Source organism: Engystomops pustulosus, chromosome 3, assembly GCF_040894005.1.
Source record: "Engystomops pustulosus chromosome 3, aEngPut4.maternal, whole genome shotgun sequence".
NCBI classification, from domain to species: Eukaryota; Metazoa; Chordata; class Amphibia; order Anura; family Leptodactylidae; genus Engystomops; species Engystomops pustulosus.
In genome coordinates, this window is record NC_092413.1 from 7965242 (window position 1) to 8087137 (window position 121896).

Genomic DNA, 121896 nt, shown 5'->3' on the forward strand with positions numbered 1-121896 from the left:
GGGTAAGTAAATGTGCCCCATTGTTTTGTCATTGGCAGGGTTCTCTGCACCGTCTCCCGTTTTTTCCCATAAATTAGCATTTTCTGACTCATCCTTTCAATAACAACCTGAGAACCAGAAAAAGATATCGGCTGCTGAGATATATCCTCTATATGTCCCTACTGCTCCTTCCTTACTGAAGCAGCCAAAACTGCAGCTGTCTCTCCTAAGACTGTTATCTAGCTTTGGTCTCTGCTCTGATGCCACCACTGTTCACCATTTAGGCTGTCACGAGGTCGTCCTCTCTGTCCCTTGGTCACCCTGAAGCTCCACCCCTTCCAAATTCTATGAATTATACATTTATTGGTAAAATCATTTTAAAGGTGTTTCATTAGGAAATACATGTATCCTCCATCTGTAGCCGGTCAGTCGTGATACTTACTTTTGTATGCTGTGCAGACCCTCCATGATTCTTTGTTTACATGTCTGAGCTCTGCTGAATAGGAGGATTTGTAGCTGGAGATTATGACTCATCCTGCTCCCTCCCAGAGAGGACGTTCTATATATATATGCAGAGGGCAGCATGGAGGGAAAGGCTCAAAGCTTCAGGATTTCTGGTGCACGCTCTTCTTGAATCTGGTGCCCCCTGCACTGCCCTGACAGAGTGCACCACTTTTTTGGTGCGCTGAGCAGAGGAGCGCCCCCTTCAGTGCAGAAACTTGTGTCGCATGATGACAAGTGCAGCCGCACCACAAAAGGGTCACTTGTGACACAAATGTGGTGCGGACACTTCTTAAAGAGGACCTGTCACACCCCCCCCAAAAGACCCCCACCAACTATGCCCCCATAATGCTCCCCCCCCAGCCCTATTTATGCCATTTTTAAAAAATTTATTTTGGGGAACTTGGTTTTAAACGATCGGACATATGCAATATGTGCCGCTGCCTGCTATTCTTACAGTTCCCTGCGACAAGGGGTCGGGGGGGTGTCGGACGCCCCCCTCATGAATACGCCCGACTGTAGCTCCCAGAATAAGAGGGTAACAGGTCGGATCGTTTAAAACCAAGTTCCCCAAAATAATTTTTTTTTAAAATGGCATAAATTGAAAGGGAGACTGGGGGAGGATTTATGGGGGCATAGTTGGTGGGGGTCTTTTTTTTGGGGGGGGAGGGGTGACAGGTCCTCTTTAAATACCTGTGCAAGCAGTTTGCACTAGAAAGAACGTGCAAAGTCCAACAGAAAACTGGCGCAAGGACCTTAGTAAATGTGCCCCAATGTATTCATAGTTATATAAGTAACTCAAACATAAAGGGCCCCGCTGCTGCACTTTCCTCGGATATTCCAACGTTTTTGGGGATTGCACCACTGGGACAGGTATTTAGAAGGAGATTGTGTTGCACGCGATCAGATTTTGCCGCAATCACGCCGACTTTCATGTGGCAGAAATCGGGGGGAGGGCCGCCGGACGATCCGACGGATTTGGACTGAGCGCGAGATTTAACTTTAAAATTGTGTCGGAAGACAATGCACTTTCATGCACCAGGAGGAAGAAGGTGAACTCCTGCGGACCTGAGTGGGGAAGCGGCACATGCAGGATATTGGGCGCACAATCTTTGTGAATCACGCCAGAGTGCACGATCGTCGGACACTCTGTATTTCGGGAACTGTGTTGGCCAGGTAAGTAAATGTGCTCCAATATGTTTTATAGAAAAATAAAGTCTTATTTGTGTCTGCTACAATAAAATCTAGGGTGAGGACTTGTTTTTGCAGGATGTTTTATTTTTAAATAGATAAAGCTTTATACAACAAATATGCAATAAAACATTAATTACTCCCTCCTGTGTTAAGAACTGTATTATATAGTGCAGAGACAGTCAGAGAAAGTCAGAGACAGTTGAAGACAGTTAGAGACAATCAGAAGCAGACAGTGTTAGAGACAGAGACTGTCAGAGGCAATCAGAGACAGGGACAGTCAAAGATGATTGGAGACTGAGACAGTCAGAGAAACCCAAAGTCAGAGACAAAGATAGTCAGAGACAGAAACAGAGACAGTTGGAGATAGACGCAGTCAGAGAGAGAGAACATCAGAGACAGTCAGATAGACAGAGACAGACAGTGCCTGAGATGGCCAGTGAGGGAGACGGTCAGAGACAGATGGACACAGACAGAGACACTCAGAGACAGAAAATTTCAAAGACAAAGAGAGATAGATAGAACTAAAATATTTTTTGTTAACCCATTCTATTTTATTATAGCTAAGAGCAGTTATTTACTATCCCAGGCAATGCCGGGAGCTACAGCTAGTTTGTCATAAAACACAACATTTGTCCCTATTTTGCTGTCCTGAAATTGAGGGTGTGACCACACGTTCAATTTTTCAGATGCAGTTTTTGATGCCTAAACCAGGAAAGGAGTAAAAGCAGGAGGAGGAGCAGCACCTTCCAATTATTTGTCTTAACTCATCATCACCCACACCTGCTTTTTACTCCAAAAACTGCATCTGAGAAACTTAAGGTGTGGACGCAGCCTTAGGAGCTGTGATCTGTGACCCCGGGAGGGGTAGTAGAGCAGAGTTTGGGATTGGTTCCACCTGTGTACATTGCAGGGCAGGATCTATCACCTCGCTATAAGGTGTAATCTAATCACTGGTCATAACACAAATGTATCAGCGCTCGCAGGTCACTGGGGCAGCACGAGGCGTCGGATCTTACAGAACATGAATGATTTACACAAAGAGAACTTCTGTGTACACTACATCACCTGGTAAAGATTAGTATGACCCGGGCGCTCCTAGCTTTACAGCATCCAGTCATCCATTACTAATGTGCACCTCTATATCATGACGGGACGTCCCTGCTGGAAGCGACAGACGTTTCACTCGCCTGGTTCATAAATAGAATGTCAGTGCAGTAAAGACTGACACGTATAGAGAAGAGTAGAAGGGAAGGGATCAGAGTTTCTGTGTATGACCCGTCCCTTTATTAGGATCAGAGATTTAGGAGGATGCACGGGCGCCTGTTACACCCAGAGGTAAAACTTATTAAAACTGTTATTGGAGGTTTCATTGTCACTGTTTATTAGTACAAGGGCCGTGATTGTACAATAACAAGCAAAAGGGAAACAAACTTATAATAATTCTTTACTATCCAGATTACGCAGCGCTGCACAGAGCTTGTCAAATCGGTCCCTGTCCCCAATGGGGCTCAAAATCTACCAGTATGTTTTGGAGTGTGGGAGGAAACCAGAGTACACGGAGGAAACCCACGGGACACGGAGAGAACATACAAACTCTTTGCAGATGTTGACCTGGGTGGGATTAAAACCCAGGACTGCAGCGCTGCAAGTCAGAAGTGCTACCCGCTCAGCCACCGTGCTGCCCATAAATGTTTGAACTTTTGACTTTCAGGCGATCATCATTTTATAGTCACCCTGGTTATCTCATACAAAAATGTGACTATTTAGCATATGATTAGTTATGCAGATTCTTTTCAGTCTGAACAGTGCTTTAATTGCTGGACTGCTGGCTTACTTCCTCCGAACCAGCAAGGGTTAAGGCTCTCACACTTTCAGAGCTCTGCCCCTCTCACCTGGAGCATACATCATATTCTGATATAAACCCTGTGTGTGCCATCCTCCATTGCTGGTCAGTTTGTGTTGCTAGCTTTCTGTCGGTGCTTATCTTGCTATTCATTTGGACTTCTGGTTTTTCGATATTGGCTTACGTTCTGGACTATTCTCCTGTGTATACATTTTTTTTACCTGTTATCTTAGTTGTGACCTGTATTGTCGACCTCCTCTTTGTGTTATTATTTTGACTGTCTGGTTGTGTGCCTACACTTTGGCCCAGGGAGGGCGTGGCGCCCAGTTACTGGCCACCGTCTAGGGTGGACCCAGTAAGCAGGTAGGAACTGTTTGGGGAATTCAGAATTAGGGCTCACCGTCCTTGTCCTACCTTTACAGCCACCTTTGGCTTTCACCATTGTCTGGATCCTTATGGGCATGTTCTCCATCAGATTTAAGCATGTCTTGCCCAAAATCCGATCCCAGTTCTCTTCGACTCGTTCCGAAAGTTGGTGCAAAATGGTCTCCTCAGCTGGGTACAAATTCAGTTTGGGGGTTTAAGTTTGGAGACTATGGGGGAAAATCTAACAACTGTACTTCATTGTCAGTGAACCATTTGTTCACCTTTGGTTCATTATCCTGCTAGAAAACTGCGTCGTACTTTCATAACCATAGAACTCACGTGTACAATCTCAACCATTTTGTAGAATATTCACATATAGCTCATTATTCAGACCACCATCCAACGCCAAATCATCAGCTTCCTCCACAGGACCGGACATTTCCTTCAATTTCTCCATCCCTTATCCCTCCTTTCCCTTGATACTTTAAGACCTATTTATCAGGGCTCAGTCTATTAACTTTCGTCTCATAATTCCACACACGAGATTCCTTGTCTTCTTCTGTCCACGGTTTTTAACATTCCTGCAAACTGGAGTTGACGCTTCTTATGATGATATAGAAGTCGAGACGCCTTCAACTTTGCTCGGGACGCTGTTCCAGACTTGTGTAATGTGCGGCACAAGGTTCTTACGTGGATGTCTGTGATCTCACTATTCTAATTATAGGAGCCTCCTCCAGGTGACCCATTTACTCCAAATATTTTTGTCTGGACATCCTTTTCTTGGCTTTGGGATGGATTGACAGACTTTATTCCGTATTCTTTCAACTTTCATATGAAGATATTTGGCAATTTTCTTTGTCGAGAGACCAATATCAATGAGCTGGATGATGCTGCTCCTCGTTTCTTGGGAAATCATCTTCATGGCTGCGTCAAGAGTAGTGGATACAACGGGACACATTTACTTACCCGTCCATGCGCGCCCTTGCGCGTTGTGTCCGACTGGAATGCACATGCTTGATCATGCGACACAAATTGAAAGTTTTATTTCCACGTTTTCTCGGAATTAGTCGGATCATCCGATGGCCCGCCCCCGATTTCTGTCGCATGAAAGCCGGCGCCGATGCGCCAAAACTGATCGTGTGCGACGCAATCCCCTTCTAAATCCCTGTCCTGGCGGCGCGATCCCTGAAAAGTCGGAAAACCCATCAAAAATGGCCCCAATAAGCCCCAATATTGTGTGGGCTGGGTTGCAGGCGTGGCTTAATACCTTTAAAAAATAATTGTCCCAACTTTGTCCCTTAAAAGGGTGGTATGTATATGAGTGCCGCCACCACATCATCCAGCCACCATGGCAGTGCCACAGATATACACAAGAAGGCAACTGGTTTACTTGTGAACTCTGCTTGAGCAATGACAAAAAGTGTAGGTTTGGGAGGAGGGGGAAGTCCTGTCGGAAACATCGTTTGCAATGAACGAAACATGTACATTTCATTATTGTGTGTTCTCCACAGAACTGTGATACGGAAAAATAAAAAATATTAGCGCCTCTCACATCCCTCACCATGGAAACGTGCCGCTATATTATATTCACAACATAATAGAGAACAGAAAGAGAGTCACTCAGGGTCCCCACTCAGTGACGGAGGAAATGGATGGGAGCCGCCCACCCCCGATGATATCGCAACCACCTGCGATCACGATAACTGCATTGAGCTCCAGAATCCCCCCGGCTTGTATCACACTCACAGGTCCTGGAGTCACAGGGGACATGGGGGAGCACTAGGGGACATCGATGGGGTCCTAACAGTCACTGTTCAAGGTAAAGAGATGTCTAACCTAAAGAGGATCTAAAAAAAGTGAATACAAGTGAATTATACTTAAAATACAAGATAAAATAATGAACTCATCTAACACAGACCAGCAATGAACGTGGTCATCCAAAGGAGCAGCGAGGGGGTGAAAGGCGGCTGCTAAAGTAGAACATTTTTCGCGATTCAAACCCTTTACATGGTTTTTTTAATCATAGTAGATAATACGTAGGTCCACCAAGTCAGACCTACAGGGGCTTATTTACTAAGGGTCGCGGATCGCACTTTCGTTGGACTGTTCACGGTTTTCGGGATTTGCGCAGCTTTGACAGGTATTTAACAGGGGTTTGCTCTGGGATTGTGTTGCACGCGATCGGACTGTGGCGCAGCTGCTCTGCTTTCATGCGACAGAAATCGGGGACGTGGCCGTCGGACGATCCAACTGATTCGGACTGAGCGCGGGATTTAGGATTCAAATTGTGTCTCAGGGCAATGCACTTACATGCACCAGGAAGAAGAAGCTGAACTCCGGGGACCTGAGCGGGGAAGCGACACATGCAGGATATCGGGCGCAGGATCTTAGTGACTCCCCGCACAGCGCATTATACACAGACAATGCACTTACATGCACCAGGAAGAAGAAGCTGAACTCCGGGGACCTGAGCGGAGAAGCGACACATGCAGGATATCGGGCACACGATCTTAGTGACTCCCCGCACAGTGCATTATACACAGACAATGCACTTACATGCACCAGGAAGAAGAAAGTGAACTCCAGGGACCTGAGCGGGGAAGCGACATGTGCAGGATATCGGGTGCAGGATCTTAGTGACTCCCTGCACAGCGCATTATACACGGACAATGCACTTACATGCACCAGGAAGAAGAAGGTGAACTCCTGGGACCTGAGCGGGGAAGAGACACATGCAGGATATCGGACGCAGGATCTTAGTGACTCCCTGCACAGCGCATTATACACGGACAATGCACTTACATGCACCAGGAAGAAGAAGGTGAACTCCGGGGACCTGAGCGGGGAAGCAACACATGCAGGATATCAGGTGCAGGATCTTAGTGACTCCCCGCACAGCGCATTATACACGGACAATGCACTTACATGCACCAGGAAGAAGAAGGTGAACTCCGGGGACCTGAGCGGGGAAGCAACACATGCAGGATATCGGGCGCAGGATCTTAGTGACTCCCCGCACAGCGCATTATACACGGACAATGCACTTACATGCACCAGGAAGAAGAAGGTGAACTCCGGGGACCTGATCGGGGAAGCAACACATGCAGGATATCAGGCGCAGGATCTTAGTGACTCCCCGCACAGCGCATTATACACGGACAATGCACTTACATGCACCAGGAAGAAGAAGGTGAACTCCGGGGACCTGAGCGGGGAAGCGACACATGCAGGATATCGGGCGCAGGATCTTAGTGACTCCCCGCACAGCGCATTATACACAGACAATGCACTTACATGCACCAGGAAGAAGAAGGTGAACTCCGGGGACCTGAGCGGGGAAGCGACACATGCAGGATATTGGGCGCAGGATCTTAGTGACTCCCCGCACAGCGCATTATACACGGACAATGCACTTACATGCACCAGGAAGAAGAAGGTGAACTCCGGGGACCTGATCGGGGAAGCGACACATGCAGGATATCGGGCGCAGGATCTTAGTGACTCCCCGCACAGCACATTATACACGGACAATGCACTTACATGCACCAGGAAGAAGAAGGTGAACTCCGGGGACCTGATCGGGGAAGCGACACATGCAGGATATTGGGCGCAGGATCTTAGTGACTCCCAGCACAGCGCATTATACACGGACAATGCACTTACATGCACCAGGAAGAAGAAGGTGAACTCCGGGGACCTGATCGGGGAAGCGACACATGCAGGATATCGGGCGCAGGATCTTAGTGACTCCCCGCACAGCACATTATACACGGACAATGCACTCACATGCACCAGGAAGAAGAAGGTGAACTCCGGGGACCTGATCGGGGAAGCGACACATGCAGGATATTGGGCGCAGGATCTTAGTGACTCCCCGCACAGCGCATTATACACGGACAATGCACTTACATGCACCAGGAAGAAGAAGGTGAACTCCGGGGACCTGATCGGGGAAGCGACACATGCAGGATATCGGGCGCAGGATCTTAGTGACTCCCCGCACAGGGCATTATACACGGACAATGCACTTTCTGTGAACTCCTCTGGACGGGTAAGTAAAAGTGCCCCATAATACTCTGACACTTCCTGGTCTGTAGAGATCACTTTTTGGATGTCACAGGGAGCATTACACTGACACCTAACATCTGTAAATATATATCAATAACACAGGATCCGTTATTCACAATAGGTGATGTCACAGCTCAACCTCCAACCACAACAGTGTCCTCTACACAACTCCCTGTTTTGGTATCACTTTTTTCCCAAACTTGAGAACAGCCAACCATGGATTCTGCTCCACCGTTACGGTGGTCACTTCCTGCATTATTATTATAAGACGCTGGTGGCCCGGGTAGTGTTGTGGTGGCACCTCTTAGGTATCTCTGTATTATTTCTTGCTTGGGGGCCCAGTAGTGAAGTAGATACATGGCACAGCCGTCTATCAGACCCCCTCAGGATTCTCACTATTATTAGTCGCTCCGTGACCCCGGTAGTGGAGCAGTGACACAGAACCGCTGCCTCCAAGGATTTTTTCTGTATTATCATAATACAGGCGGTCCCTACTTAAGGACACCCAACTTACAGACAACCCATAGTTACAGACAGACCTCTGTTGAAGCTTTCTGAATGCTTTACTATGGTCCCAGACTGCAATGATCAGCTGAAAAGTGTCTGTAATGAAGATTTATTGATAATCCTTGGTCCCATTACAGCAAAAAATGTTTAAACTCCAATTGTCACTGGGGCAAAACATTTTTTTGTCTGGATCTACAGTTGTAAAATATACAGTTTCGACTTACATACAAATTCAACTTAAGAACAAACCTCCGGTCCCTATCTTGTACATAACCCGGTGACTGCCTGTATTTGGTTATTTCTCTGTATTATTTCTCGCTTGATGGTCCCGGTGACTGGGCACCGCCTCCTGTCAGACCATCTCAGGATTTGTCATTATTATTTCTTGCTGGGCGGGTCCGGTAAGGTCGTAGTGACTTGGCACCATCGCCTCCACTGCATGTCAGAATTTTTCTGGTATCATATTATTTGGTAAGTTCTTGGTATTATTTCTCGCTCGGTGGCTCCATTGAGGTCGTAGCGGCATCGCCTACCCGTCAGGACTTTTCGGTATTACGTCTCGAGGCACCGGTGAGGTCACAGTTACTTGACATCGCTCCCTGTCAGGATTTTTCGGTAATATTTCTCAAGGCTCCGGTGATGTCGTAGTGAATTGGCACCGGCGCAGGTCAGGATTTTTCAGTATTATTTCTCGCTTGGTGGCTCTGGTGATGTGATAGTACCTTGGCGCCGCTGCCTGTCAGGATTTTTGGTATTATTTTTCAAGGCTCCGGTAAGGTTGTAGTGACTTGGCACTGGCAGTCAGGATTTTTTTCGGTGTTATCATTATTTGGTAATTTCTTGGTTTATTTCTTGCTCCGTGGCTCCCGTAAGGTTGTAGCGACTTGTTTACTTGCCTGCTGCTCAGGATTTTTCCAGTATTCTCATATTATTTGATCTTTTCTTGGTAGTATTTCTCGTTAGGCAGCTCCAGTAAGGTCGTAGTGCCTTGACACCACCGCTGGTCAAGATTTTTCTGGTAGCATCGGATTATTTGGCATTTTCTCTGTATAATTTGTAGCTCAGCGACTCTAGTAAGGTCGTAGTGACTTGGCACCGCTACCTGTCAGGATTTTTCAGTATTATTTCTTACTCGGCGGCTCTGGTGATGTCATAGCGACTTGGCGCCGCTGCCTGTCAGGATTTTTCAGTTTATTTCTTGCTTGGCGGCTCTGGTAACGTCGAAGTGACTTGGCGCCGCTGCCTGACAAGATTTTTCGGTATTATTTCTCGCTCGGCGGCTCTGGTAACATTGTAGTGAATTGGCGCCACTGTCTGACAAGATTTTTCGGTATTATTTCTCGCTTGGCGGCTCTGGTAACATTGTAGTGAATTGGCGCCACTGTCTGACAAGATTTTTCGGTATTATTTCTCGCTCGGCGGCTCTGGTAACATTGTAGTGAATTGGCGCCACTGTCTGACAAGATTTTTCGGTATTATTTCTCGTTTGCGGTTCTGGTAACGTTGTAGTGACTTGGCGCCGCTGCCTGACAGGATTTTTTGGTATTATTTCTCGCTTGGCGGCTCTGGTAAGGTTGTGGTGACTTGGCGCCGCCGCTTGACAGGATTTTTTGGTATTATTTCTCGCTTGGCGGCTCTGGTAACGTTGTAGTGACTTGGCGCCGCCGCTTGACAGGATTTTTCAGTATTATTTTTCGCTCGGCAGTTCTGGTAAGGTTGTAGTGACTTGGCTCCCGTCAGAGCCTCTTATGATTTTACTTCTTTCCCTCCTTTTGCCTAAGGTAAAAAAAAAAAAAACAAACAAAAAAAAAAAAGCCCCATGCAAACATGAAGCTCAGTCACAATGACGTCACCGTCGCCATGACACCCGCGCGCGCGCGCCATCTCCTTTGAGCGAGGACGCGGTTATAGGGCGGGGCCAATTAGGGAGGTTAAAACTAAAAAAAAAAAAAAAATTAAGCGGGATGCGTTAACCTGCTCCTCCCAGGAGGGCGGAGCCTTGTGACAGACAAGCCGAAGAGATGTGGAACTGTCAGGGCGCTAACCACGGCCCCGCCTGTAGTCCCCGCCCTGTGGTTGGTTTTCCTCCCACATGCCATTGTTTCTGTGGAGGGGGCGTGGTGCTAGGAGTCATCTCGTCCCTGTGTGGCGATTGGTTAGAGGTGTGAATGCGGCACCGCCTCCTGGGCGTGTCTCTGTCGTGTTGTGACGCAGCTCCGCCTTGTACTGCTCGGCTCTGGTGAGGGAAGCGCAAAATGGCGGACGGAGAGCTGAACGTGGACAGTCTGATCAGCCGCCTGCTGGAGGGTGAGTGCGCCCGCCTGCCCGGGGGAGAGGAGGCTAAGGAGGAGCCCAAGCTCCCGCGCTGCATGACAGGCCCGGCCCGGGGGCCCTCATCACCGCCACCCAGAGGCGCGCGGGGAGGGGCGGGGCACATACTACAGGGGGAGTCACACAGAGGGGCCCCGCAGTGTATGGGGGGCGCATGACACCCCCTCAGGGTCACCCCAGCAGTACAGAGGGGTATGCACACTGGAGCGGGGTATCACACCCCCTCAGGGTCATGTGATGAGGGGCACACAGTGTATGGGGGGCGCATGACAGCCCACCAGGGTCACCCCAGCAGCAGTACAGGGGGGTCCGCATACTGAAGCGGTGTATCACACCCCCCTCAGGTCTCCCCAGCAGCAGTACAGGGGGTCACACAGTGTATGGGGGGGCGCATGACAGCCCACCAGGGTCACCCCAGCAGCAGTACAGGGGGGTCCGCATACTGAAGCGGTGTATCACACCCCCCTCAGGTCTCCCCAGCAGCAGTACAGGGGGTCACACAGTGTATGGGGGGGCGCATGACAGCCCACCAGGGTCACCCCAGCAGCAGTACAGGGGGGTCCGCATACTGAAGCGGTGTATCACCCCCCCCTCAGGTCTCCCCAGCAGCAGTACAGGGGGTCACACAGTGTATGGGGGGCGCATGACCCCCCCCCCGGGTCACCCCATCAGCAGTACAGAGGGGTATGCACACTGGAGCGGGGTATGACCCCCCCCTCAGGGTCATGTGATAGGGGTCACACAGTGTATGGGGGTCGCATGACAGCCCACCAGGGTCACCCCAGCAGCAGTACAGGGGGTGATACAGAGGGGTCCCGCAGTGTATGGCGGTTGCATCCCGAGATGATGGGAGTGTGAATACATAGCAGGATAGAGCTCCCGAGATGATGGGGGTGTGAATACATAGCAGGATAGAGCTCCCGAGATGATGGGGGTGTGAATACATAGCAGAATAGAGCTCCCGAGATGATGGGAGTGTGAATACATAGCAGGATAGAGCTCCCGAGATGATGGGGGTGTGAATACATAGCAGAATAGAGCTCCCGAGATGATGGGAGTGTGAATACATAGCAGGATAGAGCTCCCGAGATGATGGGAGTGTGAATACATAGCAGGATAGAGCTCCCGAGATGATGGGAGTGTGAATACATAGCAGGATAGAGCTCCCGAGATGATGGGGGTGTGAATACATAGCAGGATAGAGCTCCCGAGATGATGGGGGTGTGAATACATATCTGGATAGAGCTCCCGAGATGATGGGGGTGTGAATACATAGCAGGATAGAGCTCCCGAGATGATGGGAGTGTGAATACATAGCAGGATAGAGCTCCCGAGATGATGGGGGTGTGAATACATAGCAGGATAGAGCTCCCGAGATGATGGGGGTGTGAATACATATCTGGATAGAGCTCCCGAGATGATGGGGGTGTGAATACATAGCAGGATAGAGCTCCCGAGATGATGGGAGTGTGAATACATAGCAGGATAGAGCTCCCGAGATGATGGGGGTGTGAATGCATATCTGGATAGAGCTCCCGAGATGATGGGGGTGTGAATACATAGCAGGATAGAGCTCCCGAGATGATGGGAGTGTGAATACATAGCAGGATAGAGCTCCCGAGATGATGGGAGTGTGAATACATAGCAGGATAGAGCTCCCGAGATGATGGGAGTGTGAATACATAGCAGGATAGAGCTCCCGAGATGATGGGAGTGTGAATACATAGCAGGATAGAGCTCCCGAGATGATGGGAGTGTGAATACATAGCAGGATAGAGCTCCCGAGATGATGGGAGTGTGAATATATATAAGGATAGAGCTCCCGAGATGATGGGAGTGTGAATACATAGCAGGACAGAGCTCCCGAGATGATGGGAGTGTGAATACATAGCAGGACAGAGCTCCCGAGATGATGGGAGTGTGAATACATAGCAGGATAGAGCTCCCGAGATGATGGGAGTGTGAATACATAGCAGGATAGAGCTCCCGAGATGATGGGAGTGTGAATACATAGCAGGATAGAGCTCCCGAGATGATGGGAGTGTGAATACATAGCAGGATAGAGCTCCCGAGATGATGGGAGTGTGAATACATAGCAGGATAGAGCTCCCGAGATGATGGGAGTGTGAATACATAGCAGGATAGAGCTCCCGAGATGATGGGAGTGTGAATACATAGCAGGATAGAGCTCCCGAGATGATGGGAGTGTGAATACATAGCAGGATAGAGCTCCCGAGATGATGGGAGTGTGAATACATAGCAGGATAGAGCTCCCGAGATGATGGGAGTGTGAATACATAGCAGGATAGAGCTCCCGAGATGATGGGAGTGTGAATACATAGCAGGATAGAGCTCCCGAGATGATGGGAGTGTGAATACATAGCAGGATAGAGCTCCCGAGATGATGGGAGTGTGAATACATAGCAGGATAGAGCTCCCGAGATGATGGGAGTGTGAATACATAGCAGGATAGAGCTCCCGAGATGATGGGAGTGTGAATACATAGCAGGATAGAGCTCCCGAGATGATGGGAGTGTGAATACATAGCAGGATAGAGCTCCCGAGATGATGGGAGTGTGAATACATAGCAGGATAGAGCTCCCGAGATGATGGGAGTGTGAATACATAGCAGGATAGAGCTCCCGAGATGATGGGAGTGTGAATACATAGCAGGATAGAGCTCCCGAGATGATGGGAGTGTGAATACATAGCAGGATAGAGCTCCCGAGATGATGGGAGTGTGAATACATAGCAGGATAGAGCTCCCGAGATGATGGGAGTGTGAATACATAGCAGGATAGAGCTCCCGAGATGATGGGAGTGTGAATACATAGCAGGATAGAGCTCCCGAGATGATGGGAGTGTGAATACATAGCAGGATAGAGCTCCCGAGATGATGGGAGTGTGAATACATAGCAGGATAGAGCTCCCGAGATGATGGGAGTGTGAATACATAGCAGGATAGAGCTCCCGAGATGATGGGAGTGTGAATACATAGCAGGATAGAGCTCCCGAGATGATGGGAGTGTGAATACATAGCAGGATAGAGCTCCCGAGATGATGGGAGTGTGAATACATAGCAGGATAGAGCTCCCGAGATGATGGGAGTGTGAATACATAGCAGGATAGAGCTCCCGAGATGATGGGAGTGTGAATACATAGCAGGATAGAGCTCCCGAGATGATGGGAGTGTGAATACATAGCAGGATAGAGCTCCCGAGATGATGGGAGTGTGAATACATAGCAGGATAGAGCTCCCGAGATGATGGGAGTGTGAATACATAGCAGGATAGAGCTCCCGAGATGATGGGAGTGTGAATACATAGCAGGATAGAGCTCCCGAGATGATGGGAGTGTGAATACATAGCAGGATAGAGCTCCCGAGATGATGGGAGTGTGAATACATAGCAGGATAGAGCTCCCGAGATGATGGGAGTGTGAATACATAGCAGGATAGAGCTCCCGAGATGATGGGAGTGTGAATACATAGCAGGATAGAGCTCCCGAGATGATGGGAGTGTGAATACATAGCAGGATAGAGATGATTGGATGTCTTTGGCCTTAGAGCTGACGCTCTGGAGGTATCTGTTCACAATATCATGTGACCCCTCGTCTGCAGAGCTTGCCATCTAGCTGAGGGTCAGCACATAGTGCAGCGGGGGCTGGGTACAGTAACAGGAGGGACACTTGTCAGCAGTTGTTCCTGGTCTGCGGAGGATTCTTGGGGGTCTTGGCCTCGGCAGTGTCCAGTGCCCCCTGGAGGGTGTGGAGGGTTCTGGGGGGTCTTGGCCTCGGCAGTATCCAGTGCCCCCTGGAGGGTGCGGAGGATTCTGGGGGGGGTCTTGGCCTCGGCAGTGTCCAGTGCCCCCTGGAGTGTGTGGAGGATTCTGGGGGGGGGACTTGGCCTCGGCAGTGTCCAGTGCCCCCTGGAGGGTGCGGAGGATTCTGGGGGGTCCTGGCCTCGGCAGTATCCAGTGCCCCCTGGAGGGTGCGGAGGATTCTGGGGGGTCTTGGCCTCGGCAGTGTCCAGTGCACCCTGGAGTGTGCGGAGGATTCTGGGGGGGGGTCTTGGCCTCGGCAGTGTCCAGTGCACCCTGGAGTGTGCGGAGGATTCTGGGGGGGGTCTTGGCCTCGGCAGATTACAACTCCCATCATGCATGTACAGCCTCAGTTCCTGTATTGGGGCGGGCTGGTGTGCGCAGGGCGTGCAGTGCTGCGGGTGTGATTCTTTGCTCAGTGACTGGTGCATGAGTAATGTACAGGCTCTTATCTGGGGTCACCATGGAGATGCTGCGATATCGGGGAGACCCCTGTACATATACCCGGGACCCCCTAGTGAGGACCTGCTACATTGTGAAAGGATGCATATACATGTCAACAAGACAGCATACAAGGAGACATGAATATTGTGTTAGTAGCAGCAGGACTGTGATTCATGGATTTACATTCCAGGATTATAGCTTCTCCAAGTGTATTGGGGTCTGTCCTCACACTGCTGTGCTCTGTGCAGCTGGTTTTGGGTATTGTCCCTGGAAAGATGTGAAATAATATGTGTGTGCTGTTAGTAGCAGCAGGACTGTGATATATGGATTTATATTTGAGGATTCCTTGTCCTTACACTGCTGTGCTCTCTGCATTGGTCTGTACTACCCTAACTATGACACAGTACACCCCAGCCGGTACAATCCTGGTCCCTATGGCCGCGCTCCCTATTGATCTACATGCAGGGATTGGTGCTCTGCACTGACTGCAGGTGAAGTGACGTCTCTGGAGAAGAAGCTGCTACTATATTTGGCCATTGTTTATAGAGAGAGCAGAGGCTTATAGTGAGGAGGCGGCGGGGACCTGCGGTGTAGGTGCTGGCGTCATGCAGGGTGATTGGGCCCTGCCGTGTCCGGGGGACTCTCCAGAGCGGGTGTAATATGTAGCATTATGTACAGGACACTGTATCCAGGTGTTGGTCATTGGTTTCCCATCATACAGACGGATAACAGAACCTATAGGAAGGCAGTGACAAGGATTGGGATGTTATGGCAGAACCCTGTCCCTATAACCCATCCCCTCCCCTGCAGCCTGACCACAGGTGTCATGTAGTACCAGACCTCTCCTGTAGTGGCCGCTCTCTGTACCGAACGCATTGATCAAGGAGTCGATCAGGTATCTGATCATAATGTATCCTCCACCATAACTGATCACTTGTATAGCAATTCCCCGACCTGTCCGGAGGTGTGACCATACAACCTGCAGCCAGTGCTATGTATTGTCCATGGAGAGAGGTGTCATCAGACCTTCATGTATGTAGTTAGTAGCAGCAGGACTGTGATACATGGATTTATACTCCAGGGACACTACATAACACTGGCTGCAGAGAACACAGAGCACAGCAGTGTGAGGTCTGATTACACATCTCTCCAGGGACAATACATAACACTGGCTGCAGAGAGCACAGAGCACAGCAGTGTGAGGTCTGATTACACATCTCTCCAGGGACAGTACATAACACTGGCTGCAGAGAGCACAGAGCGCAGCAGTGTGAGGTCTGATTACACATCTCTCCAGGGACAATACATAACACTGGCTGCAGAGAGCACAGAGCACAGCAGTGTGAGGTCTGATTACACATCTCCCCAGGGACAATACATAACACTGGCTGCACAGAGCACAGCAGTGTGAGGTCTGATTACACATCTCTCCAGGGACAATACATAACACTGGCTGCAGAGAGCACAGAGCACAGCAGTGTGAGGTCTGATTACACATCTCTCCAGGGACAATACATAACACTGGCTGCAGAGAGCACAGAGCACAGCAGTGTGAGGTCTGATTACACATCTCTCCAGGGACAGTACATAACACTGGCTGCAGAGAGCACAGAGCACAGCAGTGTGAGGTCTGATTACACATCTCTCCAGGGACAGTACATAACACTGGCTGCAGAGAGCACAGAGCACAGCAGTGCGAGGTCTGATTACACGTCTCTCCAGGGAAAGTACATAACACTGGCTGCAGAGAGCACAGAGCACAGCAGTGTGAGGTCTGATTACACATCTCTCCAGGGACAATACATAACACTGGCTGCAGAGAGCACAGAGCACAGCAGTGTGAGGTCTGATTACACATCTCTCCAGGGACAGTACATAACACTGGCTGTCTGCTGATGGTTTCCCCCTAGTCTTGCAGTGTATCCTCCGCTCCTGGGTGTGCTCAGTAGATGGGCGCTGGGGGTTGCTGTGCTGTTTTTAGGCGGGTGGTGATGTCACTGTAGGGAGATCCTCCTGGTGTGTTTGGCCATTATGTTCCCCGGGTCAGTGTGCAGCTCCTGCAGTGGCACACAGGGGGCGCTTTGGATTCTATACACTTGTGGTGAGGCAGGTGTCGGTACCTGATATCCGGCGGACAATTGGTTGTCATAGAGACAGTGACAACATATACACCCATTGTATATAGCGCTGGGCGCCTGACATGGGGTGTGACTCCTGCATTACTTATCTGGGGACCTGCAGGTCCCTCCATAGATACAGGGTCAGGACACTGTGACCCGCAGAGCTGACAATCCACCTGCACACGTGTGATGTTACTGGACAGCAAAAACACTCCTCAAAAAGAGGAGTATTATTACCCTTCTACAAAAATAGTTCTACCTCTGGTCCTCACACTGCTGTGCTCTGTGCTCTCTGCAGCCAGTGTTATGTATTGTCCCTGGAGAGATGTGTAATCAGACCTCACACTGCTGTGCTCTGTGCTCTCTGCAGCCAGTGTTATGTATTGTCCCTGGAGAGATGTGTAATCAGACCTCACACTGCTGTGCTCTGTGCTCTCTGCAGCCAGTGTTATGTATTGTCCCTGGAGAGATGTGTAATCAGACCTCACACTGCTGTGCTCTGTGCTCTCTGCAGTCAGTGTTATGTATTGTCCCTGGAGAGATGTGTAATCAGACCTCACACTGCTGTGCTCTGTGCTCTCTGCAGCCAGTGTTATGTATTGTCCCTGGAGAGATGTGTAATCAGACCTCACACTGCTGTGCTCTGTGCAGCCAGTGTTATGTATTGTCCCTGGGGAGATGTGTAATCAGACCTCACACTGCTGTGCTCTGTGCTCTCTGCAGCCAGTGTTATGTATTGTCCCTGGGGAGATGTGTAATCAGACCTCACACTGCTGTGCTCTGTGCTCTCTGCAGCCAGTGTTATGTATTGTCCCTGGAGAGATGTGTAATCAGACCTCACACTGCTGTGCTCTGTGCTCTCTGCAGCCAGTGTTATGTATTGTCCCTGGAGAGATGTGTAATCAGACCTCACACTGCTGTGCTCTGTGCTCTCTGCAGTCAGTGTTATGTATTGTCCCTGGAGAGATGTGTAATCAGACCTCACACTGCTGTGCTCTGTGCTCTCTGCAGCCAGTGTTATGTATTGTCCCTGGAGAGATGTGTAATCAGACCTCACACTGCTGTGCTCTGTGCTCTCTGCAGCCAGTGTTATGTATTGTCCCTGGAGAGATGTGTAATCATGCCTTTGTCTATGAAGCCAACTGTGAAATATGCATATTCCAAAATTGTAGCTTTTCCAAGTGGTGTGTCCTCACACTGCTGTGCTCACTGTAACCGTGTTGGGTATTGTCTATGGAGAGATGTGTAATCTGGCATGGAGTATATTTGTAGCAGCAGGACTGTGAAATACGGTTTTATATTACTGGATTGCAGCTTCTCGAAGCGTAGCGAGTGCCTATCCTCACACTTCTGTGCTCTTAGCTAAACTATTCCACTCCCCGGCAGGTTGAATACTGCAGCATTCACACAGCAGAGCAGAAAACTCGGGGCACAGCAGTGTGATGACTCTAGGGCAGTGATGGCAAACTTTATAGACACCGAGTGCCCAAACTACAACCAACACCCACATATTATATGCAAAGTGCCAATAGGACAATTTAAGCAGTAACTTATTACTTATTATATAGGCACCTGAGGAGACCAATACAGTAGAAAGAAGGAGAAGAATTTTGGATCATTATTGTAGCTTCCTTCTGGGGTCCTGGGCTCCAAGAGGCCTTGAGTTCTGTCTGGCGAACCCTGCCCTGATGTGATGGCGCGGGTGCCCATAGAGAGGGCTCCGAGTGCCACCACTGCTCTAGGGCCTCCTGTCCTCCCTTTTTACTTATGTGGAGCCTGTGGCACAGATATGGGTTTCTGGTTTTAGGAAAGCTGAGTGATTATAGCGTCCAGCTATCTGACACGTGGGCAGTACACCCCCCTCCGTCATGCGCGGTCACGCTGTAAGTGCATGAACATGTAGCCGGCCGGGGCTTCTGCTGGGAACGCCACCTCTGCGCCTCCTAATCCTGCTGTGAATGGAGCGTTTCACTCTCCCGTCACGAGAAGGATATTAGTTATTGGGTTTCACAACCTCAAATACAAATCTGTTTGCTTTGAGCAATGGCAAAAGGGACGCATGGACAAGGGTCTTACTCAGCAGCGACAAGATCAGTGGCAGCTTCCTAATCTGTAACCGGGTTCACGTGGCACCGGGTGTGCGGCTCCTGTGTGTATACTGACTGTAGGATTACTGCTACACAATGGAGACTAAGTACCTGGGGTAATTGGCTTATCAGCTCTAATAACATCATGTATCTCATTAATAGGGGACACAGTGGTGGCTGTACTGATCCTGAGTTACATCCTCTATTATACTCCAGAGCTGCACTCACTATTCTGCTGCTGGTGCAGTCAATGTGTACATACATGACATTACTTATCCTGTACTGATCCTGAGTTACATCCTGTATTATACCCCAGAGCTGCACTCACTATTCTGCTGCCGGTGCAGTCACTGTGTACATACATGACATTACTTATCCTGTACTGATCCTGAGTTACATCCTGTATTATACCCCAGAGCTGCACTCACTATTCTGCTGCCGGTGCAGTCACTGTGTACATACATGACATTACTTATCCTGTACTGATCCTGAGTTACATCCTGTATTATACCCCAGAGCTGCACTCACTATTCTGCTGCCGGTGCAGTCACTGTGTACATACATGACATTACTTATCCTGTACTGATCCTGAGTTACATCCTGTATTATACCCCAGAGCTGCACTCACTATTCTGCTGCCGGTGCAGTCACTGTGTACATACATGACATTACTTATCCTGTACTGATCCTGAGTTACATCCTGTATTATACCCCAGAGCTACACTCACTATTCTGCTGCTGGTGCAGTCACTGTGTACATACATGACATTACTTATCCTGTACTGATCCTGAGTTACATCCTCTATTATACCCCAGAGCTGCACTCACTATTCTGCTGCCGGTGCAGTCACTGTGTACATACATGACATTACTTATCCTGTACTGATCCTGAGTTACATCCTCTATTATACTCCAGAGCTGCACTCACTATTCTGCTGCTGGTGCAGTCACTGTGTACATACATGACATTACTTATCCTGTACTGATCCTGAGTTACATCCTCTATTATACCCCAGAGCTGCACTCACTATTCTGCTGCCGGTGCAGTCACTGTGTACATACATGACATTACTTATCCTGTACTGATCCTGAGTTACATCCTGTATTATACCCCAGAGCTGCACTCACTATTCTGCTGCTGCTGGTGCAGTCACTGTGTACATACATGACATTACTTATCCTGTACTGATCCTGAGTTACATCCTGTATTATACCCCAGAGCTGCACTCACTATTCTGCTGCTGGTGCAGTCACTGTGTACATACATGACATTACTTATCCTGTACTGATCCTGAGTTACATCCTGTATTATACTCCAGAGCTGCACTCACTATTCTGCTGCCGGTGCAGTCACTGTGTACATACATGACATTACTTATCCTGTACTGATCCTGAGTTACATCCTGTATTATACCCCAGAGCTGCACTCACTATTCTGCTGCTGGTGCAGTCACTGTGTACATACATGACATTACTTATCCTGTACTGATCCTGAGTTACATCCTGTATTATACCCCAGAGCTGCACTCACTATTCTGCTGCCGGTGCAGTCACTGTGTACATACATGACATTACTTATCCTGTACTGATCCTGAGTTACATCCTGTATTATACCCCAGAGCTGCACTCACTATTCTGCTGCCGGTGCAGTCACTGTGTACATACATGACATTACTTATCCTGTACTGATCCTGAGTTACATCCTGTATTATACCCCAGAGCTACACTCACTATTCTGCTGCTGGTGCAGTCACTGTGTACATACATGACATTACTTATCCTGTACTGATCCTGAGTTACATCCTGTATTATACCCCAGAGCTGCACTCACTATTCTGCTGCTGGTGCAGTCACTGTGTACATACATGACATTACTTATCCTGTACTGATCCTGAGTTACATCCTGTATTATACCCCAGAGCTGCACTCACTATTCTGCTGCCGGTGCAGTCACTGTGTACATACATGACATTACTTATCCTGTACTGATCCTGAGTTACATCCTGTATTATACTCCAGAGCTGCACTCACTATTCTGCTGCTGGTGCAGTCACTGTGTACATACATGACATTACTTATCCTGTACTGATCCTGAGTTACATCCTGTATTATACCCCAGAGCTGCACTCACTATTCTGCTGCTGGTGCAGTCACTGTGTACATACATGACATTACTTATCCTGTACTGATCCTGAGTTACATCCTGTATTATACCCCAGAGCTGCACTCACTATTCTGCTGCCGGTGCAGTCACTGTGTACATACATGACATTACTTATCCTGTACTGATCCTGAGTTACATCCTGTATTATACTCCAGAGCTGCACTCACTATTCTGCTGCTGGTGCAGTCACTGTGTACATACATGACATTACTTATCCTGTACTGATCCTGAGTTACATCCTGTATTATACCCCAGAGCTGCACTCACTATTCTGCTGCTGGTGCAGTCACTGTGTACATACATGACATTACTTATCCTGTACTGATCCTGAGTTACATCCTGTATTATACCCCAGAGCTGCACTCACTATTCTGCTGCTGGTGCAGTCACTGTGTACATATATTGGTGCCATGTAATCTGTGGGGGTTGCAGGAAGACATCATGTTTGGTATTTGGGGGCTAGTTGTGTCGTTGGCTCCGTGTCCCTGACCAGGTAATTCCTTATTAAACTTTTATTTTCCCGTCACGCCTGCTGCTGCCTCTTGTTGCGCTGTGTACGGGCGCGGTGTCGCGTATCTCCGTGGTTGTCTCTGTGTAATAAATCCTGGGAGGTGTGTGGAGGGTCTTCGCTGCTGTATTATGTCGGCTCCAGATGGTGCCGGCCCGGTAATGTTCCGCTGTGTGAGCCAGTGATTTTCCAGTGACGCGTCGCTTCCCTTAAAGCGACGGCCGGAGAGAACAATTGATTGGCTCATCCGCTGCGGAGGCTGTGTTTGTTTAGATTAGCTCACACGGGGTTAATGGATGGGATTTTATTTGGATGGGTGGAGGGGACTCTCTCATGGAAATAGGTGAAAGTTTGTGGTGTTTGGATCACAGAGGCAGCAGCTCGAGCCTCCAGGGACCTTGTTATAGAGCAGGGACAGCTCATGACTGGGGGTCCTGATCACACTTACACATGGTCTGTCATCTCTGTCTATATTGTGCAGCAGGACATGTGCAAGGTCCTGCTGCTCCATTCATAGGGGCGCCCGGGACCCCACATTCTGTGTGTGAACCTTAAAATTGTCAAGTTTTCTGCAGGATGGGGGTGTGATTTGCAATGTGATTGCGCTCTGTGTACATGTGGCATTTGGATGAGCACCCGCCTGTCTGTGCTGGTGGAGCGGGTGTAGGGTGTCCTGCGCTGTGTTGCGTGGCTCCCTGGTGCTGGGCACGCGAGGTGTTGCTATGGATCTGCTTTTATGAATAGCTCATTGTGCCGGCGGAGTCCTGCCACACACACGGCTTATCTCTCCATCTAAGGGAATGAGCCGGAGACTCCAGCGCAGAGAGACATCGATTCTACTAAGAATGATTCCACTTATAGGAAACACTCCGCCGTGCAGGAACCGTCAGTGTGATGAGCGTGGGAAAGCTACTGTCAGGACCGGGGATATCGGAGGGGGGCGTGATGGAAGAGGTGGGGAACCTGCAGTGTGTGACCCAGTAATCGGATGCTTATTTGACCCTTGAACCAAAGCTGACCCCACCGTCCAGCCCCTTGTAATGGGATGTTATGGCACATACGGTTAATGAAGGGTAGAGGGGATCAATGTTGTCCTGGCTTTAGGGTCTGTTTCCGCCTCCCGGGCCTGTGACATCACATTTAGGTGTATGGGTCGAGGTGGCAGCACCAAGTATGACCACTGTCAAATGTATGGCGCCGGTCTTGCCAAATACTTGTAGTCCGCAGTGTCTCTAATGTGGATGTTGTGTTCAACCTTCACCGATGTGATGATCACAGAACAGCTGATCAATGTCTCTTTATGTATATAGCGGGGACATCCCCCACCCCTAACCAGGGTGCCTCACCTTCCCTTGTCTGTGGCTCAGGATATCCCTTTAATAGGCTGTGATCAGGAGGGACCTGGCTTTAGGACGCAACCACAACTATCTGGGGTCCGTAGAGAGACCCTTCTCACCGTGACGGAGCGTCTGTCCTCTCGGGAGGCACCATACATGGTCATGAGCCACGGAGAAGGTTTCCACATGAAAGCAGAGATTTCCTTTGACGTAAAAATAGACAATCCAGCGAGCGCTGCACTATATCCCAGGTTGCAGGGGAGGGGGGACTGCTGCGTTATATCCCAGGCTGGAGGGGAGGGGGGACTGGTGCGTTATATCCCAGGCTGCAGGGGAGGGGGGGACTGCTGCGTTATATCCCAGGCTGGAGGGGGGGACTGCTGCGTTATATCCCAGGCTGCAGGGGAGGGGGGACTGCTGCCTTATATCCCAGGCTGCAGGGGAGTGGGGGACTGCTGCGTTATATCCCAGGCTGGAGGGGGGGACTGCTGCGTTATATCCCAGGCTGCAGGGGAGGGGGGGACTGCTGCCTTATATCCCAGGCTGGAGGGGGGGACTGCTGCGTTATATCCCAGGCTGCAGGGGGGACTGCTGCTCTATATCCCAGGCTGCAGGGGGGACTGCTGCTCTATATCCCAGGCTGGAGGGGGGACTGCTGCTCTATATCCCAGGCTGGAGGGGGGACTGCTGCTCTATATCCCAGGCTGGAGGGGGGACTGCTGCTCTATATCCCAGGCTGGAGGGGGGACTGCTGCTCTATATCCCAGGCTGGAGGGGGGACTGCTGCTCTATATCCCAGGCTGGAGGGGGGACTGCTGCTCTATATCCCAGGCTGCAGGGGGGACTGCTGCTCTATATCCCAGGCTGCAGGGGGGACTGCTGCTCTATATCCCAGGCTGGAGGGGGGACTGCTGCTCTATATCCCAGGCTGGAGGGGGGACTGCTGCTCTATATCCCAGGCTGGAGGGGGGACTGCTGCTCTATATCCCAGGCTGGAGGGGGGACTGCTGCTCTATATCCCAGGCTGGAGGGGGGACTGCTGCTCTATATCCCAGGCTGGAGGGGGGACTGCTGCTCTATATCCCAGGCTGCAGGGGGGACTGCTGCTCTATATCCCAGGCTGCAGGGGGGACTGCTGCTCTATATCCCAGGCTGCAGGGGGGACTGCTGCTCTATATCCCAGGCTGCAGGGGGGACTGCTGCTCTATATCCCAGGCTGCAGGGGGGACTGCTGCTCTATATCCCAGGCTGCAGGGGGGACTGCTGCTCTATATCCCAGGCTGGAGGGGGGACTGCTGCTCTATATCCCAGGCTGGAGGGGGGACTGCTGCTCTATATCCCAGGCTGGAGGGGGGACTGCTGCTCTATATCCCAGGCTGCAGGGGGGACTGCTGCTCTATATCCCAGGCTGGAGGGGGGACTGCTGCTCTATATCCCAGGCTGGAGGGGGGACTGCTGCTCTATATCCCAGGCTGGAGGGGGGACTGCTGCTCTATATCCCAGGCTGGAGGGGGGACTGCTGCTCTATATCCCAGGCTGGAGGGGGGACTGCTGCTCTATATCCCAGGCTGGAGGGGGGACTGCTGCTCTATATCCCAGGCTGGAGGGGGGACTGCTGCTCTATATCCCAGGCTGGAGGGGGGACTGCTGCTCTATATCCCAGGCTGGAGGGGGGACTGCTGCTCTATATCCCAGGCTGGAGGGGGGACTGCTGCTCTATATCCCAGGCTGGAGGGGGGACTGCTGCTCTATATCCCAGGCTGGAGGGGGGACTGCTGCTCTATATCCCAGGCTGGAGGGGGGACTGCTGCTCTATATCCCAGGCTGGAGGGGGGACTGCTGCTCTATATCCCAGGCTGGAGGGGGGACTGCTGCTCTATATCCCAGGCTGGAGGGGGGACTGCTGCTCTATATCCCAGGCTGGAGGGGGGACTGCTGCTCTATATCCCAGGCTGGAGGGGGGACTGCTGCTCTATATCCCAGGCTGGAGGGGGGACTGCTGCTCTATATCCCAGGCTGGAGGGGGGACTGCTGCTCTATATCCCAGGCTGGAGGGGGGACTGCTGCTCTATATCCCAGGCTGGAGGGGGGACTGCTGCTCTATATCCCAGGCTGGAGGGGGGACTGCTGCTCTATATCCCAGGCTGGAGGGGGGACTGCTGCTCTATATCCCAGGCTGGAGGGGGGACTGCTGCTCTATATCCCAGGCTGCAGGGGGGACTGCTGCTCTATATCCCAGGCTGCAGGGGGGACTGCTGCTCTATATCCCAGGCTGCAGGGGGGACTGCTGCTCTATATCCCAGGCTGGAGGGGGGACTGCTGCTCTATATCCCAGGCTGCAGGGGGGACTGCTGCTATATATATCCCAGGCTGCAGGGGGGACTGCTGCTCTATATCCCAGGCTGGAGGGGGGACTGCTGCTCTATATCCCAGGCTGGAGGGGGGACTGCTGCTCTATATCCCAGGCTGGAGGGGGGACTGCTGCTCTATATCCCAGGCTGGAGGGGGGACTGCTGCTCTATATCCCAGGCTGGAGGGGGGACTGCTGCTCTATATCCCAGGCTGGAGGGGGGACTGCTGCTCTATATCCCAGGCTGGAGGGGGGACTGCTGCTCTATATCCCAGGCTGGAGGGGGGACTGCTGCTCTATATCCCAGGCTGGAGGGGGGACTGCTGCTCTATATCCCAGGCTGGAGGGGGGACTGCTGCTCTATATCCCAGGCTGGAGGGGGGACTGCTGCTCTATATCCCAGGCTGGAGGGGGGACTGCTGCTCTATATCCCAGGCTGGAGGGGGGACTGCTGCTCTATATCCCAGGCTGGAGGGGGGACTGCTGCTCTATATCCCAGGCTGGAGGGGGGACTGCTGCTCTATATCCCAGGCTGGAGGGGGGACTGCTGCTCTATATCCCAGGCTGGAGGGGGGACTGCTGCTCTATATCCCAGGCTGGAGGGGGGACTGCTGCTCTATATCCCAGGCTGCAGGGGAGGGGGGACTGCTGCTCTATATCCCAGGCTGCAGGGGAGGGGGGGGAACTGCTGCTCTATATCCCAGGCTGCAGGGGAAGGGGGGGACTGCTGCGTTGTATCCCAGGCTGGAGGGGGGACTGCTGCTCTATATCCCAGGCTGGAGGGGGGACTGCTGCTCTATATCCCAGGCTGGAGGGGGGACTGCTGCTCTATATCCCAGGCTGGAGGGGGGACTGCTGCTCTATATCCCAGGCTGCAGGGGAGGGGGGACTGCTGCTCTATATCCCAGGCTGCAGGGGAGGGGGGGGAACTGCTGCTCTATATCCCAGGCTGCAGGGGAAGGGGGGGACTGCTGCGTTGTATCCCAGGCTGCAGGGGAGGAGGGGGACTGCTGCGTATCCCAGCAGCACAGAGCACAGCAGTGTGAGGACACGCCCCCCCCAGTACACTTGGAGAAGCTACAATCCTGAATTACAAATCCAAATTTCACAAACGTCTGATTACACATCCCTCCAGGGACAATACTGAACACTGGCTGCACAGAGCACAGCAGTGTGAGGACACAAACCCAGGACAATCCTGGAATACATACATGTATCAGTGTTACTAACTACACACAGGTGTGATACATCTTCCGTGCTGCGTTGCCCCTTTCGGTTATTTGGTTTTGTATATTATGGAGCTTCCCCCACACCTGGGGCTATAACGCGCCCTGTTAGAGCAGGTTATGGATAACGTTTGTTGCGGCCCAGGCTGCTGGTGCTGGGGTGGCAGGTTGTGATGGGACGTGGCACAGCTATGGCGGCGCTCCCAGTGCCACATTCCTTTCCTGGGTTTGCTATGTGGCTGGACTTGTTTCCATTCCCCTTACAGACATGGATTACTGCCCCAATCCTGGCTGGCACAGGGGCCGCCTTTCACCTATCTCCGCTGCTATGCGGATGGAACAACACGTTCCAGCTTTTCAGTAAGTGACATGTTGTTGCTTTATTAGACTGGGGTGTATTGACCTTGGCAGGGGTGGCGTAGCCATTACACGCAGCACCCACGTGTGCCAACGCAGTTGTTTACAGCCCTTGTGTAGCCATACATATGGGCTATAATCAGTATTACAGCCAGGGTACAAAGATTTCACCCTGCAAGGGGACCTGTCAGCAGGTGTTATCAGACCTTTTGTGTATGTTAGTAGCAGCAGGACTGTGACGTATGGATTTAGACTATAGGATTATAATAATAATTTATATAACGCACACAGATTACGCAGTGCTACACAAAGCATGTAAAATTGGTCCCTGTCCCCGTGGGGCTCATGATCTAATCAACCTACCAGTACGTTTTGGAGTGTTGGAGGAAACCGGAGGACCCAGAGGAAACCCACGCAAACACGGAGAGAACATACAAACTCTTTGCAGATGTTGACCTGGGTGGGATTCAAACCCAGGACCCCAGCGCTGCAAGGCAGAAGTGCGACTCACTCAGCCACCGTGCCGCCCCACACTGGGGATGGGTCCATACACTGCTGTTCTGAGCTCTGTGCATTAAACTGCTACAAAACTCCTCACTCTGCGCAATGGTTATAGAATTTAGTCAGATGTCGGCCTTAGTTTCCAGAGGCTGCAGAGAATCTGAATGCACAGAGCACAGCAGTGTGAGGACACTCCCCCAGAGCACTTGGAGAAGCTACAATCCTGGAATATAAATCCATATATTAGTCCAGCAATGACCCATTTCTATTGACCCATAACTGACTGTGTCGTCTACGTCCTGAGGAGTTGCAGAGAGGAGTACACATTGCCTCCCTAAAAAAAACACCTGAATTGTTACTTAGGGAACTAATGTGGAACTGGCTAAAGTTATCATCCCTTTAAGCTTTGGGGCTGAGCTGCGATGCCTTGCATTGCCACTATACAGTGTACAGCGCTGTGCAAACATTTCAGTACTTTAAATCTGGGACTTGGAATATCAATGTTCTAGAAAATCCCTTAAAGCTCCCAGCTTATAGTAGTCATATCAGGAGATGGAGGGTCCAGCCCTGGGGAAGGACATGGGAAATCTCTGACGAGGGGCCACAATTCCCAGTATCCTGTGACATCCGTGTCACAGCAGAATTGCTCAGTCAGGGTCCGGGGCACAGGATGAGGCAGCAGTGTAGGTCATGGCGGTCCGGCTGCGGGGGCTTCATGTGACGTCCTCTGCTCCCCGCACAGACGGCACAGCTGAGCGCCCGCCAGGGTTTATCTAAAAATAACCGTGCCGAGAATCCGTATAGAACATGACTCCGTGCCAATACATGTACATAGAGACCCCTGTCCTCAGTCCAGGTGGGGGAGGGTAGAGACTGTAATGCAGGTATTCATCATGTCCTTCTCTCTCTCTCCATGCAGTGCGAGGATGTCGCCCCGGAAAGATCGTACAGATGACGGAGGCCGAGGTGCGGGGGCTCTGCATAAAATCCAGGGAAATCTTCCTCAGCCAGCCCATCCTGCTGGAACTGGAGGCTCCGCTCAAGATCTGCGGTAAGACAATACGTCCCTTCATGTGAGTCTCCTGACAAGCTGCGGACAGTACAAGGATAGACGCGTCCTCTGACCCCCATAACGTGCTCAGTGTCCTCTGACCCCCATAACGTGCCCAGCGTCCTCTGACCCCCATAACGTGCCCAGCGTCCTCTGACCCCCATAACGTGCCCAGCGTCCTCTGACCCCCATAACGTGCCCAGCGTCCTCTGACCCCCATAACGTGCTCAGTGTCCTCTGACCCCCATAACGTGCTCAGCGCCCTCATCCGCTCCTGCAGTCACTTCAGTGCCTTGTACAATTTTCCATGGCGCTTGTGATCTCTGGCTGTCAGATTGCAGCCGTAAAGTGAGTGTAAGGGGGTTCCATCAAGTGTTAATTGATGGGAGGGTCTTCCTGTTGGCACCTCAAACCCCCCCCCCAATGAGTGTGTGTTGGGAATCCTCTAAGCATCCAGTAAGTTGTACAACCTACCGCTCCAGTCATTCTTTATGGCAGCAATGTAGATTGTGCAGAAGTGAGTATACGTGACCTGCTCCTCTGATCAGACCAGAGCCCATCCTGCACATTTTAAAGGTGTCAAGAGACGTAGGTCTAAATCTGTTAACCATCAAAATCCGTCATGGATAAACCAGGGTCATGTACTCGTACATCCAGACACTGTAACTGCGCTTATTTTATGTGTTATCCATGGCCTCCTTCCATCTAAAATCATCATTTAAAATTACATAATGGACCAGAAGGCCTCCAGGGGGTGTTACCAGAGCCCCTCCATGCTATAGATTCCCACTGTTAGGGTCTCGCCTCTCACTCTGTCTGATGTAATCTCACACACTGGAAGGGGGAGATCCTACACAGTGCAGCATGGGAGGGGCATTGGTAATGCTCCCAGTGCCTCGCTGTTTCATTAGCATAATTTCAAACATTGATTTCAGAAGGAAGGAGGCCTTGGATATAAGACAATTACCAGACGCGCAGTGCTTGGATCTATGAGTAATGTCCCTGATGGATGATGGGTCATGATGGTAGATTTCCATTAATATGGCGGCTTTGCTCGGATGAGGAGCTTGTCACATGATTGTCCTCTCTGGCCGGGGAGATGCAGAGTAGTCAGACGAGTCGCCTCTGCTGTCAGATACGTTGCGAGCTGGACAGCTGCACAGTGTTTACTCGGGTCCACTAGAACAAGCTGGAGCGGCGCTGCGGCTATTTATAGATCAGGACGCTGCCTGCGCTGATACATTGTAACACAGAAATGTTATGCCTCCGACTTTCAGCCCTTTCATGTTTCATGTTTTAATTCACTTAGTAAGCAAAGATCTCGTGTATAAAGTCTGCGGCAGCCCTTAACCCTTTCCTGTCCTGCGTCATTGGTTTGCTGACTGTATCCTGCTCTCTCCCCCTCAGGTGATATCCACGGGCAATACACAGATTTACTCCGGTTGTTTGAATACGGCGGCTTCCCCCCAGAAGCCAATTACCTCTTCCTGGGGGATTATGTGGACAGAGGGAAGCAGTCGCTGGAGACCATCTGCCTGCTGCTGGCGTATAAAATCAAATACCCCGAGAACTTCTTCCTGCTCCGAGGAAACCACGAGTGCGCCAGCATCAACCGCATCTACGGCTTCTACGATGAGTGTAAGTCTCCGGCTTCACGCGCTCTGGTCCTGCCCCAGTGAACTGAAGGTGACTGTGGTAACAATAGGTGTCGTGACCTAGAAAGATGCCGAGTGTTACTGCCATTAGTCATCCTGACAATCGCATAGGAAGCTACTAATTAACATCTGTAATAGTGTGTGTGTAACCTCTGACCTGTAGCAACGTGACCTGGGCCTTATAGGTCCTTGCTGCATGGGTTAGGCTCTTGATATCAGACTGGTGGTCCTCCATCAGCCTGTACCCCCACAGATGTTGTCAGGAGCTGATACACAGAGAATGGAACAGGAAGCAGACAGCACCATTCTGTTTACAGAGGCCGAGCAGGGTCACTGCAGCCGTATCAGAAGTAATCTGCAGTACACAAGAGCAGCGTTATCTGCTTTCAGATCAGTTCTCTGCGGGACCTATTAGGGGGCATAGTAGTTTTAGGACAGCAGGGAATATAGCGGAGTGCTCCTGTGATGCCCTGTTATAAAAGTTGAAGGGGTGAGGGCTATGGGGCACATGATAAATACTGCCTTGTACGACGCTCATGACTTATCAGAGGTCTTGCCGCATTACTGACACTGCAGATTCGTTGTGTTCTCCTGCAGCACTAGTGACCCACTTTACAATAATACGTAACCCCCCTCTCTGCTCTCTTCAGGCAAACGGAGGTTTAACATCAAGCTGTGGAAGACATTTACCGACTGCTTCAATTGCCTGCCGATCGCCGCCATCGTGGACGAGAAGATCTTCTGTTGTCACGGAGGTAAGGGTGGACGCAGATCTCAGAAGGGTCTTCTCCACAGCTCAGGGGATCCTGTGAGCTATTTCTGGATCGTGACCTTTTGTTTCCTGTGTGGTGAGGTCACTGCCAGAGATGTGTCGGGTAGCGTTGTACCCGAGGGATGTGGTTACTGCTCCCAAACGCTGTAGCCTCTAATTACAGACTTTCCGTTGTTCTCCCAGGAGACATAAGGTGAAGACATCACATGCACTGAATGTCCTAACATTGTCACTCAAAGGGAACCTGTCAGGGTTATTTGGGGACAATTAGGGACTGGTGGTTTAGTGTCCCAAATCGCCCTATGTATGTTCAGCGATTGAATTGCCTCGGCCCCTACTTGTTGCACGGGTTAGGCCTGGATATTATCTCGGCCTCACTTGCTGCAACACAAGAGGAAGTGCGGATTTGAAGACATGAGTTCGATGTGCCTCGTCTTACTCATATAAATATAAATGTCTCCTTGTGTTCACCCACAACCCTCATACAGGTCTATTAGAGACCCTAAAATACCGGTCAAAAAGGACCTGTAGTTGGTTCCCAAATCAACCTAACATTCGTTCTTTAAGAATTCCCTGCACAACTATTGCAAACCTTTCTGAATAATATTCTGCAGGATACAGGGCACCAGGGAAGTCTGATGTGGATCCTGTTGTTTCCATCGGTCCCCTAGACTTTGAGATGGGGGTCACAACATTTAAACTTTACCCGCGCTGCTCCATTTGTAATTCTCAGGATGTTCAACCGGTTGTTGCACCTAAACCCTCACTAATCTAAGCTTCATGCATTCACAATAAGCCATTAGTATTAAAATATAGGAGAGAAGCCATCGCTGCCTCCTTTAAAGGGCATGTCCACTTTGATTTTAAAGGTCTCTGCTGGATGACAGTGATTTAGAAGACGTGTCATTACTGCTCACACCTGAGGGTTTGTTACAGTTGTATCCAGGCTATAAAAATGTCGAAACTGAACACAACAATATTATTCTCTCCCCTGTGTTGATGCCAAGTCTTGCCTTGCTCTGTTACATTGTGTTTGAGTTGGCATCAAATACGACCTGCGCCCGGTGGAGCGTAGCTGAGGCACCTCCTGCCTCGAATCTAAACAACAAAGTTTTCACTCACTGACTGCAAGCAGAGGTTTGTAAGAGGAGCATTTGTGCTGTGGGTCGTCTGTTCTAAGTAAAAGTTAACGGCCTTTGTCCTGTGTGGTGGTTGCCTCGTAAATCCTGATTGCTAACCCGTCCTCGTTACAGGGACAGCATGTGATAGAACCCGCCGGACCGGTTCTCACAGGACAAGCTGTTACGTAACTGCTTAGTAACTAACACACGGCTATTAAAGGGATCTCTGCTTGTGGTCCTGGGCATTCCCAGAGAGCCATAGGCTGGAGGCCACTGACCCAGTACACCCAGGAGGACAGGAAGGCTACTTTATAATAAGATCTACACCCATGTTGCACTGTGGCCATGTTTTGTTGTGTAAATGTTCTGCTTTGCCGCTTTAGATTTTTCTTAGATGTGATCTTTCTTCTACACTCCATACCGCAATATAGTGAACTGTGAGACTGCATTATAATACTGCGCTAACCCCCATACAGTCCAAGTGGAGGCCCTAATCTTAAAGTGAATGTGTGGTAACATCAGAGCTTTTTATAACCACCGGACTAGTTGTTCTGACCCAGGCCTGTATCTGGCAGACCACCATATCTATACCCGGGCCCTGGAGTCCTGGCAGCATTGCTCAGTGCTATTTGTAGTGTCCTCTTGTCTCTGGGGTGTGATGTGTCCTATAAACCTGACGCTTGTGCACTAGTTGTATCTCACCAGTTGTAATGAGAGAAGATTTTCCTGCTTACAGGACTCTCCCCAGATCTACAGTCTATGGAACAAATCCGCAGAATCATGAGGCCCACAGATGTCCCTGACACAGGTAAGAGGATCCAATGGTCCCGGTGCTGGATTATTACTGTGGATGACCCTGTGATGTCTAACCGTGCAGTGGCCTTGTAACGAAGCACTTCCCACATACAGCAGGGCTTCAATAAGTTGAGCTGGTGTTGGGAGACCCCTATAGACTTGTTATATAGACCTGTCCTAAGGATCAGCCGCATTAAATTCTGGGAAAATCCTATTTTAAGTCTACAAATTAGCAGATGACAAGGGGGTGCTCTCCACCCCGATACCACGGCTGAGCATTGTAGTAGATGTGTGAAGGGTGTAAGTTGGTTTACTCCTGTATTACTATGTTTCCAATATTTCGGAGTATTATTGATACTGACAAGACTCCTATGCTAGAGCTACAAAGGACCCTGTGTTGTATAGCCCGTCAGAGCAGGGAACAAGCAGCAGAATGGGGGCTCGTTGGCTTCCCAGAGGGACGCAGGTGCAGTGTGAGCGTTGGGGTCGTCCACGTATTGTTTATCATTGTTATATTGAAGACAAGAAGGGGAACAAACAGTTTTTGGATAACGCAGTGTAAAAAGTTTCCTGTTTATGGTAGAAGTTGACCCTGTAGTGAACGTGTCCTGCCCGTACAGCTGGCACTGCTTTGCTTGGCACACGCTTGTATTGCAGCATTGTACTGGGGGGGGGGGGTTAACATGAGAATGGACTCCTTGATGCAGAGATTTGAGCAGTGAAATTTAGTATTTGGGTGGAATTTAGTAATGGACTTGTCATGGGGCTTCCCTTGAGTAATTGGCAGCAGTGTGGGTGTAGCTCGGCTCCTCTCCTCATCATCAGTCCCATGTGTCTGCATGTCGCTGCTGGTTGTGATCTGGAGCCCGGGCGTGTATACTATCGCAGCTGCCTCCCGCATTGTACATTCTGTGCTGTATGTCTGGAATCCGGGGACGCCGTGTTATTTTACTCCAGGCAATGGTTTTTATGGGATGATTATTGTATAATTTGGGGGCAGTGATGGGGAAGGGAACTCGTGACTTCAGTTATAGTGACCATACACTAGACATGGCTGCGTCCTGGCGGTCAGATCTGTGTAATCATCACATGACAGATGTATGTACAGACATGCTCTGCTCATCCCTCCCCTCACAATAGAGAAGCGAGCGGTCAGCACCGTAACACATCGAAATATAGCACATGGATAGGAAATGTCCTATATTTCGCTGGTCACAGTGCGGTGAGACAGCGTGTGCTCAACACCGAGTGACCTGGCACCATAGACGTCTATGGGGACCGATGTGCGGCCGCATATCAGTCTCCCTTATGTTCGTGTGAATAAGCCTTTTAGATCTGTATATATAATACTCCCCTTCTGTTTTGTTCGTTTCAGTCCATTGGACATGTATTTTCAGAATTTTTTAGGTAGATTGTGACCTTTTACCCCTTCAATATTATCTGGAAATATGTTTGCTGCTTGCAGGCTTCCCCTTGATTCATCGTTAGTCTAAAGGGCAAAGGCTTCGGGTGCGGTCACGCGTTGCGTTTAACTCGAGCGTTTATAACAGCTGAAGAGAGATTTGCCTAATTAAACAGCTGTTAACGTGTGCGTTTTGTAAACTCAAGTGTTAACAGCTGTTAGGCAAATCTCTTCAGCTTTTGCAATGCGTTTTTAAATGCATGCGTTAAACGCGACATGTGACTGCACCCTTCATCTGGAGTCTTGTTAGTCTTGAGGAAGAGGTCTGCAGCTTTCTTGCCTACCTTTTTCTCCATTCCTCAGTCTATAAAGATCTGTTTCCTGCTGGTGAAGAGAAACCTGCTTGTTCACATTCTGAGACTGAAAAACCCCATAAACTTGCTCAGTCTCTGTCCTCTGTGAAGTGTTCATCTAGCGGCTCCCGTACACTTGAGTGGAAGCTGATTCTAGTCTACAGTCCAGTAAACCGTCCTGTTCACCTCATGGGTGGGGGTCCCAGCATTCGGGCCACTGCCGCCTTAACCTCTTATTGTCAGTGTCATTGTGCTGGTGGCATAGTCGTCCGCAGGTACGTGACAATGTGCCGCAGCTTATACCTGGAGGATTGGCAGCTTAGTGATGCTCGTGTCTGGGTCACACACCGGTGTGGATTACAGGGCTTGGACACGTTTTCTCCTTTATGACCTCTCGAGACTTTTGTATAAGGCACAAGGGGCGGCCTGTCCTGACCTCATCCACTCTTCTTCCATCAGGTTTGCTCTGTGACCTTCTGTGGTCAGATCCAGATAAAGACGTGCAGGGCTGGGGTGAGAACGACCGCGGGGTTTCCTTCACCTTTGGAGCAGATGTGGTTAGCAAATTCTTGAATCGACACGACTTGGATCTGATCTGTCGGGCTCATCAGGTAGGGTCCCTGTGAATAGGAGCATTGCACGTGGTCTGCTTCTCCTCTGCACTGGATATAACAAGGTTTTGGTTTTGTCCCCCACACAGGTAGTAGAGGACGGCTACGAATTCTTTGCCAAGCGGCAGCTGGTCACCCTGTTCTCTGCCCCAAATTACTGCGGGGAGTTTGATAATGCTGGGGGGATGATGAGCGTGGATGAAACCCTGATGTGCTCCTTCCAGGTAAGATGGGACATGTCAGTGGCCCGTCAGTAGCATTGGTCATATATGACATCATTGCGGATGATTATTCTGCTGATTGGCGGTGGCACCCCTCTGTAATCTATGGGATTAAAGGGGTTCTTCAGTTACAGCAAGTTAGGCTCTATCCACTGCTGATCGGTGGGGGTCTCTGAGAATGAATCTGGAAAACGGGGCCTGTTGTACACCTGTTGCGCTCAAGATGGAGAGCGCTCTATTTATCTCTGTTACGCTGTCAGATTGCTGAGTACAGCGCTTGCCCAATCAGCGCCAATGAGATGAAAGGAGCAGAAGACATATGCCGACTGACTGCTTTGGTCATCTGGAGTGCAGCAGGAATACAATGGAGCCTCATTTATTGAGATCCGTGGGGGTCCCATCACTGAAACCCCCCACCGATCAGCAAGTTTGGCCCTATCCTGTAGGTAGGGCCCAACTTGTAATGAATGGAGAACCAATTTAACATAATCTTTACTAAAAGCAGTGACAACACCGCATGTGCCCGCTACACCCAACAAGCCACGGCCTGAAGCTGTAGTGGGCCCTTTGAATGTGATGCCACAGCTGAGGAGGATTTGGAATGGAGACGTGATAAAACTTGTGCACGGACAGTCCATTCAGTCTATAGGAGTTCTGTGGTTTCTATATCCGTCTCACATGTGGAGAAGAGATGCACTTGCTTGGCCGCCTCTACATTCAGTCTCCCAGTGCTAGTGATCACTTATCCCTATAAGACTCTGATTTTGTTTTTTCTTTTACCCTTTTCTAGATCCTGAAACCTTCAGAAAAGAAAGCAAAGTACCAGTACGGGGGATTAAACTCTGGGCGCCCCGTGACGCCTCCCCGGACAGCCAACCCTCCCAAGAAGAGGTGAAGAGCATATCCTGCCGACGAGACAGCACCAGATCCTCCATCAAGACAAAACTCCACCTTATAATCAGTGTGCACTGTTAACATCACCCAGCCATTCTGACTCCCCCCTTTTAATATGTCGCACGCGTTTACCTTCACGAGACCAGGTAAAAGGATTCCAGAAAGAGTTTAATGTCCAAATCCGCTTCATAAGCCACCACCCCACCCCAAAATAAAAAAAACAATGATATTATGCACATAACATATAAAGCCCCCACACATTGCAAAAGGTCCATGTTTCTAGTAATGCAGCTAATCCTCCAGGACCCCCGGGGTCAGAGCGCCCCCATTCCCCCCCCCTGCTGCAGCGCTGCATACGTAACCCTTTCAATGCCGGCTGGATCTGCAGGACTAAACTGTGCTAAACATTTTACAGAAAGCGGCATTTCTCCCTTGCTATATCCCAACACCCTCCCACCCGTTCCACCTGGCATTGAGGGGGTTACACTTTACCTTTGTCTCTATTACTTCACTGCTTTTAATTTTTTTTTTTTTTAATTCTAGCGTTAGTTGTATATTCTGACTTCTGAGAGAAGAAACCATAATCATCACCTGTTGTGTGTGTGCCCTGTGGTATTTTCACGCTTTTAGTAACTTTTTGTTTGTTTTTTCTTCTGCCCCCTTCTCCATTTCATTCTGTCGATAAGCGACCACTTTTTAGGATTTTTTTTTTTTCCCTTCTTTTTAACCTGATTTGACATTTTAAGCCGACTTTTCTTGGTCCATGGTTTGTGTACAGCCTGATGTTCTGTATTCTGTAATATTCATTAGGTGTCTCCAGATTTTTTTTCTTTTATACTGACAATTCTGCATCTTGGGGGCATCTGTGGTCAGACGTCACTCCTTCCCCCTCTTCCTCATTGACCTGTTTTCTGTTGCGATCTATTACAGCATGTATAGAGTTAATGTTTGGTTTGCACCTCTACGTTCCTACGGCACATCCCGCATTTTGCACTTCCTCTGGATGTATATTCTGGAGCCGCGTTGCATTCGAGCTCTGGAACTAGAGTTTAGAAGTGACCGTATTGCAAACTGTATGTGCTGCTAGTCTCCCGCCTCCCTCTGTTGTCAGGATTAAAGGGTGCACTTTGCCTACACGCTCTGGGAGAGGACTGGGCATGTGAGATTGTGGCCCACAGACTCACCGGGTATCATTGCCCTGTGACCCAGGGGGATACGGCTCATACACTGGGAGGCTTCCACTGCGAGTAGGCTGGATGGACGCTTTAATTTATTTTTCGAGCAGCAGTCACTCTATCAACAGTAAATTGTATTCTTTACAAGCAATCTACTAACTGCTTACAGTATCTTTTTATTTTTTGTTTGTTTTTGATTTTTTTTTCTTTCTGTTTAATTCAATAAAATGTCATTAGAAACAAATATTGTCTCTTTCCTCTCTGGAACAAATCCATAGCAGAATAGTGAGTGCAGCTCTGGGGTATAATACAGGATGTAACTCAGGATCAGTATAGGATAAGTAATGTCATGTATGTACACAGTGACTGCACCAGCAGCAGAACAGTGAGTGCAGCTCTGGAGTATAATACAGGATGTAACTCGGGATCAGTACAGGATAAGTAATGTCATGTATGTACACAGTGACTGCACCAGCAGCAGAATAGTGAGTGCAGCTCTGGGGTATAATACAGGATGTAACTCAGGATCAGTACAGGATAAGTAATGTCATGTATGTACACAGTGACTGCACCAGCAGCAGAATAGTGAGTGCAGCTCTGGGTATAATACAGGATGTAACTCAGGATAAGTAATGTCATGTATGTACACAGTGACTGCACCAGCAGCAGAATAATACAGGATGGGGTATAATACAGGATGTAACTCAGGATCAGTACAGGATAAGTAATGTCATGTATGTACACAGTGACTGCACCAGCAGCAGAATAGTGAGTGCAGCTCTGGGGTATAATACCGGATGTAACTCAGGATCAGTACAGGATAAGTAATGTCATGTATGTACACAGTGACTGCACCAGCAGCAGAATAGTGAGTGCAGCTCTGGAGTATAATACAGGATGTAACTCAGGATCCGTACAGGATAAGTAATGTCATGTATGTACACAGTGACTGCACCAGCAGCAGAATAGTGAGTGCAGCTCTGGGGTATAATACAGGATGTAACTCAGGATCAGTACAGGATAAGTAATGTCATGTATGTACACAGTGACTGCACCAGCAGCAGAATAGTGAGTGCAGCTCTGGAGTATAATACAGGATGTAACTCAGGATCCGTACAGGATAAGTAATGTCATGTATGTACACAGTGACTGCACCAGCAGCAGAATAGTGAGTGCAGCTCTGGGGTATAATACAGGATGTAACTCAGGATCAGTACAGGATAAGTAATGTCATGTATGTACACAGTGACTGCACCAGCAGCAGAATAGTGAGTGCAGCTCTGGAGTATAATACAGGATGTAACTCAGGATCCGTACAGGATAAGTAATGTCATGTATGTACACAGTGACTGCACCAGCAGCAGAATAGTGAGTGCAGCTCTGGGGTATAATACCGGATGTAACTCAGGATCAGTACAGGATAAGTAATGTCATGTATGTACACAGTGACTGCACCAGCAGCAGAATAGTGAGTGCAGCTCTGGGGTATAATACAGGATGTAACTCAGGATCAGTACAGGATAAGTAATGTCATGTATGTACACAGTGACTGCACCAGCAGCAGAATAGTGAGTACAGCTCTGGGGTATAATACAGGATGTAACTCAGGATCAGTACAGGATAAGTAATGTCATGTATGTACACAGTGACTGCACCAGCAGCAGAATAGTGAGTGCAGCTCTGGGGTATAATACCGGATGTAACTCAGGATCAGTACAGGATAAGTAATGTCATGTATGTACACAGTGACTGCACCAGCAGCAGAATAGTGAGTGCAGCTCTGGGGTATAATACAGGATGTAACTCAGGATCAGTACAGGATAAGTAATGTCATGTATGTACACAGTGACTGCACCAGCAGCAGAATAGTGAGTGCAGCTCTGGGGTATAATACAGGATGTAACTCAGGATCAGTACAGGATAAGTAATGCCATGTATGTACACAGTGACTGTACCAGCAGCAGAATAGTGAGTGCAGCTCTGGGGTATAATACAGGATGTATATCAGGATCAGTACAGGATAAGTAATGTCATGTATGTACACAGTGACTGCACCAGCAGCAGAATAGTGAGTGCAGCTCTGGGGTATAATACAGGATGTAACTCAGGATCAGTACAGGATAAGTAATGCCATGTATGTACACAGTGACTGTACCAGCAGCAGAATAGTGAGTGCAGCTCTGGGGTATAATACAGGATGTATATCAGGATCAGTACAGGATAAGTAATGTCATGTATGTACACAGTGACTGCACCAGCAGCAGAATAGTGAGTGCAGCTCTGGGGTATAATACAGGATGTAACTCAGGATCAGTACAGGATAAGTAATGTCATGTATGTACACAGTGACTGCACCAGCAGCAGAATAGTGAGTGCAGCTCTGGAGTATAATACAGGATGTAACTCAGGATCAGTACAGGATAAGTAATGTCATGTATGTGCACAGTGACTGCACCAGCAGTAGAATAGTGAGTGCAGCTCTGGGGTATAATATAGGATGTAACTCAGGATCCGTACAGGATAAGTAATGTCATGTATGTACACAGTGACTGCACCAGCAGCAGAATAGTGAGTGCAGCTCTGGGGTATAATACAGGATGTAACTCGGGATCAGTACAGGATAAGTAATGTCATGTATGTACACAGTGACTGCACCAGCAGCAGAATAGTGAGTGCAGCTCTGGAGTATAATACAGGATGTAACTCAGAATCAGTACAGGATAAGTAAAGCAATATATTTACAAAGGGACTGATAAGTAAATGCATGCTATAGCTAAACTGTAAAATTATGTTATAAGTTAGTCACGGGTTTAAGAGGGCTTGTTTGCTTTTAAAAGGAACACACACCCTATAAGTGTCCACCTTTAATGCTGGATTCCCTTCAGAGGATAGAGGCCTATCTACTGTCAATAGTTTATTTTTTATGGACTGAGTATATGTGTGCTCCCACTCTTAAAAACCCCTTACCAACACGTGACGTACTTATACGTCACATGCCTGCTCACAGCCTGGCCCCTTTCCTTACAAGATGGGCATTTGCTGCATATTGCAGCAAACACCCACCAGTACCATCCGCGGTCGGTGTTGGCACCAATCATGGGTGTTAACCCTTTAAATGCCACCGGCAGCTCCATAGCTGCTGGATGCATTTAAATCCTGCGGCTTGTGGGCCGTATAAACTTAGAAATCAAACTTGCATCCCAAAATGTCAGATATTTCAAAATATAGCGTTTTTTCATGGCTTTTAACCCTGTAACGGGAAATGGTGGCCAAAGTCTCAAATGGCAGTTTTTTGCCATTTTGAAAAATATAAAAAGTGATCAAATGGCCATACGGTACTAAAAATTGCAGCACTGAAAACGTCATCAAAACTCACAAATAATGACGGCACCCACAGCTCCGTACACCGAAGTAAGAAAGTTATTAGCAACAGAAAAATTGTAAATGTATGAAAACAATTTATTAAAATCTATACACATTTGGTATCCCCGTGATCGCACTGACCTGAAGTAGACCTGTCATTTAGGACGCACAGTGAAAGCCGTAAAATCCAAGCCCACAAGAAAACGGCGCAAATGCTTTTTTTTTTTTTTCACCATTTTCACAGCATTTTGGGGGGGGGGGTTTCCCCTCTTCGCAGTACACGGCATAGAATATTAAATACCATTACTATGAAGTGCAATTTGTTATGCAGAAAACAAGCCCTGACTCAGCTCTGTACATGGGGAAAAATAAAGTTATGGATTTTTGAAGGTGGGGAGTTAAAAATGGAAACCTAAAAATTAAAAAAAGGGCTGCGGCATTAAGGGGTTAAATAAAATGAAAAATCTTAGAAAATAAGACATTCTTTAAATGTAGGAAGTGGAAAAGTTGTGCAGAAGCCCATGAGTGTAATATGCCTATGAAGGGACACGGGTAGGAGCTGCTGTATTTGGGAGGATCTCCTCCGGGGCTTCTCTACGGTTGCAGTTTCATGCTCCGGTGTAGGAGGGATATCTGGTGGTCATAATGCTCATCCTGGAGGTAGACTATAAGATTTACTATCCTTTGGTCTCCTTCCTAGGAGGGGGCACCTCCTCTAGATTAATGAAGGTCTCTCCCCCCAGCATGCTGTCCTTGCTATTTTGGAAAATTGCTATGCTTTAATTTTGTGCTGTATGTGGATTTAATTGCTCTGCTCTCTTTTTGTCTGAACCAAATTAGGTATTTTCCCTGTAAAGCAAGGACAGAGCACAGAGAGCTGGGCAGGATGCCAGGGAGCTGGCACTGAGCATATGACTCCTAATGTGCAGCGCCCCCACCTGGTACAAGGGAAATATACAAGTCTGGTCATATAAAGGCGTGGAACATGGAGTTAGTTTGCATCTGACCTGCAAATTTTCTTCTGCATCGGCTGTTCCCGAATGAACCAAACTCTCCACGATCAGTGTTCAAGCCGCACAACGGTTCTAGTCATGTGTCTGCTCCTCGGATACTTCTGTGCACGATGAAGGATGGAACCCTGAAATGTTGCTTCTCTTATTACTACTTTTCTAGGGACGTTCTGGTACATTATTAATTATATGCGATCAATAACAGGTGAGCGGCGGAGGATCCACACCCTGCAGCCCTTGTTTGTAGAGAATGCAGTGGTCGCATGGGTGTTGCAATTCATTGCTCTACAGCGCTATATACCTAATAAAGGCTTAGCTTGGTATTGCAGCTCGGCCTCATTGACTTGTACAGGACTGAGCTGCACAGAAGCAACGTGACAAATGTAGGAGGCGATTACCTTATCCTTCGGATAGGTCCAAGACCATATAAAGAAAAAGTGCTATGTTTTTGGACGCCTCATCAGAAGGGCGTTTTTAAGGTCCAGGTGCTATCTTTTTTTTTCTTTGTGGATGGCATACTGACTCTTTGATTCCTAATGGTCGGTTTTTTACATGTCTGTGTTTTTTTCTTTTAACAGATGGGCAGACAGTGAAAAAAATTGCAGCGTACACTTTTTTCTTTTTTTTTTTTTTTACACTCATATGCAGAACCACAGACAACCATGGTACTTATTGGATCTGCAAAAACCCATATGTGGTCTGTTTAATTTTTTTTCCCCAAGATGTTGCTAGGCAACCAACTGGGCAGTGCAAAAAGTACTGTATATACTTGAGTATGAGCCAAGTTTTTCAGCACAAAAAAAGTCCAAGAAAAAAAAAAAGCTATATACTCAGGGCAGGGGCTGGCTATATACTGGGGGGCAGGGTGATGGCCGGCTAGCTATATACTGGGGACAGGGTGATGGCCGGCTAGCTATATACTGGGGGCATGGGCTGGCTGGCTATATACACGGGGGGCATGGACTAGCTGGCTTTATACTGGGGGCAGGGGCTGGCTATATACTGGGGGCAGGGGCTGGCTGGCTATATACTGGGGGGCAGGGTGATGGCCGGCTAGCTATATACTGGGGGCAGGGTGATGGCCGGCTAGCTATATACTGGGGGCAGGGTGATGGCCGGCTAGCTATATACACACGGGGGGCATGGACTGACTGGCTATATACTGGGGGCAGGGGCTGGATGGCTATATGCTAGAGGGGAAGGGGACTGACTAGCTATATACTGGCTGTGACCAATGCATTTCTCATACTTGAGTATGAGCCAAGTTTTTCAGCACAAAAAAAGTCCAAGAAAAAAAAAAAAGCTTCTATATACTCAGGGCAGGGGCTGGCTATATACTGGGGGGCAGGGTGATGGCCGGCTAGCTATATACTGGGGGCAGGGTGATGGCCGGCTAGCTATATACACGGGGGGCATGGACTAGCTGGCTATATACTGGGGGCAGGGGCTGGCTGACTATATACTGGGGGCAGGGGCTGGCTGGCTATATACTGGGGGGCAGGGTGATGGCCGGCTAGCTATATACTGGGGGGCAGGGTGATGGCCGGCTAGCTATATACTGGGGGCAGGGTGATGGCCGGCTAGCTATATACACGGGGGGCATGGACTAGCTGGCTATATACTGGGGGCAGGGGCTGGCTGGCTATATACTGAGGGCAGGGGCTGGCTGGCTATATACTGGGGGCAGGGGCTGGCTGGCTATATACTGGGGGGCAGGGTGATGGCCGGCTAGCTATATACTGGGGGCAGGGTGATGGCCGGCTAGCTATATACACGGGGGGGCATGGACTAGCTGGCTATATACTGGGGGCAGGGGCTGGCTGGCTATATACTGGGGGCAGGGGCTGGCTGGCTATATACTGGGGGGCAGGGTGATGGCCGGCTAGCTATATACTGGGGGCAGGGTGATGGCCGGCTAGCTATACACTGGGGGTATGGGCTGGCTGGCTATATACACGGGGGGCATGGACTGACTGGCTATATACTGGGGGCAGGGGCTGGCTGGCTATATACTAGGGGCTGGCTGGCTATATACTGGGGGGCAGGGTGATGGCCGGCTAGCTATATACTGGGGGCATGGGCTGGCTAGCTATATACACGGGGGGCATGGACTAGCTGGCTATATACTGGGGGCAGGGGCTGGCTATATACTGGGGGCAGGGGCTGGCTGGCTATATACTGGGGGCAGGGGCTGGCTGGCTATATACTGGGGGGCAGGGTGATGGCCGGCTAGCTATATACACGGGGGGCATGGACTAGCTGGCTATATACTGGGGGCAGGGGCTGGCTGGCTATATACTGGGGGCAGGGGCTGGCTGGCTATATACTGGGGGCAGGGGCTGGCTGGCTATATACTGGGGGGCAGGGTGATGGCCGGCTAGCTATATACTGGGGGGCAGGGTGATGGCCGGCTAGCTATATACTGGGGGCAGGGTGATGGCCGGCTAGCTATATACACGGGGGGCATGGACTAGCTGGCTATATACTGGGGGCAGGGGCTGGCTGGCTATATACTGAGGGCAGGGGCTGGCTGGCTATATACTGGGGGCAGGGGCTGGCTGGCTATATACTGGGGGGCAGGGTGATGGCCGGCTAGCTATATACTGGGGGCAGGGTGATGGCCGGCTAGCTATACACTGGGGGTATGGGCTGGCTGGCTATATACACGGGGGGCATGGACTGACTGGATATATACTGGGGGCAGGGGCTGGCTGGCTATATACTAGTGGCTGGCTGGCTATATACTGGGGGGCAGGGTGATGGCCGGCTAGCTATATACTGGGGGCATGGGCTGGCTAGCTATATACACGGGGGGCATGGACTAGCTGGCTATATACTGGGGGCAGGGGCTGGCTATATACTGAGGGCAGGGGCTGGCTGGCTATATACTGGGGGCAGGGGCTGGCTGGCTATATACTGGGGGGCAGGGTGATGGCCGGCTAGCTATATACTGGGGGCAGGGTGATGGCCGGCTAGCTATATACTGGGGGCATGGGCTGGCTGGCTATATACACGGGGGGCATGGACTGACTGGCTATATACTGGGGGCAGGGGCTGGCTGGCTATATACTAGGGGCTGGCTGGCTGTATACTGGGGGCAGGGGCTGGCTGGCTATATACTGGGGGCAGGGGCTGGCTGGCTATATACTGGGGGGCAGGGTGATGGCCGGCTAGCTATATACTGGGGGCAGGGTGATGGCCGGCTAGCTATATACTGGGGGCAGGGTGATGGCCAGCTAGCTATATACACGGGGGGGCATGGACTGACTGGCTATATACTGGGGGCAGGGGCTGGATGGCTATATGCTAGAGGGGAAGGGGACTGACTAGCTATATACTGGCTGTGACCAATGCATTTCCCACCCTAGGCTCATACTTAAGTCCAGTTTTTTGGTGGTAAAATTTGGGGCTTTAGCTTATATTCGAGTCGGGTCATACTGACCTTTACCCCTGTGGATAAAATCCGGATGATGTGACGGAGAGTGATCTATGAGAGGACTGCCTGCTCCTGGATAGTTTTTCTGTCCTATACATACAGCATCATGTAGCTATACATTGCAGAATTATATTATACTGTACCGTAAAGAGCTGGACTATAGGCCCCTGACTCTGTGTAATTCTCCTAATCTGGAGTTGCTGCCTTGTGAAGTTCGTCTCTAGTGTGGCCGAATCTGTGGGGGAAATGAGCCAAGTTATACACATAAAGAAGTTATGTGAAGAATGTCCTGAGCAGCGGAGGGCGATATATATATATATATATATACAGCCCCCTACACAATCCACATCATTGTAACTACAGGAACACAGAACACATGGGTCACACGCTGCAGGCCCTGCTTTTGTGAAAACACATTTATTTTTCAGATTTTACCTTCAACATCAAACTATAGCAATTCTGATTCTAAAGGGAACCTGTCACCAGGCAAATCGATATATAACACCACAATCAGTACTGGAAGCGGACCAGGAATATATACATTTTTCCGGCTGCAGACGGTGGTCGCAATTTATAAAGACGCGTCCGGCATACGGGCAACCGGCCCAACAAGGTGCTTTGACTCGCCTGATGACAGGTTCCCTTTATAGGGGTTGTCCCAACTTCAGGACTTATCCCCAATCCACCTGACTGGTGAGGATCTGACAGCTGGGACCTCCACTGATCATGATGGGGGTGGGGTGGGTGTCCATTCAATTCTATGAGAGGGCCAGAAAATTCCCCATGAGCTGACATTTTTACCATTTTGGGAGGTGTCAGATTTTTATGGGTGGTTAAACAACAGAAATATAATTTTTATATAATTATATATTATTTTTTCAATTGTTTGATTTTTCTTATTACATAAATGTGTTGTAGGGAAAGAGGAGTGATTTGAATATTTAAATTTTTTTATATTTTCTTTTAAATATTTTATCTTGATGCTTTTCTGATTGCTCACACAATATTCGGCAATACTTCCATATAATGTGATTTTTAAACAAATTTTGTTTTCAATATTTTGCCCAAAAGTTGTTCAAATCCCCTCTACTTGATTGTGGTGTTGTTACAAAATGCTACTTGACCGGCAAAAAGTAAACCCTTTTCAGGGTGCATTCACACGTGGCCTTTTGGATGCGTACGGACACGTGCGTTTTTAAATATTACAATGTGTTTGGCTACTTTCTTCATTGCTATAAGTGTAAGCAGCTGTGTAAACATTTTCACAGCTGCTTACACTTTCTGCAATGGAAAAAAAAATGCTTCCAGAGTAGCCAAAACACCACATGTGAACGCACCCTCAGGCTGTGATGAAGGATAAGGGTGAAGACACACGTGGCGTTTTTAGGCCGGTATTGTGTCACTTTTAGGGCGTTTTCAGATTGTTAAAAAACGCATGCGTTTTTGTCCATTTTTAATTGCGCAAATTCGAAAAACCGTACAAAAACACATGCGTTTTTTATCGATCTGAAAACGCCCTAACTAAAAATGGCCCAAAAACGCCACGTGTGTCTTGACCCTTAATTAATTTTTAAGGTAACGGAGAAAAAACATTAAACACTGTTTTGACAGAAGACACACATGGCGTTTTTAGGCCGTTTTTGGGCCGTTAAAAACGCCTCCGTTTTTTTAAAAACGCATGCGTTTTTAACGATGTGAAAACGCAACTAAAAACGGCCTAAAACGCCATGTGTGTCTTCACCCTAAGGCTGGTGCCACACATAGCGCTTTGTCTGCGCTTGCAAACGAAAACGCAGACAAAGTCGCGCCCACCGGGGTGGGCTTCGGCCCGATCGCATCGGCGTTTATATGGAACCGCCTGCGATCGGGAACGAGCCGCCGGTGTTTTGAGTTAAATTAACGCAAAACACCGGCGGCTCGTTCCCGATTGCAGGCGTTTCCATAGAAACGCCGATGCGATCGGGCCGAGCCCCGCCCCGGTGGGCGCGGTTTTGTCTGCGTTTGCGTTTGCAAGAGCAGGCAAAGCGCTACGTTTGCGTTTTCAGATTGTAAAAACCACATGGCTTAAAAAACATGCGTTTTTTGAAAATGCATGCGCTTTTGACAGGTTTGACCAATTATCTTAATTCAAACTGGTCAAAAACGCATGCGTTTTCAAAAAACGCATGTGTTTTTTTTTAACGCATGCGTTTTTTTCCGATCTGAAAACGCTCTACTATAAACGGCCTAACAACGCCACATGTGTCTTCACCCTAAGGCTGGTGCCACAAATAGCGCTTTGTCCATAGAAACGCCGAGGCCCGGCCCGGTGGGCGCGGCTTTGTTTGCGTTTGCAAGCGCAGACAAAGCGCTACGTGTGGCACCAGCCTAAGGGTGATGCCACACGTGGCGTTTGAACGCGTTTTTGGTCCGTTTTTAAGCAGTCTGTAAAAAAAAAAGCATCCGTTTTTTACCAGTTTTCAATAAGATAATCGGTAAAACCTGTCAAAAACGCATGCTTTTTTTTAATGGACTGCTTAAAAATGGACCAAAAACAGGTTCAAAACACCATCTGTGGCATCACCCTAAGGGTGAAGACACACGTGGCGTTTTAGGCCGTTTTTGGGCCGTTTTAGTTAGTGCGTTTTCACATAGTTAAAAACGCATGCGTTTTTGACAGGTTTGACCAATTATCTTAATCCAAAATGGTCAAAAACGATCTGAACGTTTTAACGATCTGAAAACGCACTAACTAAAAACGGCCCAAAAACGGCCTAAAAACGCCACGTGTGTCTTCACCCTAAGGGTGAAGATACACGTGGCGTTTTTGGGGCGTTTTTACTAAGTGCGTTTTCAGATCGTTAAAAAATGCATGCGTTTTTGTCCGTTTTCCGAAATTGCGCAATGAAAACTGACAAAAACGCATGCGTTTTCAAAAACCGCATGCGTTTTTAAAAACCGGACAAAAACACATGCGTTTAAAAAAATGCATGCGGTTTTTAGCGCATGTGTTTTTTACAATCTGAAAACGCACTTAGTAAAAACGGCCCAAAAACGCCATGTGTGTCTTCACCCTAAGGCTCGGTTTTGAACACGTTTTTGGGCCATTTTTAAGCAGTCCGTTCAAAAACTAAAGCGGTTTTGACCTGTTTTAATTAAGATAATTGGTAAACCTGGTCAAAAACAGAGGCCGCTGGCCTAAGGGTGAAGACACACGTGGCGTTTTTAGGCCGTTTTTGGGGCCGTTTTTACTAAGTGCGTTTTCAGATTGTAAAAAACACATGCACTAAAAACCGCATGCATTTTTTAAACGCATGTGTTTTTGTCCGTTTTTAATTGCGCAAATTTGGAAAACCGGACAAAAATGCATGCGTTTTTTAGCGCATGCGGTTTTTACGATCTGATAACGCACTTAGTAAAAACGGCCTAAAAACGCCACGTGTGTCTTCACCCTAAAACTGAATTTTCTTATGGGGTCGATAGTCCGAACCTACTTACACGCTGCTTCTTGTGTACTTTAACAGATATTTAAATGTTACTATTATATAAATAATAATCTAGATATAAATATTCTTTATTACTTTGTAAAACATTTTATCATTCAACCAAAATACAGTTATACAAAGTAGTCCTGAGCTGTGTCCTAGACCTTCATAAGCCTAACCTTCCGTGTGTCACGATGTCTCCTATACCGCACCGCACCACAAAGTGTCGCATTAAGATACTTTCAGCTCTAAACACTGGGATCGGAATAATTCCACAAAAATAGGGAAAATCACATTTCCTGAAATCTGGGATCTCATCGGATCGTTTATCCTGCTCCTGGCGTCTGAGCTGTAAGATCGTTACCGGTAGGGATTTGCCGCCATCTGCAGGCAGCAGTGATGTGTAGTCATAGTCTGAAGGAAGATCTCAAAAAATAACATTGTCACATCGAAAAGCAAAAATTTTAAAACCGACGCTCTCCAGGAATAGTCAATAGGTGATTGGTAGAAGGACAAATCACAAACCTTCCCACCAATCAGAGGTTCAGGCCGCGTTTACATGTGGCAATTACATTGGGGCTTATTTACTAAGGGTCCCGCGGCCGCATTTTCGTGGTGTTTCCCTACTTTTCGTGGATTTTGTCTCACGCGATCGGATTGTGTCGCATTCGCGATGGCTTTCACGTGACACAAATCGGGGGGGGGCGTGGCCGTCGGACGATCCCCTGGATTTGGACTAAGTGCAGGATTTAAATTTGTGTCGCAAGCCCAATCACTTACATGCACCAGGAAGGAGAAGGTGAACTCCTGGGACCTGAGCGGGGAAGCGACACATGCAGGATATCGGGCGCACAATCTTCTTGAATCGCGGCAGATGTGCATTCCGGCGGATATTCCGGATCGGGGATCGAACCGGACTGGGAAAGTAAATGTGCCCCATTGTGTTTTGAATTGCAATACAGCAGCGAGGAGAGAAGATTTACCTAATTGCAACTAACTTTTAACCCCGTAAGGGTAGCCCTTTTTCGTTCTTGTGTTTCCATTTTTCACTCCTCCCTTTCGAAATGCCATAACTTTTTACATTTTTCCGCATGCAGAGCTGTATAAAGGTTGTGTAACAAATTGTACTTCCTAGTGATAGTATTTAAAGGACATCTACCACCAGGATGAAGGACTGTATGAGGCAAATGAGCCTGAGGGGCTCCAAGCTTCATTAACACCTATATAGCCTGGAGCCCCTCAGGCTCATTTGCATACAGTCCTTCATCCTGGTGGTTGATGCCCTTAAATATTCCATACAGAATACTGGGAACCTGTGAACAAATTTTCTAATGCGGTAATATTGATTTGAAAACACATTTGCGACATTTTCTTTTTGGCCCTGATTTTACAGCTTTCATTATGTGCTCCTAAACTACCGGCCCTCTCAGGTCAAATATGAAATCTCCTCTCTAGAATTCTCTCTTTTATGTGAAATCTCACCCATTTATCTATTTTAAAAAATCTCCTCCAAAATTGGTCAAATATGACGCATTTTCACATGAGCTGAGTCAAGTTTAGTGGTTGCAGTGGGATTCGGTTGTACGGTAGACGGTTGTTTTTTGGTGTCTTATTAAAGATAAGAATCTTACTTATTAGATCTTATTTTATGGTTCAGAGATCTTCAGAACTGGACATATAGGAAATTTGAAAAAATAGACAGGAACTGGATCTTTATCTGCAGCTTGCATTTTCAACTGTTTATTTATCAACTAATATCTCTGCTTCTGTAGGTCACAAAGCCACAAGCCCGATGAAAGACGGAAGATGAGATTCTTAACTTTAATATGACACCTGCAGTATGTTTCTAGGTGCTATAGAACAGAAGATAGCGGTTTCTGAAGTGACAGTCCTCCTGCAACCACTAAACTTGACTCATCTCATATCAAAATGTGAGAAGAGTCATATTTGCCTGACTTTGGAGGAGATTTTTTTTTAATAGGTAAACGGGTGAGATTTCACATAAAAGAGGGAATCCAAGAAGGGACATTTCATACCCTACATTAGGGGGCTAGTAGTTTAGTGGGGTAAAATCTGGTGAAAGCTTCTCTTTAACCCCTTAAAATATAGAGAAACATAAAGGAAATGGAATTTGGAATGGAGGAAACATTAAAAAAGAAAAAATGTGAAATTAGATGCAGATCCCGAGGCGTAAAAACAATAGCAATCACAATACAATCAGTTTTGACAACCCAAAAACATTTGGCTCCTTTTACTTTCCACAAATTTGGAATTTAACCCCTAAGCAATTACCCTAGGAGGGTCTTCTATGTAGAAATTGTTTGCTGTACAAATTCCTGTCAGAATCATCTTCTATTCTGGTTGCTGAGGTAAAATTAAGATGGTGAGGACAAGGGAACACAGTCAGTGTGGTGGAGTATAAGCATTTTGATATTTTTCTCACTATATTATTTAATTCCTATGTTTATTTTATTTCTTCTCCCACATCTCGAGTTACTATACCCTATAAATAGTCAAAAACCTCGTCCTGTCAGTCACACAATATGGCGGCCATTAGCCGAGTCATTTTCCCGCCTTCTTTTTCCTTCTCAGCTGCTGAAGTCAAAGCGCGGGCTGCGCAACCGGCGCCTCTGATTGGTCAGCAGTAGACGCTTACCCGCAGCTTATTGGTTGCTTTGCCTTGCCTGCAGTGTGATTGGTGAACTCCACTCCAATATAACCCCTGTCTGGCGTCGCCATTCTGTCGTCGGAATAGTCGGGTTGCGCGGCCAGGAGGTGTGTTATATCGTGTCTCGTTAGTATATCGCGATATAGACTGACATCAGAGATCGTGTAAAGCATGATAGGTTGTACATGTGTCCGATTTCAGTCACAAATGAACAAGATTTAGCATCTACACGATGGAGTTTACATTGCAGAGTTATTACACAGGCATATACAGGTTGTTTAATATTATCTGCAGGGTGGAAACAATATTACAGTGAAATAGGAGGTGACACCCAGCTTTGCCAGACTCCTGAGTGATAAATCTGCCATGCAGCAATGTATTTATATAGTATGGTTTCAGGGTTCAGTCATGCAGGAGCCTGGAAAAGTTGGGTGACCACCACTGAGGTGGATGCTATCTCCTTAGGGATGTGTTGGTTGTCACCCAGCTTTCTGAAAACGCCATTCTTAACAAATTGGGGGATTTTCTGGAAAAGAGAATCAGTGCATGACTGAAAATCTGATATAATTAGTATAAGATCTCTAGACACTAAAGGGGCACACTGGTAACCAGAACACCAAAAACTGCCCAAAATATTATAAATACCACAGTGCAGCAATAAATACTTCAGAAACCAGATACTGCATTTGTGTAATAACTAATGCAGACTACAAATACAGTGCTGAAAGCAGATGATAACAAGACTGGGACTCTTCAAGCAGAGGATATATAAACTGGAGACCCCCAGAGCAGACCTAAAATACAGGAGACCCTCAGAGCAGACTTATAATACAGGAGACCCCCAGAGCAGACCTATGATAGAGGAGACCCCCAGAGCAGACCTATAATACAGGAGACCCTCAGAGCAGATCTATAATACAGGAGACCCTCAGAGCAGACCTATAATACAGGAGACCCTCAGAGCAGACCTATAATACTGGAGACCCCCAGAGCAGACCTATGATAGAGGAGACCCCCAGAGCAGATGTATAATACAGGAGACCCCCAGAGCAGATCTAATACTGAAGACCCCATGAGCAGATGTATAATACTGGAGACCCCCAGAGCAGATGTATAATACAGGAGACCCCCAGAGCAGATGTATAATACTGGAGACCCCCAGAGCAGACCTATGGTAGAGGAGACCCTCACAGCAGATGTATAATACTGGAGACCCCCAGAGCAGGTGTATAATACTGGAGACCCCCAGAGCAGACGTATAATACTCGATATTCCCGGTACAGACCTATAATAACAGAGACTCCCAGAGAAGACGTATAATAGGGATGACCCCCAGGGAAGACCTATAATAATGGAGACCCCCAGAGCAGACCTGTAATAGAGGAGACCCCAGAGCAGACCTATGATAGAGGAGACCCTCAGAGCAGATCTAATACTGAAGACCCCATGAGCAGATCTATAATACTGGAGACCCCCAGAGCAGACCTATAATACAGGAGACCCTCAGAGCAGATGTATAACACTGGAGACCCCCAGAGCAGATGTATAATACTGGAGACCCCCAGAGCAGACCTATGGTAGAGGAGACCCTCAGAGCAGATGTATAATACAGGAGACCCCCAGAGCAGATGTATAATACTGGAGACACCCAGAGCAGACCTATGGTAGAGGAGACCCTCAGAGCAGATGTATAATACTGGAGACACCCAGAGCAGATGTATAATACAGGAGACCCCCAGAGCAGATGTATAATACTGGAGACCCCCAGAGCAGACCTATGGTAGAGGAGACCCTCACAGCAGATGTATAATACTGGAGACACCCAGAGCAGATGTATAATACTGGAGACCCCCAGAGCAGACCTATGGTAGAGGAGACCCCCAGAGCAGATATATAATACTGGAGACCCCCAGAGCAGACCTATGATAGAGGAGACCCTCGGAGCAGATGTATAATACTGGAGACCCCCAAAGCAGTTGTATAATACTGGAGACCCCCAGAGCAGATGTATAATACTGGAGACCCCCAGAGCAGACTTATGGTAGAAGAGACCCTCAGAGCAGATATATAATACAGGAGACCCCCAGAGCAGATGTATAATACTGGAGACCCCCAGAGCAGGTGTATAATACTGGAGACACCCAGAGCAGGTGTATAATACTGGAGACCCCCAGAGCAGACCTATGGTAGAGGAGACCCCCAGAGCAGACCTATAATACAGGAGACCCTCACAGCAGATGTATAATACTGGAGACCCCCAGAGCAGACTTATGGTAGAAGAGACCCTCAGAGCAGATATATAATACAGGAGACCCCCAGAGCAGATGTATAATACTGGAGACCCCCAGAGCAGGTGTATAATACTGGAGACACCCAGAGCAGGTGTATAATACTGGAGACCCCCAGAGCAGACCTATGGTAGAGGAGACCCCCAGAGCAGACCTATAATACAGGAGACCCTCAGAGCAGATGTATAATACTGGAGACCCCCAGAGCAGGTGTATAATACTGGAGATCCCCAGAGCAGACGTATAATACTCGATATTCCCGGTACAGACCTATAATAACAGAGACTCCCAGAGAAGACGTATAATAGGGATGACCCCCAGGGAAGACCTATAATAATGGAGACCCCCAGAGCAGACCTGTAATAGAGGAGACCCCAGAGCAGACCTATGATAGAGGAGACCCTCAGAGCAGATCTAATACTGAAGACCCCCAGAGCATACCTATAATACAGGAGACCCCCAGAGTATATGTATAATACTAGATACCCCCAGAGCATACCTATAATACTGGATACCCCCAGAGTATATGTATAATACTAGATACCCCCAGAGCAGATGTATAATACTGAAGACCCCCCAGAGCAAACGTATAATACTAGATACCCCCAGAGCAAATGTATAATACTGGAGACCCCCAGAGAATACCTATAATACAGGAGACCCCCAGAGTATATGTATAATACTAGATACCCCCAGAGCAAATGTATAATACTGAAGACCCCCCCAGAGCAAACGTATAATACTGGAGATCCCCAGAGAATACCTATAATACAGGAGACCCCCAGAGTATATGTATAATACTAGATACCCCCAGAGCATACCTATAATACAGGAGACCCCCAGAGTATATGTATAATACTGGATACCCCCAGAGCAAATGTATAATACTGAAGACCCCCCAGAGCAAACGTATAATACTGGAGATCCCCAGAGAATACCTATAATACAGGAGACCCCCAGAGTATATGTATAATACTAGATACCCCCAGAGCAAACGTATAATACTGGAGATCCCCAGAGAATATGTATAATACTGGAGATCCCCAGAGCATATGTATAATACTAGATACCCCCAGAGCAAATGTATAATACTGAAGACCCCCCAGAGCAAACGTATAATACTGGAGATCCCCAGAGCATACCTATAATACAGGAGACCCCCAGAGTATATGTATAATACTAGATACCCCCAGAGCAAATGTATAATACTGAAGACCCCCCAGAGCAAATGTATAATACTGAAGACCCCCCAGAGCAATCGTATAATACTGGAGATCCCCAGAGCATACCTATAATACAGGAGACCCCCAGAGTATATGTATAGTACTAGATACCCCCAGAGCATACCTATAATACAGGAGACCCCCCAGAGCAAACGTATAATACTGGAGATCCCCAGAGAATACCAATAATACAGGAGACCCCCAGAGTATATGTATAGTACTAGATACCCCCAGAGCAGATGTATAATACTGAAGACCCCCCAGAGCAAACGTATAATACTGGAGATCCCCAGAGAATACCTATAATACAGGATACCCCCAGAGTATATGTATAATACTAGATACCCCCAGAGCAGATGTATAATACTGAAGACCCCCCAGAGCAAACGTATAATACTGGAGATCCCCAGAGAATACCAATAATACAGGAGACCCCCAGAGTATATGTATAATACTGGATACCCCCAGAGTATATGTATAATACTGGATACCCCCAGAGCAGATGTATAATACTGAAGACCCCCCAGAGCAAACGTATAATACTGGAGATCCCCAGAGTATATGTATAATACTGAAGACCCCCCCAGAGCAAACGTATAATACTGGAGATCCCCAGAGTATATGTATAATACTGAAGACCCCCCAGAGCAAACGTATAATACTGGAGATCCCCAGAGTATATGTATAATACTGAAGACCCCCCCAGAGCAAACGTATAATACTGGAGATCCCCAGAGCATATGTATAATACTGAAGACCCCCCCAGAGCAAACGTATAATACTGGAGATCCCCAGAGCATATGTATAATACTGAAGACCCCCCCAGAGCAAACGTATAATACTGGAGATCCCCAGAGCATACCTATAATACAGGAGACCCCCAGAGTATATGTATAATACTGAAGACCCCCCAGAGCAAACGTATAATACTGGAGATCCCCAGAGTATATGTATAATACTGAAGACCCCCCCAGAGCAAACGTATAATACTGGAGATCCCCAGAGTATATGTATAATACTGAAGACCCCCCAGAGCAAACGTATAATACTGGAGATCCCCAGAGTATATGTATAATACTGAAGACCCCCCCAGAGCAAACGTATAATACTGGAGATCCCCAGAGTATACCTATAATACAGGAGACCCCCAGAGCAAACGTATAATACTGGAGATCCCCAGAGCATATGTATAATACTGAAGACCCCCCCAGAGCATACCTATAATACAGGAGACCCCCAGAGTATATGTATAATACTAGATACCCCCAGAGCAAATGTATAATACTGAAGACCCCCCCAGAGCAAACGTATAATACTGGAGATCCCCAGAGTATATGTATAATACTGAAGACCCCCCCAGAGCATACCTATAATACAGGAGACCCCCAGAGTATATGTATAATACTGGATACCCCCAGAGCAAATGTATAATACTGAAGACCCCCTCAGAGAAAACGTATAATACTGGAGATCCCCAGAGAATAACTATAATACAGGAGACCCCCAGAGTATATGTATAATACTGGATACCCCCAGAGCAAATGTATAATACTGAAGACCCCCTCAGAGAAAACGTATAATACTGGAGATCCCCAGAGAATACCTATAATACAGGAGACCCCCAGAGTATATGTATAATACTAGATACCCCCAGAGCAGATGTATAATACTGAAGACCCCCCAGAGCAAACGTATAATACTGGAGATCCCCAGAGAATACCAATAATACAGGAGACCCCCAGAGTATATGTATAATACTAGATACCCCCAGAGCATATGTATAATACTGAAGACCCCCCAGAGCAAACGTATAATACTGGAGATCCCCAGAGCAAACGTATAATACAGGAGACCCCCAGAGTATATGTATAATACTAGATACCCCCAGAGCAAATGTATAATACTGGAGACCCCCAGAGCAAACGTATAATACAGGAGATCCCCAGAGAATACCTATAATACAGGAGACCCCCAGAGTATATGTATAATACTAGATACCCCCAGAGCAAATGTATAATACTGAAGACCCCCCCCCAGAGCATACCTATAATACAGGAGACCCCCAGAGTATATGTATAATACTAGATACCCCCAGAGCAGATGTATAATACTGAAGACCCCCCAGAGCAAACGTATAATACTGGAGATCCCCAGAGTATATGTATAATACTAGATACCCCCAGAGCAAATGTATAATACTGAAGACCCCCCAGAGCAAACGTATAATACTGGAGATCCCCAGAGAATACCTATAATACAGGAGACCCCCAGAGTATATGTATAATACTAGATACCCCCAGAGCAAATGTATAATACTGAAGACCCCCCAGAGCAAACGTATAATACTGGAGATCCCCAGAGAATACCTATAATACAGGAGACCCCCAGAGTATATGTATAATACTAGATACCCCCAGAGCAAATGTATAATACTGAAGACCCCCCCCAGAGCATACCTATAATACAGGAGACCCCCAGAGTATATGTATAATACTAGATACCCCCAGAGCATACCTATAATACAGGAGACCCCCAGAGTATATGTATAATACTAGATACCCCCAGAGCAAATGTATAATACTGGAGACCCCCCAGAGCAAACGTATAATACTGGAGATCCCCAGAGAATACCTATAATACAGGAGACCCCCAGAGTATATGTATAATACTAGATACCCCCAGAGCAAATGTATAATACTGAAGACCCCCCAGAGCAAACGTATAATACTGGAGATCCCCAGAGAATACCTATAATACAGGAGACCCCCAGAGTATATGTATAACACTAGATACCCCCAGAGCAAATGTATAATACTGAAGACCCCCCAGAGCAAACGTATAATACTGGAGATCCCCAGAGAATACCTATAATACAGGAGACCCCCAGAGTATATGTATAATACTAGATACCCCCAGAGCAAATGTATAATACTGGAGACCCCCAGAGCAAACGTATAATACAGGAGACCCCCAGAGTATATGTATAATACTAGATACCCCCAGAGCATATGTATAATACTGAAGACCCCCCAGAGCAAACGTATAATACTGGAGATCCCCAGAGCAAACGTATAATACAGGAGACCCCCAGAGTATATGTATAATACTAGATACCCCCAGAGCAAATGTATAATACTGGAGACCCCCAGAGCAAACGTATAATACAGGAGATCCCCAGAGAATACCTATAATACAGGAGACCCCCAGAGTATATGTATAATACTAGATACCCCCAGAGCAAATGTATAATACTGAAGACCCCCCCCCAGAGCATACCTATAATACAGGAGACCCCCAGAGTATATGTATAATACTAGATACCCCCAGAGCAGATGTATAATACTGAAGACCCCCCAGAGCAAACGTATAATACTAGATACCCCCAGAGCAAACGTATAATACTGGAGATCCCCAGAGTATATGTATAATACTAGATACCCCCAGAGCAAATGTATAATACTGAAGACCCCCCAGAGCAAACGTATAATACTGGAGATCCCCAGAGAATACCTATAATACAGGAGACCCCCAGAGTATATGTATAATACTAGATACCCCCAGAGCAAATGTATAAAACTGAAGACCCCCCAGAGCAAACGTATAATACTGGAGATCCCCAGAGAATACCTATAATACAGGAGACCCCCAGAGTATATGTATAATACTAGATACCCCCAGAGCAAATGTATAATACTGAAGACCCCCCCCAGAGCATACCTATAATACAGGAGACCCCCAGAGTATATGTATAATACTAGATACCCCCAGAGCATACCTATAATACAGGAGACCCCCAGAGTATATGTATAATACTAGATACCCCCAGAGCAAATGTATAATACTGGAGACCCCCCAGAGCAAACGTATAATACTGGAGATCCCCAGAGAATACCTATAATACAGGAGACCCCCAGAGTATATGTATAATACTAGATACCCCCAGAGCAGATGTATAATACTGAAGACCCCCCAGAGCAAACGTATAATACTGGAGATCCCCAGAGCATACCTATAATACAGGAGACCCCCAGAGTATATGTATAATACTAGATACCCCCAGAGCAAATGTATAATACTGAAGACCCCCCAGAGCAAATGTATAATACTGAAGACCCCCCAGAGCAAACGTATAATACTGGAGATCCCCAGAGCATACCTATAATACAGGAGACCCCCAGAGTATATGTATAGTACTAGATACCCCCAGAGCAGATGTATAATACTGAAGACCCCCCAGAGCAAACGTATAATACTGGAGATCCCCAGAGAATACCAATAATACAGGAGACCCCCAGAGTATATGTATAATACTAGATACCCCCAGAGCATACCTATAATACAGGAGACCCCCAGAGTATATGTATAATACTGGATACCCCCAGAGCAAATGTATAATACTGAAGACCCCCCCAGAGCAAACGTATAATACTGGAGATCCCCAGAGAATAACTATAATACAGGAGACCCCCAGAGTATATGTATAATACTAGATACCCCCAGAGCAAACGTATAATACTGGAGATCCCCAGAGAATACCTATAATACAGGAGACCCCCAGAGTATATGTATAATACTAGATACCCCCAGAGCAAATGTATAATACTTAAGACCCCCCCAGAGCAAACGTATAATACTGGAGATCCCCAGAGTATATGTATAATACTGAAGACCCCCCCAGAGCATACCTATAATACAGGAGACCCCCAGAGTATATGTATAATACTGGATACCCCCAGAGCAAACGTATAATACTGGAGATCCCCAGAGCATATGTATAATACTGAAGACCCCCCCAGAGCATACCTATAATACAGGAGACCCCCAGAGTATATGTATAATACTGGATACCCCCAGAGCAAATGTATAATACTGAAGACCCCCTCAGAGAAAACGTATAATCCTGGAGATCCCCAGAGAATAACTATAATACAGGAGACCCCCAGAGTATATGTATAATACTAGATACCCCCAGAGCAGATGTATAATACTGAAGACCCCCCAGAGCAAACGTATAATACTGGAGATCCCCAGAGAATACCAATAATACAGGAGACCCCCAGAGTATATGTATAATACTAGATACCCCCAGAGCAAATGTATAATACTGAAGACCCCCCAGAGCAAACGTATAATACTGGAGATCCCCAGAGAATACCTATAATACAGGAGACCCCCAGAGTATATGTATAATACTAGATACCCCCAGAGCAAATGTATAATACTGAAGACCCCCCAGAGCAAACGTATAATACTGGAGATCCCCAGAGAATACCTATAATACAGGAGACCCCCAGAGTATATGTATAATACTGGATACCCCCAGAGCAGATGTATAATACTGAAGACCCCCCAGAGCAAACGTATAATACTGGAGATCCCCAGAGCATACCTATAATACAGGAGACCCCCAGAGTATATGTATAATACTAGATACCCCCAGAGCAAATGTATAATACTGAAGACCCCCCAGAGCAAACGTATAATACTGGAGATCCCCAGAGAATACCTATAATACAAGAGACCCCCAGAGTATATGTATAATACTAGATACCCCCAGAGCAAATGTATAATACTGAAGACCCCCCAGAGCAAACGTATAATACTGGAGATCCCCAGAGAATACCTATAATACAGGAGACCCCCAGAGTATATGCATAATACTGGATACCCCCAGAGCAAATGTATAATACTGGAGACCCCCCAGAGCAAACGTATAATACTGGAGATCCCCAGAGAATACCTATAATACAAGAGACCCCCAGAGTATATGTATAATACTAGATACCCCCAGAGCAAATGTATAATACTGAAGACCCCCCAGAGCAAACGTATAATACTGGAGATCCCCAGAGAATACCTATAATACAGGAGACCCCCAGAGTATATGCATAATACTGGATACCCCCAGAGCAAATGTATAATACTGAAGACCCCCCCAGAGCATACCTATAATACAGGAGACCCCCAGAGTATATGTATAATACTGGATACCCCCAGAGCAAATGTATAATACTAGATACCCCCAGAGCAAACGTATAATACTGGAGATCCCCAGAGAATACCTATAATACAGGAGACCCCCAGAGTATATGTATAATACTAGATACCCCCAGAGCAAATGTATAATACTGAAGACCCCCCAGAGCAAACGTATAATACTGGAGATCCCCAGAGAATACCTATAATACAGGAGACCCCCAGAGTATATGTATAATACTAGATACCCCCAGAGCAAATGTATAATACTGGAGACCCCCCAGAGCAAACGTATAATACTGGAGATCCCCAGAGCATACCTATAATACAGGAGACCCCCAGAGTATATGTATAATACTAGATACCCCCAGAGCATACCTATAATACAGGAGACCCCCAGAGTATATGTATAATACTAGATACCCCCAGAGCATACCTATAATACAGGAGACCCCCAGAGTATATGTATAATACTGGATACCCCCAGAGAATACCTATGATACAGGAGACCCCCAGAGTATATGTATAATACTAGATACCCCCAGAGCAGATGTATAATACTGAAGACCCCCCAGAGCAAACATATAATACTGGAGATCCCCAGAGAATAACTATAATACAGGAGACCCCCAGAGTATATGTATAATACTGGATACCCCCAGAGCAAATGTATAATACTGAAGACCCCCCAGAGCAAACGTATAATACTGGAGATCCCCAGAGAATACCTATAATACAGGAGACCCCCAGAGTATATTTATAATACTAGATACCCCCAGAGCAAATGTATAATACTGAAGACCCCCAGAGAATACCTATAATACTGGATACCCCCAGAGCAAATGTATAATACTGAAGACCCCCCCAGAGCTAACGTATAATACTGAAGACCCCCCCAGAGCTAACGTATAATACAGGAGACCCCCAGAGTATATGTATAATACTAGATACCCCCAGAGCAGATGTATAATACTGAAGACCCCCCAGAGCAAACGTATAATACTGAAGACCCCCCCAGAGCAAACGTATAATACTGGAGATCCCCAGAGAATACCAATAATACAGGAGACCCCCAGAGTATATGTATAATACTGGATACCCCCAGAGCAAATGTATAATACTGAAGACCCCCCAGAGCAAACGTATAATACAGGAGACCCCCAGAGTATATGTATAATACTAGACCCCCCCAGAGCAAATGTATAATACTGAAGACCCCCCAGAGCAAACGTATAATACTGGAGATCCCCAGAGCATACCTATAATACAGGAGACCCCCAGAGTATATGTATAATACTAGACCCCCCCAGAGCAAATGTATAATACTGAAGACCCCCCAGAGCAAACGTATAATACAGGAGACCCCCAGAGTATATGTATAATACTAGACCCCCCCAGAGCAAATGTATAATACTGAAGACCCCCCAGAGCAAACGTATAATACTGGAGATCCCCAGAGTATATGTATAATACTGGAGATCCCCAGAGCATATGTATAATACTGAAGACCCCCCAGAGCATACCTATAATACAGGAGACCCCCAGAGTATATGTATAATACAGGAGACCCCCAGAGTATATGTATAATACTGAAGACCCCCCAGAGCAAACGTATAATACTGGAGATCCCCAGAGAATACCTATAATACAGGAGACCCCCAGAGTATATGTATAATACTAGATACCCCCAGAGCAAATGTATAATACTGAAGACCCCACAGAGCAAACGTATAATACTGGAGATCCCCAGAGAATACCTATAATACAGGAGACCCCCAGAGTATATGTATAATACTAGATACCCCCAGAGCAAATGTATAATACTGAAGACCCCCAGAGAATACCTATAATACAGGAGACCCCCAGAGTATATGTATAATACTGGATACCCCCAGAGCAAATGTATAATACTGAAGACCCCCCCAGAGCAAACGTATAATACTGGAGATCCCCAGAGAATACCTATAATACAGGAGACCCCCAGAGTATATGTATAATACTAGATACCCCCAGAGCAAATGTATAATACTGAAGACCCCACAGAGCAAACGTATAATACTGGAGATCCCCAGAGAATACCTATAATACAGGAGACCCCCAGAGTATATGTATAATACTAGATACCCCCAGAGCAAATGTATAATACTGAAGACCCCCAGAGAATACCTATAATACAGGAGACCCCCAGAGTATATGTATAATACTAGATACCCCCAGAGCAAATGTATAATACTGAAGACCCCCCAGAGCAAACGTATAATACTGGAGATCCTCAGAGCATACCTATAATACAGGAGACCCCCAGAGTATATGTATAATACTGAAGACCCCCCAGAGCAAACGTATAATACTGGAGATCCCCAGAGAATATGTATAATACTAGATACCCCCAGAGCAAATGTATAATACTGGAGACCCCCCCAGAGCAAACGTATAATACTGGAGATCCCCAGAGAATACCTATAATACAGGAGACCCCCAGAGTATATGTATAATACTGGATACCCCCAGAGCAAATGTATAATACTGAAGACCCCCCAGAGCAAACGTATAATACTGGAGATCCCCAGAGCAGATATATAATACTGGAGACCCCCAGAGCAGATATATAATACTGGAGACCCCCAGAGCAGATATATAATACTGGAGACCCCCCAGAGCAAACGTATAATACTGGAGATCCCCAGAGAATATGTATAATACTAGATACCCCCAGAGCAGATGTATAATACTGAAGACCCCCCCAGAGCAAACGTATAATACTGGAGATCCCCAGAGAATACCTATAATACAGGAGACCCCCAGAGTATATGTATAATACTAGATACCCCCAGAGCAAATGTATAATACTGAAGACCCCACAGAGCAAACGTATAATACTGGAGATCCCCAGAGAATACCTATAATACAGGAGACCCCCAGAGTATATGTATAATACTAGATACCCCCAGAGCAAATGTATAATACTGAAGACCCCCAGAGAATACCTATAATACAGGAGACCCCCAGAGTATATGTATAATACTAGATACCCCCAGAGCAAATGTATAATACTGAAGACCCCCCAGAGCAAACGTATAATACTGGAGATCCTCAGAGCATACCTATAATACAGGAGACCCCCAGAGTATATGTATAATACTGAAGACCCCCCAGAGCAAACGTATAATACTGGAGATCCCCAGAGAATATGTATAATACTAGATACCCCCAGAGCAAATGTATAATACTGGAGACCCCCCCAGAGCAAACGTATAATACTGGAGATCCCCAGAGAATACCTATAATACAGGAGACCCCCAGAGTATATGTATAATACTGGATACCCCCAGAGCAAATGTATAATACTGAAGACCCCCCAGAGCAAACGTATAATACTGGAGATCCCCAGAGCAGATATATAATACTGGAGACCCCCAGAGCAGATATATAATACTGGAGACCCCCAGAGCAGATATATAATACTGGAGACCCCCCAGAGCAAACGTATAATACTGGAGATCCCCAGAGAATATGTATAATACTAGATACCCCCAGAGCAGATGTATAATACTGGAGACCCCCAGGGTATATGTATAATACTGGATACCCCCAGAGTATATGTATAATACTGGATACCCCCAGAGTATATGTATAATACTGGATACCCCCAGAGTATATGTATAATACTGGATACCCCCAGAGTATATGTATAATACTAGATACCCCCAGAGCAAATGTATAATACTGAAGACCCCCCAGAGCAAACGTATAATACTGGAGATCCCCAGAGAATAACTATAATACAGGAGACCCCCAGAGTATATGTATAATACAGGAGACCCCCAGAGTATATGTATAATACTAGATACCCCCAGAGCAAACGTATAATACTGGAGATCCCCAGAGAATAACTATAATACAGGAGACCCCCAGAGTATATGTATAATACTGGATACCCCCAGAGCATACCTATAATACAGGAGACCCCCAGAGTATATGTATAATACTAGATACCCCCAGAGCAAATGTATAATACAGGAGACCCCCAGAGTATATGTATAATACTAGATACCCCCAGAGCAAATGTATAATACTGAAGACCCCCCAGCAGAGATCGCACTAACGCCTCACCAAGCGTCATAGACGCATGATGAGGCGCCATTACTCCCCAGAATAATTGCCATGCGTAGAAGTACGCTTGGCAATTATCCCCTGTAGTGTGTGGGCTGAGCAGTCCGGAGCGCACAGCAATGGTGTGCAGCCTGCAGGACATTACACTGGCAGCGCGCGGGCCGGCACTGCTCAGCACACACTACAGCTGGTAGCCTCTAGAATGGAGCTGCTCCGAGTAGCCGTGATGTCACGGGAGGGGGCGGAGCCTCCGGGAAAGGGGCGTAATGGAAGTCGATCTGTAATGGCTGCCTGCTAGTAGAATGTGTACAGGTACTGTGTGCATACATGTGTATGGAGGGGAGGGGGCTTGACAGGAATGGATGTGATAAGGGCAGGGAAGACCTGTATGTTACATGGGACTGCATGGCTTGCAGGTGCTGAGTTAGCATGAGGTGTATTTTACATAGGACTGCGTGTCTGGCGGGTGCTGAGGTGGCAGGTGTGTGTTACATAGGACTGCGTGTCTGGCAGGTGCTGAGGTGGCAGGTGTGTGTTACATAGGACTGTGTGTCTGGCAGGTGCTGAGGTGGCAGGTGTGTGTTACATAGGACTGTGTGTCTGGCAGGTGCTGAGGTGGCAGGTGTGTGTTACATAGGACTGCGTGTCTGGCAGGTGCTGAGGTGGCAGGTGTGTGTTACATAGGACTGCGTGTCTGGCGGGTGCTGAGGTGGCAGGTGTGTGTTACATAGGACTGCGTGTCTGGCGGGTGCTGAGGTGGCAGGTGTGTGTTACGTAGGATTGTGTGTCTGGCGGATGCTGAGGTGGCATGAGGTTTATGTTACGTAGGACTGCGTGTCTGACGGGTGCTGAGGTGGCAGGTGTGTGTTACGTGGGACTGCATGTCTGGTGCTGAGGTGGCATGAGGTATAGGTTATGTGGGACTGCGTGTCTGGCGAGTGCTGAGGTGGCAGGTGTATGTTACGTGGGACTGCATGTCTGGTGCTGAGGTGGCATTAGGTATATGTTACGTGGGACTGCGTGTCTGGCGGGTGCTGAGGTGGCAGGTGTGGGTTACGTGGGACTGCATGTCTGGTGCTGAGGTGGCATTAGGTATATGTTACGTGGGACTGCGTGTCTGGCGGGTGCTGAGGTGGCAGGTGTGTGTTACGTGGGACTGCATGCCTGGTGCTGAGGTGGCATGAGGTATATGTTACGTGGGACTGCGTGTCTGGCGGGTACTGAGGTGGCAGGTGTGTGTTACATAGGACTGCGTGTCTGGCGGGTGCTGAGGTGGCAGGTGTGTGTTACATAGGACTGCGTGTCTGGCGGGTGCTGAGGTGGCAGGTGTGTGTTACGTAGGATTGTGTGTCTGGCGGATGCTGAGGTGGCATGAGGTTTATGTTACGTAGGACTGCGTGTCTGACGGGTGCTGAGGTGGCAGGTGTGTGTTACGTGGGACTGCATGCCTGGTGCTGAGGTGGCATGAGGTATATGTTACGTGGGACTGCGTGTCTGGCGGGTACTGAGGTGGCAGGTGTGTGTTACGTGGGACTGCATGTCTGGTGCTGAGGTGGCATGAGGTATATGATACGTGGGGCGGCGTGTCTGGCGGGTGCTGAGGTGGCAGGTGTGTGTTACGTGGGACTGCATGTCTGGTGCTGAGGTGGCATGAGGTATATGTGAAACAGGACTGCATAAACAGTAAAAACACGTAAAAAATGACAAAGACACAAATTCAATTAATAAAAAAACCTAAAAAAACGCCTCCCCCCAACACAGACAACAAAAAAAATAAACCAAAATTTCTTAAAAAAAAAAAACATTTTACAAAGCAACTATCATGGATTTGCAGTGTCAGCTGCAGTCTGGCCACTGGGGCTCGGCGGCGGCTGCCACAGTCTGTACGTTTGGTGTCAGCGGTGTTAGCCGCAGTGTGGTGGTGGGAGGTGTCAGCGGTGTTAGCCGCAGTGTGGTGGTGGGAGGTGTCAGCGGCGTTAGCCGCAGTGTGGTGGTGGGAGGTGTCAGCGGCGTTAGCCGCAGTGTGGTGGTGGGAGGTGTCAGCGGCGTTAGCCGCAGTGTGGTGGTGGGAGGTGTCAGCGGTGTTAGCCGCAGTGTGGTGGTGGGAGGTGTCAGCGGTGTTAGCCGCAGTGTGGTGGTGGGAGGTGTCAGCGGTGTTAGCCGCAGTGTGGTGGTGGGAGGTGTCAGCGGCGTTAGCCGCAGTGTGGTGGTGGGAGGTGTCAGCGGTGTTAGCCGCAGTGTGGTGGTGGGAGGTGTCAGCGGTGTTAGCCGCAGTGTGGTGGTGGGAGGTGTCAGCGGTGTTAGCCGCAGTGTGGTGGTGGGAGGTGTCAGCGGCGTTAGCCGCAGTGTGGTGGTGGGAGGTGTCAGCGGTGTTAGCCGCAGTGTGGTGGTGGGAGGTGTCAGCGGCGTTAGCCGCAGTGTGGTGGTGGGAGGTGTCAGCGGTGTTAGCCGCAGTGTGGTGGTGGGAGGTGTCAGCGGTGTTAGCCGCAGTGTGGTGGTGGGAGGTGTCAGCGGTGTTAGCCGCAGTGTGGTGGTGGGAGGTGTCAGCGGTGTTAGCCGCAGTGTGGTGGTGGGAGGTGTCAGCGGCGTTAGCCGCAGTGTGGTGGTGGGAGGTGTCAGCGGTGTTAGCCGCAGTGTGGTGGTGGGAGGTGTCAGCGGTGTTAGCCGCAGTGTGGTGGTGGGAGGTGTCAGCGGCGTTAGCCGCAGTGTGGTGGTGGGAGGTGTCAGCGGCGTTAGCCGCAGTGTGGTGGTGGGAGGTGTCAGCGGCGTTAGCCGCAGTGTGGTGGTGGGAGGTGTCAGCGGCGTTAGCCGCAGTGTGGTGGTGGGAGGTGTCAGCGGCGTTAGCCGCAGTGTGGTGGTGGGAGGTGTCAGCGGCGTTAGCCGCAGTGTGGTGGTGGGAGGTGTCAGCGGCGTTAGCCGCAGTGTGGTGGTGGGAGGTGTCAGCGGTGTTAGCCGCAGTGTGGTGGTGGGAGGTGTCAGCGGCGTTAGCCGCAGTGTGGTGGTGGGAGGTGTCAGCGGCGTTAGCCGCAGTGTGGTGGTGGGAGGTGTCAGCGGCGTTAGCCGCAGTGTGGTGGTGGGAGGTGTCAGCGGCGTTAGCCGCAGTGTGGTGGTGGGAGGTTTCGGCGGGCCGCAGTGTGGGTGGCATCAGCTCCAGTCTGGTTAGTGCATGATGTAACATCACTATAACTGCCTCAATTTGCTATTTAAACACAGAAGATACTGACACATGATTTTCTTATATAAATAGCGTCTATCAACATTATATACAGCTATGAGTTATATACTTGTATTACTGAAAATTTCATACTCCTTCCCGGCTAAAAATACTCCTCAAAAATAGTAAGAGGAGTAATATTACCCTTCTAGAAATATGTTAGTGCGACCTCTGCTCCCCAGAGCAAGCGTATAATACTGGAGATCCCCAGAGCATACCTATAATACAGGAGACCCCCAGAGAATATGTATAATACTAGATACCCCCAGAGCAGATGTATAATACTGAAGACCCCCCAGAGCAGATGTATAATACTGAAGACCCCCCAGAGCAAACGTATAATACTAGATACCCCCAGAGCATACCTATAATACAGGAGACCCCCAGAGAATATGTATAATACTAGATACCCCCAGAGCATACCTATAATACAGGAGACCCCCAGAGAATACCTATAATACAGGAGACCCCCAGAGTATATGTATAATACTAGATACCCCCAGAGCATACCTATAATACAGGAGACCCCCAGAGAATATGTATAATACTAGATACCCCCAGAGCATACCTATAATACAGGAGACCCCCAGAGAATATGTATAATACTAGATACCCCCAGAGCATACCTATAATACAGGAGACCCCCAGAGAATATGTATAATACTAGATACCCCCAGAGCAAATGTATAATACTGAATACCCCCCAGAGCAAACTTATAATACAGGAGACCCCCAGAGTATATGTATAATACTAGATACCCCCAGAGCAAATGTATAATACTGAAGACCCCCCAGAGCAAACGTATAATACTGGAGATCCCCAGAGAATACCTATGATACAGGAGACCCCCAGAGTATATGTATAATACTGGATACCCCCAGAGCAAATGTATAATACTGGAGACCCCACAGAGCAAACGTATAATACTGGAGATCCCCAGAGAATACCTATAATACAGGAGACCCCCAGAGTATATGTATAATACTGGATACCCCCAGAGCATACCTATAATACAGGAGACCCCCAGAGAATATGTATAATACTAGATACCCCCAGAGCAGATGTATAATACTGAAGACCCCCCAGAGCAAACGTATAATACTGGAGATCCCCAGAGTATATGTATAATACTGAAGACCCCCAGAGCAGATGTATAATACTGAATACCCCCCAGAGCAAACGTATAATACTGGAGATCCCCAGAGTATATGTATAATACAGGAGACCCCCAGAGTATATGTATAATACTAGATACCCCCAGAGCAAATGTATAATACTGGAGATCCCCAGAGCAAATGTATAATACTGGAGATCCCCAGAGTATATGTATAATACTAGATACCCCCAGAGCAAATGTATAATACTGGATACCCCCAGAGCAAATGTATAATACTGGAGACCCCCAGAGTATATGTATAATACTGGATACCCCCAGAGCAAATGTATAATACAGGAGACCCCCAGAGTATATGTATAATACTAGATACCCCCAGAGCAAATGTATAATACTGAAGACCCCACAGAGCAAACGTATAATACTGGAGATCCCCAGAGAATACCTATAATACAGGAGACCCCCAGAGTATATGTATAATACTAGATACCCCCAGAGCAAATGTATAATACTGAAGACCCCCCCAGAGCTAACGTATAATACTGAAGACCCCCAGAGAATACCTATAATACAGGAGACCCCCAGAGTATATGTATAATACTAGACCCCCCCAGAGCAAATGTATAATACTGAAGACCCCCCAGAGCAAACGTATAATACTGGAGATCCCCAGAGAATACCTATAATACAGGAGACCCCCAGAGTATATGTATAATACTAGATACCCCCAGAGCAAATGTATAATACTGAAGACCCCCCAGAGCAAACGTATAATACTGAAGACCCCCCAGAGCAAACGTATAATACTGGAGATCCCCAGAGAATACCTATAATACAGGAGACCCCCAGAGTATATGTATAATACAGGAGACCCCCAGAGCAAATGTATAATACTGAAGACCCCCCAGAGCAAACGTATAATACTGGAGATCCCCAGAGAATACCTATAATACAGGAGACCCCCGGAGTATATGTATAATACAGGAGACCCCCAGAGCAAATGTATAATACTGAAGACCCCCCAGAGCAAACGTATAATACTGGAGATCCCCAGAGAATACCTATAATACAGGAGACCCCCAGAGTATATGTATAATACAGGAGACCCCCAGAGCAGATGTATAATACAGGAGACCCCCCAGAGCAAATGTATAATACTGGAGACCCCCAGAGCAAACGTATAATACTGGAGATCCCCAGAGAATATGTATAATACTAGATACCCCCAGAGTATATGTATAATACTAGATACCCCCAGAGCAAATGTATAATACTGAAGACCCCCAGAGCAAACGTATAATACTGGAGATCCCCAGAGTATATGTATAATACTGGATACCCCCAGAGCATAACTATAATACAGGAGACCCCCAGAGTATATGTATAATACTAGATACCCCCAGAGCAGATGTATAATACTGAAGACCCCCCAGAGCAAACGTATAATACTGGAGATCCCCAGAGAATAACTATAATACAGGAGACCCCCAGAGTATATGTATAATACTAGATACCCCCAGAGCAAATGTATAATACTGAAGACCCCCCAGAGCAAATGTATAATACTGAAGACCCCCCAGAGCAAATGTATAATACTGAAGATCCCCAGAGCATACCTATAATACAGGAGACCCCCAGAGTATATGTATAATACTAGATACCCCCAGAGCAGATGTATAATACTGAAGACCCCCAGAGTATATGTATAATACTAGATACCCCCAGAGCAAATGTATAATACTGAAGACCCCCCAGAGCAAATGTATAATACTGAAGACCCCCCAGAGCAAATGTATAATACTGAAGATCCCCAGAGCATACCTATAATACAGGAGACCCCCAGAGTATATGTATAATACTAGATACCCCCAGAGCAGATGTATAATACTGAAGACCCCCAGAGTATATGTATAATACTGGATACCCCCAGAGTATATGTATAATACTAGATACCCCCAGAGCAAACGTATAATACAGGAGACCCCCAGAGTATATGTATAATACTAGATACCCCCAGAGCAAATGTATAATACTGAAGACCCCCCAGAGCAAACGTATAATACTGAAGACCCCCCAGAGCATACCTATAATACAGGAGACCCCCAGAGTATATGTATAATACTAGATACCCCCAGAGTATATGTATAATACTGGATACCCCCAGAGCAAACGTATAATACTGGAGATCCCCAGAGAATACCTATAATACAGGAGACCCCCAGAGTATATGTTTAATACTGGAGATCCCCAGAGCATACCTATAATACAGGAGACCCCCAGAGAATATGTATAATACTAGATACCCCCAGAGCATACCTATAATACAGGAGACCCCCAGAGTATATGTATAATACTAGATACCCCCAGAGCAAATGTATAATACTGAAGACCCCCCAGAGCAAACGTATAATACAGGAGACCCCCAGAGTATATGTATAATACTAGATACCCCCAGAGCATATGTATAATACTGAAGACCCCCCAGAGCAAATGTATAATACTGAAGATCCCCAGAGCATACCTATAATACAGGAGACCCCCAGAGTATATGTATAATACTAGATACCCCCAGAGCAGATGTATAATACTGAAGACCCCCAGAGTATATGTATAATACTAGATACCCCCAGAGCAAATGTATAATACTGAAGACCCCCCAGAGCAAATGTATAATACTGAAGACCCCCCAGAGCAAATGTATAATACTGAAGATCCCCAGAGCATACCTATAATACAGGAGACCCCCAGAGTATATGTATAATACTAGATACCCCCAGAGCAGATGTATAATACTGAAGACCCCCAGAGTATATGTATAATACTGGATACCCCCAGAGTATATGTATAATACTAGATACCCCCAGAGCAAACGTATAATACAGGAGACCCCCAGAGTATATGTATAATACTAGATACCCCCAGAGCAAATGTATAATACTGAAGACCCCCCAGAGCAAACGTATAATACTGAAGACCCCCCAGAGCATACCTATAATACAGGAGACCCCCAGAGTATATGTATAATACTAGATACCCCCAGAGTATATGTATAATACTGGATACCCCCAGAGCAAACGTATAATACTGGAGATCCCCAGAGAATACCTATAATACAGGAGACCCCCAGAGTATATGTTTAATACTGGAGATCCCCAGAGCATACCTATAATACAGGAGACCCCCAGAGAATATGTATAATACTAGATACCCCCAGAGCATACCTATAATACAGGAGACCCCCAGAGTATATGTATAATACTAGATACCCCCAGAGCAGACCTATAATACTGAAGACCCCCCAGAGCAAACGTATAATACTGGAGATCCCCAGAGAATAACTATAATACAGGAGACCCCCAGAGTATATGTATAATACTAGATACCCCCAGAGCAAATGTATAATACTGAAGACCCCCCAGAGCAAACGTATAATACTGGAGATCCCCAGAGAATACCTATAATACAGGAGACCCCCAGAGTATATGTATAATACTAGATACCCCCAGAGCAAATGTATAATACTGAAGACCCCCCAGAGCAAACGTATAATACTGGAGATCCCCAGAGCATACCTATAATACAGGAGACCCCCAGAGTATATGTATAATACTGGATACCCCCAGAGCAAATGTATAATACTGGATACCCCCAGAGCAAATGTATAATACTGAAGACCCCCCAGAGAATACCTATAATACAGGAGACCCCCAGAGTATATGTATAATACTAGATACCCCCAGAGCAGATGTATAATACTGAAGACCCCCCAGAGGAAACGTATAATACTGGAGATCCCCAGAGAATACCTATAATACAGGAGACCCCCAGAGTATATGTATAATACTAGATACCCCCAGAGCAAATGTATAATACTGAAGACCCCCCCAGAGCAAACGTATAATACTGGAGATCCCCAGAGAATACCTATAATACAGGAGACCCCCAGAGTATATGTATAATACTAGATACCCCCAGAGCAAATGTATAATACTGAAGACCCCCCAGAGCAAACGTATAATACTGGAGATCCCCAGAGAATACCTATAATACAGGAGACCCCCAGAGTATATGTATAATACTGGATACCCCCAGAGCATACCTATGATACAGGAGACCCCCAGAGTATATGTATAATACTGGATACCCCCAGAGCAAATGTATAATACTGAAGACCCCCCCAGAGCAATCGTATAATACTGGAGATCCCCAGAGAATACCTATAATACAGGAGACCCCCAGAGTATATGTATAATACTAGATACCCCCAGAGCAGATGTATAATACTGAAGACCCCCCATAGCAAACGTATAATACTGGAGATCCCCAGAGAATACCTATAATACAGGAGACCCCCAGAGTATATGTATAATACTAGATACCCCCAGAGCAGATGTATAATACTGAAGACCCCCCAGAGCAAACGTATAATACTGGAGATCCCCAGAGAATACCTATAATACAGGAGACCCCCAGAGTATATGTATAATACTAGATACCCCCAGAGCAAATGTATAATACTGAAGACCCCCCAGAGCAAACGTATAATACTGGAGATCCCCAGAGCATACCTATAATACAGGAGACCCCCAGAGTATATGTATAATACTAGATACCCCCAGAGCAGATGTATAATACTGAAGACCCCCCAGAGCAAACGTATAATACTGGAGATCCCCAGAGAATACCTATAATACAGGAGACCCCCAGAGTATATGCATAATACTAGATACCCCCAGAGCAAATGTATAATACTGAAGACCCCCCAGAGCAAACGTATAATACAGGAGACCCCCAGAGTATATGTATAATACAGGAGACCCCCAGAGCAGATGTATAATACAGGAGACCCCCCAGAGCAAATGTATAATACTGGAGACCCCCAGAGCAAACGTATAATACTGGAGATCCCCAGAGAATACCTATAATACTGGAGACCCCCCAGAGCAAATGTATAATACTGGAGACCCCCAGAGCAAACGTATAATACTGGAGATCCCCAGAGAATACCTATAATACAGGAGACCCCCAGAGTATATGTATAATACTAGATACCCCCAGAGCAAATGTATAATACTGAAGACCCCCCAGAGCAAACGTATAATACTGGAGATCCCCAGAGTATATGTATAATACTGGATACCCCCAGAGCATAACTATAATACAGGAGACCCCCAGAGTATATGTATAATACTAGATACCCCCAGAGCAAATGTATAATACTGAAGACCCCCCAGAGCAAACGTATAATACTGGAGATCCCCAGAGCATAACTATAATACAGGAGACCCCCAGAGTATATGTATAATACAGGAGACCCCCAGAGTATATGTATAATACTAGATACCCCCAGAGCAAATGTATAATACTGGAGACCCCCCAGAGCAAACGTATAATACTGGATACCCCCAGAGCAGATTTATAATACTAGATACCCCCAGAGCAAATGTATAATACTGGAGACCCCCCAGAGCAAACGTATAATACTGGAGATCCCCAGAGCATACCTATAATACTAGATACCCCCAGAGCAAACGTATAATACTGGAGATCCCCAGAGAATACCTATAATACAGGAGACCCCCAGAGTATATGTATAATACTAGATACCCCCAGAGCAAATGTATAATACTGAAGACCCCCCCAGAGCAAACGTATAATACAGGAGACCCCCAGAGCATACCTATAATACAGGAGACCCCCAGAGTATATGTATAATACTAGATACCCCCAGAGCAAACGTATAATACAGGAGACCCCCAGAGCATACCTATAATACAGGAGACCCCCAGAGTATATGTATAATACTAGATACCCCCAGAGCAGATGTATAATACTGAAGACCCCCCAGAGCAAACGTATAATACTGGAGATCCCCAGAGAATACCTATAATACAGGAGACCCCCAGAGTATATGTATAATACTAGATACCCCCAGAGCAAATGTATAATACTGAAGACCCCCCCAGAGCAAACGTATAATACAGGAGACCCCCAGAGCATACCTATAATACAGGAGACCCCCAGAGTATATGTATAATACTAGATACCCCCAGAGCAAACGTATAATACAGGAGACCCCCAGAGCATACCTATAATACAGGAGACCCCCAGAGTATATGTATAATACTAGATACCCCCAGAGCAGATGTATAATACTGAAGACCCCCCAGAGCAAACGTATAATACTGGAGATCCCCAGAGCATAACTATAATACAGGAGACCCCCAGAGTATATGTATAATACAGGAGACCCCCAGAGTATATGTATAATACTGGAGACCCCCCAGAGCAAACGTATAATACTGGATACCCCCAGAGCAAATGTATAATACTGGAGACCCCCCAGAGCAAACCTATAATACTGGATACCCCCAGAGCAAATGTATAATACTGGAGATCCCCAGAGTATATGTATAATACAGGAGACCCCCAGAGTATATGTATAATACTGGAGACCCCCCAGAGCAAACGTATAATACTGGATACCCCCAGAGCAAATGTATAATACTGGAGACCCCCCAGAGCAAACGTATAATACTGGATACCCCCAGAGCAAACGTATAATACTGGAGATCCCCAGAGCATACCTATAATACAGGAGACCCCCCAGAGTATATGTATAATACTAGATACCCCCAGAGCAGATGTATAATACTGAAGACCCCCCAGAGCAAACGTATAATACTGGAGATCCCCAGAGAATACCTATAATACAGGAGACCCCCAGAGTATATGTATAATACTAGATACCCCCAGAGCAAATGTATAATACTGAAGACCCCCCAGAGCAAACGTATAATACTGGAGACCCCCAGAGAATACCTATAATACAGGAGACCCCCAGAGCAAATGTATAATACTTGATACCCCCAGAGCAAATGTATAATACTGAAGACCCCCCAGAGCAAACGTATAATACTGGAGATCCCCAGAGAATACCTATAATACAGGAGACCCCCAGAGTATATGTATAATACTAGATACCCCCAGAGCAAATGTATAATACTGGAGACCCCCCAGAGCAAACGTATAATACTTGATACCCCCAGAGCAGATGTATAATACTGAAGACCCCCCAGAGCAAACGTATAATACTGGAGATCCCCAGAGAATAACTATAATACAGGAGACCCCCAGAGCAAATGTATAATACTTGATACCCCCAGAGCAAATGTATAATACTGAAGACCCCCCAGAGCAAACGTATAATACTGGAGATCCCCAGAGAATACCTATAATACAGGAGACCCCCAGGGTATATGTATAATACTAGATACCCCCAGAGCAAATGTATAATACAGGAGACCCCCAGAGTATATGTATAATACTTGATACCCCCAGAGCAAATGTATAATACTGGAGATCCCCAGAGAATAACTATAATACAGGAGACCCCCAGAGTATATGTATAATACTAGATACCCCCAGAGCATACCTATAATACAGGAGACCCCCAGAGTATATGTATAATACTAGATACCCCCAGAGCATACCTATAATACAGGAGACCCCCAGAGTATATGTATAATACTAGATACCCCCAGAGCATACCTATAATACAGGAGACCCCCAGAGTATATGTATAATACTAGATACCCCCAGAGCAAATGTATAATACAGGAGACCCCCAGAGTATATGTATAATACTAGATACCCCCAGAGCAGATGTATAATACTGAAGACCCCCCAGAGCAAATGTATAATACTGAAGACCCCCCCAGAGCAAATGTATAATACTGAAGACCCCCCAGAGCAAACGTATAATACTGGAGACCCCCAGAGAATACCTATAATACAGGAGACCCCCAGAGTATATGTATAATACTGGATACCCCCAGAGTATATGTATAATACTGAAGACCCCCCCAGAGCAAATGTATAATACTGAAGACCCCCCAGAGCAAACGTATAATACTGGAGACCCCCAGAGAATACCTATAATACAGGAGACCCCCAGAGTATATGTATAATACTGGATACCCCCAGAGCAAATGTATAATACTGAAGACCCCCCAGAGCAAACGTATAATACTGGAGATCCCCAGAGAATAACTATAATACAGGAGACCCCCAGAGTATATGTATAATACTGGAGACCCCCAGAGAATACCTATAATACAGGAGACCCCCAGAGTATATGTATAATACTGGATACCCCCAGAGCAAATGTATAATACTGAAGACCCCCCAGAGCAAACGTATAATACTGGAGATCCCCAGAGAATACCTATAATACAGGAGACCCCCAGAGTATATGTATAATACTGGATACCCCCAGAGCAAATGTATAATACTGAAGACCCCCCAGAGCAAACGTATAATACTGGAGATCCCCAGAGAATACCTATAATACAGGAGACCCCCAGAGTATATGTATAATACTAGATACCCCCAGAGCAAATGTATAATACTAGATACCCCCCAGAGCAAACGTATAATACTGGAGATCCCCAGAGCATACCTATAATACAGGAGACCCCCAGAGTATATGTATAATACTAGATACCCCCAGAGCAGATGTATAATACTGAAGACCCCCCAGAGCAAACGTATAATACTGGAGATCCCCAGAGAATATCTATAATACAGGAGACCCCCAGAGTATATGTATAATACTAGATACCCCCAGAGCAGATGTATAATACTGAAGACCCCCCAGAGCAAACGTATAATACTGGAGATCCCCAGAGAATATCTATAATACAGGAGACCCCCAGAGTATATGTATAATACTAGATACCCCCAGAGCAAATGTATAATACAGGAGACCCCCAGAGTATATGTATAACACTAGATACCCCCAGAGCAAATATATAATACTGGAGACCCCCCAGAGCAAACGTATAATACTGGAGATCCCCAGAGAATACCTATAATACAGGAGACCCCCAGAGTATATGTATAATACTGGATACCCCCAGAGCAAATGTATAATACTGAAGACCCCCCCAGAGCAAACGTATAATACAGGAGACCCCCAGAGTATATGTATAATACTTGATACCCCCAGAGCAAATGTATAATACTGAAGACCCCCCAGAGCAAACGTATAATACTGGAGATCCCCAGAGAATAACTATAATACAGGAGACCCCCAGAGTATATGTATAATACTAGATACCCCCAGAGCAAATGTATAATACTGAAGACCCCCCAGAGCAAATGTATAATACTGAAGACCCCCCAGAGCAAATGTATAATACTGAAGATCCCCAGAGCATACCTATAATACAGGAGACCCCCAGAGTATATGTATAATACTAGATACCCCCAGAGCAGATGTATAATACTGAAGACCCCCCCCAGAGCAAACGTATAATACAGGAGACCCCCAGAGTATATGTATAATACTAGATACCCCCAGAGCAAATGTATAATACTGAAGACCCCCCAGAGCAAACGTATAATACAGGAGACCCCCAGAGTATATGTATAATACTAGATACCCCCAGAGCATATGTATAATACTGAAGACCCCCCCCGGAGCATACCTATAATACAGGAGACCCCCAGAGTATATGTATAATACTAGATACCCCCAGAGCAGACCTATAATACTGAAGACCCCCCAGAGCAAACGTATAATACTAGATACCCCCAGAGCAAACGTATAATACTGGAGATCCCCAGAGAATAACTATAATACAGGAGACCCCCAGAGTATATGTATAATACTAGATACCCCCAGAGCAAATGTATAATACTGAAGACCCCCCAGAGCAAACGTATAATACTGGAGATCCCCAGAGAATACCTATAATACAGGAGACCCCCAGAGTATATGTATAATACTAGATACTCCCAGAGCAAATGTATAATACTGGAGACCCCCCAGAGCAAACGTATAATACTGGAGATCCCCAGAGAATAACTATAATACAGGAGACCCCCAGAGTATATGTATAATACTAGATACCCCCAGAGCAAATGTATAATACTGAAGACCCCCCAGAGCAAACGTATAATACTGGAGATCCCCAGAGCATAGCTATAATACAGGAGACCCCCAGAGTATATGTATAATACTGGATACCCCCAGAGCAAATGTATAATACTGGATACCCCCAGAGCAAATGTATAATACTGAAGACCCCCCAGAGAATACCTATAATACAGGAGACCCCCAGAGTATATGTATAATACTAGATACCCCCAGAGCAGATGTATAATACTGAAGACCCCCCAGAGCAAACGTATAATACTGGATACCCCCAGAGCATACCTATGATACAGGAGACCCCCAGAGTATATGTATAATACTAGATACCCCCAGAGCAGATGTATAATACTGGATACCCCCAGAGCAAATGTATAATACTGAAGACCCCCCAGAGCAAACGTATAATACTGGAGATCCCCAGAGAATACCTATAATACAGGAGACCCCCAGAGTATATGTATAATACTAGATACCCCCAGAGCAAATGTATAATACTGAAGACCCCCCAGAGCAAACGTATAATACTGGAGATCCCCAGAGCATACCTATAATACAGGAGACCCCCAGAGTATATGTATAATACTAGATACCCCCAGAGCAGATGTATAATACTGAAGACCCCCCAGAGCAAACGTATAATACTGGAGATCCCCAGAGAATACCTATAATACAGGAGACCCCCAGAGTATATGTATAATACAGGAGACCCCCAGAGCAAATGTATAATACTGAAGACCCCCCAGAGCAAACGTATAATACTGGAGATCCCCAGAGAATACCTATAATACAGGAGACCCCCAGAGTATATGTATAATACTAGATACCCCCAGAGCAAATGTATAATACTGAAGACCCCCCAGAGCAAACGTATAATACTGGAGATCCCCAGAGAATACCTATAATACAGGAGACCCCCGGAGTATATGTATAATACAGGAGACCCCCAGAGCAAATGTATAATACTGAAGACCCCCCAGAGCAAACGTATAATACAGGAGACCCCCAGAGTATATGTATAATACAGGAGACCCCCAGAGCAGATGTATAATACAGGAGACCCCCCAGAGCAAATGTATAATACTGGAGACCCCCAGAGCAAACGTATAATACTGGAGATCCCCAGAGAATACCTATAATACAGGAGACCCCCAGAGTATATGTATAATACTAGATACCCCCAGAGCAAATGTATAATACTGAAGACCCCCCAGAGCAAACGTATAATACTGGAGATCCCCAGAGTATATGTATAATACTGGATACCCCCAGAGCATAACTATAATACAGGAGACCCCCAGAGTATATGTATAATACTAGATACCCCCAGAGCAAATGTATAATACTGAAGACCCCCCAGAGCAAACGTATAATACTGGAGATCCCCAGAGCATAACTATAATACAGGAGACCCCCAGAGTATATGTATAATACAGGAGACCCCCAGAGTATATGTATAATACTAGATACCCCCAGAGCAAATGTATAATACTGGAGACCCCCCAGAGCAAACGTATAATACTGGAGATCCCCAGAGAATACCTATAATACAGGAGACCCCCAGAGTATATGTATAATACTAGATACCCCCAGAGCAAATGTATAATACTGGAGACCCCCCAGAGCAAACGTATAATACTGGAGATCCCCAGAGAATACCTATAATACAGGAGACCCCCAGAGTATATGTATAATACTAGATACCCCCAGAGCAAATGTATAATACTGAAGACCCCCCCAGAGCAAACGTATAATACAGGAGACCCCCAGAGCATACCTATAATACAGGAGACCCCCAGAGTATATGTATAATACTAGATACCCCCAGAGCAAACGTATAATACAGGAGACCCCCAGAGCATACCTATAATACAGGAGACCCCCAGAGTATATGTATAATACTAGATACCCCCAGAGCAGATGTATAATACTGAAGACCCCCCAGAGCAAACGTATAATACTGGAGATCCCCAGAGAATACCTATAATACAGGAGACCCCCAGAGTATATGTATAATACTAGATACCCCCAGAGCAAATGTATAATACTGAAGACCCCCCAGAGCAAACGTATAATACTGGAGATCCCCAGAGCATAACTATAATACAGGAGACCCCCAGAGTATATGTATAATACAGGAGACCCCCAGAGTATATGTATAATACTAGATACCCCCAGAGCAAATGTATAATACTGGAGACCCCCCAGAGCAAACGTATAATACTGGATACCCCCAGAGCAAATGTATAATACTGGAGATCCCCAGAGCATACCTATAATACAGGAGACCCCCCAGAGTATATGTATAATACTAGATACCCCCAGAGCAGATGTATAATACTGAAGACCCCCCAGAGCAAACGTATAATACTGGAGATCCCCAGAGAATACCTATAATACAGGAGACCCCCAGAGTATATGTATAATACTAGATACCCCCAGAGCAAATGTATAATACTGAAGACCCCCCAGAGCAAACGTATAATACTGGAGACCCCCAGAGAATACCTATAATACAGGAGACCCCCAGAGCAAATGTATAATACTTGATACCCCCAGAGCAAATGTATAATACTGAAGACCCCCCAGAGCAAACGTATAATACTGGAGATCCCCAGAGAATAACTATAATACAGGAGACCCCCAGAGTATATGTATAATACTAGATACCCCCAGAGCAAATGTATAATACTGAAGACCCCCCAGAGCAAACGTATAATACTGGAGACCCCCAGAGCAGATGTATAATACTGAAGACCCCCCAGAGCAAACGTATAATACTGGAGACCCCCAGAGCAAATGTATAATACTGGAGACCCCCCAGAGCAAACGTATAATACTTGATACCCCCAGAGCAGATGTATAATACTGAAGACCCCCCAGAGCAAACGTATAATACTGGAGATCCCCAGAGAATACCTATAATACAGGAGACCCCCAGGGTATATGTATAATACTAGATACCCCCAGAGCAAATGTATAATACAGGAGACCCCCAGAGTATATGTATAATACTTGATACCCCCAGAGCAAATGTATAATACTGAAGACCCCCCAGAGCAAACGTATAATACTGGATACCCCCAGAGCATACCTATAATACAGGAGACCCCCAGAGTATATGTATAATACTAGATACCCCCAGAGCAGATGTATAATACTGGAGACCCCCAGAGAATACCTATAATACAGGAGACCCCCAGAGTATATGTATAATACTAGATACCCCCAGAGCAGATGTATAATACTGGAGACCCCCAGAGAATACCTATAATACAGGAGACCCCCAGAGTATATGTATAATACTAGATACCCCCAGAGCAAATGTATAATACTGAAGACCCCCCCAGAGCAAATGTATAATACTGAAGACCCCCCAGAGCAAACGTATAATACTGGAGACCCCCAGAGAATACCTATAATACAGGAGACCCCCAGAGTATATGTATAATACTAGATACCCCCAGAGCAGATGTATAATACTGAAGACCCCCCAGAGCAAATGTATAATACTGAAGACCCCCCCAGAGCAAATGTATAATACTGAAGACCCCCCAGAGCAAACGTATAATACTGGAGACCCCCAGAGAATACCTATAATACAGGAGACCCCCAGAGTATATGTATAATACAGGAGACCCCCAGAGTATATGTATAATACTAGATACCCCCAGAGCATATGTATAATACTGAAGACCCCCCCCGGAGCATACCTATAATACAGGAGACCCCCAGAGTATATGTATAATACTAGATACCCCCAGAGCAGACCTATAATACTGAAGACCCCCCAGAGCAAACGTATAATACTAGATACCCCCAGAGCAAACGTATAATACTGGAGATCCCCAGAGAATAACTATAATACAGGAGACCCCCAGAGTATATGTATAATACTAGATACCCCCAGAGCAAATGTATAATACTGAAGACCCCCCAGAGCAAACGTATAATACTGGAGATCCCCAGAGAATACCTATAATACAGGAGACCCCCAGAGTATATGTATAATACTAGATACTCCCAGAGCAAATGTATAATACTGGAGACCCCCCAGAGCAAACGTATAATACTGGAGATCCCCAGAGAATAACTATAATACAGGAGACCCCCAGAGTATATGTATAATACTAGATACCCCCAGAGCAAATGTATAATACTGAAGACCCCCCAGAGCAAACGTATAATACTGGAGATCCCCAGAGCATAGCTATAATACAGGAGACCCCCAGAGTATATGTATAATACTGGATACCCCCAGAGCAAATGTATAATACTGGATACCCCCAGAGCAAATGTATAATACTGAAGACCCCCCAGAGAATACCTATAATACAGGAGACCCCCAGAGTATATGTATAATACTAGATACCCCCAGAGCAGATGTATAATACTGAAGACCCCCCAGAGCAAACGTATAATACTGGATACCCCCAGAGCATACCTATGATACAGGAGACCCCCAGAGTATATGTATAATACTAGATACCCCCAGAGCAGATGTATAATACTGGATACCCCCAGAGCAAATGTATAATACTGAAGACCCCCCAGAGCAAACGTATAATACTGGAGATCCCCAGAGAATACCTATAATACAGGAGACCCCCAGAGTATATGTATAATACTAGATACCCCCAGAGCAAATGTATAATACTGAAGACCCCCCAGAGCAAACGTATAATACTGGAGATCCCCAGAGCATACCTATAATACAGGAGACCCCCAGAGTATATGTATAATACTAGATACCCCCAGAGCAAATGTATAATACTGAAGACCCCCCAGAGCAAACGTATAATACTGGAGATCCCCAGAGAATACCTATAATACAGGAGACCCCCAGAGTATATGTATAATACAGGAGACCCCCAGAGCAAATGTATAATACTGAAGACCCCCCAGAGCAAACGTATAATACTGGAGATCCCCAGAGAATACCTATAATACAGGAGACCCCCAGAGTATATGTATAATACTAGATACCCCCAGAGCAAATGTATAATACTGAAGACCCCCCAGAGCAAACGTATAATACTGGAGATCCCCAGAGAATACCTATAATACAGGAGACCCCCGGAGTATATGTATAATACAGGAGACCCCCAGAGCAAATGTATAATACTGAAGACCCCCCAGAGCAAACGTATAATACAGGAGACCCCCAGAGTATATGTATAATACAGGAGACCCCCAGAGCAGATGTATAATACAGGAGACCCCCCAGAGCAAATGTATAATACTGGAGACCCCCAGAGCAAACGTATAATACTGGAGATCCCCAGAGAATACCTATAATACAGGAGACCCCCAGAGTATATGTATAATACTAGATACCCCCAGAGCAAATGTATAATACTGAAGACCCCCCAGAGCAAACGTATAATACTGGAGATCCCCAGAGTATATGTATAATACTGGATACCCCCAGAGCATAACTATAATACAGGAGACCCCCAGAGTATATGTATAATACTAGATACCCCCAGAGCAAATGTATAATACTGAAGACCCCCCAGAGCAAACGTATAATACTGGAGATCCCCAGAGCATAACTATAATACAGGAGACCCCCAGAGTATATGTATAATACAGGAGACCCCCAGAGTATATGTATAATACTAGATACCCCCAGAGCAAATGTATAATACTGGAGACCCCCCAGAGCAAACGTATAATACTGGAGATCCCCAGAGAATACCTATAATACAGGAGACCCCCAGAGTATATGTATAATACTAGATACCCCCAGAGCAAATGTATAATACTGGAGACCCCCCAGAGCAAACGTATAATACTGGAGATCCCCAGAGAATACCTATAATACAGGAGACCCCCAGAGTATATGTATAATACTAGATACCCCCAGAGCAAATGTATAATACTGAAGACCCCCCCAGAGCAAACGTATAATACAGGAGACCCCCAGAGCATACCTATAATACAGGAGACCCCCAGAGTATATGTATAATACTAGATACCCCCAGAGCAAACGTATAATACAGGAGACCCCCAGAGCATACCTATAATACAGGAGACCCCCAGAGTATATGTATAATACTAGATACCCCCAGAGCAGATGTATAATACTGAAGACCCCCCAGAGCAAACGTATAATACTGGAGATCCCCAGAGAATACCTATAATACAGGAGACCCCCAGAGTATATGTATAATACTAGATACCCCCAGAGCAAATGTATAATACTGAAGACCCCCCAGAGCAAACGTATAATACTGGAGATCCCCAGAGCATAACTATAATACAGGAGACCCCCAGAGTATATGTATAATACAGGAGACCCCCAGAGTATATGTATAATACTAGATACCCCCAGAGCAAATGTATAATACTGGAGACCCCCCAGAGCAAACGTATAATACTGGATACCCCCAGAGCAAATGTATAATACTGGAGATCCCCAGAGCATACCTATAATACAGGAGACCCCCCAGAGTATATGTATAATACTAGATACCCCCAGAGCAGATGTATAATACTGAAGACCCCCCAGAGCAAACGTATAATACTGGAGATCCCCAGAGAATACCTATAATACAGGAGACCCCCAGAGTATATGTATAATACTAGATACCCCCAGAGCAAATGTATAATACTGAAGACCCCCCAGAGCAAACGTATAATACTGGAGACCCCCAGAGAATACCTATAATACAGGAGACCCCCAGAGCAAATGTATAATACTTGATACCCCCAGAGCAAATGTATAATACTGAAGACCCCCCAGAGCAAACGTATAATACTGGAGATCCCCAGAGAATAACTATAATACAGGAGACCCCCAGAGTATATGTATAATACTAGATACCCCCAGAGCAAATGTATAATACTGAAGACCCCCCAGAGCAAACGTATAATACTGGAGACCCCCAGAGCAGATGTATAATACTGAAGACCCCCCAGAGCAAACGTATAATACTGGAGACCCCCAGAGCAAATGTATAATACTGGAGACCCCCCAGAGCAAACGTATAATACTTGATACCCCCAGAGCAGATGTATAATACTGAAGACCCCCCAGAGCAAACGTATAATACTGGAGATCCCCAGAGAATACCTATAATACAGGAGACCCCCAGGGTATATGTATAATACTAGATACCCCCAGAGCAAATGTATAATACAGGAGACCCCCAGAGTATATGTATAATACTTGATACCCCCAGAGCAAATGTATAATACTGAAGACCCCCCAGAGCAAACGTATAATACTGGATACCCCCAGAGCATACCTATAATACAGGAGACCCCCAGAGTATATGTATAATACTAGATACCCCCAGAGCAGATGTATAATACTGGAGACCCCCAGAGAATACCTATAATACAGGAGACCCCCAGAGTATATGTATAATACTAGATACCCCCAGAGCAGATGTATAATACTGGAGACCCCCAGAGAATACCTATAATACAGGAGACCCCCAGAGTATATGTATAATACTAGATACCCCCAGAGCAAATGTATAATACTGAAGACCCCCCCAGAGCAAATGTATAATACTGAAGACCCCCCAGAGCAAACGTATAATACTGGAGACCCCCAGAGAATACCTATAATACAGGAGACCCCCAGAGTATATGTATAATACTAGATACCCCCAGAGCAGATGTATAATACTGAAGACCCCCCAGAGCAAATGTATAATACTGAAGACCCCCCCAGAGCAAATGTATAATACTGAAGACCCCCCAGAGCAAACGTATAATACTGGAGACCCCCAGAGAATACCTATAATACAGGAGACCCCCAGAGTATATGTATAATACTGGATACCCCCAGAGTATATGTTTAATACTGGATACCCCCAGAGCAGATGTATAATACTGAAGACCCCCCCAGAGCAAACGTATAATACTGGAGATCCCCAGAGAATACCTATAATACAGGAGACCCCCAGAGTATATGTATAATACTAGATACCCCCAGAGCAAATGTATAATACTAGATACCCCCAGAGCAAACGTATAATACTGGAGATCCCCAGAGAATACCTATAATACAGGAGACCCCCAGAGTATATGTATAATACTAGATACCCCCAGAGCAGATGTATAATACTGAAGACCCCCCAGAGCAAACGTATAATACTGGAGATCCCCAGAGAATATCTATAATACAGGAGACCCCCAGAGTATATGTATAACACTAGATACCCCCAGAGCAAATATATAATACAGGAGACCCCCAGAGTATATGTATAATACTAGATACCCCCAGAGCAAACGTATAATACTGGATACCCCCAGAGCATACCTATAATACAGGAGACCCCCAGAGAATACCTATAATACAGGAGACCCCCAGAGTATATGTATAATACTGGATACCCCCAGAGCAAATGTATAATACTGGAGACCCCCAGAGTATATGTATAATACTAGATACCCCCAGAGCAAATGTATAATACTGGAGACCCCCCAGAGCAAACGTATAATACAGGAGACCCCCAGAGAATACCTATAATACAGGAGACCCCCAGAGTATATGTATAATACTGGATACCCCCAGAGCAAATGTATAATACTGAAGACCCCCCCAGAGCAAACGTATAATACAGGAGACCCCCAGAGTATACCTATAATACAGGAGACCCCCAGAGTATATGTATAATACTAGATACCCCCAGAGCATACCTATAATACAGGAGACCCCCAGAGTATATGTATAATACTGGATACCCCCAGAGCAAATGTATAATACTGAAGACCCCCCAGAGCAAACGTATAATACTGGAGATCCCCAGAGAATACCTATAATACAGGAGACCCCCAGAGTATATGTATAATACTTGATACCCCCAGAGCAAATGTATAATACTGAAGACCCCCCAGAGCAAACGTATAATACTGGAGATCCCCAGAGAATAACTATAATACAGGAGACTCCCAGAGTATATGTATAATACTAGATACCCCCAGAGCAAATGTATAATACTGAAGACCCCCCAGAGCAAACGTATAATACTGGAGATCCCCAGAGAATACCTATAATACAGGAGACCCCCAGAGTATATGTATAATACTAGATACCCCCAGAGCAAATGTATAATACTAGATACCCCCAGAGCAAACGTATAATACTGGAGATCCCCCAGAGCAAACGTATAATACTGGAGATCCCCAGAGAATACCTATAATACAGGAGACCCCCAGAGTATATGTATAATACTAGATACCCCCAGAGCAGATGTATAATACTGAAGACCCCCCAGAGCAAACGTATAATACTGGAGATCCCCAGAGAATATCTATAATACAGGAGACCCCCAGAGTATATGTATAACACTAGATACCCCCAGAGCAGATGTATAATACTGAAGACCCCCCAGAGCAAATGTATAATACTGAAGACCCCCCCAGAGCAAATGTATAATACTGAAGACCCCCCAGAGCAAACGTATAATACTGGAGACCCCCAGAGAATACCTATAATACAGGAGACCCCCAGAGTATATGTATAATACTGGATACCCCCAGAGTATATGTTTAATACTGGATACCCCCAGAGCAGATGTATAATACTGAAGACCCCCCCAGAGCAAACGTATAATACTGGAGATCCCCAGAGAATACCTATAATACAGGAGACCCCCAGAGTATATGTATAATACTAGATACCCCCAGAGCAAATGTATAATACTAGATACCCCCAGAGCAAACGTATAATACTGGAGATCCCCAGAGAATACCTATAATACAGGAGACCCCCAGAGTATATGTATAATACTAGATACCCCCAGAGCAGATGTATAATACTGAAGACCCCCCAGAGCAAACGTATAATACTGGAGATCCCCAGAGAATATCTATAATACAGGAGACCCCCAGAGTATATGTATAACACTAGATACCCCCAGAGCAAATATATAATACTGGAGACCCCCCAGAGCAAACGTATAATACTGGAGACCCCCAGAGTATATGTATAATACTAGATACCCCCAGAGCAAATGTATAATACTGGAGACCCCCCAGAGCAAACGTATAATACTGGATACCCCCAGAGCATACCTATAATACAGGAGACCCCCAGAGTATATGTATAATACTGGATACCCCCAGAGCAAATGTATAATACTGAAGACCCCCCCAGAGCAAACGTATAATACAGGAGACCCCCAGAGTATATGTATAATACTTGATACCCCCAGAGCAAATGTATAATACTGAAGACCCCCCAGAGCAAACGTATAATACTGGAGATCCCCAGAGAATAACTATAATACAGGAGACTCCCAGAGTATATGTATAATACTAGATACCCCCAGAGCAAATGTATAATACTGAAGACCCCCCCAGAGCAAACGTATAATACTGGAGATCCCCAGAGAATACCTATAATACAGGAGACCCCCAGAGTACATGTATAATACTAGATACCCCCAGAGCAAATGTATAATACTAGATAGCCCCAGAGCAAATGTATAATACTGAAGACCCCCCCAGAGCAAACGTATAATACTGGAGATCCCCAGAGAATACCTATAATACAGGAGACCCCCAGAGTATATGTATAATACTTGATACCCCCAGAGCAAATGTATAATACTGAAGACCCCCCAGAGCAAACGTATAATACTGGAGATCCCCAGAGAATACCTATAATACAGGAGACCCCCAGAGTATATGTATAATACTAGATACCCCCAGAGCAAATGTATAATACTAGATACCCCCAGAGCAAACGTATAATACTGGAGATCCCCCAGAGCAAACGTATAATACTGGAGATCCCCAGAGAATACCTATAATACAGGAGACCCCCAGAGTATATGTATAATACTAGATACCCCCAGAGCAGATGTATAATACTGAAGACCCCCCAGAGCAAACGTATAATACTGGAGATCCCCAGAGAATATCTATAATACAGGAGACCCCCAGAGTATATGTATAATACTAGATACCCCCAGAGCAAATGTATAATACTGGAGACCCCCCAGAGCAAACGTATAATACTGGAGACCCCCAGAGTATATGTATAATACTAGATACCCCCAGAGCAAATGTATAATACTGGAGACCCCCCAGAGCAAACGTATAATACTGGATACCCCCAGAGCATACCTATAATACAGGAGACCCCCAGAGTATATGTATAATACTGGATACCCCCAGAGCAAATGTATAATACTGAAGACCCCCCCAGAGCAAACGTATAATACAGGAGACCCCCAGAGTATATGTATAATACTTGATACCCCCAGAGCAAATGTATAATACTGAAGACCCCCCAGAGCAAACGTATAATACTGGAGATCCCCAGAGAATAACTATAATACAGGAGACCCCCAGAGTATATGTATAATACTAGATACCCCCAGAGCAAATGTATAATACTGAAGACCCCCCAGAGCAAACGTATAATACTGAAGATCCCCAGAGCATACCTATAATACAGGAGACCCCCAGAGTATATGTATAATACTAGATACCCCCAGAGCAGATGTATAATACTGAAGACCCCCCCCAGAGCAAACGTATAATACAGGAGACCCCCAGAGTATATGTATAATACTAGATACCCCCAGAGCAAATGTATAATACTGAAGACCCCCCAGAGCAAACGTATAATACTGAAGACCCCCCAGAGCATACCTATAATACAGGAGACCCCCAGAGTATATGTTTAATACTGGAGATCCCCAGAGCATACCTATAATACAGGAGACCCCCAGAGAATATGTATAATACTAGATACCCCCAGAGCATACCTATAATACAGGAGACCCCCAGAGTATATGTATAATACTAGATACCCCCAGAGCAAATGTATAATACTGGAGACCCCCCAGAGCATACCTATAATACAGGAGACCCCCAGAGTATATGTATAATACTGGATACCCCCAGAGCAAACGTATAATACTGGAGATCCCCAGAGAATACCTATAATACAGGTGACCCCCAGAGTATATGTTTAATACTGGAGATCCCCAGAGCATACCTATAATACAGGAGACCCCCAGAGAATATGTATAATACTAGATACCCCCAGAGCATACCTATAATACAGGAGACCCCCAGAGTATATGTATAATACTAGATACCCCCAGAGCATATGTATAATACTGAAGACCCCCCCCGGAGCATACCTATAATACAGGAGACCCCCAGAGTATATGTATAATACTAGATACCCCCAGAGCAGACCTATAATACAGGAGACCCCCAGAGCAAACGTATAATACTGGATACCCCCAGAGCATACCTATAATACAGGAGACCCCCAGAGTATATGTATAATACTAGATACCCCCAGAGCAAACGTATAATACTGGAGACCCCCAGAGCAAACGTATAATACAGGAGACCCCCAGAGTATATGTATAATACTAGATACCCCCAGAGCATATGTATAATACTGAAGACCCCCCAGAGCAAACGTATAATACTGGAGATCCCCAGAGAATAACTATAATACAGGAGACCCCCAGAGTATATGTATAATACTAGATACCCCCAGAGCAAATGTATAATACTGAAGACCCCCCAGAGCAAACGTATAATACTGGAGATCCCCAGAGAATACCTATAATACAGGAGACCCCCAGAATATATGTATAATACTAGATACCCCCAGAGCAAATGTATAATACTGAAGACCCCCCAGAGCAAACGTATAATACTGGAGATCCCCAGAGAATAACTATAATACAGGAGACCCCCAGAGTATATGTATAATACTAGATACCCCCAGAGCAGATGTATAATACTGAAGACCCCCCAGAGCAAACTTATAATACTGGAGATCCCCAGAGCATACCTATAATACTGGATACCCCCAGAGCAAATGTATAATACTGAAGACCCCCCAGAGAATACCTATAATACAGGAGACCCCCAGAGTATATGTATAATACTGGATACCCCCAGAGCAAATGTATAATACTGAAGACCCCCCCAGAGCAAACGTATAATACTGGAGATCCCCAGAGAATACCTATAATACAGGATACCCCCAGAGTATATGTATAATACTAGATACCCCCAGAGCAGATGTATAATACTGAAGACCCCCCAGAGCAAACGTATAATACTGGAGATCCCCAGAGAATACCTATAATACAGGAGACCCCCAGAGTATATGTATAATACTAGATACCCCCAGAGCAGATGTATAATACTGAAGACCCCCCAGAGCAAACGTATAATACTGGAGATCCCCCAGAGCATACCTATAATACAGGAGACCCCCAGAGTATATGTATAATACTAGATACCCCCAGAGCAAATGTATAATACTGAAGACCCCCCAGAGCAAACGTATAATACTGGAGATCCCCAGAGAATAACTATAATACAGGAGACCCCCAGAGTATATGCATAATACTGGATACCCCCAGAGCAAATGTATAATACTGAAGACCCCCCAGAGCAAACGTATAATACTGGAGATCCCCAGAGAATACCTATAATACAGGAGACCCCCAGAGTATATGTATAATACTAGATACCCCCAGAGCAAATGTATAATACTGAAGACCCACCAGAGCAAACGTATAATACTGGAGATCCCCAGAGAATACCTATAATACAGGAGACCCCCAGAGTACATGTATAATACTAGATACCCCCAGAGCAAATGTATAATACTGAAGACCCCCCAGAGCAAACGTATAATACTGGAGATCCCCAGAGAATATCTATAATACAGGAGACCCCCAGAGTATATGTATAATACTAGATACCCCCAGAGCAAATGTATAATACTGAAGACCCCCCAGAGCAAACGTATAATACTGCAGATCCCCAGAGAATAACTATAATACAGGAGACCCCCAGAGTATATGTATAATACTAGATACCCCCAGAGCAGATGTATAATACTGAAGACCCCCCAGAGCAAACGTATAATACAGGAGACCCCCAGAGAATAACTATAATACAGGAGACCCCCAGAGTATATTTATAATACTAGATACCCCCAGAGCAAATGTATAATACTGAAGACCCCCCAGAGCAAACGTATAATACAGGAGACCCCCAGAGTATATGTATAATACTGGATACCCCCAGAGCAAATGTATAATACTGGAGACCCCCCAGAGCAAACGTATAATACTGGAGATCCCCAGAGAATACCTATAATACAGGAGACCCCCAGAGTATATGTATAATACTAGATACCCCCAGAGCAAATGTATAATACTGGAGACCCCCCAGAGCAAACGTATAATACTGGAGATCCCCAGAGAATACCTATGATACAGGAGACCCCCAGAGTATATGTATAATACTGGATACCCCCAGAGTATATGTATAATACTGGATACCCCCAGAGTATATGTATAATACTGGATACCCCCAGAGCAAATGTATAATACTGAAGACCCCCCCAGAGCAATCGTATAATACTGGAGATCCCCAGAGAATACCTATAATACAGGAGACCCCCAGAGTATATGTATAATACTAGATACCCCCAGAGCAGATGTATAATACTGAAGACCCCCCAGAGCAAACGTATAATACTGGAGATCCCCAGAGAATACCTATAATACAGGAGACCCCCAGAGTATATGTATAATACTAGATACCCCCAGAGCAAATGTATAATACTGAAGACCCCCCAGAGCAAACGTATAATACTGGAGATCCCCAGAGCATACCTATAATACAGGAGACCCCCAGAGTATATGTATAATACTAGATACCCCCAGAGTATATGTATAATACTGGATACCCCCAGAGCAAATGTATAATACTGAAGACCCCCCCAGAGCAATCGTATAATACTGGAGATCCCCAGAGTATATGTATAATACTGGATACCCCCAGAGCAAATGTATAATACTGAAGACCCCCCCAGAGCAATCGTATAATACTGGAGATCCCCAGAGAATACCTATAATACAGGAGACCCCCAGAGTATATGTATAATACTAGATACCCCCAGAGCAAATGTATAATACTGAAGACCCCCCAGAGCAAACGTATAATACTGGAGATCCCCAGAGCATACCTATAATACAGGAGACCCCCAGAGTATATGTATAATACTAGATACCCCCAGAGTATATGTATAATACTGGATACCCCCAGAGCAAATGTATAATACTGAAGACCCCCCCAGAGCAATCGTATAATACTGGAGATCCCCAGAGTATATGTATAATACTGGATACCCCCAGAGCAAATGTATAATACTGAAGACCCCCCCAGAGCAATCGTATAATACTGGAGATCCCCAGAGAATACCTATAATACAGGAGACCCCCAGAGTATATGTATAATACTAGATACCCCCAGAGCAGATGTATAATACTGAAGACCCCCCAGAGCAAACGTATAATACTGGATACCCCCAGAGCATACCTATAATACAGGAGACCCCCAGAGTATATGTATAATACTGGATACCCCCAGAGCAAATGTATAATACTGAAGACCCCCCAAGAGCAAACGTATAATACAGGAGACCCCTAGAGTATATGTATAATACTAGATACCCCCAGAGCAGATGTATAATACTGAAGACCCCCCAGAGCAAACGTATAATACTGGAGATCCCCAGAGAATACCTATAATACAGGAGACCCCCAGAGTATATGTATAATACTGGATACCCCCAGAGCAAATGTATAATACTGAAGACCCCCCAGAGCAAACGTATAATACTGGAGATCCCCAGAGAATACCTATAATACAGGAGACCCCCAGAGTATATGTATAATACTGGAGACCCACAGAGCAAATGTATAATACTGAAGACCCCCCCAGAGCAAACGTATAATACAGGAGACCCCCAGAGTATATGTATAATACTGGATACCCCCAGAGCAGATGTATAATACTGAAGACCCCCCAGAGCAAACGTATAATACTGGAGATCCCCAGAGAATACCTATAATACAGGAGACCCCCAGAGTATATGTATAATACTAGATACCCCCAGAGCAAATGTATAATACTGAAGACCCCCCAGAGCAAACGTATAATACTGGAGATCCCCAGAGAATACCTATAATACAGGAGACCCCCAGAGTATATGTTTAATACTGGAGATCCCCAGAGCATACCTATAATACAGGAGACCCCCAGAGTATATGTATAATACTAGATACCCCCAGAGCATACCTATAATGCAGGAGACCCCCAGAGAATATGTATAATACTAGATACCCCCAGAGCAGATGTATAATACTGAAGACCCCCCAGAGCAAACGTATAATACTGGAGATCCCCAGAGAATAACTATAATACAGGAGACCCCCAGAGTATATGTATAATACTAGATACCCCCAGAGCAAATGTATAATACTGGAGACCCCCCAGAGCAAACGTATAATACTGGAGATCCCCAGAGAATACCTATAATACAGGAGACCCCCAGAGTATATGTATAATACTGGATACCCCCAGAGCAAATGTATAATACTGAAGACCCCCCAGAGCAAACGTATAATACAGGAGACCCCCAGAGTATATGTATAATACTAGATACCCCCAGAGCAGATGTATAATACTGAAGACCCCCCAGAGCAAACGTATAATACTGGAGATCCCCAGAGAATACCTATAATACAGGAGACCCCCAGAGTATATGTATAATACTGGATACCCCCAGAGCAAATGTATAATACTGAAGACCCCCCAGAGCAAACGTATAATACAGGAGACCCCCAGAGAATACCTATAATACAGGAGACCCCCAGAGTATATGTATAATACTAGATACCCCCAGAGCAAATGTATAATACTGAAGACCCCCCAGAGCAAACGTATAATACTGGAGATCCCCAGAGAATACCTATGATACAGGAGACCCCCAGAGTATATGTATAATACTAGATACCCCCAGAGCAAATGTATAATACTGAAGACCCCCCCAGAGCAAACGTATAATACTGGAGATCCCCAGAGAATACCTATGATACAGGAGACCCCCAGAGTATATGTATAATACTAGATACCCCCAGAGCAAATGTATAATACTGAAGACCCCCCCAGAGCAAACGTATAATACTGGAGATCCCCAGAGCATACCTATAATACAGGAGACCCCCAGAGTATACCTATAATACAGGAGACCCCCAGAGTATATGTATAATACTAGATACCCCCAGAGCAAATGTATAATACTGAAGACCCCCCAGAGCAAACGTATAATACTGGAGATCCCCAGAGAATAACTATAATACAGGAGACCCCCAGAGTATATGTATAATACTAGATACCCCCAGAGCAAATGTATAATACTGGAGATCCCCAGAGAATAACTATAATACAGGAGACCCCCAGAGTATATGTATAATACTAGATACCCCCAGAGCAAATGTATAATACTGAAGACCCCCCAGAGCAAACGTATAATACTGGAGATCCCCAGAGAATAACTATAATACAGGAGACCCCCAGAGTATATGTATAATACTAGATACCCCCAGAGCAAACGTATAATACTGGAGATCCCCAGAGAATAACTATAATACAGGAGACCCCCAGAGTATATGTATAATACTAGATACCCCCAGAGCAAATGTATAATACTGAAGACCCCCCCAGAGCAAACGTATAATACTGGAGATCCCCAGAGCATACCTATAATACAGGAGACCCCCAGAGTATACCTATAATACAGGAGACCCCCAGAGTATATGTATAATACTAGATACCCCCAGAGCAAATGTATAATACTGAAGACCCCCCAGAGCAAACGTATAATACTGGAGATCCCCAGAGAATACCTATAATACAGGAGACCCCCAGAGTATATGTATAATACTGGATACCCCCAGAGCATACCTATAATACAGGAGACCCCCAGAGTATATGTATAATACTGGATACCCCCAGAGCATACCTATAATACAGGAGACCCCCAGAGTATATGTATAATACAAGAGGTCCCCATAGAAAGGTATAATTAAGGAGCCCCTTAATTATTATTATAAGGAGCCCCTACCCAGTGGCAGTGCCGGCTCCAGCACCTGGCATAGCTGGGCAAGTGCCAGGGTCCAGAGGGCTGCTGAGGGGTCCGCACACGCTGTGCACATCTTCACTTTCACTTCATGGGAGAGCGGAGGAAGTTCTGTGTCCTGCACTGTTCCTCCTCCACTAGTCTGAACACCAGGCACAGGACAGGCAGAGGCTACAGGACTAGTCAGAGCCCTGTGTGATGCAGCACATTATGATTATAGATTATCCTGTTTATGCTGGAGGAGGTGGAGGAGGAGAACAGTGAAGACTCCTCTGTGTGATACCAGGATTTGCTGCAGACACCACATGGTTTGTCATGACATGTATGGATGTGTATTACAGATCCATATAGTGGGGCACATTTACTTACCCGGCCCATTCGCGATCCAGCGGCGCGTTCTCTGCACAGGATTCGGGTCCGGCCGGGATTCATTAAGGTAGTTCCTCCGCCGTCCACCAGGTGGCGCTGCTGCGCTGAAAATCATCTCAACGCGCCGGAATGCACCACCTCGGACCAGGTGAAGGTAAGCGCTTCCCTAGCGACACTTTTTCGGTTTTTAAATGCGGCGGTTTTTCCGAATACGTCGGGTTTTCGTTCGGCCACGCCCCCCGATTTCCGTCGCATGCATGCCGGCGCCGATGCGCCACAATCCGATCGCGTGCGCCAAAATCCCAGGGCAATTCATGTACAATCGGCGCAAATCGGAAATATTCGGGTAACACGTCGGGAAAACGCGAATCGGGCCCTTAGTAAATGACCCCCAATGAGTATATTTTGCCTCCATGCATGTGTGTCTCTCTGCATGTATCTGCCTGCATGCATGTGTGTCTGCACGTGTCCGTGTCTTCCTGCATGCATGTCTGCATGCATCTTTGCCAATCTATCTGCATGTATCTGTGTTTGCCTGCATGCATGTGTGTGTCTTCATGTGTCTGTGTCTTCCTGCCTGCATGTGTCTGTTTGCGTGCATGTAGCTGTACCTTTCTGTGTGTGTGTCTGCCTGTATATATGTCTTTCTGCATGTGTGATTAAATATATTGATTAAAAATATTAATCACCTCAAATATACATGAGAAGGAAAAGACGGTTCTGTCAGCACTGATGTGTATTGTGAGGTTCTGCAGAAGCAGTATTAGCAGTATTATGAGGTTCTGCAGCAGATGATATGTGTATTTTGAGGTTATGCAGCAGCAAAGTTGTGTATTTGAGGTTCCGCAGCAGCTGAGTTGTGCGTTATGAAGTTCTGTAGCAGCTAAGATGTGCATTATGTTCTGCAACAGTTGAGCAGAAGCTTCAGTTTTATTACTTCGTGGAGGGGATGCAGCTTAACTATCACACTCTGGCCCAACCAGGGTATGACCAGGGGCGCACCAGCCATAAGGCGAGTTGAGACTTTCACCTCAGGGCGGTGCGCCTCCTGCTGGTGGAGAGGCGGCATTTTGCACGCTGCCAGGCTGCGCCGCTACTACTTACAATAGTACTTACATCATTCAGATGCAAGTACCATTGCTGACAGCACCGCGCAGGACTTCCTGTGCGGTGCTGCTGTGACATAGGAAGCGCTTACTAGCGCTTCCTGTGTCACTAGCACAGAGGCAGCCTGGAGGAGCGAGGGGGAGGAGCCAGGGGGAGGAGCGAGGGGGAGTGGGAGCGCCACATTCAAACCTGTGGCTGGTCTCCCTGGAGGTGCAGCCCCGGCAGAGCTGACAGGAGAAGCCCCGCCCACCAGCCCGGGCCTACTGCACAGAGGAGACAGCTCCATAGGCCTCCACTGCCTGACCTGGACCTGCTGCTGTATACCAGGTAAGTGTAATGTATATGTGTGTGTGTTCTCTGTTTATATGTGTTTTGTCATGTGTATATGTGTGTAAAACATGTCATGTGTGTGTATTTAGAGGTATAACATGTAAACATGTAACAGGTATGACATGTAATAGCTGTATATATAGGTGTAATCCGTATGTATGTAGAGGTATGACATGTAATAGCTGTATATATAGGTGTAATCCGTATGTATGTAGAGGTATGACATGTAATAGCTGTATATATAGGTGTAATCCGTATGTATGTAGAGGTATGACATGTAATAGCTGTATATATATAGATGTAATGCATGTATATATAGAGGTATGACATGTAATAGCTGTGTGTGTATATCTATATATATATAGATGTAATGCATGTATATATAGAGGTATGACATGTAATAGCTGTGTGTGTATATATATATATATATATATATGTAATGCTTGTGTATATAGAGGTATGACATGTAATAGCTGTATATATAGGTGTAATGTGTATGACATGTAATAGCTGTATATATATAGGTGTAATGTGTATGACATGTAATAGCTGTATATATAGGTGTAATGTATTATATATGTGTGTATATAGGGGTATAACATGTAATAGGTGTGTGTATATATATATAGGTGCCATGTATGTGTATATGCAGGTATACCATGTAAAGGGTGTAGATATAGGTGTAATGCGTGTATACTGTATATACAGGTATAACATGAAATAGGTTTATGTATATGTGTGTGTAATTTGTGATGTGTGTGTGATATATATATATATATATACAGTAATTGCTTTCTTTTGGGGGGAGCTGTATACAGTCATTGCTGGCGTGGGGGGTATATTACTCTTCCCTGTCTGGACTACATTCAATGGGGGCCCTGGCTGTATATGTTTTCTACTACATGACGGTACTCTATGAATTTTATACTACATGGCGGTACACTGTATCTATCGTGTACTACATGACGGTACACTGTATCTATCTTGTACTACATGACGGTACTCTATGAATTTTATACTACATGGCGGTACACTGTATCTATCTTGTACTACATGACGGTACTCTATGAATTTTATACTACATGGCTGTACACTGTATCTATCTTGTACTACATGGCGGTACACTGTATCTATCTTGTACTACATGGCGGTACTCTGTATGTATTTTCACACCAAACCAATATGATGGATCTTGTCCTGACATTCCCTTATAAATGGCGGGGGGTGGGGGCGTCTCTCTATGGCTCGCCTCAGGCAGCAGACAGTCTTGGTACACCCCTGGGTATGACACATTGGTGGAGGGGAGCAGCGCAAATGTTTAGATTCGCCGTAGTTAAATGACCTCAAAACTGTCCTGACCATGACATGGCTGTTTGGTATGAAAAACTAGGGAATATTTTAGGGAACAGTTTCTGAATTGTTAATGCTGCCACGTGAGTTCACTGCAAAGGGGCCCACTGAGGCTCTGCCGCCCAGGGGCCTACTGCAACCTGGAGGCACTATGAGCAGAGTTTGGAAGCACCAGGACAGACTTTCCTAATGTACAGTCACACTAGGTGGACATTTACTAGAATGTATTTTGTAGCATTCTCAGCACTTTTCATTTTGTATGTAAGTCCCTGATGAATAGGAATCACATCACTGCTGATCATGTATCTAGTAATTGCTAAGGATTTCTGATTCTTGCAGTATGAGGCACAACCAGGCGCGTTATAAGACATCCAAGGCAGTCACCGTTCATGTCAAGTCCGGCTCCAGATCCCTGGAGGATGGCAAGTTTTGGCTGAAGCGACCATTTCATAAAGGAAAGATGTACGGCAACCGCGTGTCTACGCGCCCTAAGGGGCCCTGTCTGATCATCCGACGCCAGGAGATGGCGGCTTTCTTCAAGTTATTTGGTGGGTAAAAATAAGGGCTTTTAAAAAAAATGTTTTTCATTTTATGTAATTATTGATGAAAATGTATAATGGCCCCAAAGATTTTTTGAAGCAAAAAGTTTGATCTTGTACACAGCAATTTGCAAATTTTTGCACTTTTCTGCCATTCACTGCCCTAACGCTGAGGCTGGGGGCTCCTGCAGCCAGACAAATGCGCTATAATTTACACCAGAAACTAGTGTAACGCCTCCATCCTTGTAAAATCAACTTTTACAATTATGCTAATGAGCAAGAATGCTTCTGGCTTGTGACCAGAGTCTCTCTGTTCTCTAGCTTCACAGGGCGTTACACTGTTTCTCCCCTGCTTACTCAGCCCTTTCCCCTCCCTCTGTATGCTGTAATCCTTAAACAGTGTGGGAGGAGGGAAGTGCACCTTTGAAGAATAGCATGTAAAGCTACAGAACGAAGGGGCTCTGGCAGGGTCAGCGCCAGCACTGGACATACCCTGGCAAGTGTCGGGGTCCAGAACTGCTGGGGGGAGTCACATAAGGCTGTACATAAAATATCCATGGGGGCAAGGAGGGCTGTATCAATTAATCCATGAGGAGGCTGTTTGTTATGATAAACTATGGAATATTTTAGGAAACGGGACTGTTTTAGTTTCTGAATTTTTAATGCCGACATGTGAGTTCACTGCAAAGGACCTACTGAGGCTCTGTCGCCCAGGGGCCTACTGAAACCTGGAGCCCTTGAGACACATTCATTTTAAAAGTTGATTTTAGAAGGGAGGAGGCCGGGGATAACAAATATAATAAGATACCACAGTTGCGGTGCCTGGATCTATAAGTAAGTGTCTCTGGTTTATGATACTTCATTTTGATGGTAGATTTCCTTTAATGTCCCTAACTGGCGGCATCTTTGGTTATTACCAATTGCTCTTTATTCGACAGCGTAAGGCCCCATGCCCATGAGCATTATTCTCGTGCAAGTCCAATGCAATCCATCATTACATTGGACTCGCACTAAACTCTGCAACATGCATTGTTTTCATGCTGTGCGTCTGTGTTGCAATGTGTCAAAAGTAGAGCATGTCCTGCATTGAGGTCTGAAAAAAACTGACAGCACAAGGATGCCTTCTAGTGTGGTCAGTTTTTCCTGCGTAAGCTTCAAGGATGTAGCCGAGAGCAGAGAGAATCTGCCACAGGAGACAGATGCACTTACCCGGTCCTGTCGAGATTCCCGATCCGGATGGTCCGACGAAGATGAAGTCCGTCGCGATTCACGTAACTCGTGCGCCCGAGTTCCTGCATCCGTCGCTTCTCCGCCGAGGTCCGCAGGAGTTCACCTTCTTCTTCCTGGTGTATGTGAGTGCATGGCTTGCCACATAATTTGAAATGTTAAATCCCGTGCATAGTCCGAATCCGTCGCGTGCATAGTCCGATTTCTGTTGCGTGCAAGCCGGCGCTGATGCACCAAAATCCAATTGCGTGCGCCAAAATCCCCTGTTAAATGCGGCGCAACTCGGAAATCGTTGGGATCCGCGGACCCTTAGTAAATGAGCCACATTGTGCGCATATCTCAGGCTGAAAGCAATGGACCGGCATTCTGTTTGGGACCAATGTGTCCTCTGCACTTGTAGTCTGAACTCGCATGGATGACAGCAGAAAAGACTCCCCTAGTCTCAAACTCGGGCAGGAATAGGGGCTGCCTTAACTTGGACAGTCAGCCCGCACACAGGGGCAACGAAACCACAGCTGTGCGTATGAGCCCATACAAATACAGGTAACCATTGAAACAATGTCGTGCACATCTCATCGAACATAAATATTTTGGAACAACAACAAAAATGTATGCTAAAAATATGAATATTTCAGTTAGTAGTAATCTTTCAATAAAGTTTATTTTGAAAAAAAAAAAAAAAAATCTATTCCAGATGACGATTTGATTCAAGATTTCTTGTGGATGGATTGTTGCTACAAAATCGCAGATAAGGTAAAAGAAGTAAATTGATATCGCTGATTTTTGTTAAAATACAATATGAAGAGAATGAAGGAAACAGGTTGCGTCAATAGTCCTATAATGCAAAAAATCACAAATATTATCTCACCTCTCCCCCACTTTCCCATGACTTTGTGCAGATCCTGTACTTGTCTGTTGTATGTGATATTGTGATATTATAATCGCTGTAATTATTAGGGTGAAGACACACATGGCGTTTTTGGGCCGTTTTTGGTCCGTTTTTACTAAGTGCGTTTTCAGATCGTTAAAAACGCATGCGTTTTTGTCTGTTTTTCCGAAATTGCGCAACGAAAAACGGACAAAAACGCATGCGTTTTTAAAAAACGGATGCGTTTTTTAACGATCTGAAAACGCACTTAGTAAAAACGGCCCAAAAACGGCCCAAAAACGCCATGTGTGTCTTCACCCTTAGTGTGGGGAAAGGGTAAGACTCTTCCCTCGCTCAGTGTCCTCACTACCAGTCCTCATTTTCTATGCGCTAATCCTTTCTGAACATCATTACAGAGATTTCTTCTCCAGTCTAGGTCAAAGTGATAATATTATACAAGTTCTAAATTATTTTTTCTATTTTATTGATTGTGGTCCACATCCTCCCATATATTACTTCACCAAATTACATTTAGAACCTGGACAGGGGTGGGATGTCTGGGTGCATTCACATGTTGCAGTTAAAACTGCTTCACAATCAGCTTTGAGGTGGTTTTAGGTGCGGTTTTGTCAATTGAACAGGTGAAAGACATGAACTGAACATGTGAATTTGATTTTGAAGGGGAAACCTGCTCCACAAATGTCATTCACCTGTACAATTGACAAAACCGCACCTAAAACCACCTCAAAGCTGATTGTGATGAAGTTTTAACTGCAATGTGTGAACGCACCCTCTGTGTGTTGGTCTTCCCTGCTGGGAGTGGATCAAAAGAACAGAGGGTTCTTGTAATTCACATAAATTTACACCTACCCACTAGGTGCAATGCTCCTATCCTGCTCCCCTGCCCAGGAATAGGAAATGATAATGAACGTAGATGCTGCGGCAGCTCCCAATGTGTGTTTTGCCATGTCCCTTAAAATTGTGCTTAAAGGACATCTACCATCAAGGTGAAGGATTGTAAACCAAGCACACTTATATACTCTGGCAGGATCTGTTATACTTTTAGCTTTCTATGCCTTTGTTTTTAAGAAAAAAGGGCTTTAAATATATGCAAATGAGCCTGATGGGCTCCCGGCATAAATTTACAAGTCTTTTTTTTGTAACAACCAGGACATAAGAAGCTAAAAGAAGAGTGGCTCCGACCGGAGGAGGCACACTCCAGTATATAAGTGTGCTGGGTTTACAATCCTTCATCCTGATGGTAGATGTCCTTTAAGGTTATGGCAAAACTATACTTCACTGCCAGCCTTGTCATATAGTAATTCGTAATGAAACTTTGATCCGTATATATATGGTATATAGGTGCACGGCTTCAGTACTAGCACCACAGTCATACCATACTGTAGGTTCTGGTGCTAGAAGCAGCCGGGAGAAACTGATTCATGCAGGATCTGGGTGTCAGACTCCCAGTGATCTAATACCCATGATCTAGTCCATCAGTATCAAAAATGGCAGGGGGGCAAGACAACCCCTTTAACAAAGCATTGACAATTTACAGTATCAGAGAGCTCCTTGTACTGTATACACACAGTCACATTGAGTTACATTGTAATGATGTTTATATATGTAGAGGTCAGGATTGATGTGTGTTACAGTATGTAGATGCATTTTCGGATGACCTTTCATTTATTTATTTGCACAGTATCTTTTAGCGATGACCTTTGTTTATTTCAAGAGAGCTGGATTCCGTATGAATGAGTACACCAGAGACAATTTCTTTGTTGCTTTGTGAGTAATTCTGATACTTTTCCTTTAAGATGAACTGTAAAAAAGAATAGAAGATGGTGGCGATGTTCTGTCTCTTCACACCTCAAACTAAGAGGCAAATTTCTGGGGCCCTCACAGTACAAAGCCCTGCCCCAAATAGCAGAACAAAGAATCTATTGTTTTGACATAGCTTTAAACTAGTTGTCACACAGGTGCACTGCCTGTTTTAACACACATATCTGGTTACTCTTTACCTGTGCATTCAGCGTGACTGCATCTGACCAGATGTATAACGAGCCGTGCACTTGTGTGACATCACATGATCAGGGAATATAACGAGCCGTGCACCTGTGTGACATAACATGATCAGGGAATATAACGAGCCGTGCACCTGTGTGACATCACATGACCAGGGATATAATGAGCCGTGCACCTGTGTGACATCACATGACCAGGGATATAACGAGCCGTGCACCTGTGTGACATCACATGACCAGGGATATAATGAGCCGTGCACCTGTGTGACATCACATGATCAGGGAATATAACGAGCCGTACACCTGTGTGACATCACATGACCAGGGATATAACGAGCCGTGGACCTGCGTGGCATCACATGATCAGGGAATATAACGAGCCGTGGACCTGCGTGGCATCACATGATCAGGGAATATAACAAGCCCCGCACCTGTGTGACATCACATGATCAGGGAATATAACGAGCCCCGCACCTGTGTGACATCACATGATCAGGGAATATAACGAGCCGTGCACCTGCGTGGCATCACATGATCAGGGAATATAATAGCCGTGCACCTGTATGACATCACATGATCAGGGAATATAACAAGCCATGCAACTGTGTGACATCACATGATCAGGGAATATAATAGCCGTGCACCTGTATGACATCACATGATCAGGGAATATAACGAGCCGTGCACCTGTGTGACATGACCAGAGATACAATGAGCCGCACACCTGTTTGACATCACATGACCAGGGATATAACGAGCCGTGCACCTCTGTGACATCACATGACCAGGAATATAATGAGCCGTGCACCTGTGTGACATCACATGACCAGAGATATAACGAGCCGTGCACCTGTATGACATCACATGATCAGGGAATATAACGAGCCGTGCACCTGTGTGACATCACATGATCAGGGAATATAACGAGCCGTGCACCTGTGTGACATCACATGATCAGGGAATATAACGAGCCGTGCACCTGTGTGACATGACCAGAGATACAATGAGCCGCACACCTGTTTGACATCACATGACCAGGGATATAACGAGCCGTGCACCTCTGTGACATCACATGACCAGGAATATAATGAGCCACACACCTATTTGACATCACATGACCATGAAGTGCGCCTGTGTGACATCACATGACCAGTGATACAATGATCTGTGCACCTGTGTGACATCACATGACCTGGAATATAACATGCTTTGCACCTGTGTGATATCACATGACCTGGAATATAACATGCTTTGCACCTGTGTGACATCACATGACAAGTGATACAATGATCTGTGCACCTGTGTGACATCACATGACCTGGAATATAACATGCTTTGCACCTGTGTGACATCACATGACCAGGGGTCGGTGTTTATCCACATGAGGTAAACAATGAAGCTTCCTATAGAATGGCAGCAAGCAGAGATCTGTGAGGAATTGATAAACAAAGTATATTGGAAAATTGTAGAACCTTACAATATAAAAGCAGTATTAATTGAAAGGCAACCTCTCTGGAGCCCTGAGGAGGTCAATGTGGTTTTTTTTTAATCAAAGCAAAACTTGAATACTACCTTTTGGTGCAAATGAAGTCACATTTTGGTTACTTCACAGATACCTCGCCAATACAATGGAAGAAGATTATGAAGAAGCCAAGTATGAAATCTTCCCATGGGCTTTAGGAAGGAATTGGCGCGAGCATTACCTAGGTTTTCTGACAGCAAGAGATCACTTATGGTCTAGAGTAAACCACAGGGCAGCCGTGAGCAGACGCTGCTGTGATGAGGCCAGTTACCACCCAAAAGTATTTTGTACAAAACTAAAAAAAAATTGTATACTTTTTTTTTTGATTAGTTATGACCATTTTTTCCCACTTCAACGCCATTTTTCTATATACCATAGAGATGCACTGTATTATACCCCAGAGCTGCACTCACTATTCTGCTGCTGGTGCAGTCACTGTGTACATACATGACATTACTTATCCTGTACTGATCCTGAGTTACATCCTGTATTATACCCCAGAGCTGCACTCACTATTCTGCTGGTGCAGTCACTGTGTACATACATGACATTACTTATCCTGTACTGATCCTGAGTTACATCCTGTATTATACCCCAGAGCTGCACTCACTATTCTGCTGCTGGTGCAGTCACTGTGTACATACATGACATTACTTATCCTGTACTGATCCTGAGTTACATCCTGTATTATACCCCAGAGCTGCACTCACTATTCTGCTGCTGGTGCAGTCACTGTGTACATACATGACATTACTTATCCTGTACTGATCCTGAGTTACATCCTGTATTATACCCCAGAGCTGCACTCACTATTCTGCTGCTGGTGCAGTCACTGTGTATATACATGACATTACTTACCCTGTACTGATCCTGAGTTACATCCTGTATTATACCCCAGAGCTGCACTCACTATTCTGCTGCTGGTGCAGTCACTGTGTACTTACATGACATTACTTATCCTGTACTGATCCTGAGTTACATCCTGTATTATACCCCAGAGCTGCACTCACTATCCTGCTGCTGGTGCAGTCACTGTGTACATACATGACATTACTTATCCTGTACTGATCCTGAGTTACATCCTGTATTATACTCCAGAGCTGCACTCACTATTCTGCTGCTGGTGCAGTCACTGTGTACATACATGACATTACTTATCCTGTACTGATCCTGAGTTACATCCTGTATTATACCCCAGAGCTGCACTCACTATTCTGCTGCTGGTGCAGTCACTGTGTACATACATGACATTACTTATCCTGTACTGATCCTGAGTTACATCCTGTATTATACCCCAGAGCTGCACTCACTATTCTGCTGCTGGTGCAGTCACTGTGTACATACATGACATTACTTATCCTGTACTGATCCCGAGTTACATCCTGTATTATACTGCAGAGCTGCACTCACTATTCTGCTGCTGGTGCAGTCACTGTGTACATACATGACATTACTTATCCTGTACTGATCCTGAGTTACATCCTGTATTATACCCCAGAGCTGCACTCACTATTCTGCTGCTGGTGAGGTCACTATGTACATACATGACATTACTTATCCTGTACTGATCCTGAGTTACATTCTGTATTATACCCCAGAGCTGCACTCACTATTCTGCTGCTGGTGCAGTCACTGTGTACATACATGACATTACTTATCCTGTACTGATCCTGAGTTACATCCTGTATTATACCCCAGAGCTGCACTCACTATTCTGCTGCTGGTGCAGTCACTGTGTACATACATGACATTACTTATCCTGTACTGATCCTGAGTTACATCCTGTATTATACACCAGAGCTGCACTCACTATTCTGCTGCTGCTGCAGTCACTGTGTACATACATGACATTACTTATCCTGTACTGATCCTGAGTTACATCCTGTATTATACCCCAGAGCTGCACTCACTATTCTGCTGCTGGTGCAGTCACTGTGTACATACATGACATTACTTATCCTGTACTGATCCTGAGTTACATCCTGTATTATACCCCAGAGCTGCACTCACTATTCTGCTGCTGGTGCAGTCACTGTGTACATACATGACATTACTTATCCTGTACTGATCCTGAGTTACATCCTGTATTATACCCCAGAGCTGCACTCACTATTCTGCTGCTGGTGAGGTCACTATGTACATACATGACATTACTTATCCTGTACTGATCCTGAGTTACATTCTGTATTATACCCCAGAGCTGCACTCACTATTCTGCTGCTGGTGCAGTCACTGTGTACATACATGACATTACTTATCCTGTACTGATCCTGAGTTACATCCTGTATTATACCCCAGAGCTGCACTCACTATTCTGCTGCTGGTGCAGTCACTGTGTACATACATGACATTACTTATCCTGTACTGATCCTGAGTTACATCCTGTATTATACACCAGAGCTGCACTCACTATTCTGCTGCTGCTGCAGTCACTGTGTACATACATGACATTACTTATCCTGTACTGATCCTGAGTTACATCCTGTATTATACCCCAGAGCTGCACTCACTATTCTGCTGCTGGTGCAGTCACTGTGTACATACATGACATTACTTATCCTGTACTGATCCTGAGTTACATCCTGTATTATACCCCAGAGCTGCACTCACTATTCTGCTGCTGGTGCAGTCACTGTGTACATACATGGCGTTACTTATCCTGTACTGATCCTGAGTTACATCCTGTATTATACCCCAGAGCTGCACTCACTATTCTGCTGCTGGTGCAGTCACTGTGTACATACATGACATTACTTATCCTGTACTGATCCTGAGTTACATCCTGTATTATACACCAGAGCTGCACTCACTATTCTGCTGGTGCAGTCACTGTGTACATACATGACATTACTTATCCTGTACTGATCCTGAGTTACATCCTGTATTATACTCCAGAGCTGCACTCACTATTCTGCTGCTGGTGCAGTCACTGTGTACATACATGACATTACTTATCCTGTACTGATCCTGAGTTACATCCTGTATTATACCCCAGAGCTGCACTCACTATTCTGCTGCTGGTGCAGTCACTGTGTACATACATGACATTACTTATCCTGTACTGATCCTGAGTTACATCCTGTATTATACCCCAGAGCTGCACTCACTATTCTGCTGCTGATACATACATGACATTACTTATCCTGTACTGATCCTGAGTTACATCCTGTATTATACCCCAGAGCTGCACTCACTATTCTGCTGCTGGTGCAGTCATTGTGTACATACATGACATTACTTATCCTATACTGATCCTGAGTTACATCCTGTATTATACTCCAGAGCTGCACTCACTATTCTGCTGCTGGTGCAGTCACTGTGTACATACATGACATTACTTATCCTGTACTGATCCTGAGTTACATCCTGTATTATACCCCAGAGCTGCACTCACTATTCTGCTGCTGGTGCAGTCATTGTGTACATACATGACATTACTTATCCTATACTGATCCTGAGTTACATCCTGTATTATACCCCAGAGCTGCACTCACTATTCTGCTGCTGGTGCAGTCACTGTGTACATACATGACATTACTTATCCTGTACTGATCCTGAGTTACATCCTGTATTATACCCCAGAGCTGCACTCACTATTCTGCTGCTGATACATACATGACATTACTTATCCTGTACTGATCCTGAGTTACATCCTGTATTATACCCCAGAGCTGCACTCACTATTCTGCTGCTGGTGCAGTCATTGTGTACATACATGACATTACTTATCCTATACTGATCCTGAGTTACATCCTGTATTATACTCCAGAGCTGCACTCACTATTCTGCTGCTGGTGCAGTCACTGTGTACATACATGACATTACTTATCCTGTACTGATCCTGAGTTACATCCTGTATTATACCCCAGAGCTGCACTCACTATTCTGCTGCTGGTGCAGTCATTGTGTACATACATGACATTACTTATCCTATACTGATCCTGAGTTACATCCTGTATTATACTCCAGAGCTGCACTCACTATTCTGCTGCTGGTGCAGTCATTGTGTACATACATGACATTACTTATCCTATACTGATCCTGAGTTACATCCTGTATTATACCCCAGAGCTGCACTCACTATTCTGCTGCTGGTGCAGTCACTGTGTACATACATGACATTACTTATCCTGTACTGATCCTGAGTTACATCCTGTATTATACACCAGAGCTGTACTCACTATTCTGCTGCTGGTGCAGTCACTGTGTACATACATGACATTACTTATCCTATACTGATCCTGAGTTACATCCTGTATTATACCCCAGAGCTGCACTCACTATTCTGCTGCTGGTGCAGTCACTGTGTACATACATGACATTACTTATCCTGTACTGATCCTGAAAAAAATAGTAAAAAAAAAGTTTAAATCACCCCCCTTTCCCTAGATCACATATAAAAGCAAATAAACAGTAAGACTCATAAACATGTTTGGTATCATCGCGTCCCAAAATGTCCGATCTATCAAAATATAATAACTATTTTTCCCGGCGTTTAACCCCGTAACGGAAAATAGTGCCCAAAGTCGAAAGTGGCACTTTTTTGCCATTTTGAAAAGTCTAAAAAAAAAATTCTCTAAAAAGTGATCAAAAAAGGCCGTACAGTCCTCTTAACAAAAGCATTAAAAATGTCATCAAAAGTAGCAATAAATGACACCACCCACGGCTCCGTACACTGAAATATAATTTTTTTAAATGCATGAAAACATTATAAAACCTATACAAAAGTCGTGTTCCACTTTTAATTTCTTCTAACCTTATCTGCAGCTGATAATGTCACCACACATACATAGCATAAAGCCACATGACATGAGAGGAGGACATAACACTCTGGTTTAGTGTCTGCCTCCTAGCGGCAGCAGAGTCCCCCAAAACACAAAAGTTTTCTTTATTGACTTTTCAGTGCAAATGCAAAACCTATTGGGGCAGATTTATCAAGTGTCTGAAAGTCAGAATATTTCCAATTGCCCATGGCAACCAATCACAGCTCAGGTTTCATTTTGCCAGTGCTCATGAATATTTTAAAGGGGAGCTCTGATTGGTTGCCATGGGCAACTGGAAATATTGTGACTTTCAGACACTTGATAAATCTGTCCCATTGTTTCAGGATTCAGTAAAACCCACAGCAGGAAACATTCAGCATATATTACAGCCCCGATATAGTGTCACAGCCATGAATCCTGCCATGATGACTAGTCTAATACCCCGTCTGTAAGAAGTTCTGAGGTCAAGTCGTTAGAACTGTAATATTGTAACCTGATAAAAATGATGCAGACCCTACAGTATGATTGTGTAACAGAAGAAACTCTTACTTGCAGGTCATGGCAATAGCACCAACCCATTACATCTGGCAACGTGAGCGATCTGCGCACCACAGCGGAGCACTGAGAGCTTACACTAGCGAAGAATTCAGTGTCCCCCGAGGACCCTGCGCCACACCACAAGACTGCTCCCTCTGTGGTAAGAAAGGACAGCTCCTAGGTGCAGGCCTGTCTGCCTCATCATCATCATCTGATTCCACCTTACCAAGAACACAGATGGAGCTCCCCAATACCCCGGAGACCCCCAGAAGAAACATTTTGCGTCATCCTCCAAACTTTTATCACCACTATCAAGGTTTGTCTCTGTAAATGGCTTTCCTATAGTTTTTGCTATGAGTTGCAGAGCTACTAAATCCTGGATGTGCGACCATACCTGTTACAGACCAGCGCTTAGGGCACCCCTTCTTCTGAGTTGTGCTAGGAAGTTCTCCTAGGAAGCCGTCAATTACATGCAATTAGTTGTGCATAATACACTTATATTCCAGGACGCCTATTCTATATCAGATTGTAATCGGTTTTAAGATCTCCGCTTATTGTCTAGGAACCTTCAGGGAGTAAAATCCTGCAGAATACCTGGAATATTAGTGCAAAATCAGTAGCACATTACACAGTCCACAGACTGCAGATTGATTGCCGAAATATCTGATTCCACACATGGCGTTTCTGGTCCGTTTTTAAGCACGCGTTTTAAGTTCATTTAAAGACACATGTGTGTTTGACTGTTTTTGTTAGTTTTCCCCAATTATCTTAATAGATAAACAGGTGGTAAGCAGCCAAACGCATGGTAAACAGTCAAAAACGCATGCGTTTTTAAAACGGACTGAAACGCATGCTTAAAAACAGACCAAAAACGCCATGTGTGGCATCACACTCAGAAACAGATCCATTCACCTGCATCTAATCTGCATCTCCACAACAGAAAATCTGCAGCGATTTATAATACGTGGAATAGAGGCCACTAAACCCTCCAATTTCTGGCAATTTTTTTCTGCAACAACTTGCTGGAGGAGACCGTGTATAATTTCCCTGCTGAGAGTTTTGCAGCGTGTACCCTGTCTGTCCCTAGCCTACTACAACTCTATCCTCCTTTAGCTCTATGCATCCATATTTCTGCTATAAATGACCTTAAAAACTATTTCCTACTCGTCCCTCCTTCAGATCAACAAGTGAACGGCGAGACCAAGCGATGCGCTCGCTTCCAAGACAAATCCATGGCGTGGTTCTCCAGCAGCCAGGACTGAGGTTCTCAGAACGTGGAATCAGGTGCCACAAGTATTTACAGATTTTATTCCAGGAAGTTCAACGTTCTAAAAAACAATATTTTACATAATTTAGACCGATATGTCCATAGATATTATATTCTGTAATGTCCCCGGCATCAGCTATTCTCTGCTTCTGTATGTTCCTCTATCACTTGGATCTTCCTCAGCTGCACAAGAAAAGCTAAAAGGCAAAATAAACCGTTGATTAGTTACAATTTTATGATAGCCTGGTGTCACAATCTTATCATATAAAAGAGGACTGTGAAACAAACTTGGGCCGCATTCAGACAAACGTGTGCTCGCCAGGCCGTAGCCGGTGCCAAGCACACATCAACGTGCTGGAGAGGAGGATGGATGAGCGCTGCTCACCCCTTCCCTCTCCATAGAGAATAGAGTCGCACGCCTGTAGATAAAGGGAAAGATAGAGCATGCTCCATCTTTTCCCTGTGTACGGTACGGTACCACACATGTGTGACACCGTACCGCAACCATAGGCGTCTATGGGGACGTATATACACAACGGTTGTGTGAATGTGGAAGCTGTTATCAGAAATTGGACTAATAAACCACTAGCAGTATGTAGTCAAGCAGCTGAGCAGCTTCTAGATCAGAGTTTCTCAACCTGTGGCTCGGGACCCCTTTCAGGGTCCAACGGCCCTTTCACAGGGGTCACCTAAGACAATCAGAAATATGCATTTTCCGATGGTTTTTGGAACAGAGACACAACAGGGCTGAGTGTTTGCCTCCACATTTGGCAGCAGAGCAAGGGAGCTTTCAGCTCTCCACATATCGCAAGGACATGATCTGTGTTATAGTAGATGCGGCATCAGGCCATGTGTGATGACGTGTCAAAGGCTATGACCAGAGATGAATGGGGGTCACCACAACAAGAGGAACTGTATCAAAGGGTCACAACATGAGGAAGGCTGAGGACCACTGTTCTACATGATGTTTCTTTCATGGCCTGGTGCGGTGGCATCATCCAGAAAATCAACTTTGAAGTGGGATGTAAATTGGTTTTATGAAGTCAAGGAGGCGGAGAGTTTTACACTGATGTCAAGCTTCCCTTGCCTTAAAACGTCTCCTTTACTGTAATGGTCCTGCGTCCAGAGAGATCATTGACAAGATCTCCTGAAGTCTGGCGCATGATGTCAATCACATGGGAGGAGGTGTTCAAAGTCAGAGCTTGACCTCAATGTTAAACTCTCCTCCTCCCTGACTTTATATATTCAACTTCAAAGTTGATTTTCTGGATGATACTACCAAGCTGGGTCATGAACTATAAGCTGCTCAACTGCTGACAACATACTGGTGGTGGCTTATTAGGCCAATTTCTCATGACAGGTTCCCTTTAAGGGGTATTCTGGAATTAATTTACTGTTCACCCATCCTAAGAATATGATTCCTGGCACGCACCCAGATCAGTTATTTGAAGAGACTACAGTGAGAGTTGTGGCCTCTTTACCGCTTTGCAGACACAGTGCCGATCATTGCATAGTGGTTGTGCCTGGTACTGTAGCTAGCTCACATGAAGAGCAAACCGTGCTCATAGTAACTGCCTCAAACAGGTGATGACCTATCATTAATGCCGATCCTACAGATTGATGGCCAATAAATAAATACCAGAAAACACCTTCAAAGTGAACCTGTCACCAGATTTTCACTGGGTATTTCTAGGTATTTGCAGATTCCAATAGCATTCTTATAACTTCTTTTTGCTTTGTAATCATACCTAGCAGTCAGCCAGAAGGGGCATATACTTTTTGGTTGTGTCCAACTCTTCCTACCCCAACAACACTCCCAGCTACTCCTCCAACATCATCCTCCTGCGCCGTGCTATTCCGGCATATGTCATGTGCACAGGGAGAAGCCACGCATGATGTGCCAGCATAGTCCCTTCATCAGAACTGTACCCAGCAGTTGGACCCATTTTGATCACTATCCACTCTGTGGGCTCAGTGGTAAGAGGATAATATTAAGTTTTGGAATGACCCTGTCAAGTTTCGGGATGACGATCAGACTCTGTGCTCAGTGTCAAATCAAATGGGAAGGATTCAAGTAATCCCAACCTAATACATAGAGCAATCAGTGCTTTCCGCTGCAGTTTGGACCACCCACCGGACAGCACAGCGTTTCATTTCCATATTGGGTGCCGATTGTTTAGAAATGGTGAGGACTGTAAAAAAAAATTCCAACTATGCAAAAATCAATGATGCGACACTGGATGCAAAGAGTTGGAGCTGCCGTACAGCACAATAAGAGAGGAAATCTTTCTTACCTGTATGTCCTATCTGCCAAGGCATTGGCCGTGCAATATAAGGCACCTCCCCAAAAGGCTGAGATTCAGCAGCGAGATCCTCATCTACAAGTCAATGTGAGAACTAAAGTGAGCAACCTCTGTAGAAGACAGGAGGACACACATGCAGATAGGAAGCTTAGTACTCAGGGTTCCAGGCTCCCTCTTACTAAGGACGGATAGTTGTGTACTTGTGTCATCTTACCATCTGTCTGACTTGTATCCCCATCATCCTCATCATCTGCTTCTTCCCGAGTTAGACTTTCAGGAGACCTGTTGCCCTTGGGTTCCACCCTCTTGGAGATCTTGCCGTCTTTACGTCGGGACGGGGCCACCAGCCAGTCAGTGACACTGACCTCCAGGACCTTTTCACATGATAGTGGAAGCTTACAAGAGCGGATGCCTTCAAGAAGATCAATCACCTGTGTTATACTACGAGGGGAAAGAAGGTTCTTATGTTATCTACTAGAAGCAGAGGGCAAGTAACTTCAGGTATGTGCAGAGGTGCAGAAACCTGGATCCAAGTTACATGTAATTACACATGAAGTATACAACAAAATAGCATAATCTGATCTCGCCTCACGACACGACCCATCTGTATCACTCCCTCAGTCCTAGGGACAACCTATGGTATAGCTAGGAGGAGGAAGGGATTCCTGGGATGTTAGTAATGAGATCCCTGAGACGCCTTGTGCAGAGACCAAACATTGACACTTAGATCTTCTCTATGGAGAGAGGACAGGGTGAGGTTGTCATTGTACCTCCGCTACGTGCAAGACTCTTCATCCAGTATCCTTGCTCTGCACCGAAACAGTAAAGTCTACAGGAGGAAATGTCTGGATTGGCTCATTTACATCTTTATACAATGTATCTGAAGAATAAAGTCTTCCATGAGAGCCACCACTTTTGTTCTGTTGTAACCGCTCCAATGTTCTTTTTTGTGTCTTTTTTTGTTAAAGCGTAAGTGTAAAATTATTAACAAAAAATAGATTTAGCACAGCTGGAGAGAACCTTTGACCACTATTCCAACGATACTTGTATCATGCAGCTGGCTTCTTCCTATCCTGAGATATAGGGCCGATAGATATACGAGTCTGTCTGTAAAATCCTCTCAGCTATTCCTGGAGTGGGCGGGACTTCCTAGTTGTGACATCAGCTCAGGGCAGTGAAGCCAGAGCAGTCAGGGCATCCACATGAAGCAGGATAGCATGTTTGTATTGGACAACTTGAAGCATTTGATGAGTCACATGCTTCTGACATCACCGAAGGTCCTATTTTCTTGCACTCCTCTAATACAGCCCCTCCCAACAAGCCTCCTGCCATCTCTAAACTGTTCTATACGGTTTCCCATGGTGACAAAAAAGCATGGCAAATGGAGATTAGCCGGGGGGTGTAGGGAACGACAAGGTAAAACCTCTGCTAGCAGATAAATACTTGCAGATAGCTAATGAGAGTAAATTGCTTATTTTTGCTTAGTGCTGAGGCAACATCTTTCATACGTTAAAGTTGTATTTTAAAGGGGTTGTCCCATTAAAGACATGTATCCCCTGTGTATAGGATAGGGATAGTTGTGAGATCACCGGTGGCGAGTGTAACAAAAGGCAAGTCAAGACTGGTAGCTTTTTATTGGCCTAAAGGCCTCAATAGCAATGTTCTCTGTACTGGTATATAGATATATATTCATTGTGTACATGAGAGGTAGCAGTAGATCCATGAGAGTCATGGCAGAATCATCCCCCCACTTACTTAGTGATGTACACGGCACATACACCCCCCTGCTTCAGATTCCCGATAATTGCTGGTAAAGCCACCTGAGGGTTCAACATATCCAAAGCCACCTGTAACACAGAACCCAAGCGTGACCGTCACATAGCAATGGCCGCCACCACGTAGAAGACCCCCAATGTCAGAACGTTACTCACTGCATCAAATCCTACAGAGCGGAGGTCACTCAGAGCGTCCACCACGTCCTTGTTGATGAAATTCACATTGTCCGGCCAATAACGTCCGCTCCCAATTTTCCATGCATCCTTCCATTTTAGGAAGTTACTCTTTGCCACATGGTGATGGTCACGACGTACCTCAATGCTGTGAACACGACCCTCCGACCCCACTGGAAAGAAAGGGGGCGGATTTACTAATGATCACACAATGGAGCAAAAGTGACGCTAATTCAGCAGCTCTGGATGTGACTAGAGAAGGACACATAATGTTACATGCTACAAGAGTAAATCATATGGCGACAAAGAGTCACAAATCTCCTCCCACAATCTCTGATGTCATCCGACCAGAGGGAAGTGACCTACCTACCAGCACGTGACAAGAAGAGACTCAGAGCTCCAGAGCCGGACCCTGCTTCTAGTATCACGTCCCCAGGATTCACGTCCATCATCAGCAGCATGGAGGCCACGTCCTGCACGAGAGAGGGGGCTGCATTAGAGGGGAGCTGCACAGACTCGCAGTCCGGGACGTGGAGTATTGTTAGCTCCTGTTCACACTGATTTCTAAGACTTGTCTTAGAAACCATATCCACATTACAAACATCTGATGATCAGTGTCAGGTGAAAAGTTCAATTGAGAACAGCGCCATAGATGGTATAGTGGTCATGCTTGGTATTGCGGCTCAGCCCATTCAACTGAATTGAACTGAGCTGCAAATTGGCTACGAGGCCAATAGACATGATATTAGAGGCCACTGGATCACTGCTTCCTACTACAACAGTGAATTGGGATCATGCCAGGTATTCGATTCACCCCCCCCCCCCCCCCCCAATCTGGCGTGTTTGTCCCATCTCATCGATAAGTCCTAAAGTCTTTTGTCCTGGAACCTTCATTTAATGGTAACCTGCACACAGCAATGATAGACAGCTGCCCACCTTTGGATAGGAGATGGTTGGCCCCCTCTTCATGTATATGACATACTCATCCAGCGAGGGTCTTTTCAGTAAGAGCTGATGCCCTGAGGAGGTCCTGACTTTCACCCCGGGCAGTTTACCCAGCAGGTCCTGGTAGCTGATGGCCCCCCAGTTGCTGACCAGTTTCCCAGTATTCTTAAGGACAAACATCTTCCTGAACATTGAGTAATGTCTTCTCTTGAACTCTGCGAGGAGCAGATCTCCAGCCTGGAGAGGGACCCCCTGTGAGGGCACATGGTCTTGTGGTGATGAGGATTTTTGGGGTCTCTGTGGGTCTGAGGAGGCACTGTTCACTGGCTGTAATGGAGGGCTGCCCGGAGGTCCACCAAGTGATAGTGGTTCAGGGGGGTTGAGCTGCTCTGGGTGGTCTTTGGATGATGATGGGGGTTCAGAGGAGTTGAGCTCCTGTGGGTGGTCTGTGGATGATGATGATGGGGGTTCAGGGGGGCTGCACTGCTCTGGGTGGTCTATGGATGATGGGGGTTCAGGGGGGCTGCACTGCTCTGGGTGGTCTAGGGATGATGATTGGGGTACAGGGGGGCTGCACTGCTCCGGGTGGTCTAGGGATGATGATTGGGGTACAGGGGGGTTGCGCTGCTCTGGGTGGTCTAGGGATGATGATGGGGGTACAGGGGGGCTGAGATCTGGATTTTGAAGATCTCTGATCTCCTGTGAGATGAAATCTGGGGGGATGATACCACTCACTCTGTCCAGAGGGGACAGTGACCTCCTCCTCCTCCATGTCCTTACACCCAGGGGATTGGTAGTTTGAGGGGCTTCACTTTGCCCCCCACCTCCATGACCTTCCTGTGACTCGGAATAGCGGTTGATACAATGTTGCAGCTGCCCCTGAATTCTCCTTCTGAATAGATTCCTGGCACAGCCTGCAGGGGGCGCCCGGCACCACAGCGCTGCAGAGCACAGCCGCCCCCCTGCACACAGCGCTGACATCGCGGGGGAACCGGAAAATCGCCCCCAAAACTCCAAGCTCAGAGATCAGCACGTCATCACCCGGCGACAGGCAGGAAGCGCACACGTGGGGGAGCAGGCAGCGCCTCCTGCCGGCGGCTGTCACCCCATGTGCTGCCGATTATAATACAGAGGATGGAGACCCCCGGAATGGCACAGCACACTAATGCATGAGGAGTGTCCCCCCCAGACCACCCACCCGAATATGTCAGCATATTAAAGGGACTGATCGGTGTGACCATGAAGAATACTAATCGTATTTTTGTGTATGTGGTTAGTAGCAGCAGGACTGTGATATATGGATTTATATTCCAGGATTGTAGCTTCTCCAAGTGCATTGAGAGTATGTCCTCACACTGCTGTGCTCTGTGCTCCTTGCACTATCCATTTTATTGCTTATTACAGCATTGCTCCTATTTAACCCGATGCCTATTACAATCTTTAATCTGAGCAGAGGGCAGATGTGCAGATCTTAGAGCACAGCAGTGTGAGGTCAAACTCCTAGTATTATCCCGGAATATAAATCCATATATCACAGTCCTGCAGCTACTAACAACATGCACAGGGAGAATACTGGGTGCAGACTGTATGATGATAAGCAGGTCCCCTGTAATATCACATTTTATCAAAAGCGATGTGTTTTTATGATGTAACATCAGTAGTTTGTGGTCTGTACGGTGACCCGCTGCTGTGTAATGTCCTGCAGATCAGCCATCACACCGCACATGGAGGAGCTGCTCACATACAATGTACTGTGCGAATGGTTTATCATTCCTTCATCATACAGTGTGATGTATTAGGGTGCAGTCACATGACCTACAGCGTTCTCTCATTGTCCCTTTCATCTGATTGGGGTTTGCAGAAATCTGTATTCAAAATGAAGGGATTCTCGGTTGCAGACTGGACCATTGGCCGTGTGATTCTCCCCTCAGACTGGGGGCTCAGGGGATGGACAGCAGTAACCCCATGTATGATATATCCAAAGGGCTCTCACACCCCGGCACGGGAGGCCGCATGATTATGTCTCAGTGTGCAGCCATTTCTGTGGGTGAGGTATCACAAGATTCCACGATTCATCAGGAAATTTGTTGGGTTTGTGCTCGTTATCGCATCACGTTTCAAGCAGTTTTGGGCATCAAATGCTCCCCCCCCCCCCCATCTCATTGCTGGCAGGTTGTGGGAATGGCGGCATCTGTGGTCGGGGGGTCAGTAAGATATGAGGAGCGCCGGCTCCCAGGATCATTATCTAGGGCCAGACATGACAGGTGGCTCTGAGGTGTGGGCAGGAACCTACCCCTGAAACTACAAGTGATCCTCTCCTGTGTGTCCCATGTACAGGATGGGGTCCTGCGTGTCCCATGTACGGGATGGGGTCCTGCGTGTCCCATGTACGGGATGGGGTCCTGCGTGTCCCATGTACGGGATGGGGTACTGCGTGTCCCATGTACGGGATGGGGTCCTGCGTGTCCCATGTACGGGATGGGGTCCTGCGCGTCCCATGTACGGGATGGGGTCCTGCGCGTCCCATGTGCGGGATGGGGTCCTGCGCGTCCCATGTGCGGGATGGAGTCCTGCGCGTCCCATGTGCGGGATGGGGTCCTGCGCGTCCCATGTGCGGGATGGGGTCCTGCGCGTCCCATGTACGGGATGGGGTCCTGCGCGTCCCATGTACGGGATGGGGTCCTGCGCGTCCCATGTACGGGATGGGGTCCTGCGCGTCCCATGTACGGGATGGGGTCCTACTTGTCCCATGCACGGGATGGGGTCCCGCGCGTCCCATGCACGGGATGGGGTCCCGCGCGTCCCATGCACGGGATGGGGTCCCGCGCGTCCCATGCACGGGATGGGGTCCCGCGCGTCCCATGCACGGGATGGGGTCCCGCGCGTCCCATGCACGGGATGGGGTCCCGCGCGTCCCATGCACGGGATGGGGTCCCGCGCGTCCCATGCACGGGATGGGGTCCCGCGCGTCCCATGCACGGGATGGGGTCCCGCGCGTCCCATGCACGGGATGGGGTCCCGCGCGTCCCATGCACGGGATGGGGTCCCGCGCGTCCCATGCACGGGATGGGGTCCCGCGCGTCCCATGCACGGGATGGGGTCCCGCGCGTCCCATGCACGGGATGGGGTCCCGCGCGTCCCATGCACGGGATGGGGTCCCGCGCGTCCCATGCACGGGATGGGGTCCCGCGCGTCCCATGCACGGGATGGGGTCCCGCGCGTCCCATGCACGGGATGGGGTCCCGCGCGTCCCATGCACGGGATGGGGTCCCGCGCGTCCCATGCACGGGA

The 121896-nt window shown here is 46.4% G+C and overlaps 3 protein-coding genes and 1 long non-coding RNA gene across 8 annotated transcripts; 2 read left to right on the forward strand and 2 right to left on the reverse strand.

The window, feature by feature from the left end:
• Positions 1 to 10605: 10605 nt before the first annotated feature.
• PPP1CB (protein phosphatase 1 catalytic subunit beta) lies at positions 10606 to 37995 on the forward strand. Its single transcript, XM_072139956.1, has 8 exons — positions 10606 to 10765; positions 28621 to 28752; positions 30160 to 30390; positions 31058 to 31162; positions 33037 to 33108; positions 35310 to 35461; positions 35551 to 35685; positions 36473 to 37995. Exons 1-8 carry the CDS (start codon positions 10714 to 10716, stop codon positions 36575 to 36577), a joined length of 984 nt encoding a protein of 327 aa, XP_071996057.1. The 5' UTR covers positions 10606 to 10713; the 3' UTR covers positions 36578 to 37995.
• On the reverse strand, positions 30309 to 51685 carry LOC140120921 (uncharacterized). 3 transcript variants are annotated; one of them, XR_011854004.1, is made up of 4 exons: positions 51527 to 51685; positions 51317 to 51388; positions 45704 to 45795; positions 30309 to 30467 (listed from the first exon to the last, which is right to left on the reverse strand). It is a non-coding gene; the product is annotated as an uncharacterized lncRNA (long non-coding RNA). The 3 variants fall into 3 exon arrangements; XR_011854003.1 differs by lacking the exon at positions 51317 to 51388; XR_011854002.1 differs by lacking the exon at positions 51527 to 51685 and having other exon boundaries at positions 51317 to 51427.
• A 9-nt stretch (positions 51686 to 51694) lies between these two features.
• SPDYA (speedy/RINGO cell cycle regulator family member A) lies at positions 51695 to 113644 on the forward strand. 3 transcript variants are annotated; one of them, XM_072139957.1, is made up of 8 exons: positions 51702 to 51799; positions 99198 to 99308; positions 101001 to 101209; positions 103122 to 103180; positions 104998 to 105083; positions 106932 to 107103; positions 112160 to 112457; positions 113321 to 113644. In XM_072139957.1, the coding sequence occupies exons 3-8, from the start codon at positions 101002 to 101004 to the stop codon at positions 113401 to 113403; spliced, it is 906 nt and encodes a 301-aa protein (XP_071996058.1). In that variant the 5' UTR covers positions 51702 to 51799; positions 99198 to 99308; position 101001; the 3' UTR covers positions 113404 to 113644. The 3 variants fall into 3 exon arrangements, with proteins under 3 accessions (XP_071996060.1, XP_071996058.1, XP_071996059.1); XM_072139958.1 differs by having other exon boundaries at positions 51733 to 51799; positions 99192 to 99308; XM_072139959.1 differs by lacking the exon at positions 99198 to 99308 and having other exon boundaries at positions 51695 to 51799.
• TRMT61B (tRNA methyltransferase 61B) lies at positions 113433 to 119712 on the reverse strand. Its single transcript, XM_072139955.1, has 7 exons — positions 118597 to 119712; positions 118031 to 118133; positions 117643 to 117833; positions 117467 to 117558; positions 115926 to 116152; positions 115703 to 115786; positions 113433 to 113605 (listed from the first exon to the last, which is right to left on the reverse strand). The coding sequence occupies exons 1-7, from the start codon at positions 119584 to 119586 to the stop codon at positions 113541 to 113543; spliced, it is 1752 nt and encodes a 583-aa protein (XP_071996056.1). The 5' UTR covers positions 119587 to 119712; the 3' UTR covers positions 113433 to 113540.
• Between the last annotated feature and the right edge of the window lie 2184 nt (positions 119713 to 121896).

Excerpts from the sequence above, each read along its gene's own strand:
- PPP1CB (XM_072139956.1), top strand. The coding sequence starts at position 10,714 with ATGGCGGACGGAGAGCTGAACGTGGACAGTCTGATCAGCCGCCTGCTG. Across the intron at positions 30,391-31,057 it reads CTACGGCTTCTACGATGAGT|GCAAACGGAGGTTTAACATC; the intron begins GTAAGTCTCCGG and ends TGCTCTCTTCAG. Across the intron at positions 33,109-35,309 it reads CACAGATGTCCCTGACACAG|GTTTGCTCTGTGACCTTCTG; the intron begins GTAAGAGGATCC and ends TTCTTCCATCAG.
- SPDYA (XM_072139959.1), top strand. The coding sequence starts at position 101,002 with ATGAGGCACAACCAGGCGCGTTATAAGACATCCAAGGCAGTCACCGTT. Across the intron at positions 103,181-104,997 it reads GCTACAAAATCGCAGATAAG|TATCTTTTAGCGATGACCTT; the intron begins GTAAAAGAAGTA and ends TTATTTGCACAG. Across the intron at positions 107,104-112,159 it reads GCAGACGCTGCTGTGATGAG|GTCATGGCAATAGCACCAAC; the intron begins GCCAGTTACCAC and ends TCTTACTTGCAG.
- TRMT61B (XM_072139955.1), bottom strand. The coding sequence starts at position 119,586 with ATGTCAGCGCTGTGTGCAGGGGGGCGGCTGTGCTCTGCAGCGCTGTGG. Across the intron at positions 117,834-118,030 it reads TCTCTTCTTGTCACGTGCTG|TGGGGTCGGAGGGTCGTGTT; the intron begins GTAGGTAGGTCA and ends CTTTCTTTCCAG. Across the intron at positions 116,153-117,466 it reads TGTGCCGTGTACATCACTAA|TATAACACAGGTGATTGATC; the intron begins GTAAGTGGGGGG and ends TTCCCCTCGTAG.